The sequence below is a fragment of the Synchiropus splendidus genome, chromosome 6 (genome assembly GCF_027744825.2).
Source record: "Synchiropus splendidus isolate RoL2022-P1 chromosome 6, RoL_Sspl_1.0, whole genome shotgun sequence".
Classification (NCBI taxonomy): domain Eukaryota; kingdom Metazoa; phylum Chordata; class Actinopteri; order Syngnathiformes; family Callionymidae; genus Synchiropus; species Synchiropus splendidus.
The window spans coordinates 23,486,294-23,630,472 of NC_071339.1; the positions used below are offsets into that span (position 1 = coordinate 23,486,294).

Below are 144,179 nucleotides of genomic sequence, written 5' to 3' on the forward strand. Positions count from 1 at the left end.
TGGACTTTTTTTTCCACAAATCCTAAACCGCTCTGAAAATATTTTTTCATTCATAGCTAGAGGGGAGGGATTATGGCAACCTGAAAGTTGAAAATGATGAAAAAGCTCCAATAAAAATTCTGAATAATAAAATTCTGTTAGATTTTTTTTGCTTGGTCCCGTCATCCTGGACATCACTCTCCTCAGTTTACACCTGCCCGAACTGTCAAGAAAGATTTAAAGAACAGTTCCTCCACCTTTTAAAACAAAATAGTTTGTGACTGAAAATTTAAAAAAGTTGTGATTTGGTTGATTTCAGACACTTTTTAAAAGGCATGTGAGTGGGAGAATTTACTTTTTCTCCCTTTTTAGTTGATGCATTTTGGATTTTTGTCTTTACAGTTGCAGCAGTAGTGGAAATGAAGTGAAATTTATTAAATTTAAATTAAATTAATTATATTGGCAAACAATGCATTTGAACATGTTTTAGTATATTTTGGTTTGTGAAAATGACTTAATTAAATGAATGCATTTGTTTCTTAGTGTGTTACGTAGTGTGCTCTTTTCCATTGACATTTTCCATGTTAATATATAATATGATTAATACTGTTGGACTTTACCATTTGGTTGTAATTCAGAACCTCAAAGAAGTGCTAAATTATTGGAATTAATGGAAGAGCCGTCTCTTGTCTGCAAATAAATATTTCTACCCACAAAAAGTACGATTCTACTAACTAAATAACTACTAACAATTATTGAGACAATGTAAAATCAGATTTGTAAGAATTTGAACATTATGATATTAACTTTTTAGTTGGGATGCGTTGATTCAATTTTTTTCCAAAGCGAGTAGTGTAAGAGTACTTACATTTGAGTACTCACCGATACCTATACCAAGTACTTGCACCATTACACAAAGTTGATTTTTTTTTCTTATCCATATATATATTTGAACAACATTCCTCAGTATGTTCTTCTTGTACATGGGTGACGGTCACAAGTTTTACTGCAGTATAAAGACAGGTTTTACAAAATTGTCACATAACAACATTCAAAGACTGTGCACTGCTGTAAAGTGGTATAGTTGGCCATTCTACGAGTATTCAAGCCCGGTATCGGACTGACATTGGTAACATTTCAGTGTGATAAAAAATAAAATATATTCCTGCAGCTACATCAGTGTCCATGAACTTTGCAGCATGACAGTGACAGATTAGCTGGATTTATTCCTGCTGACAGACTTTAACGGACAGGCATTGCGGAAGTTATTTACCCTTAAGATGAAATGCATTGTTAATTGAAAAAATGATTATTGAAATATATCGAGCACATTTAAATTTGGTTGTCTCTGATGACGCATTTAATCATGAAAGTCAATAATGCTGGGGGACAATCACAACATGGGAGAAAATGAGCTGCTTGGTGGGTGTCTGCAGTCTATGAGTATTCCTCTATCAAACCTGTTTTTCTAATGGTCAATATGATTTTCAGTGTCAAATTGGGAATTTTGTTTTGTTTTCTTTTTATCCATGAGACACTTTAAAATTCCTGTACAACTTTATTTAAGCATTTTATCATACACAATTAAACAATTAATAAAAATAAAAAATACATTGTTTGTTTGACAGGATGTAATGGTTACGTTCACTGTAATAGCTTTGCGTTAAAACTACTGGTTATTTTCCATAACTATTATTTTACGACTTTTTCTTATTTTAACCAATATACATAGGAATGAAAAGATACAAAAACAAACACTATTTTCTGATTATACGAATAAATGTAGACATTTTTCAATATATTACGTGAGTGTGCTAAGTGTTTCATCTTGATATTCATATTCAATGTGTTTTCTATAAATAATGAATACATATGCAAAAACAGTAACGCTATTCCATATAAAATGATGAGGTAGGCATTTCTACTTCGTTCAATAGATGCCCAAGCACTGTCCAAAAGGGAAGGGGAAAAAAAATCTCAATGTCTCCACTTCAGGTAACGGGAGCAGACAGTCATCCAAGAGCTCTCATATAGGGGTCACACTGGGTGACACCGCTTTCATCCTCCGACGGTCACTGACACCAGATGCGCCCAGGCTGCGCACTGAGCTCCTGGTTCAAGCGTCCGTCCCACAACAGCAACACCAACGTGATTCACCAGGAAGAGCTTGAGAAAAATGCACACAATGGTCTCTCAGACAAACCCGGCTCGGCTTGCTTGACAGCTGCGGGGCCAATGGAAACATGAACGCGTCCAGCTGCCCGTCTGCTGCAGCCAATAGAAGAATGTGGACGCGTTGCTGCGACTGGATCCAGATGGCAAAGTTCGGCAGCCTCGCCGCCGTTAAACTTCCTCAGAATATATACAAAAGAGCTGTTTGTGTTGTGGGCTGCAGCAGTGGCCATTTTTAAGCGAGATCTTTCCGCTTGGTAAACACGGGGCCGCGGTGAGAGGGACATATATGACCCGGTATCGCAGTCCGCAGTCTCAATGAACTCCTCGGTGCTGCCGCGGCTTTATGTGGATTAAATTGATATTGCACGGAGTTCTTCCTCTCCTCCCCCGCCTCCCATCTCCTCCTCCTCCTCCTCACCCCTCCTCCCTCCCCTCCCTGCTAATTTTTTATGCATTTTTCTAAACTGTCATGGCGATTTTGTGTCCTTGGAAATAAAAAGCGCCAGTGTTTTTCGGGCCAACCGGGGGGATGTCTCGCCGGTGAGAGCGTGTGTCCGCTGTCCGGAGCAGGTGAGCTACCAGCAGGGGAGGGTTTGTCGGAGGGGACACGTCCCTGGGAAGGAGTTTTAGCGTCCACACGTGTAAGGAGCGCGGCTGTTCTCATGTATTTACACCAGCGATGCGGTGACATTACTGCGCTAGCGGAGGAGGCTAGCTCGGCTGCTACGCTGCTAACATCAACGGGGGCATTGCCTCTCGTTTCTCCTCATGCTTGGTGCCTTTTGTCATTTACATCCCGTGCTCGCTCTCTTTCTCGCTTGCCGGGAACTTCTTTATTCCTCTCTAGCTGCCTCCCTCAACTTGTGCAAACATCAGCTAGCTCGGTTAGCCCCTGCGTCTGTTAGCATTCATAATAGCCAAAACCCACACACTGGTGCGAGCTAGGTTGTTAGCTTCTTCACTCATTTATATCAGTAATGACATCAAAGAGATAAATGCAACGTCATTTAGTAACACGCACACCGGCACACACCTGGCCAGGTGAAACAAAGGGCTAACCTCTGTTGTCTGTTAATGACACATGATTGCACAGACAAAAAACATGATATCATGTCAGTTAAGTGTGCCAACAAGTCGTCAGGCTCTGTTGCGAATGCCTCCAAAGATGCTTCCCACGATTGTCTCGTTTTTGAGAGCTCCTCTTGGGATGTTTTCAATATCCTCACCATCATATGGAATTCTCCCCAATATGTGTGACTTAACCTGTTAACCCTTTGGGAGCCACCAAGGCATATACACAATCCCAGCTGCAAATATGGAACCTGATGTAGTTTTTACTGTATACAAACTTCAATCTGGCAGGATTTGTGGGCGTGTTTCTATCAAAGCGTGGCATAAACTGAAATGAACAACCACCCCGTTTGAGGAGATGTGGGAGGTTGTAGTTTCATAGTAGGAACATTAAAGAGACCTGGGGAGTGAATTTGACTGACACTTGGGTTCTGAAGAGGAAATTGTGGCAGAAGCAAGTAGAAAAGACTGCAGCAGTGTTCACGGTCCCGGCATTGTTGCTTGAGAGATGGGGAAGAGTATCATCAGCTAATCAGATAAACATCTGTAAAACGTATGTATTTCACTATGGCTGCCACCTAGTGATGTCATAATATACAAACTAGACGAGTGAATGTACTTGCAGGCTTCCCTCCAGGATTATGGTGGGATTTTCCCAGCGTATGAGGCTTGTATGATGCCATGAGCGCTGGGGAGAACCCCAATTCCCCTTCCAAGGTTCGGGGCATAGTTTAATGCATTTATCTCTCACCATTTTAAAGCTCAGTTTTTGAAATGATGATTTCAACGTGGAATATTTTAATTGAAAAAAAATCTGCTGCCTATAATGTAAAAAAGGCTTGATGAGGGATAAAATCCCAATTTTCTTCTTTGATGTTCAAGAGCCGTACAGTAATTATCAGTAATTATCAAAAAATCTGAAGTAGTTAGTTCAAATTAATCGGAAGCATCGTTTGTTGATCTGTTGATCCCTTGAACCAATTATTACCGTATTCATTTTTCTGGACCATAAGTTTTCCTCAAAGGTTTGACTGGTCCTCTGACTGAAATATTACAGAATGTAATTTCACAAGTTCTTAATTGTTATTTCACACTGACCGACATGACCAAGAATTAAATATTTCATTGTGTCTGTGATGCATCCTCCTCATCTTGAGTCTGTCTTAACAGTGATTCAGAACACAATTTTCTAAAACAGAAATCTCCTGTGATCACACATGCATCACAACTAGAATACACAACACGTAGCATTGAAGTGTACACGACAATGGTGTTTTTGGTGTTTTCAAATGGAAAATCGTGTGAGAAATATAACAAGAGGCAGGTAAACTGCCTTTGCTTGCGGGACTAAAGTTTGAGTGCAGTGACAGCAGTTGCATATAATTGATATTTATTTACTTCTCATGATTAAAAACTTGTATATTTATTGGCATCAGTGCAATAGATGTCAAAAACTCCCACCCCTTGCTTCCTTGTTTTGTTTTTTGATGAAACACATTTAGAAGTCAAGTGCGACTTATATATGCATCTTTTTTTTTTATTGACCCGACTGGTCATTAAAAAAATGCAGTACTTGTTTGGTTATCAGGACAACTATTCCATAATAGATTCCCATGCACCCTTTCCCCACCCAGCTCTTGTGAAGACTGCTTGTTGGCGTTTAAATGTATCAGCTCGGCCTTGAGTCTCCTACCTTCTGGGGACACCAAGAAATCATAACACACTCATAACACGGGTCTCACTCAAGCATCAATTCTAATGTTTATAAAATGTACAATACATGTAATAGATAAATTAAAGACCTATAAATATTTAAAGATTTGTATTTTTTATTTTTAGTCTGAGGCCATTGCCACCCACTCAAAATATATTTTGTCGATCCAGGTAAATCAGTCAAATCAATGTAGGGCTCTCATTGGTGATCAAATTTCCATGAAGTGACTTATGCAGGTTGCAAGTGTGAGTAAGTAAATGGCAAATGTTTCTCTTAAAAAATGTTACTTTGTCTTTTTAAATCTTCCTGTTTGTTTTGCTTCCTGTTTTGTTGTGCTTGTAGTTTGGTTTTTGGGAGCGACAGTTATTGTATTCAACCACTGTGTGTTATTTCTGATTTCCGACCCAAGTGTTTTTCTTTTAGTCAGGGCTTTGGTTGTGAATGAAGGCATAATTCGTATACGCACTGGATACAGTGTGTTGGCTGTTACTTTCACCACAAGCATATGAGTAAAGTGTGTCTTTATTAAAAAAAATGCAAAGAACTAAGGCTAAATGTAATGTATTGAAAAACCCAAGATAACGTTTGTATAAAAAAACATCAATACGCAAAGGTAATGCTGGTGAAATAGCTAAGAAAAGTATGTAACTTGCCAAACAATAAATTTTTATATATTGCTATTTAATTAGTATTAACAGACTGTTTTCAGTATTTGAGAATGTATAGTAACTCAACATTTCAATAATCTGAAACACTTGTGGTACTAAGATTTTTAAAAATTCACAAACATATTATTCCCTATAATAACCTAATAACCCAATATTATTTATAATATTAGAACATCACCATTTGCATCTCTTGTAAAGCATTTGTTGCTTTGTCAGCAGTGAAAGTTAAGATTACTGAAACATCAAATGCTTGAGAATACCATGGACTCTTTTTGGCATCATTTAGCCTCAGGTCTGGGTCACATCAAATTGTATGTATCAGTAGTTCTTGTCTCGTCTGTCATGTCTGGACTCCACAGATTTTTCTTGTTAGTAGCTATAAATGAAATGATGCTGTAGATTTTTCACATTATCATGGCATTCTGTGACTCTGTTGGTGTTTTATTTTCTACATAGATGAGTGAGAGTGAGAGCTGGGTGCTTTCTTGGGCGCTCATTTGCTCAACTAAGTAGCATCAATGAGCCGCATAGCTCAGCTTTCGCATTCCTATCTTTTTCAGTTTGCAGCCATGTGTGATTGCTGTGTGTTGTCTTATAGTATACAGCCTCAATTAGATCCCAAAGTGCTGAATGAAGTTGTTTTTTGCATTCTGTGTAAAGTTATACATTTGTTTGAAGCTCATCTATCTCACATAAATGTTCCATTGTAAATGTGCCTTTTAAGGGATTCTGATGTTGAAATGGAATTGCCATCTGCCAAATCCACCGCCATTTAGTGTTGGATGCAATATTTGTTTATAAAGCTGACATTTTTCCAAAACTTAGCACAGAGTGGGAACCTTTGGTGACTATGTCACAGTTTGCAATTTGCAGTTTGTGTCATTCTCATGCTTTGTTAAAAAGCGATATGCAAAGATCGTACTGAAGCACTGTGACAAGACATTTTTTCTTTTGCTGCTCCACCAGCGATGATGCAGCCGGAAAGGTCTCATTTTCATTTGTAGGTTTTTAGAAGTTCATTTAAGCTCTGTCTACATAGCGACAGTTGTATTAGCACATGTTCTGTGTTGGATAGGTCTTTCATCCAGTGTTTTCAGCCAAAAACATAGAAAACTATGAAATGCTATGGCTTCGTATAATTTTCCTGCAATTGTCCCAAATCGGAGTGGCACTGTATAAAAAAATCCACTGCAATTGTTTTACCAAATGAATGACATTTCTTTATGTTGAGAGAGGAAATGATTTTTGTGGACTGCGCCACTTTTTTTTAATAGCAATTTTTATTCTTTTCAATGGAACCGTGATAAATAAAGGAGGACACAGCAAAACAAAAAAGGCAACAACAACAACATAACAAAATAACCTATATACATACATACAGTTATCTGTATAGAATAAGAACAGTAATAGAAATAGGCAGATGCTGAGAACATTCAGTCACTTACGATGTTTCATGTAAATTGATCTAGTTTAGTACATGAGTATTAGGGTAAGATTTATTAATAATTGTCATTGTATCACTCACATCGGTTGATAAGTCTAAATGAAAGGCCAGAAGCCAATGTGGAAAACCACAATTTCAATGTTGGTAATTGTTTTTCTTTCCAGTGAGAAACAATGAGTTTCCTCCACAGCATCAAGAATGTTTGCACCCACTCCGCCAGAGGTGTTGGAAGAGCCTCTAGCAGATGTGGATCACCCAATACAAACAGATGGGGGGAAAATGCAAAGTCTGCTTTAATAACCAATGTAATGTGTTGGTAAATAGATGTCCATAGATGTGTTTCTGGGCAATGGGACCACACCACAACACAACATGTGTGTCATAGTGCCGACAGCAGATTCACTTCTCCAACAATTGGGGCTGTCTCTCAGACCCACTCTGTGTGGCCTTGATGGTGACCAGAAGGTCCTGTTTATAATTTTGAATTGTACCAATCTTGTTTTAAGCTCTCTCAATGTATCTTTTAATTCTTTAGAATGTTGTTCAATTCAAACTTAGCTAACTTGAGATATAGGCTTTTAGATGTTTGTTTTTCCAGCAACAAAGAGTAATATTTTGAAGCTGCATGTGCAGTGCCAAATGCTCTTAGCAACATGGAAAGTAATTTTGACTTTTGTGGTATTTTTGATGCCGATCCTAAGGTTTGGCACAAAATATATCGAATCTGTAAATCCCTCCAGAACTGCCGTTGCGGTAGGTGAAATTGCTGTGTCAAGGATGCAAATGACTTTGATGTGTCTCCCTCATACAAATCCAAAGTATTTATTCCTGATTCCACCCATTCTTTCCAAATGAAATGCTTTTTTTAAAATCAATTTCTAGTTTTGAGTTCAACCACATACATGAAGAAGAATTCAAATGTGGATCATTGTTGAATATTCATGAGACTATTTTCCATATTCACTTGAGGTTGGACATTATCGGGTGGGAGTTTGTCTCTTTGGGCAGGACTGATGTCATTAATTATTAAGTGAATTGGTTGGAGAGATTGATTCGGTGTATGTTCAATGATTAACGCTCATGTGGCAAAGACCAGTGTGCGAGATGCCTGAGGCTAAAGGAGCAGTAGTATAATAACAGGTTGGGTACACCCAGACTGCCTTGGGCCACAGGTTTTTATAATATCAACAGGCTTAATCGTGGTCGTTTACCATTCCACAGGAATTTATCACACAACCTATCAAATTGTTGAAAATACTTATTGGGGATTTTAATTGGAAGGGTCTGAAATACAAATTTAGGAATGCGTTTATGAAATGTACCTTTTCCCATAGGGATAAGAAGAGTGGCGTCCATCTTTCAACATCTGCCTCAACCTGTATTAGTAAGGCTTCAGTGTTGCTAGGTCTGTTAATATTTGCGGGAAGGTGATTCCAAGGTATCTGATTCCATATTTTTGCCATGTTACCCTGGAACAGGGACCGAGAACAATACCATGTTAGTGGTAAGGCTTCTGATTTCATCCAGTTGACTTAATACCCAGACAGATTTCAGAATGTATCAATAATCCTATATAGAGCTGGCAAAGAGTGGGATGGTTTGGAGATGAAGATAAGGATATTGTCTGTGTACAATATTAATTTATTAGCCGAGGGACCAATTTTAATACTAGCAATTAAAGGTTCTGTACGAACTGCTATTGCAAGAGGCTCAAGTGCCAGAGCGAAAAGACCCGGGGATATTCCATCTCCCTGTCTTGTACCCCGCCCCAATTCAGACCATGTTGAAATCAGCCCATTAGTTAGAACTGCAGCTCTTGGATGTACATGAAGAAGTTTTATCCATGTGATAAACTTATTACTAAAACCGAAGAATTTGAGTACTGAAAATAAATAAATCCATTCGTCTCTATCAAAGGCTTTTTATGCATCCACTGTATGTCAATGAGACGCCTAAGATTATCCGTGGAACTTCGCTGCGGTAAATAGCCCACTTGGTTGGGGTGAACAAGGGAATTAATCACTTTGTTTGACCTGTTAGCTGGTAACTTTGATAAGACCTTTTCATCATATCCCTGTAAAGAGATTGGCAGGTAACTTTTGCATTCAGTAGGGTCCTTACCTTCTTTTAAAATTACTGTCATTATTGCCTCCTGCATTGTTGTGGGCAGAGTTCCATTTTCATATGCTTCTGTGTATACATCTAAAAGTAGTGGGGCAAATTCTTTGGCATAGCATTTATAAAACTCAGGAGTAAAACCATCAAACCCAGGAGCTCTACCAGATGCAAAACCTTTGATAACTTCAATGATCTCCTCTACAGTTATTGGTGCATCTAATAAGTCACAGTTAGAAAAGATGTTATATCCTCAGCTCAGATGAGTAAAGTTTTGCATAGAATCATCTGAACTCCGAGTTCATATCTTTTGTGTTTGTTAGTAACTGGCCTCTCACGTCTTTAATTGCTGTTATACTCCTTGTGTCCATATGTATTTTGTATCGAGCCAACATTCTTCCTGCTTTGTCCCCCTCTTCAAATTGTTTTTGTGTGAGCTTTTTGAGTGAGGATGGAATTAAATCCATATTTGAGACGAACTAGAGAGTTAAAAGTATCTGGTGACTTATTTGTTATGTAATTCCTCTGTCTTAATATTTTTTTCCAACTCTGCCAATCTATTTACGGTCTGTTTTTTTCTTATGGGATGCATATTGTATAATGTGACCTCTAATAATGCTTTCATAGCCTCCCATGCAACATTACTAGATGTGGCTGTCGGTAGGTTTGCCTCTTTGTAGATGTTGATTTGTTCTCTAAGAGATCCTCTAAAGTCATCATCTAAAAGAAGGCTAGAGTTCATTTTACCAATGTGGTGTTCTATCACACTTCTTACGTGGCATTAGACGTACTGCAACATGTGCATGGTCAGATATTTGAATACTCAATGCTACTTCAAACTGAAGAAGACAATGTGCTCGAGATTAGTGTGTAGTCAATTCCTGAGAAAGATCCATGGGGTGAGGAATAAAAAGTATATTCCCTGGATGTTGGATTTGGCAGACGCCAGATGTCTACTACACTCGTACCTTCACACATCTGTCTTAGTGAATTTACTGATTTACAGGGACAGGGTTTAATGAAGGGTGTCTATCAAGTACCACATCCCAAACTTGATTAAAATCACCACCAATGATGATTGGATAATTTCCCATTAATTTTGCACTCTAATTGGCTAAAGAAAGATGGATGTTGCGTATTAGGTGCATACACACTTAATAACCGTGAGACCTTGAAGTTCAAACCAGTATTCACAATCCTTCCAGAATAATCTCTAGACTCTTTAATAATTTTATATTGAACATGTTTATTGATTATGACAGCGGGACTATTTGTAGTTCCCGGTGACGAAGAAAGATGTCCTACCCAACTAGTGCGGAGTTTTCTGCTGTCTTTTTCTACCAAGTGTGTTTGCTGGATAAAACCCACATCACAACGTTTTGAATTAAGGTACGCCATCACCTTCCTTCTCTTAACTGGTGCTTGCAAACCCTTAACATTTAAACTCAGGTAGTTTAAATACTAATAGACTTCATTAACTGGAAAAAAGGTGTCTATCTCAACATCTGCCATTGTGTAGCCAAACATGGTGACATAAAAAAAACACAAACATCAAGCAGGTAACGGTCCAGTGAACTGCATTTGAACAATGGGAAGAGTCCTTAAAAAAAATACTATGGTCCGTGACTTGTATTCAAAGGCTGTCAATGATAACAAGCCCGCCTCGTGGCAAAGTTATATTTAACTAAGGTAGTATGTTATTTTAGATAGTTTCAACAGAATAACTACATCATATCTCATAGAATCTCATAGATGATTAGTATTTCCGTATAAGTGGAGGAACCTGGCTATTATAACTTTTGGTGCTAGTGCATCGTCTCTACGTGGCGCAGTTGCCCGGTGAGCGCAATCTATTTCCAGACCTGGTGTAAAGTTTATGTCAAGCAGTTCAGGAATCACTCCTATAGTACTCCTAGGAATTTTAGCACACCATTGGTCTCACAGGACTCGGGAAAGCCAATAAAGACTCATTTATGATGGTGACTTCTGGATTCCAGATCATCCACACACCGACAGAGATACTCAAACTCAGATTGCTTAAGAGACGCTTGTCCCCATCCTCCAGAAACTCCGGACAACTCTCCACATCAGTCAAACGTGTGATGATGTCCGTAGGTTTTGACTGTTAGCCCGTTCAGAGTTCTTGGAAACTGTATTTTTATCTTGTGACCTGGCATCGTGTGTAAGGTGATGTCGTTTTGCTCTTGATAGTAATTCCTCCGTTTTCTCGCCTTCTGCGGTATTGAGCAAGTTTTAGCGCCACGTTGGAAGGAGCGTGTTTTCAAGCAGCCATCACCGTCACATGACTCTGTGGACTGTGCCACTTTTATTGCACATATACGTTTTTGAGATCTTGTCCATTTCATTCTGTTCATTGACTTCTAGTGCTCCCCGGAGTAGCACTGCACTATAAAGAGTCTTGCAAAATATATTTGGGTGAGGAATTGTTTGGGACGTTTTATTGAACCCTTCAGGCTTCAGGGATACACCTGCCCATATACAGTATATGCATTTCCATTCCTTCACAAAATCTGTAGATTTCATTTCACATTAAGAATGTCAATTAACCCGTTAAAATACTGTTAATTTGATTGTTATTTTAAAACATCCCCAGCTGAAAATCATGTGTGAATTTAACACTGAAGCCAATATTTGTAAATTCATGATTTTGGGTCTGACGGACAGTTGAAAGAGTTCTTGGAAGAAATAATTGAATTCTTCTATATGTCAGATATTTAATGGCAATACAGTCAAAGACAAAACTTCAAATTGCCATCTATCTGTGATTTTTGGGGTGGCTAACTCCAACATGGTTGGAATGTAAAAGTGGAAATGATGTGTCATGCAACTTGTTTGCATCCTGGTCGCATAGCCATCTGATGTGTGTGAAATAGTTTTGTAGTCAGTAATAAGTAATAAACATTCCGGTTATTCCTTTGTCTTGCAGTCAGAGTGAAAATTATGTCCCATGTGACTGATAACCAAAGGGCACATACTGTAACTACATTAAAGGTTTACATGCTCTGGGTTTACAATGGTCTTTTATCCTCACCATAATATTTACGTGGTCAAAAAGGGGTTTGCGAAGAAGTTTGTAGTTTTGCCAGATGAGTTGACGATGTTGTTCTGTTGGCTTAATCTGGTTGTTAATAGCTCTCACGAAACAGGTGTATATCTTACTGTATTGTGACGCACAAAGGATTAGGATCGGCACCTCTGAGTCTGAGGTCGTGGTCCTGAGCCCAGCCTGGTCAGTTGAGTTGTCTTGGTGTTGCACAAATAATGGGCTTAAGTTTGCACACATTCTTCTCCCTGCGTGGACCAGACGGAAAGGCTACAGCTCCTGTCTGATTTGGGAACATTAGGTGGTTCATTGGTCAGAGTTTGCCGAAATTTCCAGGAAAAGAGATACTCTTGGATTTAAACTTAGAATTGCTATTTGCTGGCAAAAAATACAGCCTGCAGGAGGTTCTGGCAGTGCACCGAAAGAAGCAATTGATTTCTTCAGCTAGAGACATTTCCAAAATCCAAATCTCATTCTTTAATTTATATTGATTCAATAGTCTTTCCATAAATAATGAGCTTTAGTTTTAATTGTTGTTGAACTCACTAATGTGCAATCTGAAAAAGCTTTTTCCAATGTTACTACATTAGTATGGATTGAGTATTACACTTGTATTATGTTGAGAATGACGTTGTTGCATTACATTAAATATTATTTGAAAGAATATGTTTATTATGCACAAAGACATGTTCTAATAAATACCAAACAAATAAATACAAAAAATATATAAAAAATATTGAATAGAAATCCATTAGCAATACAAAATACCAATGTGAATGAACTGCATTGGATTAAATGAAGAGTAGAATGTGAACTGCTGCAAAGTTTTACAAATAAAACATAATTAACAAATTTAGTTGTTGAACAAAAACCTTAATTCAGCCATTACAGAAAATATGTATTATTAAAAATATGTACATGCATTTGATTGATATAAGTACTTAAGAGGTATGTTTCTTTTTGGCCAATAATATTTATGAGATCACTGTGGCTCCAGCTGGTCTTATTGCTAACTGTTTCAGTTCTTATGCCGTTGTGGTGGCAGCAGAAAAGGGAAGTCTGGTAGATGTAGTTGTGAGCTTATTTTAGCACAGCGAAGTGTAAATATGTCAATGTCACTGCAGCGCTGTAGTAGGTCAGCTGCATCCCAGGAACATGGAGGAAAGGAAACTGTGTCAACAGCAAATCCTGCAGATGCTCTCACTTGTGATTTCTGATCAGAAAGTTGAATCTCTCGGTTGGATTCCAATCCCGAGCTTGTCTTGCTACTCCAGGGAGCGTCACACGGCAGAAACAAGACAATCTGCGTTTCATTTTAGGGATTGGGTTGTCCTCTGTTAGCGCGCCACCCTGTACTTGTTTATTGAGGGAGTTGGTGCCTGATTTATCACAGCTGGCTGCTCATCCTTGTCCCTGAAGTGAGTTGTCTGCTGTTGATTGTCAGATGGTGCATCCGAAAAGGAGGTCTTTAGAAACACAAGACAAAAGACCCTGCTTTGATGGCCAGAAAGACCTGTGAGCTAAAAACTATTCCCACGCAGGAGCATGACCTTGTGAACATAAATGATACTGGCTGTGATTTTGGGTTACCAGCTATCATTTTGATTTTTTTCCCAAATGAGTGTGTTACCTCCATTCTTGGCTGATTTTTGTATTTGGAGGTAACCAGGATGCTTTGAGGCAATCGTGCTGGCACACAATCAACACACTGAGTCCACAGTAGAATATCCTTGGCAGCAGAACCACTTTCCATGCTGCCCGTGTAGATATCTGTAATTGCCTAAACATCTTACATGAAGAGTTGACCGGCGGCAAGAATTATCAGCCCTATTCATCTTCATTCATGTCCCGGAGAAATGTCAGTACAGCTATTTAAATCTATTGGTATCTTTAATACATATGTGTCTTTATATACCTTTAAGTATAAGGTTTTTCTTTTAAATTGATACTGCATGTTAGCTAAACTTACAGCTTGTGCTGCACTGTACTAGCATTGGATTATCAATAACATAATAACCTTTATTCTGAATAAGATCTGCACTTCAAATGCTTATTTAAATGTCAGTAATCTGCTAGAAATACCTTATGAATAAATACATCTGGTATCTTTATTTTCCAAGAAATATGTTTCTATTGCGTCCTTTAGAAGCAAATCACAACAAAACTTCAATTTTTTAGGCCCTGAATTCTAAATATAATTATTAAATATAATATTATAATATGTAATGATAATTAAGTGGTAAACACTGATGGCATTTATGTGAAAAGCTGTCCCATATAGCCCCATATATTTGAAGCTGCAGTATGTGTTCCCTTGGGATATGCAAAGTTAAGTGCCAGTGAATAAAGGCATTGATCACCTTTATGAGGCGAGATAGATAAAGCAATTAAATATTGGATCTGCCATGTATCGGATATACGCTGTATATAAGATATGTATTGGATTAAAATCAAGTTGCTCTGCATTTGAATCGCAGTTACTCACTCAACTGAGTTTGAATCCTCATCAGCAAAATGACTCGCATTTGCTCTCTACATCTGGGAAGATTCAGTTAACCACTTCCTTTGAAACACCTGAGTTTGCGAATTCACTTTTATATATATACACCACCAACCTTGAGTCATTCTGCCTAACCATTCTCCAATCCAGAAAGTCAGCAGTCCCGCATATATAAAATAAAGATATCGTTCAGAAGATATCAGACTTGCGTTCTAGAACTCTTTCCAATGTTGCAAAAGCATCGAAAACATCCAGAAATATGGGAATTGTTTGTCATTGTTGATCAAGATATTTTGCCACAGCCGTTAAAACCCCGGTAGAAAAATTCTCACCTCCGCACGTGACTCATCGTGTGCTCTCACATCTTCTGGCATGTGATCAATGTTTGTATTTGTTTGTGTGACTGATGGCTGGCAAGGCGAGGCTCAGCAACAGACATTCGTTTCAGTTCATTTCTGGTAAGAAAACGCAAACTCTTAATATCCATAGCTGACAGGTGTGTCTGGATGCAACAACCAGAAGCCCCTCACGATGAACAGATGTCCTTTTTTATTGGGCAGGAACATGAGGCGGAAATCTCCTTCTCCTCCATTTTTCTTTTCCTATGAAGGGAAATACCACAACTGCTTGTAATGCATCTCTACTCCTGTAATTATTTTTACAGTCCATTAAAGACCATTTGACCAAACAAAAATATTTTCAAATGTCAATGATGGTGCATGTTGTGGTGTTGCTGGCAACATTGTTTGACCTGATTTGGTTTTAATCACGGCTGTCCAGCGGAATGGGAGGAATGTTTACAGTTGTACTTCATAAAATGTTCAACTGTCATTGCTACAATGACAACTCTAGACTTTGTAGTGTGCATTGCTTTTGCCGTTGTGCTGGTGCTCTCAAATTGAGCATAAGTGGGCCTGAGAATTAAGCAGTGAGTGTGCACACTGGCAGTCTCTGGGTGAGGAGCGAAGAGCACTCAGAAGCTCTTGACTGATCACAGTTCTCAGCTTGTCTCAGTCACCATATGCTCACTTATTGATCACCCATCAATCCCACCACGCGTGCTGTTATCTGACGGCTCCAGTGTTAATGAGGTTTGTGCCGCCATTGCTCTTTTTATCACACACCTTTTCAGTATTTTGTCTGATCATCATTTCTGTCCCAAAAAATAATAAAACATCTTTCTAATTAGAGTAGTATCATTACAGCAGACTGATTTGTTTACAGTGCTCTATCACAGACACGCCAGCTCATACCTCAGTAAAATACTGGAATATCTGACTAATTGGCCAGCCTGCATGAAGAGGATGTAGAAAGTATGGGGAAATTACTCTCCCCTGCACTGTACATACTGTCTCCAATTGCTAGTTTACTTGGGCAGATCATTTTAAATTTCGATTTACATTATCTATTGCCTTTCTGTTCTGTTTTCTCGTATCTGCGCTTTCTATTGTCCTGTTGTCTCTATCTTGTGAGCCTCCCTTATTTGGGATAAGTAAAGGGTAGTCTAATCTAATCCATGATGGAGGGTTACATCTGGGAGAAGTGTTGAAGTGAAACACTGAATACGGTGTTAAGTTTCTTGTGTGTTTCACATTCAAGTAGACATACAGCCTTCTTGCAATGTGTTTTTGGCTTCTATTGACCTCACTTTAGGCCAACTTTGTGTTGGTTAGACTAAAACAAGACTAGCAATTGGGAGCCTGTGGGGTCAAGTGTCTTGATTCCCAACTCATGATCGTGTTTTGGGGATCCTTAAAAGCATGGGGAATTTTGGACCACTGCAGGTAGGAAGTGATCCTCATGTCACCTTGTTGCCTACCCTCTATGTTCACTTTGATTTGGTCCTCTCCCTCCTTTGTCTATACGCTTGCCTTCTTACAAACTGGTCTCTGGTGTGCTGTGAATGTTTATGTTACACTTGAGGATTGTTCATCCAGATTTCAAGTGTTCTGTTAGAGTGCTTTGGAGGTTAGCGTCATCACAAACTCTGCTGTATTAGACTGAAAAAAAGAAAAGACGCTATATGCTACATAATATTGACCACGAGCAAAGTCAAAAGAGATGCTGCTGCTTACCATTTATTTGTTGTTGTGAGGTTGTGAGATGAAACCAGTCATGTTGAAGAACTGTGTTTTGTTGAAACAGGTAGCTGAAACATTATTACATTGTTTGTTACATATGTAAAGGTTCTTGACACGTTTTATTACAACTGTACCATCAATAATAGTGTGTGAGTATGTGTGGGGTTATATTGACATCGATGTGCCTTCTCTGTTCTTCTGCTTATCTATTATCTATTTTGTATCTTGGTCAGGGCTCCAATGTGTGTAGCTCCAAGCCATTTGAGTATTCTTGAAAGTGTAAAATGCTGAATGGCTTTGGACAAATGTGTAATCGCTGGTATTTGCCTTCGAGGTGGTGAGTTGATGGTACTTGTCAGACTAGTTTTTGCCCCACACTCTGACCTGTTCTTTTAAGTAAAAAAAAAAACTCTTCAAAAAAACTTTCTTCAATCAAATTTTCAGATTGGATGTATGCCTGGATGAGTTCTGACCGAGGTCATGATCATGTCTGCTTACTGATGCTGTGTTTTCTAATTCTGTAAATGTAAATGTGACAAATGCAAAATGCAAATTTCTCAACAACTTTGATTGCTCAGAAACCAATTTGAAAACCTCAAGTCAATGACATCACATGACAAACTTGCACAAATCATGACTGACAGTAGAAAAAGTGGATTTTCCTGTTGTTGCTGTTTGGAAACTCAAAAGAATTCTAAGTCCAAACAGAAGGCACAGTAGTGTTTTTGTTTGACATCAATTGTTTCTCCTCATGATAGTATTTGATAACAATTTTATTCATTCAGGATCATTAGAAACTATCTGAAATGTGTGTTACCACTTATAGTAATTGTTATACTCTTGTGTCTTTTGTCAACAGATGCAGTGAAGGATAGAAGATGAAAATACACAAGAAGGACAAGCAGCAGGTTTGGAAACAGACAGACACACACACAGTGATGTGAAAGACATTTATGTTAAAATACTGAGGACAACTGCGTTTGGATAAAACTTGTGGTTTGACTTTGGCACTTAACCTTCGTGGAAGTTCCAGAAAGTGATAACATTTTTTTCAAAGTGTTTTTGTACACTGATTTGAATTCCCTGGCTTAAACATGAGCATACACAGTCCCTGAAGATGGCATCGTAAGTGTACAGAGATAATGAATGAGAAAGTGTGAAATGTAGCACAACTAACATTCGGTGTGACAATTATTTTCTGTTCAATTTCAATAATAATCTTTGCCATTTCTCTCATTCCCGTAATCTTCTAAATAGACATAAAATCATAAATCGACTGTGGGATGTCCTTTCCAACATAGGTGTTGATGGCTCACTTGTACTGAGTCAGCATATTAGGTTATGGCTGCTTGACTGTCTAAATAAATGGCATAACTCCCCATTGTGCTAGCTAGTCAGTTTTATGAACTGTTTTTTCACATGAACTTCAGATCATGTTCCTAAGATCTTTGCCCCAACTCCACCCGTTGCTTTCTTTTATTTTTAGGTTATTAAAATAAAAAGCTGTTACCAAACTTTTTCTTTTGTTTTACCTGTGTCAATGGTAAGTTTACAAATGGAAATCCTGCCCGCAACGTACCATTACCTGCACAATTCCCAGGGATGAGTCTGAATCAAGGCAATTGCTACCTTGGCACAGACTCTCTTTGTTTTTATGGACGGGACATTTAATTATCAGACTTGCACTCTGAAAATGAACTTTTAAAACCATAATGAATCGTGCTCAGCATTACGATGAGTCAGAGTTTTAGGTGACACAGCAGTCTCTCAGCTAAAAAGTTACGTCACAAAGTTGTTATTTTCACACTGGAAAACGTTTCTTAATCAACAGCTGTGGCCAGAACTTTGCAATGATAATAACGTGAATGCTTTTCAGACGCTACATCACTTAACATGTGTCTGTCTACACTCATTGCTGTGACAGATCCACTGCATTATCTGAAGGCTCTGCTGGGGTTCGTGTCACATTTTGTTTTGATTTCCAACATCAACAAATGCTTATCAGTAATCTGTGTGTCCCATTCAGCACTGCTCAGTTCTCTGGCACACTGTAATTTCATTTTTACTTCATCTGTTCTTTGACAAGACCTGAAGTACAGAGGAAAGTACCGACAAGTTATTATCACAAACAAGCTGAAACAGTTTTACTTTCATTCTATGATGTGTGCTTTTTTAGACTTATTGAGTATTGTACTGAATGTATATCCCTTCATTCAACCTTTTGTACCAAGTTGTTGTTATTATTTTGCTTTGTATCGCTTAATTATTTCCATGGCAGTTGGTTGAACAAAAAAAAACCAACATATTGTAGAGTTGTCGTGCTTTCATCATGTATAATTAAATGTCAAATACCCCAAAATCCCATTAATCAATTGCTAAAAATAAGAACGAGTGGCCCATGAACTCCATTTTTTTCGTTGAAAAACCGTCAATCAACCAGCTGATAGTGGAACTGCTGAGATTCTGGTGACTGATGTGTCGATCAGACTGCGGAGTCTTTGTGAGGTATAATGATTGATTCATTGGCAGCTTCACTTAGCTCGCCTGGCCTTTCTTGCAGCGATGCAGTGGCCCAGTGCACATTTGTGCAGAGTGATGTATGAATGTATGTGCATTGCGTTGTGGAAGCCGATTGAGCCATGGTGCATAAGCACAAACACAACATGTGCTTGATCACTCATGGAAGCAAATTCAACCGTGATGTGATACTTTGTCGCATGTTTAGGTCACACTTAAAGACTCACGGACATTCAGCCTACCAAGACATAATTAGAAAGAAGTATTGTTTTCCCTCTATTTATTTAAAAAAATAATAATTAAAAGTTTGTTTACATGTGCTATAAATGCGCCGTGAAGTGGAGGCATGCAATGCTCTGTTGTCATAACTAGGTCAAACACCAGCGCCATCTTATGACAACCAGAGTTACTAACTCGGAGCTAATCGAAAGAATTATCTGCCAATATTTGAGCGATTTGTCTCCGATCTGATTCATGTAAATGAAGCACTAATTTTTATCATTATTATGTTGTGGGACATAAAAATGAAGTTCAAAATCAGCTTGATGCTCTTAAGAACAGTCAACAGTACAAAATGTATATTGTGGGTAAACAAAGGAACTTACTCTTTTATGGCTGAATTTCTACACCTCTGCTTCTCTGTGCTGCTTTGATGATGCATTCCTGTTTTTCGTTAGTAAACCATGGGTATTGCAGTCAGTTTCAGAACCCTTTTGAGGTGAACGTTCAAGCCAAAAGTTTCCTGCAGAGTACTGATGATGCTGATGTTTGCCACTTGTTCCTCATTCTTTTAAGTTCCTTTATTCATTTCTTATGATGATCCACAACTTTTGGGGAGAACAGGCTTACATCACTGACACTGTTCGAGCATCCAGCCTTCATGTTTTTTTACCTGCACCTAGTCGATACGTCAACAGGAGCTTACTTCAGTGCGTCATCGAGACATGTTTCCACTTCTTGCACCACCACGCTGAATTTGAATTCACTATTACTTATTTGTTCATTTTTGTAATTCAATGCTTTGACCGTATATAATTATTTCATACTGCATGTTTATGAATATGTCCACATCCTTATTGGTGACTGTTCAAGCAGTCATTGTTTGGTTGTTTGGTGATGAGAGGCAAAATGTTTTTTGTACCTTATGCCGGCTCACCCAAGCACTTCGGGTGTTATTTTCGGTGTAATCCACTTTGGACAGAAATCTTTTGGAAAATAGTTATCAAGACAGGGCTTCCCCTGTCCCTTAAGAAGCTTGTACTTTACGGATGTATTTTCTCCATTGCACCAAACTGAAACATTCACTGCTCGTTCCACTGAGAATGTTTTTTTTTTCCTGTCTCACTTAATAGCGTTAAGGACAATGAAAACATCAATAAAGAGGTGTCGGACATAACTTTTTTCCAGTTAAGAACTGCTAAGCTACTCTGTTCATTAAATGCTAAAGCGGGGATATGCTTCAGAATCACTTTAGAAATTTTCTGAAACCTTTCAGCTCCTCGGCTGAGATGTTGTAATTTGTTGGGTTGATTCATTCAATCGATTCAATTGTTAGCTTATGCTTCTTATTCTACCTTTTCTTTATGTATGTGTTATGTTAATGTGCAATAGGCATGAATATCTATTCTATTTGACTTGGGCCCCACAGTGTCGGATTTAATTTGCTATAAGGGAGGTGCATCATGCAAATTTAACCCAGTTGGCAAGCAGTCATTCATTTGTTACACACCCTGATGCGAGTGACCTACTTGTACCTTCTGTCCTTCATCATAGCTCACATCACACATTCGATGACACTTCTTCACAGATTTATATAGTTTAATCGAAAACACTTCAAAGAATGTCATTCTTTCTGACTTTCTTGACAATGTCAAATATTAATGTTATTGCTACAGTTTTTTTGTTGAATGTTGTCCAAAACTGCCTCCATAAGTGGAGTGTTGGTGACGTACTGGCAGGTTAAACTTGTGCAGATGCCTGCGTGCACTCCAGCATGTCAGCCAGAATATCAATATGAGCCTATCAAAAAGTCTATAGCCAAAACGTCTAATGACTTGAGGCTTCTCTGTCCTTGTTCATCTTTCTTCAAGGAGATTGTATTCAAAATTCTTGGTGTGTTTTAATTATTTATTTATACATTTATTTAATATATTTATTCATTTTTTTGTTATTCAGGTGCCTTTTGAACACCTATTCCGATACTGTTCAAACATCCCACATACTCATGGATCTGAGAAGAACAGTGAGTCAGGCAGTCTCATCCTTACAAAAGATGACATTCGGCTCAAGTTTAACCTCCATTTCTCCTATTTGGACCGAAACACTTCAACATAATAGGCAAGCTATTGACCTCTGCAGGGACTGCTTGACATTTTTTTTTTTTTTTCATTTTTATAGTTTTTCTCCTATAATTCTGCCGTTTCGGCCATTTTAAATAGGTCTCAAGCATATTCTAGTCGTTAGTCTTTGTCTAGTTCTGAAGCTTTCAGCTAATAATTTTCTATAGACTTGTTCGGTGTGGGTCAAAGGACTAGTGCCTTTTAGGTGCCACTAGACTTCACTAAGGATGAGGTGTTACACTCATCCAAAGTCTGCCGTGGTGACTACCCGTCCAAACATAACGAAGCTGTGATGTCTTCAGCTCTATACTTTTTTCCCCCTGTATCTTGTTGAGATTGCGCTTGAGAACAAAAATGTCAGAGGAAATGCACAATTGGGGTTGTAATTCCAGATATGACCTGCAAGAATGTGCTGAGGAAAGAAAGGGAGGAAAGTTTGGAATCGACAAGCTTGGTGTGAGATGAGACAAACCATACAGACTAGTCATGGCTGGCCTCTAGTAGTGCCCGTATGATGATGAGCAAATCAAAGTGGCCTCCTGCTTGTGGCTTTGCACAAATGGCATAATAAGTCCAACGTTGCTCAGCAGAGGATCTGGGAGCAACCTTTTCTCTTTGTGGCTTGTCAGCATCGACTGAGATCAGACATGTTGGAAACGTTTTTTGAGAAATATAGACAAACACATTCAGGATTTCTCAGGATTTTTGTGGAACGAGAATCCTGATGTTACAAAACCTACTTCTATCGTACATTACACAGCTTAAAGAGTGGCTTGTTTATAAGCTACACACTCAGTTAGTTTCAAGGTGATCCTCCATCAGGATCTCACTAAATGGCTATTGTTTTCCATCAGCAAAAAGTGCTTTTGGTATTACTACACAGGACATTCAGGGTTTCCGCTACATAAACGTTCGTGGTGCACTGTCACGGCTTAAATGAGAGTTGCCATGCATTCAGAAAAAAAGGATTTCTTTTTTAAGATGAAATCTCACATGACCAGACGAAAGTATCAGACGTAAATGAAGCGGCAACATCAAAACAAGCGGATAACACAACGCATCCTGAAGGTGGCCATGGTCATGGTGGTTTTTGGCTTGTTTTTAGCAGAAAAATCCCCCAAAAAACATCATATTGACTGAAGTTTGTGGTTCGTTCACGGAACTCAAGGCGCGCAGCTGGACAACATGAGAAGCAGACCTCGTGAGAACAGCTGCTGATTGGGAGAGGAACTTTCCTCTGCTTTCTTCCTTTTACCCAATATCCTGATGGAAACCCTGACAAGCGTTTCACATCGTGAGCAGAAAAAAAAAAAAAAAAAAAGGAAAAAAAAACCCCATTTTATTCTGCAGTAATTCTATTAATACTTAGGTGGGTATGATATTTGAAACTCAATGCAAAGTCATCAGGACAGACCACTTTACTTGAACTGGGTCTGATGCTACCATCGGGTGTGTTTACGTCTGCCTCCTTGCTCCAGTTTCCATGGCAACGTCCCTGCTAGCCCTCACATCCCCCAACTCACTGCCAGCGAGGTCGTTGAGCTGGCATTGCGTGTCTTCTCTGCTTGCCTGTGTGCGTGTGTTTGGGTGTGTTTGATGGAGATGTTGCTTCAAACTTGTTCTGATGCTGCCAGACTAAAGGTGTCCCTCACCGAAGTGACGCTTCACGTGCATGCACGTCACTCTGTCGATCCCCTGTGACTGCATCGGCCCCTTCGCACTGAGCGTCCTCCTCACTGGTTTCTAAATACAGACAATCACTGGAACGGGCGGTTGCCAGATTTAGAATCTTTATTACTCTCTCAGCTTTGCTGTCATAGGAACCAAGCCGTCACATTGACGTGACAGGCTACAACCAACACGTGTGAAAGTGATTGAGTAGCCAGTGGTTTGGATAAAAATTGATAGTTGAAATTCAGCCACATGTGGACCTCGTCCTCCTTTTTTCATTGGTGTACATGTCACTGAGTTTACATGCTTTCTGGTCCATGCTATGCACTACATTATGGCATTGTCACTGCTGCATCTCATCACACTCACTTTCTAATTTATTCTCATAATTTTTATATTCAAATAGTCGCTTTCTGTATTATTAATTAATGAGTTGGATTTAATAATTTAAACGGGTGGGTTCAGTATGCATTTATCCAATTGAATCAAATTGAAAATGATGCAATAAAGGATACGTTTTATCCCATTTAGTTACACACAATTATAAGATAATTCAGTGACTGAACAATATTGATTAGACTATCAATAATTTTGAAAGACTATTCAATTCTTTTGTAAAAAATGAAGTTGTTTTTCAGATCTCTCTCGTTCAACAGTGCACTGTATATTTTTGGAAAGGGGAACATTTGAGTAGACAATGACCAAAAAGTCTGATTATTTTTATTAGAACAATGTATTTTATGGGTTATTATGTAATATATATACAGTTATGTACATGTACGGTAGAATTCCTCAACTACTGTACATGGCCACTTTTCAAAGCTTATACTGGGGCTACAATTATACTCTATTGACTTGACTGTCTTGTGCACCAACTGGGCATGTCCACCAACTCAGTAGATTGACACCAAATCAAGTGTACGTCCTGGACAGGTTCTGGATGGGGAAATTTACGACAGCTATGAGCACCTCTGACTTGAGTCTCATGAGATACTAAGCACCGCTTTTGTCACATGCTAAACCTTGTTTCATAAAAATCATCAAAAATGAACAGAGCCTATGTAAGTTTCCGATTAAGTATTTCCCACTACTTGTATACAAAGCTGGCCCTTTAACGCGGCTAACTGGGTCAGAGCAAAATGTTCAAAGCTGTCGTGTAAAGGTTAATCTGAGAGCATGTTAAATATTCAGGAGAGACTTTAATTTCAGCATTCAGGACCTAAGAGTGATGATTTGGGGTTGTCAGCTGATGCCACAAAAGATCTCTGGAAGTCAATTGAGCTCAATGGCAGAAAGATCCCTACAAATACATGCCATGTTTTCAAGCAATCCAACACTGTTTCAAGATACTCCTTTTCCATTTCCTGCCAAAAAATCTCTCACAATTTAAATATAGTGGAGTTACCATTCAAGTTTTGATTGTAGTGACTAAAAATAGCAAAACTGTAATAACTATATTTGCAATATATGGGACAGGGCCTTTAGTCAAGTTAGTAACTGATGAGGGTGGCTGATTTCAGTGAGAACAAGACGTGTGCCTAAGCAGTTGTTTTTTGCCAATCGTTTCAATGGTATATTCAGTCATTATCTGTTGCTGTTCAATAATGTGCCTGTAGCACATTTGAGGCTAGGGCACCTAATCATGTGGCATGTGTTATGTAGCCTGCAAGAAGCTTTAAATGTGTATGGGTGGCTCAAAATTAATCTGAAATTATAGTGCAATGGAAGGGTGTATGAGGTGTAAGTTCGGTATTCAGTTGCTTTGCTCCAGAAAATGTTTCTGTATTTATAGATTTTTGTCATTTCAGTCATATCAGCTAAGGTAGCGGATTAATCTCTGTTATATAGAACGACAGGACAAGACTCCTGTAGTTAAAATATTTTACACATCAAAGATAAATTTCACGTGAAAGCTCCTTGATGCATCACAGGCACTGGGAGTCCTGCAGGACTCAGCGGGAGACATTAGATTCAATTGCATCTGGGAAGCTGTCGGATTTAACTCGCTGTAAATGTTTTTATGATAGGAGGACACTTTTTTTAAAGCAATTTCTGCAGTCTAGTCTCATCAATCAGTCAGGGGCTGTGCTGTCTGGTTACATGCATTTCATATGTGTTTTATGGCGCTTCATCTTTCATCCATCTTGGAAAATGACCTGGAATAGTTTTGGATTCTAATGCTGGCCACTGTGTGATTCAGTGACGTTTTTCTACTAGTTCACAGTGGCATCCTTGAATCATACTTGACCCTCCTAATCATACTCAAGGTTCAAGCAATGAGGCACTATTAGTCTGACCTGTCATGGTTCTGGTCTTATAAGATAAAAGCGGTCTAGACCTGGTAGAGTGTGGCAGAAATTGTTCGTTGCTCTTGTAGAATATGCCAGTATATAATGAGACATGGAGCTACTGATTGGAAGCCTCTGTAATCTGTCATCATTTATTGCATCCTTGAACCTTTTTTGGCTATGTTCCTCTTTTACTTCTTTGATCGTTTGTCTGCCTTGCCTTGTACCATAATTAAACAATTTTAGGAAAAGAGGGGCCACAAAATATGTTGACCTTCACATCCACCAGCTCATGGACGTAATTTATGACAGGAGGTGCTTTTATAGACCCCACGAAACTTAATCAGTGGCAGCTTTTTTCCATGTTTCACACACTGTGAATCAAGGAATGACTTGTGCCTTCACTAAAGTCAGTTCATTAGTGTATGGACTGCTTACTTGCCAGCAGCGGAATCCTAGCAAAAGAGATGCAAGCAATTTGTGCATCTGTTGGGCAGGGTGAGGGAACAGAACACCATACGGTTTTGTGTCTATAAAAGGGAAAATGCACATCAACAGCCGGAACGTGAGCACCCCTCACCTGTTAAAGCGCGAAGGAACTCTCAGAATCCTTCCAGGATTTCCCATACCATTTTTGTTGTATGGGAAAACCTGAATATGTTTTGTCTACAAGTTCATTTTTTTATCCCAAATTCCTCTTATGGGTGAAATTCTTTGCTTGTTTTACTGCGAGGTTTCAATCCTGACTTTTGCTCCACTATGCCTTATGGTTCAATGTATAAGCACCAAATTATAATGGATCGTCTGAAGGGACTCTTTAATTTAATCAGGTCTTGACTCCCTTTTTTGTGATTGGAATATTATATTCCTTGTCTCATATCTTCTCATACCATAATTAGATTGAAGCGTCTCACAGCAAAGACGTGTTAATACAGAGTCAGTGGATTTGATCTGAATAATATCCATTCTAAAATAACAACTTTTGTCTGGCCCCTGTCATCACAGTGAAGATATTGCCTCATGGAAGTCTGATCTATGCTTTGACGGTGACACTTTTATGATGACATGAACTTACTCAACTGCTACATTTAACTTTCTTTCCCTCATGAAGTGGACAGTTCATGGGATATCAGGGATGCATTTACCTAAAAAAAAACCCCTCTGATCCTAGACTTGCTCTTACCTGGAAGCTTTTTTGACAAGTAATTTCTCTAATATGAAGCGTAGAACTCGCCATGGAACTGCATAAGACGTTTTCTTGCTCATCTGCCTCACCTTTACTTTGAGCTAGACCTGAAATGATGACTCATGAGCTCTTGTGATGTGAATGCCAAAGGAGTTGTACCTGATTGTGACAGCTTTTCTTCTTTTTATTGGAGGATGAAATTACAAATTGTTGTTGTGTTTGCATCCTCAGATGTTCACTGGTCTCCTGAAGCACACACCTCCACCCTCTTCTGCTGCAGACTCCTCCTCTGCCTCGGACCAAAACAACAACGCACAAACCAGCGTTCCCACAATCCCAAGGGGTCACCTGGTTGTGGGCCCCAAGGACCAACTCTGCCTCATCACCCCAGTGGGAAGTTCGCTGATGTCCAATCACTGCTCGGCATCAGGGACCCATACCTCCAAGCACCTGCTAGGGGGCCCTCGACCTCCTTCCTCCTTCAGCGAGGAAGATGATGGAGGAGGGGGAGGCAGGGTCAAGAAGAAACGAAAGAAAAAGGACAAGAGGGAATGTACCATTGGAGGGGGGGAGGTGGGGACAGATAGAGAAAGCATCAGACCAAAGAAACGACGAGAGGAGGATGTAAAGGAGGAGACCGTTGTGACTCTGAGGAAGAGCAAAGTCCTGAAAGAGGGGAGAGAGAGAAAGGAGCGCAGGACTAAAGGGAGGGAGGACAGCCGAGAAACTCCAAAGGAGGTGAAGAACGTGATCAGCCGGAAATCAGCTGCCTCCTCTTTGACATCTGGACAAGTTCAGGTGCCCATTAGGGTGCCTGGTAAAAGGGGAAGAAAGCCCAAAGTGAAAATCCTTCCTCCTGTTCCCTCAATTCAAGGTTGGTATCTGAAGTTTCCTTTGTCATGGATAATATAACTAATGCAGACCAGTGACAAATTCTATTGACTCAGATGTCACCAAAGTTTCCAAGTTGGAAGGTCAAATGACGAAATTTTGAGCAAGGAAGACCGAAAATAACAGAAGACAAGTTTAGCATGCAAAAGAGAAAAGTCATGCCAACCGTGGGTGAAATGCTTGAGCAACCAATTGTGTTCATATTTTGAATTATTAAATCAGTTTTCTGTTTTAATACTTAATCTTGCAGCAGCACCAACTCCATCCCTCAGACTCCCCACGAAGAGTCATGGGCAGCTGCAATCCAACCAAAATCTCAACGCCAACCATGTCCCAGCAAATAGCAAGAGCCTTGTTCCCTCTGCGCCTAAACAGAGGGGACGCAAACCCAGGTAAGAGCTCTAGTAATTTAAAGGGGAACATTCAGTGACATCTGAGCTGAACTTTTAGCAGGTCACAGGGGGCTCCTTCTTTATAGAGGATTTCGAGTTGCTCCATAGCCAGAGAAGAGATGCTCCCCCCCTTACCGTTTCAGTCTTCATATACTATGTAGTTGTATTTGGAGTCCCTGCCACAGAGCTAAAAATACATAGTCATGAATATTAACATGATGTGCTCGTCAGTTTTGCTTGCCGTGAGTTCACCCTGCTCTTCTTCGACATCGTCATGTCACTTCCGATGCATCATCTTTTCTTGTAACTTCAGCTCAAGTCTTCTCACATCAATGCGGTGTCCGATCGTTTTAAGTTACATCTGTGACTCGTTTGATGTCATGTTCCTCTGTTTACCTGTCGTGTACGTCATCTTTTCCAAAGATATTTACGGAAGCTTATGTAATAGATTTTATTGTTTGATGATGAACATAAATCTCCTTAAGAAAATATATATATATAAATTTAAAAACAAGATTAAATGGATTCGCCCACCTTTAGAGACCCTGGTGTGATGCCGGTGGAGAAGAAGAAAAAAGCGAAGAGGAGAAACCAAGAGCCAATGTCACAGGAGGCGGCGGAGAATGACGACACTACCTCAATGTCCACTGTCACCATGGGAGAGGACAGCCAGGATGCTCTGGACAACTCTGTTAGTCTGAAGATCCACACCAACTTTTTTATCAAGCAGGTATATCCAGTGATCTTTTTCTGCTGTTTTCAGAAAAGGCGTTCAGTACGTCAGGTCAAGAGGAGGAAGTACAATGAGGATCTGGACTTCAAGGTGGTTGATGACGATGGAGAGACAATCGCTGTTCTGGGAGCTGGTCGCATAGCTGCTCTGAATGCCACCGCTCTGGCATGGCAGGCTGAAGTCAGTATTCCTCTATCTATTATATTTACTGGCATATTTGATGACAAAAAAAACAAATAATAACATTATTTTGTCCTTCACGTGGTGTACTTTTGAAACATGTTTTTCTTTTTTTTGCCCTGTTTTTATTTTTGAAGTCTAAGATTAAAAGTTTCACACAATGAAAGGGCTGATTTTGTTTCATCTTCATCACTCAGGAGCCGCCCGAGGATGAGGCTAACATCATAGAGAAAATTCTGTCAGTCAGAACGTTGAAAAAGGAGGTAAAGAAGCAGTGCATTTTTGTCAATATGATTTCTTGTCTTCTCCGTTTCTGTCAGAAATAACTTGGTAACCAGCTTTCAGAGATGTAATGTCCACAGTGATGATCTCCTTGTAGCTTGACAGAACTTCTCGGGATTAAAATGGCCTTCAAAAAACTGTATGATCACCATGTTTAAAAAGTCACAGACTCCACTTGTTGTTGATGACAAACTTAGGTCTGTTCACTGAATGTTTGCTGCAACTAATTCTGCGTCTCTGCAGACGCCTTCTTTGACTGAGGACCAAGATGAAGAGTCTGAGGAGTTTTATGTCAAGTACAGAAATTTGTAAGTGATCTTTTCTTCTTCGTTAACATACAAAGACGGAATTGTGTCGACAGAGAAAACACAAATGAGTCCTTAAATCATATATAGGGTCCATTATTTGTATCATGAACGACACACATTTGATACAGGCTACATTAATCAAGTGTAACTGCTCCGAAAAAATTCATGTTGTTTTTTTAGTTATTTTATATGTCTATTAATGCAAAGAAGGAGAAGTTTCCTTCAAACAGCGTCTAAAACAAAGAAAAATAATAACATTTATATCCCTAATCCACCATTTGCCTGCATGTACAAAGGGTTGCTGTGTTACAATGCCGAAATCGTTTGTAGCTGATAAGCACCATCATGGCTGTTTGCACACATTGATGTGAGGAAGTTCTTGGGTCAGACGAGCCTTCTCTGAAAATTGTGACTGATGTACGCATTAATGCAGCGTCTCATTGGAGCTGAATACTTAATAGTTTTTATGACATTGATTCCGCCCACAGAAGACGACTTTCCGCGCACACGCCGCTCTTTGGCAGGGCTTATTCTCCAGAGTCGACTAATTGCTCTGAAGCTGTGTCGGCTGTTTAGACTTCTGACCAGACTCGACTTCTTTAGGTCTCGGGATCCCTAGAGAAACTATTTTTTCCCCTCCAATTTCATACCCAGCGAGCAGCTTTTATTTTTCACTATGGTCGTGAATAAAAATGAACTTTTCATTTAGATGAATGCGGAAGAACCTTTTGCAGAGATGCGCCGCTTCACAGTGAAATGGTTGATTACCAACAATCTTGAGTATTTAGTTGCCTCGTAGTTCAATTAAGCTTCAATGGCAAATATCGATGAAGATTGTGGAAGAAATTGATTTTTTTTATTGAAAATTTGTGTGAAAATTGAAGCACTTTATAGTGGCAATCTTTTTTTCATCCACACCTCGACAATGCTGCGACTATATGTCCTGACATTTATGGCTGTACATTCATTCATAAATGTTCCATATAGATTGGGTTTGTCCTGTGCAGCCGTTGCAGAGTAACGTGTCTGATCCATAGCGTTCTCTCTCAACTATTAATTAAGACACTTTGTCTGTAACACAGAAAGGTATCCAGCTACTCATTGTATGGATCTTGCTGTGGTAATGTGATCCATGTATGGATGTTTAAAGGGGAGCGCAATATACTGTACGTAGACAAGTGTGTCTCCTGGTGCTGGTTCTTTCTTGCTGATTTGTTGATCGTAATATGCCATTTGTCTTTCATGTAAAATGCATAAACTATTTTATTTTAGTGATGTCTTCATTGGTTTGATTTAATGTTCTAGTTCCTACCTGCACTGCAAATGGGCAACGCTAGAAGAGCTGGAGAAGGATCCCAGAATCCACCAGAAGATTAAGCGTTTCAGGACTAAACAGGCTCAAATGAAACACTTGTTCACTGAGGTGATTCATTTGTGCAACTTTTCGATCAATCAGAACCAACGGGTGAATGCACATGAACTGAAGTGATTTGTGTTTTCTGTTTCTTAATCCCTTGACACAAGCCTGATGAGGATTTATTCAACCCTGACTATGTGGAGGTGGACAGGGTTCTGGAAGTGGCTGTTACCACGGATACTGAGACAGGCGAGGTAAGAGGCTTGTGAACAACTGTGAGCTTTGTCCCTGTAAGGTACTGTAACTAAGTATCTGGTATTCGGGAACAGGAGGTTACTCATTATCTGGTGAAGTGGTGCAGCCTGTCATACGAGGAGGCAACGTGGGAGCTGCAGGAGGACCTGGACCCGGAGAAGATCAAAGAGTTTGAGGAGATCCAGAAGATGCCTCCAGAGCTCAGACATGTGGTATGAAGATTTTTGTTGTAACGTGTACTAAAATACCAAGTGACACATCACTCAAGTCTGTGTGCAGAAACCACAGCCATGCAATGAGAGTGGTGCTTGACAGATCATTCACGCAGTGTTACGATCTTTGGCCCCACATGCAGGAAATGAGAAGAGGTTAGGAGTTCAACAATGGTTTAATCCAGACAAAAACGAGTAACAAAAGCAACACCACGAAAGAGGGGGATGTAAAAACTCAGTCCAGCTTCAAGGGTCTCAAATTGAACAATACTTGGTTTGACTTGGCTCAAACTGATGCTCAAACTTGACAACAAGACGGTGTGCGCTGACAATTAACACACAAGGTGAGAAACACTTAAACCAAACCAATAGCACAGGTGACAATAACGGGATTTGGAGGACAAACGACAAGAAAGACAAGGTGCACTCAGGAAGATGCGACAACACTGCCAAATAAAACCGGAAGTAGCCAACAGAACAAAACCAAAAACTCAACCTTTACATAACTGACGATGTGTGACACACAGGCGCATACGTGCAGTCACTGATTTTTGCTGTAGGTCAGACGCTGTTGTGGGATGTTATAGTTAATCCAGTTGATTATTTACGCATTAATTGTGATGAAAACACCTGTTGATAAAAAGTGTTTCACAGGAGCGGCCTCCTCCAGAAAACTGGCAGAAGTTGGAGAAGTCAAGAGATTACAGGAATGGCAACCAGCTGAGAGAATATCAGCTAGAAGGAATGAACTGGTTGCTCTTCAACTGGTACAACAGGTGAGTTCAGGAAATCTTCAAAGCTCAGTCTGGTGTGACCTTCAGAAATCCAGCGCTGTTTTTCTTAAGTTACGTTTGTTTTCCAGAAAAAACTGTATCCTGGCTGATGAAATGGGTTTGGGGAAAACCATTCAATCCATCACCTTTCTGTTCGAGATCTTCAGCAAGGGGATCCGAGGTCCCTTCCTCATCATCGCACCTCTCTCCACCATCACTAACTGGGAGCGGGAGTTCCGCACATGGACGCGCATGAACGTCATCGTGTATCACGGCTCTCAGATCAGTCGGCAGATGATTCTGCAGTATGAAATGTTTCACAAAGACGCACAGGTCTTGTTACTTTCTCTGTATTTACATCCAAAACTTTGATATTTGTGTATTTATTACTTCACCATTATTGTTTTAATGTGCTGTTCTTTTGGCAATTCTCTTAGGGTAACTCCACCCCAGGCGTGCTCAAGTTCCATGGTCTGATCACCACCTTTGAGATGATCATGGCAGACTGCCCAGAGCTGAGGAAGCTGCACTGGCGATGCGTGGTCATCGACGAGGCGCACAGATTAAAGAACCGGAACTGCAAACTCCTCGAAGGACTCAAACTCATGAACTTGGTCAGCCAGAGTTAAAATGAAACTGTATTTCAATGTAATTTCATAAATTGAAAAATCATATAACTGTAGATGACACAACATAAACATGGGTTATATAAAAGCAATGACTAATGAGTTGTGTTGGAAACTTGCTTAGTCAGTCTTTAAACATCTCTCATGACTTTTCTTGTGATATTCCTTCAGGAGCACAAGGTCCTCCTGACGGGAACACCTTTGCAGAACTCTGTAGAAGAGTTGTTCAGTTTGTTGAATTTCCTTGAGCCGCTGCAGTTCCCTTCAGAAAGCACATTCCTTGAAGAGTTTGGGGATCTCAAAACTGAGGAACAGGTCTTGAATCCACTACAGCCCCTTTTCAACATGAATATCTTTTTAATCGTTTTGCATTGATGTCTCAACTTGGTGATCTGGTGACCTCAGGTAAAAAAGCTTCAGGCCATCCTAAAGCCCATGATGCTGCGGAGACTGAAGGATGACGTAGAGAAGAATCTCGCACCTAAAGAAGAGACTATTATAGAGGTACAGATGAATCCGGGAGTCAGATTTGGGGTGGTGACGGGCATGGTTGCATCCAAGTCTTGTGTCCAAGTCTAGTGTGATGACTCAATTCACATTTTGGTTGTTCAGGTAGAATATAAACTTTCTTGTGTGCCCTTGTTACTGCTAACAGGTGGAGCTAACAAACATCCAGAAGAAGTACTACCGGGCCATACTGGAAAAGAACTTTTCTTTCCTGTCCAAGGGAGCCAACCAGCACAACATGCCAAACCTCATCAACACTATGATGGAGCTCCGAAAGTGCTGCAACCACCCGTATCTGATCACTGGTAAGAGATGAGGGTTGTTACAAGCACCTGCACTCAACATATCATAACTCAGCCAGGAACTGTTTTTGGTCTTCCTTAGAAAGGTCTGACACTGCCATGGCAGAGTAGTTCTGCTGCCTTTATTACTCCAGAACATTGTTTTTTGGTACACCTGGTTTCGAAATGTGATTGCCTTTGTGCTCTGTTCAGGAGCAGAGGAGAAGATTCTGGAGAACTTCAGGAGAAGTCACAGTCCAGATGCTGCTGATTTCCAGCTGCAGGCCATGATCCAGGCTGCTGGGAAACTAGTTTTGATAGACAAACTGCTGCCCAAATTGCTCGCCGGCGGACACAAAGTCTTGGTTTTCTCTCAGATGGTGCGCTGTCTGGACATCTTGGAGGACTACCTTATCCAGCGACGGTGAGAAAAACGCAGCTAGAGCTGAAGGAGAATTGAAGCTGAAGAAACTGGACTAAGTTTGACTAATCTCCGCAGTTACACGTATGAGCGCATTGATGGTCGGGTGCGAGGAAACCTGCGTCAGGCTGCCATAGATCGATTTTGCAAACCAGATTCAGATCGTTTTGTTTTTCTACTGTGCACCCGTGCCGGAGGACTGGGAATCAACCTAACTGCAGCAGACACTTGCATAATCTTTGATTCGGACTGGAACCCTCAGAATGACCTCCAGGTAGGAGGGGAATGCCCCGGCAGTGATTTGACAGACTAGTCTGATCTCTTTTTATGCCACTTCTTTAGAACATAACAAAAATGTGAATCTGTTTTTCGACCTAGTTTGATGACAACAATTGTCTTTGCAAAATAGTCAAATCCTAAGTCAGATTAATTTCTGGTTATATTAAACAAATCAGGCATAGAATAACATGTTGGAGGCACTTCTTCTCTCTCATATCAGGCTCAGGCACGCTGCCACCGGATTGGTCAAAGCAAGGCAGTTAAGGTCTACCGATTAATCACCAGGAATTCTTACGAACGGGAAATGTTCGACAAAGCCAGTCTGAAGCTGGGACTGGACAAAGCCGTCCTCCAGGACATCAACCGCAAAGGCAGCCTCAACGGGGTCAGTCCATGGGATGTTATGATGGGCTATTTGTGGCATTTTCTGAGTAGTTGTGTTAACACACTGTATGTTCCATGCAGGTGCAGCAGTTGTCAAAGCTGGAGGTGGAGGATTTGTTGAAAAAAGGAGCATATGGTGCACTGATGGACGAGGAAGATGAGGGTTCGAAGTTCTGTGAGGAAGACATCGATCAGATCCTGCAGAGGCGAACACAGACCATTACCATTCAGACTGAGGGGAAGGGGTCCACATTCGCAAAGGTTGTTGCTGGAATTATATCTTTACCCTCATTTCTATCTAGTATATAAGCACAGTTGGTTTGGTGTGTGTTCGTATTTAACATTTCTGTTGAAATGATTGGCGACCGACATGATTTAATTTACATTTTTTTTAAATTGATTTCCAGGCCAGTTTTGTCTCATCGGGCAACCGGACAGACATTTCCCTGGATGATCCGAACTTCTGGCAGAAATGGGCCAAAATTGCTGAAGTGGAGATCGACTCCAAATCAGAGAAGGTAGAGAAAACGTCTTTTTCAGGAGTTACAGACAATCTCTGTTGTTGGCTGTTTAGTAAAGTTAAATATGCGGTTCACTAGTATTGTGATATTAAAAAATGAATATTCAATCTCGTTTTTAAAATGCACTTATAATGATATCATGTAAACAACGCTACATCTGACATCTTTTCATTGCAGACCACGTTTAGATGTTGCCGGCAACCCGAAAATTGTGAAACTTCGAAGTATTAAAAGTCTGGGGCCGACTCTGGCGTCGTGTAATCACTGCAGCTGGAACTAATACTGGCATTGTTGAATTTGAGCTTGTCAACTATACTGAATTCTGCTTTTGTCAACGAAACAGAAATCCTTCTGTGCACCCGTCAGATTCATCACAACAACAAATACAGTCCTTGGCGTCATGAGCCTCAATCTTCTCCAATATTTATTTCCTCACCCATGCTCAGCGTCTGAACACTCCTTGTTGTTGGCATGGCACAGACCAGTGATTGAATGCACTTTTAAATGACTGATCTGATCCTTTATTCATGCTATATCCGCTACAATTTCTGTGAGGCATTCAGGGAAGCGATTGATGGGTACTGTGTCTTTGGCAATAAGTTTGGGTCACAAGTCACACAACAGCGGTGCTTGCTTGCTTTCTCTCCGTTGTAACGTGATTGAAAACGCACAACATAAATCAAATTAAAGCTGAATATGAATAATGCCATGATTATTTAAATCACTCCACGTACACGGTCAACACCGCCCTTCAAAAATTGCAGATTTTCATGTGCTTCAGGATCTTCTGTTGTGTAGCGTGACTGGATATTAAAAATCTGCATCAGCAGCCTCTACAATCAGAGATTCTACCCATACACCCGCCTATGCGCACCCTGATGGAGCAGAACATCAATTAAAAAACACTGACATCAGCAATCAGAACCACAAAACAGACATGGTGAACCATCCATTTATCATTAAACACATTGATTTTTCAAATGAAATCAAACTGATTTCTTTTGTTGTGTTGTGTTAGTGTTGTGCACGTCTTACTGTGTCTTGTTCTATACCCATTACCTTGTGTGTTGTTTTGTTTCTGTCATTGTGTCTCTTGCATTTTGTTGTTCATGGATCTTGTGTTTTGTGACGCGTCATATGGTGAATTTTTTTGTCATCCGTCTTGTATCTCATGTTGTGTGTCCTATTATGTGATGTTCATTTGTTTGAGTTGCCTTCTCCAAGATTAGTAGAGATAGACTACTTATTCACATTATTCACTTATTCATTGTTTTAACTTCTTAATTTCCATTTCAACTTCATAATAATTTGCCCATTTTGATCCAATAGGATTATTTATGGGCCATAAAATGGGCTTTCATAATTTGTCTTAATTTGCATGTTCTGGCCTTTCATATGTTTCATATGCATAATAAACCATATAACAACATGTGCCATCACGTTTGAGCCCAGGGAAAATTGAATCATCTGGCAAACGCTGAGGACTGAAGATGAACCACTTGTTTCTGTTTTAATCAGTGAAGACTAAAAACGTAGGGAGTAAAATTAGCTGAAGGAGGGAAGTGTAAACAAGGGCAGGCAGTGAGGCTAACACAGCAGGATGGTGTCATCACATCCTTCTCTCCCAGAAAATGACTCAACCACATGACATGAAGTAATCCTTTCTAACAAAACTGGAATTGAATTAACAATTCAACGCACTGCTCAGACTTCAGAGTTTCCCTGCAATGACTTTCATTTCTGATTCGCAGGAGTCGTTGGTTATCGACACACCTCGGGTGAGGAAACAAACTCGCCACTACAACTCCTTTGAGGACGATGAACTGATGGAGTTCTCTGAGCTGGACAGTGATTCAGAGGAGAGGCCAAGTCGGACCCGACGCCTAGGTGAACGTAGTCGACGCTACCTTAGAGCTGAGTGCTTCAGGGTGGAAAAGAACCTACTCATATTTGGGTAATTTGATTCCCTTCTGCTGTGTTTCCTCTTTTTGGTTTAATGTAGAGCAGTATTTTAGCCTGATGTCGCTGGAGGTGTCGGCATAAAATCTAATCTCTGCCTTTTGTTTAGATGGGGTAGGTGGAAAGACATCCTCAACCATGGTCGCTTTAAGTGGAATCTCTCTGAGAGAGACATGGAGGCCATCTGTCGGTGAGTTCGCTCTTGTTTACCTACTGTCTCACTGATTAAGTCCAAAATACACAATGTTTTCCATACAAGCTGATGATTCTCCAGGTCCGTTTCCCTAATAAGTCTATATTTTTGTTGTCAGGGCTCTGCTAGTCTACTGCCTTAAACACTACAAAGGAGACGACAAGATCAAGAGCTTCATGTGGGATCTGATCACTCCGAGCAAGGAGGGTGAAGACCAGTCACTGGTCAATCACTCGGGTGACTCACTCATCTGATTTGCCTCTTAACAGCAGCAGAGCTTTGAAAATAACTCCACCGACCTTTTCGTCAATATTTCAGGGCTCTCAGCTCCAGTTCCTCGGGGCCGGAAAGGGAAGAAGCTGAAGAACCAGCTGAATGTTCCTGAGCTGAAGAATGCCGACTGGCTAGTGCAGTGTAACCCAGAGGTGATTCTACAGGATGACAGCTACAAGAAACACCTCAAACAGCATTGTAATAAGTAAGGGGAAATAAAAGTCTTGACATTTCATTTATATATCTCCAATTTTGGAATTCATGTGTTCTCACTGCCAACTTCCTCGTGAAGGGTGCTCTTGAGGGTGAGGATGCTCTACTATCTGAAGGTTGAAGTTTTGGGCGAAGCAGCCAACCAATCTCTGGATGGTATCCCCGCCAGGTAATTTTTTTTTTAATGACAAGTTTCTTTCTCTGCTGGAAATGTTTTAATCATTATTTATTTTAAAGTAAACTGGAGGTGGCGCTACCTGACATTGACTACATTGAGATTCCGGCAACGTGGTGGGATGCAGATGCTGACAAGTCTCTCCTTATAGGAGTCCACAAACATGGTGGGTGATGTGAAGGTGCAACATGAGTTTGTGCATGACTTAAGATGTGTGTTGTTTCAGGGTACGAGCGCTACAATGCTATGCGTGCTGATCCAGATCTCTGTTTCCTGGAGAGAGTTGGGATGCCGGACGTCACTGCTCTTTGTGTTGAGTCAGGAAGTGGAGAAACTGCTGTAGAGCCCACTGACAGGTAGGGGTGGTTACGAGTGAAGATTGCCTCTGTAACGCTTTACTTTGGAACCACTTGGATATTTAGATTTTTCAAGAGCTGAAGTGGCGCTCATACATCTATCCTTAAAGAACATATGAAGCTAGTGGTTAATTAGGGAGTAAAGCAACCTGGCATTTGTGTATTCTTTCAGAAAACATGCACACCCAGTTAATCAAATACTACCAAGCATTGTATAGTTGTGAGGTAATCATTGTAATAGTTGTTGGGTCAGAATATGTGAGGGGTGAATGTAAACGTTCTATGTTAGTAGGTATTCATCAACAATCATTGAAAAATTGTTATTTATCTCTGTGTCAAGAAGTCCCCCAAAGAGCTAACATTGGTTTCATCGCTTGGATATGACAGCTGAGCTGGTAGTTGAGAGGACGTTGCTTGCACAGGAAACTTTCATCTTCTTCTGAGAGGAAAACCCAGTTGTCTATCACAGTGCTACTTTGTGAAGTAGCTTTTTCCAGCGGTGCACAGTTAGTAACCTTATCCACTGAGGAGGAATGTGATTACTGCAAAGGTTGAGTTAGTAAAGTATGTTCGTACAGTTACTGGGGATTTACCTTTGCCTGGGGAAACGGCAAGACAACACAGGACTGTGAGCCAAATCATTAGGAGGTAAGACTCTCAGGTTGAAAACTGGAAGATGGGAATACTGAATTACTGAATGAAAGACTCTGCTGACTGGGAGACTGATTGAGCGGCTGCTTCTTTGAGAGAAAGCAAGGTCACCGCACTTGCCTAATACGGTTTATTTGAGCGCTCCTCAAGATCACTTCCAGATGTTTACCCACTGTAATTACGAGTTCACAACAGTTAAAAATTAATTGAATTATCGTCTCTATTATGCATGTACTTATGATCTCTGAAGACGTCAAGGTTTAATGGAAAAATGTGAGCAGCACGTTGACTCTGCTGTGTCCGATGTCTCCTGTCAGTGTTTGCAAAAGCGAAGAGGTGAAGGATGACAGCAAAGCAGACGGAGCCGAGGAGCGAGATGAAAATGGAAAAGTGAGTGGAGGAATACAAAAAAAATCTTATTCTGTACCGGCTTTCAGGGGATCAGGTGCTGTGTTAGTTGTTCAAACTCCTCACCATATGTTTAAATTTGGGGTTATATCTGTTACTTAGTGCTTCAGCATGAATGGACCAACCTTTTATGATGTAGATACATATTTAGTAATCACTACAGTCTTAAGTAATAAAATATACCCACAGAACACCTTGATATGTGGACATTTTCTTTCAACATTCCATTTCACAGGAAGAGGAAACCTGCTGCAGTACAGACACGTCAGAAAAGCCTGACAGCACAGGATCAGGTAAGATTTAATTAATTAGGATAGTTTTCTAACATCTTACATCTAAGAGATGTTGGCGGTTTAATTGATACAGTACATGAATTGAGACTCATAACTGATGTCAGTCAGAGGCAAAAGTTGCTGATATATATATATATATATATATATATATAATATTATATTTTTTCAGAACTAGAAATAAGTCTGTTTATTTTGTAGACCTGCAGATCTCAGCAGACTTGTGTGGCTCTGATGCCACACTGGTAACCACAACCGCATTGATTGGAACAGGAACTGGAGTGGCAGCACTGCAAGTGATTCAGGCCCGACCACTCTGGCCCACTGGACCTGCCCTAACAGCCCGAGTTCGCCGACTAATAACAGCCTATCAGCGTTTTACACTCCGTCGTGAGCCGATGTTCAGACATGACTTCCTGCTTCACGACAGCCTTGTTGCCATGGGGATGGGTGGAGCTGTTCATCATGCTGCGGGACCACTGACTTGGCAACTGAGTGAAGAGCTCAGACGATGTTCTGTAGTTCCGACAGAACCAGACCCACTTTTTCAGGAGTGGCAGAGAAGGTGATGAATTTCTCCTACTCTCGTCATGGGAACTCATTCTGAAACCATTTTAAACTTTTTGCCTAGGTGGACTCGTCGTGAGCAATCAGATTTCTACCGTGCTGTCTCATCATTTGGCGTGGTGTATGACCCTGAGAGAAAGACCTTCGACTGGTCCCAGTTCAGAGCGCTGGCCAGACTGGAGAGGAAAACAGACGAGAGTTTAGAAAGATACTTCAACTCTTTTGTCAACATGTGCAGGACGGCGTGCAAACTTCCGCCCAGGAAGGAAGAAGGTGAGCTAAATAACACTCACCACAAATACCTCCTTTTTCCCTCTCATTATTTAGTTTTTTATTTGTGAATTGTGTCACGACCAGTCAATGTCTCGATCAGTCCTACTTCCCTGCTGTCTCATGTTCTTCAATTCCTTTCCTCTACTCCAGGTCTGGTCGATCCAGGTGTGCTTGTAGAACCACTGACAGAAGAGAGAGCAGCCCGGACTTTGTATCGCATCGAGCTGCTACGCAAGATCAGAGAGCAGGTTTGTCCACAGAAATAATGCAGCAGTTTTTGTTCTTGCCCGAAAAAAAAAACATATATTACGAAATTAGCTGTTGGCATTAAGTATGATGGCACTTGTTTTCTGTAGGTGCTGCATCATCCTCTGCTCTCTGCCCGACTCCAACTCTGCCGCCCCTCCCTCTACCTGCCCGTTTGGTGGGAGTCCGGGAAGCATGACCGTGACCTCCTCATTGGGGCAGCCCGTCACGGGTTGACCCGAACTGACTTCTACATCCTCAATGACCCACAACTCAGCTTCCTGGAGGCTCACAGGAACTATGTCAGGGGTCACCCCGCTCATCTCCATCTTCATGGCGCCCTTGGGGGTCAACCTGGAATCTCATCATCTTCCCAGCTGCCTCATTGCTGTCTTTATGACTCTGCCATTGGTAGTCACTCTCCTCATCCTCCTGAGTATCCTCAACAGTCCTCCCAGCCTGCATCAGCCTCTCATCTCCCGCCTCCATCTTTGGATGATGCCGCTTCTCCAAACCTGGCAATGATGTCTGGGTCTCGTGCTGATTTCCTGGATGAAAGTCTGGAGCTGGGATCGTTGCAACATGACACAGACACTCTCCACGGAGGCAAAGCTTCCAAAGATACGCTAAATGGCTTTCCTTTTAACTCCGCGACAGGAGGACAAAGCATGCTCAACTCATATGGGGTCAGCAGTGCTGATCTGAATTCAAAGCTACGGAGTGACGTTCTTGTTGGTGAGCAGGGGTCATCGGAGGAAACTGGGCTTATGGCTCCATCAGTAGAGCTTGATCGCTTACAGGTAAATATTATACCCTGATCCCGGTTTTAGGTGACATGCGATCAGGCAAATACTTGGGCTTCAAATGTTCAAGAGCGATAACGTCTTCTTTGACTTCAGGCCTCCTGGGATGGTGCAGATCACTCCAGTCCTGCTCACCACATGTTTAATGAATCTGACCCAATCCTGGGCCCTTCTGGACTGGAGACAGGATTTCTGGAAGAAGAGGACGAGGACGCCCAAAGAGGAGGTGCAGGAGAGGAAGAAGGGGGAACTCTTGAGGAGTGTCTGGGGCTACCTCCTTCTTCTCCTCCATCCCACCCATCAGCTGTTGACTCTGTGGAGCCACTGTCTTCAAGCTACATGCTCTTCAAGGTTGGTCACCGTCACGATAGCAGTCATGTGATCATACTTGGCTTGAATGCTAAAGGTTTTTATTTGTTATAATCATGCCCGGAAATGTGCCTTTGCCCTCGAAATAAAAAATATTATAATTCACATCCAGATTTTATGATACAATACTCATACAATACTGATACGTACTAGTGTTTATGTCATGACACTGATGTTTTTCACTTTTCACACTAAAATTTAGGATATTGGCGTCAATGAGGATCCAAGCACGGATCAGACCGATCTGTCAGCCAGCCCTCCTCCATCCTACGTTGCCCCACCTCCCCTTTCTCTGCCAGACATCAACTCCCATGAGCCCCAGGATAGTCTTGACCATTCTGAAGTTACAGAGAATCTGACTGTTCCTGTAGAAGGAGAGATTGAAGAGCCAGTCTCTGGGTTTAATGAAGAGGAGGAAGGAGTCTTGGCAAAGGGGAGCATCCAGGAAGTAGTGGAGAAGCAAAGAGAGGAGATGCGTAATGGAGAAGATCCTGCTCCGGATCAAGGTTTGTACCCAAGTGATGGTATCCCAGTGGGTCACATGCCCTGAACGTAGCTGTAGTGCGTCAGATTCTTCTTACTGGAGAGCAAAATGTATTTAGTCAAGTCTGCACATTTTGCCACTCACATTTTAACATTGAGGACAGGACGTAGAAGCATGTGTTAAAAAATGTACTGCGTCATCATTGAAGTTCTTGTTTGCGGGTACAAACCGAGCTCCCTTTTTTCACTCTGTCCGCTCTGCATTTTCCAAACAGTTCCACGACAATGCTTAAGAAACTCGACTCTGCCTATGGAAGTGCCCGAGGCGGATGAGATTGCAATGGCAGCAGAATTCGAGGAATCAAATGATCAACTGTGCCCAGAGCTCAAGAAGAACTTAAGGAATGAAGGAGAGCTAAAAGAAGAACTGTCTGAACATATGCTTCCTTATCTTGGAGAGCTGGAGCAGGAGAATAGCCTCATGTGCCCCGAGACAATCGAGGAGCCAGAGGAGGAAGTGAGCCGACTGATTCTGTATCAGCAGGAGGAAACAATGGAAAACTCTCTAGACTCAGGCTCTTTGATAGGAAACACTCCTGGTGAGATTTTGGAAGAGAGAACAATATCAGATGTCTCAGCAGTAGACAAAGCACAGAATGTTGGTGAAAGGGGAGATGTTCTAGAGGAGAAAACCTTAGATAATGGAGTGGAGATGCATTTGGATAACAGCAGCACAGAGTGTAATCCTACTTTGTCTTCATCAACTTCTGTTACGTCACCTCTGGATTTAGTGAAGAGTTGTGATAATACGAATGATGGATCCGAACACTCATTAAGTCAGCAAAACCAAGTAGTAGATTTTCATCTAGCTGAAGAGGCTGGTGATTTTAAGAACGTAATCATTGAGACAAAACCAGATGATCTTAAGTTTTCCCTAATGGACAATCGAGATGTGAAACTGTTGATCAAAGAAGAGGAGGTGAAGACTGAGTGTGATCCTGAGGAGAGCTCTATTGTCAAGCCTGACCCATCTCTCACTGACTGTGTCAAATCAGAAGAGCTTGCAACCAATTTTAAGTGTTCAGACGACCAAGGAAGCAGTCACAAACCTGACGATATAAAACTTCACATGAAACTGGAAACTGCAGACACCAGAGAATTGAAACCTGAAGTTAAACCTGAAGATTTGCAGTTAGCCATGTTTTCTGACCAGCTGAAGACAGAGGCGAAACCGGACATCAAGACTGAGGTGAAGCCAGAGCAGAACAATCACGAGGTCAAACCTGAAGAGAAACCTGAAGACTTGAAGATAACAACCAGTGCTGACATTAAAGCTGAGACCAAACCAGAGCTTCTGGAGGGTGACCGCACCATCTTAACTCCAAAGCTAGAGCAAGCAGTGGATATTGTGATGAAGGAGGAGCAAGTGAAGGAGGAGAGGCCAGCTACTCCAGGTGAGAGGTTATGATAGCATATGCAGTAATGTGTCGGTCACGTTGTGATTTGTACCTCGTGATAGTAGAGTTAAAATACAACCCTGCTTTGTCCTCATATTTCAGTCTGTGCTGCCGATGGATATTTGGACAGTCCCAGGCTTGCAAATCCCATTTCCTCATGTGAAATCCCGGACAGCCTTCATGACACCAGAGAACCCACCATCGCTCAGCTGCTGCAGGAGAAAGCACTTTACTCGTACTCTGAGTGGCCAAAGGTGAGCTTTTCTCCATAAACATTACATGGGTCTTTTACTTAGATTACCTTAATAGAGTGAAGAAAATAGGTATTTGGTCACTCTGCAATTTTAGTTCTTCCACTTAGAAATGATGGAGGGGTCTGAAATTTTCATCATCGGTGCATGTCCACTGTGGGAGATATAATCTAAGAAAAAAATCAGGAAATCAGAGTGTGATTTTGTTAACAATTTATTTGTATGATACTGCTGCAAATAAGTATTTGAACGCACCTCAACTCCACTACTTCTCCTAAATTAGAAGCACCTATTTGAGTCCACCCCATACAATCAAGACATGTATTGCAAGATTTTGGGGAACATCCTCCTTCCCTCAGTTCGAGGATTGAATATCTGTCGTGGCTCGGACTTCCAACATGATAATGACCCGAATGGGTCATTGGTTAACCAAGGATTGGCTCCGTAAGAAGCATATCAAGTTTCTGGAGTGGCCTCCTGTCTACAGACCTAAACCCAATAGAAAATCTTTGGAGGAAGCTCAAACTCAGTGTTACTCAGCGACAGCCCAAAAACCTGTATGATCAAGAGAAGATCTGTGTGGACTGCACTGCAGCAGGGCCAAAATCCCTGCTGCAGTGTGTGCAAACCTGGTGAAAAATTACAGGAAATGTTTCACTTCTGTAGTTGCAAACAGACTACTGTACCATTGATTTCAGGTGTTCAAATACTTATTTGCTTCATTATAATACAAATAAATTGTTAAAAAGATACACTATGATTTCTGGATTTTTTTTTTTTTTTAGATTATGTCTCTCACAGTGGATATGCACCTATGATTGAAATATCAGATCCCTCCATCATTTTTAAGTGGGAGAACTTGCAAAATTGCAGGGTGTTCAAATACTTACTTTCCTCACTGTATATGTCAAATACTAAGCTGCACAGTCTTCAAAGGGCTACGACGCCACTTTTAATAAATGGTCAGCAATTTTGTTGGCTTGTCTAAAAAAATTCCTGTCTCTCCTCTATCTAGGACCGAGTGATCATCAACCGCTTGGACAGCATCTGCCACACAATCCTGAAGGGGAAGTGGCCTTCTTCCAACGAGCAGTATGACTGTCCCAGCACCATGGCAGCCAACTCCTGTCTGACACAGCAGCACCATCGAGCTGGGTTCATTCCCTCCTCAGTGTCGGCTCCTCTTCCGGGCCAGACCCGGGTGCACCAGGCCAGCCTTGGACTTGGGTTCACGCTTCCTCCGCCTCTGGCCAGACTACCGAAGGTTAGTGCTCTCACCCCTTGGTACATGGATGAACCTGTCATCTGTTCATATTTATTTCTGCTCTCTCATGTCATGGTTCATGTGAGTGGTGTCCAGTAGGGGTCAGCAACACTGTAATTGTCTTTTATGATGTGAGACTCCCAAGTGGACCAGAACAGAGTTGTGAAGTGATGCAAAAACAATGATGCAAAATTCTTTTCCATTCTCCCGATTAAGTCTAATGGCCACCTTTGTATTGAATCTTACATGCTGAAAAAAGCAGACACTCAGTGAGACACTGAGTGTCTGAACTGTGAGAGGGAGGTAGAGAGATGATTGCTAGCCTGAGGAAGGTTTCTATAACCATGGGTGTTTTGGGTGGGTCTGTTTTGCTGGAGTCCCTTTGGCTTATGCAGGTAAGAGGCTACTTAATTTTGTACTTAATCACGTGTTGTGACTGTCTTCATGTTTGTGTACTAATTTTTCAAGCTAAATGAATCTCTAGAAAACAGCTTGGTTATCAGCCATCACTCTGTTGTCCTTGTCTGTATGTGTGTTTAACAAAAGGATCATCTCTCTCCCATTTTGTCCGACCCTCACCCACCTTTTCCACCCTGACAGTACTCGCCACGGGGAAGCTCTTATGGGCGCGGCGCATGGCGCCTCAACTCCTTACCTCTCTTGCAGGAGCGACTCGTGGCTCCTCCTTTCCTACCTGAGGTCAAGCGTGTGGGGGGTCGGAGGTTCGACTACGAAGCTGCTGCTAAAGCTTTATCTGGCAAATCATCTACCCACACTCCCTCGGCCTCCAGCACAGACAAGCTCCCGGTTGTGGCTCCGCCCTCGCACCCAACCGGAGCCATGTTAATTAATGGCTGGCAGGAAGCAGCGATTGATCTGACCAAGTCCTCTGGAGACGTCAGCATCACTGCTGGGTCCAGTGAAGCCGTGGTAGCACCTGCAGTGCCTGGCTCTAGCTCTCACAAACTTCCCCCTCCTCCCATCACTGCCCCCTTAACTAGCTCACTGGGAATCGACATGACTGGGATCCTGCAGGCTGGACTCATCCATCCTGTCACCGGGCAGATAGTTAACGGGAGCCTACGAGGAGATGATGCACTGAGAAGGAAGAGGGGAAGGCGGAGAAATGTGGATGCGTTGTACTCAGAGTTTACCAAGAGTCGAGGACTGCAGCTCTCAGAGACACAGGTAGGTGGGAGCAGCAAGACATGTGGACGAAAATCAGACAGTTCAACAAAAAAACGATTTAAAAAGAAACCAAAAAGTATGAATCATTTATTCAGTGTCTGGTGTCCGTCTGCAGGGCCGTGTGGAGGTGATCAGCCACTCCTCCGTCTCCTCCTCCACCTCGTCGCCTTCTCCCTCTCCTTCAGATCGACCTGCTGGCACGACAACGCCATCCTCATCCACTACACCAACACCAACGCAAACCCCCCCTCAGCCAGAGATCATAGCTATCGACAGAGAGGCAGCCAGCAAAGGCCTGATGGAATGGCTGCGGCAGAATCCTGGTTACAGCATGGACTTACCCAACTTCTCGCATGTAAAGCATGTTTCTGTGATTCCAACTTTCACCACTTGTTTAATTTATATAATCTCAGATTAGTAGAGGGGCAATGCTACAACTTCAAAAAATATTTGAATTTTTAGTCACATCATATATACCACTGGAGTAAGATTAGAATTCTTATAGCTTCACTTTACTCTGTAAAATTTACACTTAAATATTAGTTATTCTTTTCTTTCTTTCCACATTGTATCTGTAGGTGGGAACTAGTGTTTTGCATGGTTTTGTGGAGCGGCCGAAGCAGAGGAGGCATCGCTGCAAAGACCCCACCAAACTGGATGTGAACTCCCTGAGCGGGGAAGAGAGGGTTCCAGTTGTGCACAGAGGCACTGGACGCAGGGTACCTACTAAGCAAAGCTTGTGTTTAAGTTATATACTAACCAGTTTTCATGTGTGTAACTCTGTTCACTCACTGATCTTTTAATATGGAAATGTGATGCTTTCACAAGTCTAGTCCTGACTGTCCTTAAATGTAAGATGAAGTAGTCCTAAAGTGCATCCTAAGACTTGGGCACAAAACTGAAAGCTAATGAAATCATGATCTACCAGCCATGCATTTCACACCTAGGCCTTTAGTTATGTCCAAAAAAAAACACGGAACAAAAACGGACCAATCAAGGAGAACATTTTGTCACTTATTGGGGACAGCAAAAACGCTAGTTTTTAATCATGAGAAGTAAATCTGCCTCCAATCAGTAGCAGTGTGTCTTTTCATGTCTCCGGCCGGACTGCGCGACTTGACTTCTATGAGCATCAGACCTCAGCTAATCATTGAAGACAACCTCCATGACTTGTTATGTGTTATCCTTTTGTTTCGATGTTTCCACTTAGTTTTAACACATTTGATCACGTGAGATTTCATCTTCAGAAAGAGATTGTTTGTCTAATGGCATGGCTGCTGTCATTTAAGCTGTGACGCACTGACATGTTAGTTTATATATGGCTGAAACCCTGTTGCACACTCATTTGCAAGGTCGAAGTTTAGAATCCAAAAGAATAAAACAAGATGGGCACATTTTGCCAACGGGGGAACAAGAAAATAGTCTCTTACAGAGTACAACCGCACAGCTGAGGCAGTGCACTCCATCATTTTCATATTAAACGTCAAAAAAAATTTTTTTTCACCAAGTGCTAATCCTGCTGTAGTTGCTCGATTGGAAGTGGCAAACAAACCCTTTCTCCGCTCAGTGGTTGCTGTCCCCAACCTGTGGTCTGAGGCTATCGCAACTATCCATCAACTATATGTGCCCGGTCACTCAGTGTGCCTGATTAGCCTGGCAACACAGGCTAGCTGAATTCTGATTGGATAAAACCTCTAACCTACTAAAACAACACTGGTGTATACTATGACATGAATATGATTATCATATATATGATATACTTTGGGAAAATACATTATCATAAATATATTCATGAGAAGGCCTTGTTGGCCTTGTTGAGTTCTACTAAGGGATATCTACATTTTAAAACCTTATATAAAGCATTTTGATCCTTAAATATACTATTTCATTCAAATGTATATCGTTAAATTTAAATTGTAATCCATAATCAATTTCCATCGTTGCAGCTGGGGGGCGCCATGGCTCCTGCGATTAAGGAGCTTTCCAGGTGGTTGGATGCCAACTCCGAGTACTTTGTCGCCCCCGACTGGGCAGATGTGGTGAAACACTCGGTACGTATAGCAACTTTCTCATGCGGAGATTTTTTACTACCTCGAATTAGGTCCCGAAATTAGTGACATTTGGTTGCCATTCCATCCATTTTTAGCTACTTTCATATGCATTCAACAAAAGTTAGGAATAATTATGATCAGACTGTAAATATTTGTTTTTAAGTGACTGATGTTTGATGTTGATCCCAAAACGTTTTACTGTAATTGAATCCTGGACCGTTTCCTACAGGGTTTCCTCCCTGAGGGGAAATTCTCCAGGATCCTAACTGAGCCTGTCAACAAAGATCCAGGGTCCCGACGCCGTGGCCGTCGTCCTCGCAACGAGATGCCTAAGCCCCTCCTGTCTGCTTCAGACTCCTCCTCCGGTTTGGGGCCTCCGCTTTTCATGAATGGCGGTCTGATCGGCAGCATGGACTCCATGGTGGCCATGCAAAATCTCCGCAGTGGCCTTCCTGGGTTTCCTATCTCTGGGATCATGGCAGCTGGGTTCACTCATGGGTTTCCAGTGGCGGCGGGATCAGCTGAGGATGCTAAAAATGGATTGAGCATGTTACCAATGATGCTGCACAGCGTCCCACACGCCCATGGAACAGCCATTCCACAACACGCCTTGTTTAGCGTTGGTGCTATGATGGCGCCGCCCCCCCAACACCCGAGCTCCTCATCATCCTCATCTGCTTCTGTGGCAAAGGTCACCACAACGACAGCGCCTTCTTCATCTGCATCAGCTGAACCTGCAACATCATCTAACAAGGATGGTACAACATCATCAGGTGAGAAAGAGGTGAAACAGGAAGAGAGTGCAGCAGCAGATAGCAGCAAAGGACCCGCCGCAGCAGACACAGCTGCCATTATCACCTCCACCAGCAGGGGGCATTTGGCTCCGGCGCATCTTGGAGCAACCAGCACCGGGCACCTCACATTTAACCCCTTTCTAATCCCTGGTCTGTCACATGGTCTGCTTTACCCGCACATGTTCCTGCCGCATGGTGGCATCATGACTTTGCCAGCAATGCCCCCTGGCAGTGTAGATGGCTCAGCAGGAAGCCTCAAGAGGAGGAGGAAGAGAGAGCAGGATGAGGAGGAGGAGAAGCCAGCAGCAGCAGCAGCAGCAGGAGGAGAAGGAGATAAAACGGATGACGGTGAATGTACTGTTGAAGTAGCCCCCTCCTCCTCCTCACCTCCTCTGCCTTCTACCTCTGCTCCTGCCGACCAACCGCAGGATCTAGACTCCCTTCAACATCCTGATGGAGCAGCTGAGAAGGAGAGTTCAGGAAGAGAGGGCGAGGAGCAAGCAAACAAGGTGGAGGGCTAGACGACTTCCAGCAATGTAAGTCTGTGTTGTATCCATCTGTCATGTAAAGACCTTTATAATGAAGATTAACGACTATATTCATGTTTATAACACCCCAACACCATGCTCCTCCACTTGTAAACAAACTGTGTACTTCCCTTCACTCTGCATCCGGTCTGGAGGAACTATGCTGGAAAGGACCAGGAGCAACTCTCTGACGTGATATTTAAAAAAGTTATAAGCTTAAGTGAGTGAGAGAGAAATGTTTCCATGGTTTGGACGACTGAAGAGCAGTGAGGTGGTTTTCTAAAAACAAACCAAACCACTTTAACCAAGTACTGTTTTTATTCCTCATTATTTATCCGTGCAATTTCATGAGTCCTGCGGTTGAGATTAAGTGAAGAGTCAGCATTATCAGTGCTAGAGTCTGCTGCCTAGAAACAGGAATCTTTAGGGGTCCTGCGACAGTTCATTGAAATGTGTGTTCAAAAGATGACGATCAGAAGTGGGCAGATCAACTTTAATGAAGTACGTGAGCTAACTTCATCTTCAACTTCAGGCATTGAGAAGCAACTATCACAAATGGCTCCATTCTGGGAAATACGAGCGGCTTTGAGGATGACATGTCAATGACAGTCTTATGCACATTCTTATTGGGTGCGACCTGTGAGGTCATTTTTTTTTCAAATACTAACAAGTTGTTAGTGTGACAAACCACAATTAAAATTGCCCTCTGACAGTTGGACATTTATTTTACTATGACTCATAATAACTTTGCTCTGCTGTTGCCCCTTTCTTTTTCTGTCTCATACCAAAAGTAGTAAAAGAAATGCGCAAATTAGGTCTATTCTAGAATAAAGACAGGCAGATTTCCAACTTGGCAATTTCATTTTGAAAATTTTGAACTGAACTTGACCAAAGCCAAACATGGGACATCAGAAATGTAAACCTCCAATGTCAATTTTTCTTCCTTCAGTGGGAAAAAACTACAAAATAATTGTATATCTGGGAAAACAAATGCACACTAAATGTGTAGAAGCAAACATAGATTCATGTTTTGCTTTTACCTTTGCAGCAAACAATCTTGAGTTGTTTTTTTTTTAAGTTGCTAACTAGTCACTTTGAGATCAGCTGGGAGATTCTTACCCACCCAACAAGTCACTTTTTTCCAGAAACAAATGCAGTCATGATGTTTCTGGCTGGAATGGTATCCACTAGGGCTGTACTTTACATTTGAATATGTACAAAACATTTTTCACCAGTTTGAGTTCTGATATTTTAGAATTATGAAAGATGAGCTAGATTATTGTGAGTTTGCAGTTCAGCAGACTTGATTGTTGCTTTAATGTGGCACTTAATCTGTGTCTGTATTTTTAGCTTCAAGGTTACAAATGGCTCATAAAACCGCTGCTAGCATTTAAGAATAAATCATTCTTTGAAATTCACAACATTGAAATCGAATGAGGCTTTTCAAAATTAAAATTTTTGTGAAGCCTGCAACTTGAAAACAACAATTGAAAGCCAACAGTTGACTTGTGGTTGACTTGTTTAGTTGCTTTTACAAGGCTGTTAAGAAATTCATTATGGAAATTGAGTTGGCTAAGAGTAGGAATGGAATCACTCTTCAGAAACTGTGCAGCCCTAGTTTCCCACTCTGTTACTCCACAACAAGAATGGACTGGTAATGCAGTTATGGATCGGCCATGAAAGGGAAATATCTTATTTTTTGTTCGGGTGAGGAGAGCTGGCTGTGCGCCTCGTTGTTGTCTTTTCCTCCATCTCAGTATTGTGTAGACTTTTAAATATGTAAATCTGCCGCTGTACATTGCTTTTTTGTAAGTGCACCACATATTTCTCTTCCCCTTTCGATTTGTTTCCCCCAACGGGAAAAAACAAAAAATACTTGACAAATATACTAAGTTTTTAACGGAGGTTAGCCGCAGTGTTTGGTGTGTCCATCGACTGTATTGTACATTAAATGGATGCAAGTGGCTGGTTTTTCGTCGCTCTTTCATAACAGGGTCTATATCGTTCCGGGGTCGAATGTCGACTTTCTTTTTGTTTTCGTACATGAAAACATTATTTTTGCACAACTTTGTGAACCGTGCTGTCCTTCATTTCAGTGTGATGACAGAGGATCTGTGTGCATGCATGCGCACACATGTTGGTGTTTCTTCTTAGGTCACTTTTCTTGTTGGGAGGGAGAGACGTGGGTTATAAACATAGTTGTTGCCTTGTCACAATTAGTGACTACATATAATTTATTATTCTCAAATTTACTTGCCAAACTTTTACCAAATATGACATTATTTTATTTTCATTCTGTATTCTTCGAGTAAACTGCCTTATTTAGCGTATATGTTGTTGTATAACTGTTGTTACATCTTCATATTGGGATATTACATTCAGAAGCAAGGTAACGCTGTGAAAAATCAGCCCAAAAAAGTCAATCAGTCGTCCCTCAAAGCACAAACGGAGAGTTGAGTGACTGTTCTCTGACTAGTGCCTCCAAAACAAAACCTCTCTTTGTTGTGAGTGCCGCTAAAAAAGCCGGTTTACATCATGTTTCTGTAGCTCCATTGTTTTTTTTGGGGGGGAAATAAAAGAGCAAGGTTCTTTTGTAGCTTATGCCGGTTTTGCAGATGACACCATGTTGTACCTAAAAGAGTGCTTTTTAATTAATTTCTGTTTATCGTTTGTGTCTTACAAGGTACATTTGTGGAAATTTGTTGCAAACATCTGACAATCGTGGCCTTCTACAAGTGTTCTGTTGCTACTGTTGGTCAACAAAGACTCACTTGAGTCTTAGCAAAAGTAAATCTGAGCTAGCTTGATAGCATTGTGTTTATTTCTGTGGCACGCTGCAGCTTGGAAATTGAACCTAGCCTAAATCTGAAACCACAACAAAGACACTCAATAAGATATTTTTTAAATGATTATTTTTCGTTTGAAAATATTTTTTTCAGTCATTGTTTTTTACTTGAATAATAAATGACTGCTAGCATGGCTTAAGTGACATCAAATAGACCATATTATTGATACAAGTACAAAAGCTTTGACCTGGCTGGGAAATGTTTTAGTTAATTAACTAAATCACTATTACTCAAAAAGTGAAAATGTGTATGCTAATTGCTCACTGTTGCGGGTGTACTTCATGTGAAGTAGAATTCAATGACTGCTGGTGACGTCTCAAGTTTTCAAGTTTGCCCCACAATAAGAAAATAAATCAAATTCTGCAGCTGAACATTGGATTTTGAAATTTAGCTGCCAATATTGGCAGGTGGTTGGTTAGACACTACGGCTTGGGATGACAAGTATAGCGTCTAATAGAACACAAAAATACTTTGTCCTTTGTCGGCATATACTTTTGCTCAGACTCAAAGATGAGTTGATGGAAATCTTAACATTTGAAACACTAAATGATCCAATCGACTCATAATACACAACAAACTTTGACGCTACTATTTTCAGTGTGTGAAGCATCAGTTGGAAGAAGCAACATGTCATTCCTGAGTGATTCCTGGAGATGGAGCCGGTCAGCTGTTATAACTTACTGCTTATTAAAGAAAAAAAAAAATCATCTTTTGACGACTTGAAACGAACTGTTCGGTTTGTGAAAACAGAACTGAAACTAATACTCCAGCGTTATCTGTTCACAGTGTTTTCTGTTCCGTTCAAGTTTGTTTGTCAAATGTTGTTCAGAACCTCAACATGTTGTACACATTTAGCTCTTCTGATAAATAATGTATTTATTGTACAGTTCTTGTCTTTGCATTGTTGTCTCATGACTGATAAATGGTTGCCTTTGTTACCCGGAATGTACGAAGTTCATGTGGTTCTTTTTTTTTTTTTTTTTTGTCTTGGTCACTTGTGATTCATGCTGCTCAAGTTGTTTCAACTCGACTCATCTTCTGTTTCTGTTGAGGAGCAGAGGTAGAGGTAAGTGGTGTCACTGCCGAATCTCATCGCTAAAATTGTTTTTTGTTCTCCTAAGTGACCTGATCGCATCCAGCTGTTGGTGACCTGGAAAGTAAACTGCAGATATAAGATGAGCAGGTTAGGTACCTGGCATAGAAAAAAACTTTAGCAAAAAGGCAGTCAATGAGATGTGTTAATCGTGTGTACAGTGTCACTGCAAATATAAACACATTGCACATGAGTAAAGACCAAGATGGGTAGCACAAGAAGTCGGAAAGTTACATGCAATTAGGAATTGTTTATTCACCAGTACTCAAGTACTTTAACGTTAACGAATATAAAAGCCATTTGGCTGTAGAGTTCAGAATCAGGTTCTCTCCAAATGTGCTGTCACACACCTTACCTTCGCATCCATGTTATCGAGTTTCTCAATTCAGCAATGACCACCTCTGTACGCCTTTATTATGAGGACGCCACATTCCTGTCTCACCTCCACGTTCTCTATGCTCTGCTATGGACTACATTTTCTTTTTTCAACTGTTTAGTTTCCTTTAGATGCATTTCAGCTGAACTCTGATGGCAATTTTCAACCATTATTTTTTTTACTCCTCAAATTCTGTTGGTGTCTGATTCAGTCAGTGTGTAAGAATGACCAAAAAAAAAAACACAAGCAGAGAGAGAGGGAGTGTCTAATTTTGGTCATATCATGCCATGAGCTTCTGTGGAGTTCTATTGATTTTGTGTTCTACATATGGTAGAAGATTTTTGTACTCGCCTGTCTCTGATTATATGTATTTAAAGATGATAGAAGTGTCATATTGTTATTCCGTATCTTCAAACAAACCAAAATAGTCAAGATTCCCTTTACCTTCTTTCTTCTTATGACAACAGAAGTCTGATGGCATCATGAATAATTAATCCTCAACCAAAATGAGGACTCTATTACCTTTGAATGTAACTTTTTCAATCTCACAAATTCAAATGTATTCCAATGGATATTATACATAGAGATTTTAATTATTGTGAACCATGGCGGTGACATTTTTAGTGGCGAACTGAAACATCAAACTCACTGAGTCCTCTTCATGTATGATAGACACTCATGGATGCTGGTTAAACACACCTTGGCAGCAGAAAAGACAACATGGTCTTTAGGACTTCATCCAAAAAGGATACAAAGGCTTCCGAATTATCATACAGAAGATGCAGATCTGAGACTCAAACACTTGTTGATGGACAGACATTTCATGTCCTTAAAGGTTAGAAGGACCTTAAAAGAAAGTGATTACATAATTGAGCTATTTAATGTGTCATCTGGATACATATGAAATCAGCAAGTCTTGATCTGGTCGATAATAAGCATTATGAACTCAAGTGCATATTTACTATTTCTCAACATTTCAACACTGAATCAAGTGATTATGAGTCACACTAGTTGACCGTTCTTGCAGTTCTTTTAGGGACGTTGAATAACTTTTAAAGCCCCTATATTATGTGCATTTGTGGATCTTTTACATATTTAATCCCATTGGAGCATGTGGCTATTTTTCTTTTAATAAACTCCTCCTTAAATTATCTATAAGTTATGTGCAGGAGAAACGTCTTTGCTCTTGGTGCCTCGATGAGTGCGGAGTAGATCAGGGGTGTCCAAACTGGTCCTCAAAGGGCTGGGGCTCATGAAGGTTTTGTTCCAACCAACCAAGCAGACACAATATAACCAATGCTTTCAGCTGAAACAAGCAACACCAGACTCACACTCAACTGGTTACTGTCCTCAGACACCTGACTGGTGAAAAGGTGCTCTTGTTTGGTCGGAACAGAAACCTGGACCCGCTGCGACCCATCATGGAGCACTTTGGACGCCCCTGGATTAGATGTTCTCTTTTTCCTGACCACGCCCCCTTTTGTTGCGTGTGGTCAGAGGCTGTGCACATGAAGTTCCAAGTATTGTCCAGTACAGAGAAACGGAAACGGCTAAAGCATTCTTATGTGACTCTGACATATTCAAGTGTCCTTCTATGGACAGATGATGTGCTGTCAGACTGGCATGTCCATGCGTACTCCAACTTTTGATACCATCATTTAACATTTTACAACTGTACACATGAGCTGTGATTGTGTAATATAAGAGCTTTAATGTGGAATGTCGCTCACTGTTTTGGACCTTCGAGAGTGATAAATAATAACAAATCAGCATTGCAAATTACAAGTCCGTAGTTGGAACATGTATTGATCTAGAGAGAGGGTGATCACGGGAATCATTCTGTTGTTATCCGCTGCTTGTTTATGATGTGGGGTCAGGGATGACATGCTACATAGGACAGAGACAACCACCAAAGAACCACTCACACACACTCCTCCGTCATGAAGTGTCTCACGCCGGCATGTTGAATATATATATATATATATATATATATATATATATATATATATATATATATATATATATATATATATATATATATATATAATGCCATTACCCAATGATTCCTCAACTGAAGAGCAGACCAAAACCAACGATACTTATGAGCGCTCAGTTAAACTACTTTTAATTGGCTGCGTGTTTATTGTTGTCTTTGTTGTTTGATGGCGAGTGTGACGGCAATATTAAGTCTTGTCAGTGGAGCAGCCTCGTTCAAGCTTCGGATCCAGGGGCGCTTGCGAGCAATTCGTCCTGTCCTCCTGCAGGGGTCGTCGTCCAGCTCGTGTAGTTTCCGGCCGTGGTGCTGTTGAGCATCCGCAGTCGCTTTCTCTCTCGTTTCCTCCCAAGTCCCGGCTTTTTGGTCCGTCGTCTCTCTGGAGGAAGACGTGGATGTCAGAAATGTTTGCTCGACCAGAGTCTAAAACAGCGGGCAGATTGAGGAGCCACATTGAAGAGAATACATAGTTGTTCGCGGTGTGGTGCTGTTGCTCGAAATGTGGAATAGTTTAGTGGTTTGAGTTCATAAAATCAGGATAATCTTTTGAGTCAGAGTGAATCGTGATCAGACACTCGCATCAAAGTGCATTAGCCAATGGTGCTTCCTCTTTCTGTGGCTGGTATCTCAGAATAAGCCATGTATGCACCCTAATGTATGGTCAAGAGAAGAAGAGGACTAGAGCTCTGTTTTGTGCTGGTGAGGAAATGAAACCTGGTCAATAGACCATCGTAAATTGGATCATCATAAAGAGGTTGTTGCTAGGGGATTCTCTGTGCCTCGAAGCGCTCTGCTGGCCACCCAGATGTACAAATGGGGTGACTACACTGCCTGTTTTGGAAACTCCTTTTAATCGCCATTCATCCAGGTAATTTACTTCCTCGATAACTTTGGTGTTTTAGCTGGACAAATCCAACACTGTGGCCCTTCAACCAATACTGCGGGAAACCTTGCTTTGCTTCAGCTTTACAGTACTTTGTAGAAGACAGACACAATGCTCGCCTGTTCTCAAAGAACTCGGGTGACCCCACCAACTGCTCTAAACTTGTATTATGATTGATCCATCTTCATTCTGACTGATCAAGACCAGGCTTCCAGAAAAGATGCCTCCAATGGGCTTCATGTTCCGTACCATCCATCACACTCTATCAACTCTCACGAACGCCCAGTTAAACCACCAGGGATTCCATCTCAGTTTGATAATTCATGATGCGTTAGGATATTTTAGACTGTAGGCGCCTCCGCCTTGGTTTGTTTGCAGCTGTTAAAGTGCCATTTCCGAAAATATGGTTCTGAGATAGAGATGAAAGTTGGGATTGCTGGCTTGGCTTGAAGAGAGCCATCGATTCTGAAAATTGTTGCGCTGAGGTTGATTTAGTGGTCGGTTGGACATCAGAGGGAAACCCCCTAAATGCAGACAGAATGAGGGTTTCGTCAGGAACACATGATTTCTGCTTGACATTTCTAATTAGCGTCCATAGTTTCTTTATAGCCACTGGCAGTTCCTGAGGGGATATCAAACTCCTGATATTCAGTTTCAAGTCAGTTTCAGTCAGTTTCAAGCCAAACAGTGAATCATTCACTAACTGCTCCAGAAAATTTAAATCTTCAGATCTCAAAGTCATTCTTCTTGTTGTTCTGTCTCGACAGCAGACATGGCATCAAAGGTTTATCAGTGTCTTGAGTATAAAGAGTAAGCAGTAGAAATGAGTTTTCTTGGTGGGGTGTCTTTCCCTTAATTCCAAACAGTCATTTATATTCATTTAAAAGTATTGCACATATGTGTATATAACTGTCTCAGCTTGTTCACTATCAACTTTTCCAACAACAAGGCTGATATGCCGATCCGTGATATTCAGCCAAGATGAGGAAATCAAAGTGGACACGCTCTTATTTCTGTTTATATTTCCACATTCTCATCTTAACATCCACTTTAGTTTTGAATTTTATTTTATTTAGCCACGTAAGTGCTAAGTGCCACGTAAAATGACTTGGCGGAACGGCTTTTTTACCCCTGAGCTTTGATTTTCTCCTAAAGCGTCTGATGAAACATGCTGCCATCTGGGAGAGGAGGGAAGTTCACCTGCTGCTCTCCATGCACCAAACGGAAGAACTGGAAGACTATGTGGACAGAGGTAGTTGTAGATTGACCTGACCTCGGGAGGAAATGTACTAATGGAATGCTCATGGATGTGTCTCATGTGACCACAAGAGGGCTCTGTCGTTCAGAGAATGGCCGGGAAAGTTACTGCTGCCATGAAGACTTATGAACGTGTTGAGTCATGCTTTATACAACAAATACAACATTGACAGTCACTATTCTGAGTGAGAGCGAATGCAAGTGAGTTACATCAGTGTCGTCACTTTGTCAGGCTCATTCCCTAACAGCCAAGTGATCACAACAGTGAGAGGATGTCCTCCTTCTGTCCAATACTGGCACGAGTTTCTCAGTCGTATAAGAGCCGAGACTAAAAGGTGGTGGCTGTCCTGCTGCTGAGCTGGACGTGACCTTGTTGGGAAGCCTCATATGTTCAAGATGTGTGAGGAATGTTCAGGTTTTCAATCAGGTAATCGGATGTTTTGTTTTTCCTTCTTGCTACAAACTGCACTGCATTAATCCCCGTCAGCTTCTGGCTAACTTTTCTTTTTGTCCAATCTGTTGCCTGTTTAAAAATGGAAGGTTTTCCAAAGATTGTGAATAATCAATCTTGTTTTCAGAAGTAGACCAGGTCCTGCAGGACCATCATCTCTCTGAAGAACAAAGATAAATGATGAGAAATCGATCCATCCACTGCAGCCAGTGGACTGGTTCTATGGCAGACCCTGTTGTTTGCCGGAACAGGTTTGGATAAATAATGGGAGGGGAAGCATCTTGTGAAATTTTTTTAACACCAATGGCAAGAATTTGTAAACTCTTGATTCTTGACTCACATATTCCAGCTGTTTACAATGTTCTGCACTTGTCCGTCTTCAGAGTTCACGAGGTAGCCCCATCTCTCTGGCTAGCATTAAGTAGTAATCGTAAACACACGGAAGATTTTCTCGTATTGGACTGGGCTCCACTCCAACTTTTGACCAAAATCCGTGTAGGATATCAAACAAGATGATTGTCGGTCCTCTGTTTGTTGCACATTTCTCCTAAACTGACCGAACTGAACGTCTGTGGCTGCTTTTATGCTCTTTGCCATTCCCACATGTGCTTTTAAAGGTCCTTTACACCAGGGGTGCTTAACCTTTTTGATCTCGGGGCCCACCTTTCCCAGAACAAATGCGCCCAGGGCCCATTCTATAGAACGGATTCATTACACTTGATTTCATTTGTGATCAACAGCCATATTTAATCTTACACATAAACAAAACCTTGAAATGACATGAAACCGGGTGATCAACGCAAAGACATTTGTCAGAGAAAAGTCCAACCAGCAGCAGAACCAGGTGCAAGTCATGTTCATCAAATTTACTAAAAAAAAGAAAAAAATACACTTGATGCAAACTATTGACAATTCTGAATACATTTCATAAAACCATGTCTAAATATCATACAATAAAAATAATATTTTATTTAAACTCCAAAGAAGTTAAAGTGTAAATGAAAGTACCCATAAAATATTCTAATTATTACAATTTTCAAAACTGCTTCAACAGTTGCTTTGAGTTTTTACTGTTGGGGGGTACAACATCACATATTTTTCTTTTCAAGAACTTCTCCATAGTTGTAAACTTTTACATATTTGCAGCTGTCAAGTCAATTCAATGACTCACTACTGCCACCATATGTGGCTCATGTATTGAAACTGAGGGTCTTGCGACCCTCGCTGCTCAAAGGTGTAAAACAAAAAAACTTTTAGTGGCCCTCAAGGAGGAGCTTGCGGCCCAACCGCGGGTCCCGGCCCTATGGTTAAGAATCACTGCTTTACACAAAGCTTCTGTCATCTTTGGGTATTTGATCCTCAGAGGCAGCATGTTAAGTCAATGGCTGGAGTCAACAAACACTTGATCTGTGCAAAACTGAGCAGTACAGTACTTGTTTGTGAGACTGCCTTCTTGCACTCTTGTCAACCTATTCAGTTTCTATTTGAAACTATGGATAAGGAAGCAACGGTTGAGACGCCGGCCTCCTCTCCACCCCTCACTGCTTCTCTTCGGTGCCATCAGCTGCCCAAAGTCCTCCACCCATCCCATATTGTTCCGTGCTGATCCAGCGTGTTGCAAGAAGCTCTGTCTTTATGATATCCCTTCTTAGCTTCCTTCTCTTGTTTCTGATGCTGGAGGTTGCATATCCAGCAGAATGTATACCTGCACATATAGTCCCAAACTCAGTCTTGATCAGAACCTGAATTTTTGACTTCAATCCAAATCAAATGTAGGCCTACGGCATCAGAAATAACCTTCGCTGTTTAGTTGCGACCAAATATTTAAAAGCAAACTGCTGCAGAGAATGGAGGTCTGATCCTCTGATGACTGGGGAGTTGATGTCCAGAGGGCTCAAGGTGGAGGTGATTAGCCCTCACTGTGGACCTAACTTCTACTCATGAATTTGCGAGTGCAGAGCCAATCCTCAAAGTGGATACAGGTCCCTCGCAATGTTGACAATGTTACGCTCAGAACAATAATGTAGTGAAAGTCTTTTCTGGCTAAAGCAGGGCAGTATTTTCAAGATGTTTTACAGTAGAAGAGAATGTATAGCAAAGGAAAGTTCGTGATCAAAGATAAGCACAATAAGATTATTTTTTTTGTTTGTAATTTTTGGCATTGCAATGGAATCTTCATGTCTAAAGAGAATCTGCCGGTGTTTGCATGATGATTCCGTGCTGGAGGACTGATGCAGTACTGAAGGATGGTTGTTTATGTTATACGTCAAATGCCAGAAACGATGACCAGGAGATTTAGTCCTCTGTGTTTACTTTAAAGAAGTTCTCCCTTTTCTTCTCTCTGAAGTCAGGCGGCGGGACTGTGCCATAACGGCCCGCTGTCATCTGCCACGTATTAGTAAGGAGAGCCGCTCAGCAGAGATGGATAATTTAGATCTTCTTCTGTCTCATCTGCCTTTTTTTATCTCCTCCACTAATCCCTCTGATTATCTATTCTGTCCGTCATTACCATTACCTTCCGCCCTCTTTAGGGCCCCTTAAGTTCGGTATTTCAAGCCTCTGAAGTTGTACCTCGAGTCAGCTTTCCACAAAATATTCAAACAGCGTGTCTGGTATTTAATTAAGAGCACCGCTGTGGCAGTCAGCCTTTAACCTACGAGCGCCACCACTGCTCACTGGCTTCACCAAACTGTGAAGCTTTAAATCTGTATGCCCAGAAATGTCTGGTTACGAAGTGATCTCTCAATAAGTTGGTAGTGTGTGTTTTCTTATTTTGGTTTTGTTCACATAAGTTTGCTTGGGAAGTTTGTGTTCATGTTCGCATTCTAAATCAACACGCTTGTCATATTATTGCGATTATAAACGTCATGATTTGACAATACAACTTTCAAGAATGATAAATGAAATTCAAGTGTTCCAGTAACAGTCAGCTACTCATCATGTCTGCAAACACAGCTGTTGGATGCAGCAAGACGCTGAAATTAGTTCATTTTGCTGAATGAGATTCAAAGATTGAGTTTCAGTACAAACCTAAACACATCAGAGCTGGCATCTATGTCAGCTCATAAATCTTTCTTTGAATCACTTTTCTTATGAACTGTAAGATTGTTTGGCTTAATGTTGTTCTTCTACATCGGTCACCGATCCCAAAACACTTGATCGCTTCAGATATTCTTTTGTTCTATCACTTTTAAATCACAGCTATCTGACTCACACATGGCTGCTCCTCACAGGGGCGGTGAGATTTACTCGGCAAAGACAGAGAGTGACAGAGGCTTTCTGAAAAATGTTGGAATCATCCTTGAAAGGGTTGTACTCACCATTTGCACAACAAAGTGGTTTTCTCTGAAGCACATGTTGAGGTTGAAAGAAACGGTGGGGTTGGGGAGCTGTACATCGGTGCGACAAACGATAAATCAAGATGAAGCATCGCACACATGCTCCGATCCACATGGGCCTGACCACTAACTGTTGCCTTCTTCGCTTCTATATCACGCCACATCTCTTTGAGAATTCAACATCGTTTACACCGGCACACAAAAAAACTGGTTCAATATATCAGCTTTCCTTGTCGTTTTTGCCTGCGCTGAAGTACCATGCATCTTCACAATCATTTAGATCCATCAGGGGCTGGCCAACGTCCATCCCTCTTTTGTAACAAAACCATGAGAAGACCTACTGAAGAGTACTTTGCATCTCTCTTGAGTCCAGAAGGATAAAAGTGTCCATGTCCTAAAGTCTGCCAGAAAATATGATACACCTTTCTATTACTTATTTTTCTAATTTTCAGCCAAGAAACACCTCTTGGATTACACAATGTTGTTTTAAGAAAAAATAAACTGTCAGAGCGCTGTTGAGCTATTTCCATAAAACACACTTACGACACTTTGGGGATTTGTTTGTATGATCAAAGCTATCAAACATCAAATTAATATCAGATTTTATTCCTTTAAGTCTCTTGTTTTTGTATTTGTGTATTTTCAAAATATGAGGTGAATATTTGGAGAGTTAAACTCATGAGTAACTTCTTTTGGAAAGAAAAATATTTTGTGTCAAAAATTGTGAAAATAAAGCTCAAATTGAAAGTATCATACATTGACAGAATGATTGTTTTTACATTAAAAAAAACTCAAAAATTGTAATTGAGTTGTTCCCTCTGACCTCAATAGGGCAGTTAATATGCAGTTTAAGGGCCTCATGTGACCCCGGGCCACACTTTGCCAGGGCATAAAGTGAGTGGCAGTTTTCTGGTTGCTGGTGAGTCAATGGCACTTGTGAAAGCACCGTCAGGTCAACATCATAATTCGGATTTTAACATTGTCAGGACTCGTCCAGGAGTTCACACGTCCGTGCCGAGCTTGGGCATCAATCACATGCCCATTTAATAATTTGCATGCCAATTTCCCGTAAATCCTTCAGCTCTTCACATGTTGAGCACAGGGCCCCCGGGATGGGCGGGGACAACCGGGTCAAACAAACATGGGAAGTTAGTGTGAATAACCTCAGACCTGCAACCATGACTTGCAATCCGTCAAGCAAAGGCAATTGAAAACAATTGCTTCACTTGGCGGAGGCCGACTTAATATCCTTATTTATGACACTTTATTGACAAAAATGTCTTTGCATGTAAATTAAATCATGAGAGTGCGTATTGATGATCCAAAAACATCAGGAGGTGTTTGAACACAGCTGCTGTTCCACCCACATGCAATTTGAAAGGTGTCAAGTTGTCGGTGGAGGGACAGAGATGGACAGTGGGTGGGTTCTCTCTGGCTTCTTCTTCAATCTCCTGTCGACAGTAGCTGAGCGGGTCAACTGTGTAAATGTGGAGGCCTGAACAGCTGAGCTCAATCAAGTTTGTCGGAGCGGAAATGTAGTGTTTCTGTGGATAAACTGTACTGAAGTCGAAAACAGATTTTCTTATGGAAGGGGAAAATGATGCTCTAGTTCTGAAATCAGACGAGCATGTGATTGGACCATTGCACCACTCACAGGGTGGGAGGTTTGGTGGAAAAAATGTGTTCAGACACCCATGAAATTTGATCATAGAAAGTAGGGATGGGCGATATGGACAAAAAAAAGTTATCGTGATAAATGTTGTCATTTCGGCAACAATCATCACGATAAATCTATTTTCATTCTATTCTATGTGTTTCTCTCTTGAAACTGTTTTATGATGAAACTTATTTGTGGGAGTTTGTCTCATCAACATCATCATTTGTTTATGTTTAAATTTGATAGTTAACCAAGTGTAGAGATGAGAAATGCAATGTTTCACGTCTCTGGTAGAACCCTCTGGTGTCTGACAGACTGCTCTGCCAGCATTATTTAGGGGTTAAATTGAGTCGTCTGTCTGCTGTATCTCATGTCTCTTAACAGTTGACTAACTATGGTCCAGTCTGGACACATTTCCTAGATGCTATTGAGGAAATATTACAAATCATGAGAATAAATGATCATTTAGTCATATTCTATTCTCCAAATCATTATACAAACTGTCAGTCCTTTGTCTTGTGTGATGAAAAACCTTTTCACAATTCTCTCTCCTAAAATGGTTGTTTTTCATTGCCTTATAGAAGATTTCACTAATTTTTCGACCATTTTAGAATTTGTTGATGGTCCCTAACTGATGCCCGGACGTAGCGTTAGTGCTACCTGTGAGTCTGTCCGCGATCAGTGAACCCTAATGGGGGTGCAGAAAAGGACGCCGCTGCCAATACCTGACCTGCATGTGTTGATGCAGATGTGTTGATGTGTGCGGATCCAGAAATGTAATAGTTCTTCTATTAGCGCAGTAGAATATATGGAAAAAAAAATGTACCGAAATTGTTTTTCCCCACCACTGTGTATAGACAGGCAACCACTCAATATGTTAAAAGTGTGAAAGGATGTCTACTATGTTTTACTGATGCAGAGTTCAGGAATTGTCTCTGTTTGGGAACTAGAATCCTTAAATTTGCTGATGAGCACAGGCAGTAGATTCCGACCTGTGTGGTCCAGTTGATCTGTATTGTTTCCCAACTAGTGTTTGGAATCTCTCAGCCCTGCAGCAGTTGAAGCCCCACAACGTCGAAGCGCTAAACCCGATGAAGATCAATCTCGACAATCTTGTGGCAGCCTCAGATTTGTTGTTGTGCTTCGAACCAGAATTTTGAGCTGACTTCGAAACAAAGAGACCAACGGTGGTCTTCACGGCATAACTCAATTCCCGATGATCCGATAAAGTACTCTTCGAATGTAGCTGAAATCCAGTCAAATTGAATCAGTCACACTTGGAGGTAACCACAGGAAAATTCCTTCAGTACGGCTAGAAAGACGTCTCCACCCGCAATGGTGAATCACAGAACCACCAGCAGGGTGGAGGGAGGAGAGTGTGCGGCCGGAGCCTTGTTCCCTAATGAGTACCTGTTGTCTGGAGCATCGATCCCTGAGGCCATGTCTGCGCAGGGATTGGCTGAGAGTTAACATAATACACATGAGTCTTGTGTAAATGTACTTCAGTCCTCGCTGTCTGTGTTGTATTAGAATGTAAAGTCCATAGTGATCCCCTCGCTGCTGGACAAGCCCTGTCTGGGCTTCCTGACAGCCACTTGAAAATAATATTTGAACACATATTAAGTATCTCTGTTAGGCTAAGTGAAAAAGGTAGACTTGGAATTGAAATGCATGTATGAATGTGTAATGCAAATAGTGTTTTGCTGTTCAGTGCTTTGAGTGGATGAGAGTTAGTGGACCACTCTACTAGAGGGGCTGTGAATAATGGAGGCCTAGAAAGAGATCTCTACCTCTGATGACCATGGAGCAGAGCAAAATGTGCTGTTGATGTTCTTTCTACTTCTAGAAACATGTGAGTGGAATACCGCCAAGAAAGCAACCACGGTGGCGCGGCGGTTAGAGCCATGAATTTGGAGCGTGCTGTGTTTGACCTGTGCTTACCTGAAAGGATGGTAGCATGTGCTCACAGTGTCATTCTAGTTTGTCAACATTTCAAATATCTGAAATCTCAGAATCTAGTTCTGTTTAACAGTTCAGAGACTCCAAAAGTTCCTCAATAGGGAAAATGATAGTCCCATTTTGCCCAACATAAGCAGAACTTATCATTTGTAGTCGTCCACCAAATGACAAGGTGCGCAATACCTCTTCAAGAAAACAAATAGATAAATAAATGAATAAAATGAACCTAGACCAATGCAGTCCTTGGTAAGAGTCCAGAGACCCTACAGAGAGAAGTTATTTTGGCAGTTGTAACATGTTCTCAGCAACCCAGAGGCAAGAGTAGGAACTTACGAACTTGTGAATTGAGGTTCATGACTTTTGGGTTTGGTTTACCACTACCAATGTGGTCTGGTGAAGGAGCCTGTCTTGCTCTGGCAACCTTCCAGGTATCTTGTTGTGGCTTTGTGTTGCATCATGGGACATTTAATTTGCATTCAAGTTTCACTTGTTATCTTCACAAGTGAAAACTTAACCACAAACACAAGGTTTGATTTGGCCTGCTTCTGTCGGACTGAAAAGCAATTATTTGGTTCTGGACTTCATAATGAACAATTACTTTAATGTTAATGTGGTGCTTGATTTACAGCTGCTTCCAACAAAAGCAACCCCGAACTGTGGTTTGTTTCTCACACAACTTGCCGTGAAGACCAACTGGACCGCTGATGTTGGTTCAAGATAAGATAAGCCTATTAAAAGACAAAGCCATTCAAATGTAACAGATAGGGAATGAAACTGAAGCCAAAAGAATTGACACAGAACAGCAAAATGAAACGCTGGCCAACTCCCTGGTCTCAGCTCAGAAGTCAGTTTCCCCCTCTTGGATGAAAGTTGTCTTCTTACACAGTTTTAATAAGAAGTGGATTTTCTTGTGCGGTGCTTAATATGGAGCCCCCTGTTTTTAACTTCACACTGACCTGATGGTCAAGTAACGGCAGAGAAAGCAGACTGTGTTTAAAGAGAAGAACCAATCAATTATTTTGTTGTCCATATAAATTTGAACCCCATTTCCAGTAAGCAGCACCCAATCAGATTTCATTAAACTGACTATGGTGAAAAATGGAATAGAAATTTGAGGTGTATAACCATAATAATATATATTAATCCACCCAGCAATTATTCTTGCTTATCCTAGGTTGGATGCTCAAGCATCCGTCGTCCTGGAAACCTCCTCCAGACCGTCTTTTGAACAGAGTTAGTGCTGTGTCACATGAGACACAAATTAATCCATCCATTGTAGTTAGTGAAAAGTAAATTGCTCATGAATATTCCAGTCTGAATATATGTGAATATACTGTTTATTTGCTTCGTCTGGAGCGCGAGGCTAATAGCAGATATCAAAGCGAAAGTTGGGCCAGCTTCAGCACCACCGACATGGGAGTCTGACACTGACAACACAACCATTAACTGCGAAGCCTCAGGATGTATTTTGTTTGTGCGTTTGTATTCAAATGATCTGCAAGCTGTGGTTGTCCTGACTTTTCCAGATCAGAAACTGAGCCTACGTCCCCTAAAAAATGGATCTGGATATCATCACGCACTCCTCTGTCTCAAAAGACAAAAAAAAAATCCAGCAAAAAACAGTGTAATTCACACGTGGTCTCCATTCACCCGCAATGGACCCGCTCCAGAAAGTGTTGCTTGTTAATGTCACCCAAAAAATAATCTCTCAGTTGTGTCAGCCGTGGGAGAAATCTAAGAAACTAATCAACTAAGCGCCACACGGCCGAATCATTGGGAGAAGGTTTATGCTGGAGCACTCGTAAAACTCAAGCTCAGCCGTTAAAAATATAGAAGTGTGAAACCACATAAGAAAGAAATTCCATATTGGTGTCAGATGATGGTGTCAGAAAACTGAACCCATTGAGTACTCGTGAGTTCCTCAGTCGTGTGGAGTGGCTCCTTTCTGGGTGGGTTTCATATGCTTTCCCCGTGCGCGTGTGGTTTTACTCTGGGCACTTTCCTCTCATTGTCCAGAAACATGCAGAGGTTCATAGAGAACTCCAAAGCTACATTTAAACATAGCATTAGCTGGGTGTTTACATGGAGCTGTGTGCCTCTATGTCTGTGCTCCTCCAGTTTTGGGTCCAAATGCGTTTTTACTCATATAAAAACTAGTTTCATGTATTTTAAATACAAGACACTCAGGTTCAGGATTGGTTTCATTTCCTTTAAATAAGTCATGAGTCTCTCCAGATGCGTGATGATAGTTTGATGATGATGTAACAGGCTGGCCTCCTGTTCTCTCCTCTTCCCCATAAGGTAACAAGAGGTTGAAAATGAATGAAAGAATGACGTGTCTAATGTCAGTGAAGGACAACAATCTCAGGAAAAACTGCACCAACCAATCTCTTTTTTGTACTTAATCTTCATAACTCTGCCACAAATAAACACTCAACTACTTATCATTGCGATTATGATCATATCTTGTCTGAAATTACGCTGTCAACACAGCAAACAAATCAGAGAGAACACGATCCTGAGTGATATTAATGATACTCACTAAATGGTAACATCATCGGCTCCCCACTGCGACAAGCTGAACTCACCATGACCTGCTGCGCCAACAAAATCTCTCGTCTGCGATTCACAAACAAGATTTCTAGATTTGTTCAGAGTGAATGGCAGGGTTGGTTCATGAGTCCTATAAAGGTGCCTCCTGGTTACTTTATCATGCTCAGGGTTTATGGACAGATGGTCCGGACTGGAACAAGCTGAAAAGAGCCCAACCTCATCTCTAAGGTCTTTCATCAACCATTCGTTTCCACTTTACATGTTCAGAAAACAATAAACGGCGAGCAGAAAAGTCTAATAATGACAAGGAGTGGGAGTTTGGCAGGACAGTCCCACCACAGTAGTAACACAGACACAAGACAGATGACGTTGCTTGGACTGGAGTCAGAACCATATTCTGCATGTATCGGATCACAAAACACCAGAGATGCAGTCTCTTTCATTTCTTAATTGGGAGAAATCCATTATGTCCCAAATATGTTCAGTTTTTCAGCCCAGTCTGGATAGCAGAGATTATCACCACCATAAATACAATTTAATAAGCTCTTGCAGTAACGACAAACACGTGTTCTGGTACCAAACTCAAACATCTGAACGGTTGGGTGTGTCAGTCGTTGTCATCCAGTGTGTCGCGGTCATGATGGCTGGAGTTTGAGGCCAGCGTTGGTGTGCTCGTGGAGAAAAGACTTGGCATCGACATTATGTACTTTACACCGTAAAGTGCCAAACACGGAATAGCAACGTGACCTGGAATAGTGATAAGCCTCATTGTATCCATGATACGACACTGAACTCATGACTCCGACAGTGGGTGATGTTACGGAAGAGGTTTGACGGGAAACAGCACTTTTTAATCACCTTACTGATCATTGATTTTGAATGCGTCTCCATTTATGTATCACTCTGTATTCATTCTTTAGATTTTCTCTTCTGTTGTTTGTTATTAAAAGGTCTTGACTCAGTCTGCTTCAACTACACTACACTAGTACTACACACAGATACTGTAGAGAGAAGAGGAATGAAAGTCAGTCGAGAGAAGTGTGTGTGATTGTTTGTGAGAAGCGGAGTGCAGGCATGATGGAATGGGTGGAGACTGTAGTCACTGTTTGTGACTGAAAAGTGGCAGCAGGAGGGAACAGAAAGATGCATTGGACAGTAGTAAGCACTGCCAAGATGTGTGGTTTAGAGACAGCAGTTCAGACACAAAGACAAAAAGGAGAGTCCGTAGTGGAGGTTTTGTGACCTGAGAGGACACGATAAAGCACATCGGAAGGAACTCGTGGAGAAGTTTGGAGACAAAGTTAAGGAGGCCAATGGTTTGGCCACATAGAGAGGAGAGACAGGATGTGGATGTAGAAGCATACCAGAAAAAAAAAAAAGAAAAGGCGACAACCAATGAGGTTAATGTGGTGAATAACATGAAGAGGGCTGGAGTGACTGGTACTGGTGGTGTTGCAAGTCAGTTGGACCCCATAATACATGCAAATATAAGTTTTTCTGCTGATGTCACAGGCCATGCAAATATCCTCCATTACATTTATATTTGTCATCGGCAGACACAAATGCACAAACAATACGGAACAGCATTAAGCTGTTCACAAAGGGAAAATAACATCCATGGTTGAAGATATGGCACATGGCTGCTATGCAGAAATTTAGAGACCCAAATATTGATGCAGGGTGACCAGAGGTGTAGGTGGAAGGGGTCAGATCACCCGGCAATCTGTGATGGAAAATCTTCAAAGTTAACGTTGTCCTTCCTAATATTTTAAATTTACTCATTTCGTCTGCTGTTTTGGTTTATAACCTCTTTGTTATTTTACTCTTCTCTTCTCTTCTTTTTACTTTACTGTAATAAAAATCACGCTCCTTCTTCACATCTATTAGAATAACCAGCTTCTCCTTTTTGATCTTCTCCCTTTTCACCCGTAACATCCTGTCCTTACTCTTTCCGTCGTTCCCATCCTCCGGCTCAATCACTAGGCTTTCTCCTCCCATGCCAATCAAAAGGTTTCCCTGTCTCAAAAGTGTACAAGTCAATTTAATAAAAACGGTTTTACTTTGGAGAAACAAGAACAGTTCTGGTCTCCTATCTATGTAGTTGATCATGCAGACTTCATTGACTGCCATGCTCAGCTTTCAAATGTAATTCCTGTGACTAAGTGTCTGACAAAAGCAAACTCTTCATTTATTTTTTTTTTCTCCAAAGTCTCAGGGGTGTGTAAGAGGAATAAATTACAATCAGTTAACACTTTATCTTTCCACTTGAAACTACGGGACCAGAAACCGACCCCTAAAACTAACGGCTCTTCTTTTTTACTCGGCGGAATCTTCCTGATGGCAGAGAATCACAGAAGAATCGGCTGCTCTCCCAGCACGAGCTGTAGTTCTCAACAGTAGATTTACATCAAACGCTCTGAATATTCATGAGTAATGAAGCCGAGAAATACTCAATTGAACTCCAAATCGGATTGAGGTTCGGCAGGTCACAGCCAAAGAAATGTCATCATCATCTACATCACACGTTTGAAGCCAAAAAATTAATACGCAGCAAATGTCGAAATGTTCTTGAGCAATTGTTCGTGTCAAAATGAAAATATTTAGTGCTGCACCCTCACTGCAAGAAGGTCATTGGTTTCAAGCAGACCTGGGTCTATTTTATGTGGAGCTAATCGTATGCTTCCTCTGCTTAATTTATGACTCTAACTGCTTTATATGTGTTAGTCAGTGGCTGTTTGTCTGGTCTCCTGCCCAGGGTGCCTCTTACCCTATGTAGCTAGGTTAGGCTCCTAATTTTTCTAACCCTCATCCAGCCATGTATTTCCCCTTGAGCTTCTTAAATACAATCATCATATCACAATTCAGGTGTATATTTCTCCTTGAATTTCCCCCTTGATGTTGGACTAGCTCAACATTGACGTTAACTTTAGCAAGGGTTAGCTTTTCCACTGTCTCATATTCACGTCCATTGATTCCTGCTGCGCCAGCCTGAGTGAAGCCAGTTGTCAGACAGGACAACAAATTCCACAAATTTATTTTGCATGTCTTTCCAGAATTTACATAAAAGTTTTATCCACCCAAACTTTTCTATTTATGTCTGGGGATTTTCGTGGCTGACCAAATATTTGCTCTGTTCGGCAATGTTTTTCCACACTTTAAAAAATAGTTACATGCTAATTTCTAAATAAGAGAACCACTTGTTTATCAATATTCAGTGGTAAACAAGTACATTTGATTTCAAGCTGGTTCTTTTTCTTGATGGCGTTTGGATTCAATGGTTTAGAATTTGGGAATTCCACAGTATTTTGCATTTGCACACATGGTTTTGATTAACTCTTCTATCCAACATAACTGCAATGTCAGTTAAGCTGGCCTTAAAAGTGGCCCTTAGTTGACTGCTGTCCGGGTCCAATGTGTTTATTTGCTTTTCATGTACCTCAATCTATAACTAGCTGCAATTCTGCCTCTTCAATCCACCATTATGACTCTGCATTAACACCGGCTCCAACAGACTGACTGACCTTTTAATTGCAACTTGACAGACTGGGGGAAGTCGTTTTTGTTGGTGGAAACCACAATGACACAAGTAGCATGAGTGTGACCAAATCACACGTAGTTTCTAAAAAAGTGTTGTCTTATGTGAAGCTGCATGAAGGATGGCGAATATTTTATGCTTAATCTGAAATAGGAGAAGACAACTAAAGAGGAACTTGAGTGAGACAGTGGTAGATGGAGAAGGTTGATTCACTTACTGGGCTCGAACAAGTTCAAATCAAACATTGTTTTCATAGAAGCTGTTTTACATTGGACATTGCGTTTGACATTTCTTTCATTAGCGCTCAGCAGGCGTTCTGCAGCTGCTGGATCTGAGGTTGGAATGTGTGACGCATCAGTGATGGAGGGAATAAGTGTGAACCGTCAGAGTGACTTTTTTGTCACCACAGAGTGAATTTGTGTTCCATCGTACGCAGATCTCTGAGATTGCCACACTCTCAAGTCTTTAACTTGATTGTATACACAAGCACGCACTTCAGTCTGCAACTGAAACGGTGGGATCAATGTTGGAACTTTTCACCTCAAATTCTCTGCATTTATGGAATTTACTTTTACCAACCACTTAATTTGACTTACAACCTTCAAGGCAGATGATGTTGGCACATTTCAACTGAAGATGTGTTGCAAAAAGTTTTTTTTTTTTTTTCCCTTTTTACTGCAAGCGTCTGTATTTGATTCGGCCCATTTGGCGTTAGAGCACAAAACAAACCCAAAGGACTGAAGCTACAGACAAAAACGACTGGTGTGATACGACACACGTCTTTTCTCATTATTAAAAAACAATAGGAATACACAAGTGCGGGAATTAAACTATCAGCATCTGATAGACTCCAAAGGAGGATTCAATGGGAGACACCACATCAGAATTTTTGATCCCACATGTGCCCTATTAGCATCACAGACTGTGCGCCCAGATCACATTTCTTCCTCTTGCTAATGCCCACTGGACATATGATCTGACTATGATAATGAAAATTACTTCAGATTACTTTCATTGTGGGAAACACACAGGCATGCACGGTCTCCTAAAACACCGCCCTAATGGACGAGCGAAGAAATTACTGTTGACGTTTTAGGTGGAAACAACTTAAATCTGAATTAGATTATCTTGAATATCTGTCCCAATTGATGTTCCTGCCAGTGAGTTCACCATCGACTCACCCAACCAGAGAAACACACAATGCTAGACAGCTTCACTTTAAAGCCAATGGATTTAGTGAACAAAGGAGTAAAAACAAAATGATTTGCCTGTATGAGGGAGTTTTAAGCTAAACCACCCTGTGGTCCTTAACACATTATTCCTGGGCCAGAAATTCACTAGTTCATTTCCTGCTCTGCTATTTCATTTTAAAATAATATTAAAAACATTATTAAAAATGCAGCCTTCTACTACAAATAATAATCACAATAATAATTATCATAATAACAAAATGACTGAATGTGAAAGGTAGAGCTTATTTGATGATGAAATCATAATTAAAATGATACAATAATTTGAATATCCTAACAGCAACAACAAAAAGTCAGAACAAAAGAAGAACAAAAGAAAACCCAAGTTTTTCATGGTTTGTGATTAAAATTCTTTAAGGAAAATTGTCACAGACAAAAACTCGGCGTGCACAACTAGAGCCAGACTGCAGATCTTTATCAGGTACTGTCATCATATTTAATGTCATCATGATCCCTAGGGACGGCGCACTTTGTCACAAACAAAGTCCATCTGGTAACATTCATTTTGTTCATGCTAAAGCAAGAGTTTTTTTTTTTTTTTTTTTTTGAGGAATCCACCTGAGCAGACATTTCCACTGATACTTGACCAAACATGACTGACACTTAATAAGAGTGTCAAAATTCTAAAATAAAAGGATTTATTTATTCTAAGCATATATTGTTGTAAAGTACTTTTAAGGTAATGAAAAGCACAAAAACAATCTCCTGTTTGTTTGCTACTCTGTATTTTTGAGGAAATGCAAACTAACATGCTAACTAGTGACAATGGTGTTATTAGCAAAGACCTAAATGTAAATGTCATGAAAGTCTTTTGACATGTGTTGACATATCAGACACATTATTATTGCTCATCATGATCCAAATGTGACAGATTTTGTGGTCCTTCAGTTGGTTGCTATCCTCTTCCAACTGCACCCTTACAGATGGGGAAAGATTTCAGTCTAGACTGTGATAGAATATGACATGGTGAGTGAGTTTACATAGGTTGGAAAAGGACATGTAAAACCACATCTGTAGCAGTTTGAAATGCAGAACAAAAGCCCTCCTGCAGTCTGTTGAAGAAGCTCCTCTGTCTTGCTGTTCACCAGGAAGTGGAACAATTAGTTGTGGGACAGAAACCACTGTGGAATCTCTGCTCATCTTCAATGTCAGTTAAGTGCCAGACAGTGTCCTGGATCGTCCTCTCAAAAACCCTGCTGCTCTTCTCAGACTTACAATTTTAATCACCACTGACAGCCTGTAACAGCAAGCTCTCACAATATTGTTCTGTGCCTGATGACTTGTGCTTTCAGGTGAACTCAAACGCAGAACACATGACCAGCATTAGCCGATTACTCGTGTCTCTGCCAGCTCATAAATGAGAAGGCGCCCATCAGCAGAGGGGTTTACTATTCTGTGGGTGGAGATGAGGAGGTGTGATGTTTTTAGATGGTATCGCCTGGTGAAGAAGCCAACGCAAAGAGAGAAAATGCCTTATTCAGCAGTGTGATAGGTCGACACCCTTCTGTTTCTGTTCCCCTTTTCAAACTAAAACAAACTTTCTTTCTGTAGATGTACAGAAACAGGTCAGAGCTTCGGATGCTTCCAGAAGGATGTTCTTTGGTTTAAATTGGGCGTATCACTTGAGGCGCCAAACTTCATTGGCAGGGAGGGAGCAACACTTTGGAAACGTTGAGTAACAACAAGTAAATTTAATTTCAAGCTAGTGCTTTGGTTTGGTTTGGCTTTAGAATTTAGGAATTCTATTTTTAATTCTATTATAATTCTACAGTATTTTGCATTTGCAAAACTTGACATTTTCTATCCAAAATAACTGCAATAATTTTCGCTCAATAAATTACAACACGTAGGGTAGTTGATTTTAAAAAGAAAAATGTAAGCTGGCCTTAAAAGTGCACCTGAGTTGCACAGACTGTTGACAGGGTTTGACATTGAGATGCAGTGCAACAGACAAGGTACGCCCTCAACAAATGCGATGTACTGTGTGAGTTTAAAGCGACGGCTTTACATGTTAAGTGAGTATGTACTAAATGGAGAAGTGCTATTGCTTGTGATAAACTGTTGCTACAATATGGCAACGGAGAATGCTTCAAGTTAGGAGCAACAAGTTTGCAGCGTCTGTTGATTTCTGGCAACATGTCTCAGGCGACATCATATTCACAAATAAAAAAAAACAAACTTCAGTCTCGTAACACGTAAACCAATCTGAATCCAGATTTTACACAAGAAAAAGCTAAATGAAAGAGAAACTTATTGCAGTTGCTGGCAATATCAGACTCACCAAGCTAAAGGATCTGACAAAACTCATAGTCAGTAGTAGATAACAAGCTGCAAATCTACCTCTTCAATCCACCACTTTGAATCTCCACTCAACGTTACAGAGGCCACCCAATAGGATTGACTTTTTTAATGCAACTTGAGAACCCAGTAAAATGGTTGGTACATTACCTGTTCTAATGTTAAACCATCTGACTTAGCAACACATTCGTCACCTTCACCCTGTCTCGCATATATAATACGTAATATAATATGTATATAATATGGAGGCAGTCTTGTAGTCCTAAAGCTACTGTAGAAATGTATTAAAGGCAAAACGAAGATTTAGACGCCACTACCTCTGGATCCATCTCGTCCTTCAGAGGCGCTCAATGCACTGAGCTTGGTGAGTCGTGAATGACAGCAACAGCAATGAACTTCTCAACTTCACTTCTGTTCTTTGTTTTGTGGATGAATGTTCCCTCTTTGTAGGTCACAAGCCATTTTCAGTGTAGGCCAACTGAAACATGTTGGAACGAGCTGAAGCTGCGACCTTATTGTAGAGAGCTAAGTGTAAAGTGAACTCATCAAAGCTGTGGAGGCGTGGCCTAGGAGAGTGAAGAAGAATTGCAGAAAGGAAAAAAACGTACCCTAGTTTTGTGCCACTAAAGAGGTCATGATGCCAGCTAAACTAATCTGACGACGCTTCACATTTACAGTGCTGATGTTTTTAAAACTTTGACTCACTTTGATTGTGGTAATGCTCACACCTTATCAGTTCTTACATTATTGTCTGTGAATCAGAGAGCTACACAATCTATCTTTCTGTCAGAGTTTTCGGGGTGAGGGTCAGCAGAAGCCCTGAACAGAGTTTAGACTCACAGATTGCTCTCTGTATGTGACCCCTAAATTGGACTGGAACCGGGGACCTTCTTGCAATGAGGCGACTAGACAAACATGCGGTTCTAATTGTATTATTTATACATGATATTCTTTGGTTAAACAAGGGAGGAATCAGAACCAAATGTCTCACGAACACAACAGAAATCCAGCGCAGAACGTTGTGCTCTCACCTGAAGGACATTTTTTCTTCATCCTGCATCGCTGTGTCTCGCTTTGGGACGGGCAGTAAGACCCTTCCAGTCTCCTGACGGAGTGGCCAGGGCCCCTGGTTCTGGTTTGCTTCCCCCACCTGAACCCACAAGTGAGGCTGTCACGCTGACAGGTGCTCCATTCGCTCCACTCGCCCAGTGGAGCCAGGAGACAGTTTTCTGAAAAATGAGAAAGCATTTCATTACTCACTTAAATTGTTGGGAATTGGTCTCCTGCGCTAGAGGGGATCCACAGAATAAAAACGTATGAGTCAGTTGGAGATCTGAATTAAACATATCAATAAACTGATGAAATTCTTAAGAACAGAACTCTTTTCATAGTGGAGCCTCTATTATAAACATCATCACATTAGTCTCATTCGCTCATCTGTCTCATTTATCTATGGTTAACATTTTTTATTATAGTCTTATAGTATAGTTTTATTATAAAGTCTGCTCTCTGCAACATGGAACAGTTTTAGCAGTGACTCATCTGGTTTCCTTAGCCAGTAACAATTGAGTTATCTCAGAGGTTTCCAGGCCAGGGTGGTTCTCTACTCCTATAAGCGGACCGGTGAAATAATTCTAAACAAAAACATTTCCTAAATTAGACAGTCACATCGTTGGTGAAGTGCTGATGTAATATCCAGGTTCACATGTACAAGTTGTATTAAATACAGTTGTCAAGTGAAGAAGCAAGAAACAGGACAATATCTGGGTCCATTTGGACAAATAAAGGGATCTGGGATTAGCCAACATCAAGATCACATAAAAGAAGTCTGCAAACCGAGGCTCTATAGTTTGAACCATCTGACATTTTATGGTGGAAACACTTAGAGAATCCTAATATAAGCCTTTCAAGGACGAAGAGAAGAAAAACACTCAAGGCATTTTTAGGTGAAAGCACTTTACTTATTTGACTTCTGGGGATCAAGATGTCGGACGACATGAAGTCAAATATGATAACTATGAGCGCCGATGGATAAATGGCTTCAGAGCGTCTGCAGCAAGATAAAGTCCCTGGTGCTAAACTGTAAACCCTAACCACGAACTTGTAAAAGTTTGTAAAGACTAATGTTTACTTCGGGCAAACAAACAGTTATGAGGTTAGATAGATTCCAGCTGAGGTTTTAATAAACAGGGCATTTCCCTTTCGTCGCTGATGTCACCCTCAGAAATCAGCGTTCGGGACTGCTTCCACATCCAGAATGGAAAACCGAACATTTCTGGGCAATCCGCATTATCTCTGTCAGATTTGGGGTACGAAACAAATATATTTCCAGTGAACACTCTGCAGAGTTGCTTGAGGTGCGTGTACCAGCAGTCAGACAACCTCAGCATGACCATGAAAAGCAGATGTGGTCAGCGTGCCAAGAGGCAACAGTAGCTCCAGATGTTGCAGGTGGACGGCAGACCTGGAGTTCTGAAGCAGCGATGAGATCGCTCACCGATATATCTCACTTACACCGGGGGATGGATGAAACATAACGAGATATGAAGACACATTACGAAAAGGCTTTTAATGGGAAACGTCTGCTACATGCGGTGCGGAGGGTCGACGCTGGGGATGACGTCACTGGGAAGATGCATGAAGATGGATGCAGAGTGAAGTTTGGAACAGAAAACTGAATCATCGGGAAAATGAAAGCAACAACTGACGATATCAGCAAATATGATGAAACTTCATTTGTCTTTATGGATTACAGATAGGAGGCTGGACTTTGTCCCTGGTTCTCATCATGAATTTTAGTGCACCACGGTGTAGAGGGTCTTTGGTTTGGTGACCTCAGGTTCTCTACTTTTTGCAGATGTGGTTTTCTTGGTGGAGTCGGTCCGTCTCTGATTCTCACTGCAGCGTTTCACTGTCGAATGTGAGACTACTGGTGTTCACCAACACGAGACCACGATCAGAGCATAGAGAGACCCACACCAAGACTTTAAGGGCCCCAGACGAGACGGGAGTCAGGACCAAGACCAAAAAGAATTAGCATTTCTATTGTTTATTTATTTTGAATAAATGACCACTGTCCATTTTGTTGCGAGACATACATGTGGCTGTGTCTATATACAAACATATATATATACATATATACACATACACATATATACAAATAGATTTCTGCATCTGTATTCAGTTTGGTCTCGGTCTTGGCATGGTCCCACTGCCTCTCATTGGTCTTGGTCTCAACTCGGTCTCTGGCCCTCAAAGCCTGTGTCGCTCTTTGCCTAGGTCTCTGTCTCGACTCTGTCTCAGGTTACGTGGTCTCAACATAAACACTAGTGAAACAAGCAGATGGGATTTTGCAGTACTGCAGATTCATTTGGTGTTCAGCTGATGCATCCCGGTGAGGCACAAACATTTTCCTAGTTAAAAACTCAAGGAGATAAAGGTAACTTGCTTTATGTATGAAACTGTAGATTTCTACTTTTTTGATCCATTCATTGGTATGAATCACACAGCCTTCTTATTTCAAGTAGATGTCTCTGTTTATGAGCTAAAACTGTTGCCTGGAGCCGCCGGAAGACTTGATGCAAGAAAATAGTCAGCTATTGTCGTTAAGCTATTTGGAAAAGATGAAGTGGTTTAAGCTTTTACTATACTTTTATTGGTCTTTTGGAAAACAGACAATAACTATTATTGTGGTCTACTGAGATCTTGAATGTGGCTTTTAATTTGGGTTCTGGTTTTTATCTTCGGGCAGGCAGTCATACAGTACTTCTGCTGAATATCAAAGTTTCCTGCTCGTGTTCTTTGGTCCTGTCCATCTGTTTCGTGTGGTCACCTGTCTCCTGTTGGATAATCAGCGTGCTCCTGTGGCTTCCATCAGGTCCTCCACCTGCGTCTCGTTGACTCACCCAGCTTCATTGTCTGAGTTTGTGTGTGTGGTTTTCCAGCACTGGTGATGTTGCTGTGATTTCTAGCTTGTTCTTTTCTTTGTTTGTCACACGCTCAAGTTTGATTTTAAGACCTATAATTGGATTTAATGCGTTATAAAAACACAGGGTTATGATGGATGTGGGTGGTTATGCAAGGTTGGGTTTGCTTTGATGTTGGTGGTCCTCAGTGGGGGAATTCTGTGAACCCATTACTTAAATAACTTTCTCAATCAATCTTACCGAAACAGTCACTCTGGTGGGTGAATGTCCCGCCCGGGCAGTGGAGCAGGCATTTTCCTTTGTAGAGCTGGAATCCGGGTTTACACTTGGTGCAGAAGTCCCGACTGAAGCACTGCTCACAGAACATGGAGCGGCACTCTGGAGATACAGTGAACCAGACGTGAAATAAGAAACACCGGTCAGGAAACCAAAAGCACCATGAAGAATCACGACGTCAGAGAGAGAAGTCAGGTATTCAGTTCGAGCTGACAGACCTGAGCCTGATGGACATGGACACTTTTATGGTCTCAATCAAAGTACTTACTTTCTTTTTCTGGATTTTATTTATCAGATAGCTGGATTACTCAAAATCCATACGAAGGAATTTTGCCAAGAGAGAAGAAAAATTTGAAGAAAACACCAATAACCTTATTTCAAACGGTTCCAACGCAACTTTTTTCCAAGAACAAAATATTTTAATTAGAAAAACACTGACTCGGTCCTGCAGTGTTACACGCAATAATAAATCAGTGAACACAACAAACTCCAAAACCACACCGCAACGGGGAGTAACAATCTTTGTATTCACACTGACCAGCTCAGCAAGTCTTTCCACTCAGCTAACCTTACAAACCCAATGGAACGAATTAAATAAAGCTGAAAATGTGAGAAATGTAAGTGGGTCGCAGACTGAAGGCAGGAGGTGTGCAGAAGGCATGCTAACATGTGAGCACTAGGCTAGCTCATTTACTGTGGCTTCACCTGAACATAAATGTCTAAAAAGAACGTTCCAAGAATGGCAATCGTGACTTCATCATTAATGTCATCATGAATTGAGACAGTATGTTGTTGAAAATACCATGAAGAAGTTAATGTAGTGATTCAGTGATGCTTCTTTAGTCATGACTGCAAATACACAGATTTTAAGATATATATATTCATTAGCTGTTCAGCCATCAGTTACTGTAGATCGAAGCGGTATTCAGTGTTTTGCTGCATGGAAAACTGCATGGAGAAGTGCATGGACATAGCTTGCTGAAAAAAAAAAGGGGTTCCAGTGTTTCCTGACACATGGCTGGACGATATATCGAGCTAGCTCCACCGCTTACTTGTGCACGTCATATCGTCACGCAAATTACAAGCATGTCAGACATGACAGACGGGGAGCACGTTCAGGAGAAAAAAAAGGATAAGCAAAAGATGTTGACTATTTCTTTCGAATATTTCATTTATTCTAACTGCTCCTCTATCATTCAGAGAAGGTTTTGAATGTATTTAACGCTAGAACACTTGTGACCCCTTTCCTTATAACTTGGATGCTATTGTTCGAAAGGCACTTGACTGGGTACCTCAGGGTGTCATGCACCACTGATTCACGGGTTTAGCCAAGAATTGTATTTTGATTTAGCTCTGTGACTCAGCTTTTCTGTTTACGTTATAAGAAGCACTGGGAAGTTGAGAGTGTTGGTCACAAGTCAGTAATGGACGAAGACAGGTTTGTTTTATGGGTGAAATTCTGAAGATGAATGATGAAGATTCTGTAGAGATACTTTGAAGAGCAGAGACGTGCACATATTGATGCCTGGTGGTGCTCAAGCAGCAGCCCTTTATCCCTTTTTCACATTATCAAATTCTTAAGAAAAAATAAAGTCTCTGCGACCCCTCCTGCGCTTCCGCAACAACAAGCTGTCATACATGTTGCTTTAGTGGTCTCTTTCATGTGAGTGTTGATATGTTTTATTACGTAATTTTGGAATTGTACGTGGCCCTGTTATTAAGTGTGATATTTCAAACTGGCTCATGGTAAAATGCATTAGATTTAGCGGACTTATGCTGGAAGGAAACCAGCCACCTAATGTTCCTTGAGAATATGCACTGACCACTGTTCCACTGTGACACAAAGTAAGAAAGCCCTAAAATTTGAAGTCCAGTCCATCAGTCACTCAACACACTGCAACATAGCTTCTAAGAAATAACTACAGCAGTCGAGATATCCTTTATTTCATTATTATTCCACAGTGGGGAAATTACACTTGTTTCAGCAGGAATAGTAAAGATGATGAATGCACTAATATGAATTGGCTTTCATAATTTTGCGTCACTGTTGTGGAATTTTATAGCAATATGTCACCAGTAGAAATTTGAATATGTGTGGTTGTTTCTCTGGTTCAGAATTTGTGTTATGATGAAGATTCTGGATCAATGTGTTGTCGACACTTGCTGGAATGGACAACTTTAAGTTGTTCCAAATGTGAGCTCAGGAACCAGGATTTCTCTTTCTGCTTTTGCTCAGTATTCCTTCAGCAAGAGTGAATTAATGGCAGCTCAAGTCAGTGGTGGAGGTTTATTCGTTGAGCTAAACTGAAATGTTTCTAACCAGGTGAACTCTTACTCATGCAGCGGTTGATGTCCTTCCCTCGCTGTCCGTAGTGTCCTGTAGGACACGCGTGAAGACATATTCCGTGGTGGGACATCCCATCACGCTGCAGGAACAGGAAAAGACGATCGGGGCATCGAACGCAGCCGTTGTCATGCGAGCACTCCAGACAACTTCGGCAATCCTCAGAAACGTCCCTGTGAGCTGTGGAGACAGAAGAACAGCGTCTGGATTAGGCATTAAACAAAAGCAGACAAACACGAGTAAGAAATGGCCGAAGAATCTCTGGTCCTCATTTTGAAGTCCACAACTGAGCTTCAAACGCAGAGCAGCAGGTACGCTTTGCAGGAAGACATAAATCTGCGCGGTCACACAGTTAGCTTTCATCACCACAATATATTGCTGCCCATTTTTATTGACCAAGAAAGTGAGCAAGACTATCTGTTACATGTTTTTGGGTGGACTCTGTTGCCATTATTGCCATGTCTTTTCATCACGTGGGATTTCTGAGTCTTTTAATCTTAACAGAAGCATTCTCATTAGTCCAGTGTTCTGAACCTCCTGGAGAGCAGCAACTAGTTCAGAAATGAACTCAACCCCTTGTACTTGAATTTGTGCAGCTATGGAACTCACAGCACACATTAATAATTCCAGCAACATACATGATTAAGAATAATTTAGAACTGCTGCTTTGACTCACATTTCTTCCCCAGTCTTTTGCCTGATAATTGTGGAGTTGTGTTTGTCAAAGCAATGAAATTTGATAAAAAATACTTTTTTTGTCTTTGGCACATGACGGTCAGGATTGTGTCTGAGCCAAACTGAGTCTTATTCTATAATAACAGCGATGTCGGCTCCCAACTACACACTGGACGACGCAGGAATGCTTTCAATCCGTAAGGGATCAAGGGGGGTTATGGAAACACAGGCAAGGTGGGATGGAAAGATGGCTGGAATTAAATTGGGAGGGATGGAAAGACAGAGGGAATCTGCCACGGAGGTAGAAAGAAATCAAAGTAGTCTGAGCCTGGTAGAAAGCTTTTGGCGAACTTGTGTGTGATGGTGCGTGTTCTTGTTCCTCAGTTTCTGCCAGACTCTGAAAACCACTTAATCCCTGTTTTGATATTGTTCATGTTACTGTAAGTTGCAGAGTAGCGAGATTTTTGGTGTTCAAAAGTTGAGCTGCCATGAAAACATGGGTCATGAACTTTGCGTACAGTTGTGAACCGTTGTTTGCTACAATGAGATCCGTGAGCACCAGGTCCTCCTATGCATTTTGGTGGTCTCTGGGTCTCTTTGGTCAACAACTTAAAAAAAGAAAATAAATAAAGACCTACAGACAAGTCAGAAGCACATTATCAGCGTTTGGACCTTTGGCTATTGGCACTTGACATGGCTGTAAAAACGATTCTTATTCAGATGTCTGAAATACCTGGCGCGACGATAAGGCTTTTCTTCAAGCGCCGGTTCCACAATGGCAAACGCACTCAGTTTTGGTTCCAAGTCAGGAACTTGACATATTTTGAAATGAAGGACTGGAACCTGAGAAATCCACGATGGATCCATGAAATGCTCGGACTACAATGAGCGTCAGTGGAAGCCAAAAAAAGAGAGGAGGTTGGCCACAAACCAGAATGAGAAAGGGACTTCTCTCACTTATGTGAGGAGGAGATAAACTGGTGTTGGTTACCTTGATGGCTTGATAAAATGGCAATACAAGTTTAATAAATACAAGGTTTGAGTTGTTTGTGACATTTGTAATTCAAGAAGGTTGGGTCCTTTTCAATGAAGTAACCTTCACCATTTATCCCTGTCACTGGAGTTCAAATCCTCGTTGTTGGACCCTGGTCTCTGCCAGATCCTGGGTGTGAAAGTTATTCATCATGGTACCTAAGACCTCAGACACCTGCCCGGCAGAACAGATTGTGGTTTATAAAAACAAGAGTCTTCTCATGACACTCCAGCAGAGAGAAATTTATCGCTTGAGAGAGGATGAACCATCTCTGAAGCATCTTTTTTTAAACTCTATTTGTTGGAGATCCCCAGATTCTTGTTATGACTTAAGTTGAAAACACAAATATTATCATGAAATCTATGGGATGTTAGATAAGGTAGATAGCTGTGTCATCCTCTCTTCCTTTCTTTCTTCCATCTTTACTTTCCCACCATTTTGTCTAACTTTCTTCCACCCTTCCCTCCTTTTGCCTCTCCTTCTTTTCTCCATTGCTGCCTCACATCCTTCACCTCTGCTTCCCCTCTACCCATGTTACTCCCTTTCTTCCTTCCTTTGTTGCTTCAATCCTCCCGGCCTTAATCAAACCAATGAGTCATTAACAAAATTAAACGCATCGTTGTGCCTTAAAGCTCCAGATAAATTGACTGCACAAGTAAATAACACAAGGTCAAACCATCATCGAAACAATTGTTATTCAAAAGCAGCTGTGGGCTTTAAAACCAACTGAAGGTAGGCATTCTGGGAGTGGTGGAGGGATCGCAGGCAAAGTTGTTTAGACGCAGTCAGGCAACATGTTGTTGTCATTTGATGCCACAAAGATGTTTTTTTTTTTAACTCAGTAAAAGTTTTAGTGTCTGCAGCAGAAGACGAGAGCAAGTTGTCGTACTCATAATTCGCCCGCATTTGAAAACTGAGCCGATGAGTCAACCGCATGCCCATGTTATGAATGAAAATGAAGGAAAACTGAATTGAACCAAAACTTGAAAACAAAATTTTCTTCTTTGTAAAATCCACCTGAGTCACATGTTTCTGCGTGAACTCAGAGTGGCCTTCCGTGTCACATGACATATTCTCGATAGAATTGTAAACTTGGAAGAAGCTTCTCTTGTTTCAGGAAAACATCTCATGTGGAATGAAGTGAAAGCTGGTGTTTTATATATCAATAAAACAGTTTTATTGTATTATATAAAAACTATTCGGCTTCAAAGGAAAGAGTGATTTCTCACTGTGCAAGGTGAAGATGGAGAATTTGTAGAATCCAGAGAAGTTTGACACATGGGTCAGGGGTTGAGGGGAGAAGTTACAGATTCCCGTGAATGAAACGTGGATCTGTGAATCAACCCATGAGTCATGAACACTTCTACTGAGTGGGAATCAGTGTTTTACTGAAGTTTAGTGACATATAAACAGAGGCTCATTCATGCAGAGAACCCCATGCATGCAAGTATTGTAAAAAAAAAAAAAAAAAAGTGGATTACTCAGAAATAAATTAACGTTATTGAGCTGAGACATCACAGGCACAGGACAGGACAGGAAATTCTACCAACCTCACACATTTTTATGAGTAACGGTGACACAAATTGATTTGTAAATCAAACGTGAGTGAATAAGGCAGTTGACAAAGTGAATTTGTGATGATCAATGATTCACTCTCTGCTGTCCAACGAATGGTCTGTTTGGGGAACAGGGAAACCCAAATAGAAATGCTAAAACCTTAGTTATGGGCTGATAAACTACAATCCCAATTCCATGTACGAAATGGAGGACTGTGCCTCAAGGACAGCATGAGCAATTTAAACCGAGTGCCGAGTGTCGGAGACGAGCCAGTTTAGATGACAGATTGTGTGTTTCATGGTTAGCAGCAGAAGTAGTTTGGAGAGACACCAGCCTCCAGGCTTGAGGAAAGCATGATGTGATGTGATTATTAAAAGATGCTGCAGACATGAAGAAGAGTGCACAACAACGTAACATCTGTGAACAAAACTCCAAGTCGATGAACAAAACCTTCATCATAAAATAAGGATGAAAAATGTGCGTCTTCTTCTACCCTGAGTCTTTCTCATTACGCTTATTGTGCTTTCTCACGAACACAATTTTGCACTGACATTCAGAGCGTGCTGAATGAAAATACAATATTCACTGGCACAGTTGGTCTGAGTTTTGATAACTTGGAGAAATTGTCCAAAAAATTCTCAGCTGGATGAAAACAAACAAACAACAACAAAATCATGGTGCTTCTTTCACGTAGAAAAGTAAGCTTTGGAATTAAATATAGGGGTGTGACTAGAAAAACTAATACAATTAATAAGAGGATTCATAATTGTTTAATCACGATTCATCATATTTTAATATTTGACACAAGAATGGTCAAAATGAAGTTGAATTTGCACTCAGGCATGAACATTTGGGTGCTCTGGAGATAGAAAAGTCTTAAAAGTTGTATAAAGTGCACAGAATGTATTTCAATCTCATTTATGGATCTCTTTGTTGTCTTCGCACATTGCATAATGCGGGGCACCTGAAGTTGCCACACCCTAAAATGCTCCCTGGGAAGTTTATTGATGATAGATATAGATCTGCCTACTTGTGATTTGGATGGATACTTTATATTTGTCTGTAAGTACAAGTGAGGGGGCGTTTGATGTTGGTCCTTAGCACAGTTGATACTCTGATCGTAGCTCATCACAGAACATATCTGGGGCACCCTCCAAACTCATTACAGTACAACCCCAAACAGTAAAATCACCCATTTAGTGAAGGCCCTCGGACCCCACTTCAAGGTCTCGACCCGGAGTCGGAAAAACAGTCCTCGGCACATGTGCAATCGATCTGCAGGCTTGAGACACTTTTGGAGGAGCGTCAGGTTTAGGTAGCGTAAAACTGTGACCTTTGACTCTGCATGAGTCTTTAACAAGCACCATGTGGAACAAGCTCCACTGGGGTTTGAGGGAAACACGCTGGTGCTTCAAATGACTTCCACCCCGGGACGGAATTCACACTGAGAAATTAAAGCCATGGTTTTGGAGAAGTCCTGCATGAACTGATGCAGCACTGACTTTTATTCTGATTTATCTAACAGGATGAATCCCTGCTGTCTTATTTATTTATCTTATCATAGTTTTATTGTGTTTGTCTAGCAGCAGGGGAATCACCATTTCTCCATCATGACAAGACAAATTTTGTAATTGTCAGTGTGTGACTGAATCACGCACATATGTTCTGTTACTACATTTGTGTTCAATGTGCCTTTGCAGTTTCAATTGTTTTGTCATTGATCTTAAGTACAGTTAGCATGGTTTGATATGACATCAGCTGATTTGGTCGTGGGTTAGATTCCCGGGAGCTTTGGCTTTATAGTGAGCTGTGTTTGTACTTCCTTCATGCTTGCGCAGACACTCAATCCTCAATTTGAGGATGATGACTTTAAAATAACTGGGTCATTATAATGAGGTTTCAGTCTGATTCAGAGTCCTGGTTAAGGTGAGCCAATTTTTTGGATGGTTAGATTTACGGGGAGAGGCTCGGGAAAGGGTTATGCTAGGGTATAGCAATGACAAACCACACAATGTCCACCCAAGGATAGAAAAACCTGAGTGAGTGTGGTTGTCTGTCTCTATATGTGCGGTGATGTACAGGTGACTAGACAAATAAGATATGAAAAATGAGTGAGTGAAGTTTTGTCCTTGTACCAAGATAGTAGTTCTCTATTGAAAAGAAACAAAGAAAAATTCCTCATAATCTCGTCTTCCTTTTTTAACACTAAGCAGCCGCGCCTTCAGAAGGGACAAACTACCCATAATGCACTTTAATATGGGAAATAACAAGAAAAATGTGTAAGCAACGCACGCACACATTCTGACTGACCCATATGTTGATGAATTTCAGATGTGTTTCACACGTGTAAGCGTTTTACACGTTTTCAACATGTTTTAAGTGAGAAGTTGCATCCCAAACCGTAAGTCCTGAATAATGAGTTGAAGAATGTTTGAGCGCCAAGGTGAGGAATTACGGAGTCACTGAGGAACCGTGTTCCTTCCTGCTTTGTTAAAGGAGCTACATCACTCTTTAGCTCTTTGCTGATGTTTGATTTAGCTGAGTTGAGCTGGACGAGTTCTTTAGCTTTGAAAAAACATTTTCGATCGTCTGCTGAGTCATTTTGCCCGCAGCGATTGGACGGCTAGATGACCACAGGTACCATGGGAGAGAGCTGGATATGCTGGACGTACTGAGAGTGGAACAACGGTTTGAGGATTAGCATGAATCAATTCATGGCTTTTGGTTGGGTGTGATGACTCATAGTTCGAATTATTTCTTGATTCCTTCCGTTCACAAAGTCTTTTGTAGTTTATTGTTTTGAACTTTAGAATTGTTCATTAGGTCGCTGTCATGTTTGATTTTGTTTTGCTTCACTAAAATGCAAAAAAATGAAAAAAATGAAACTTTTGAATCACAACTTACAATTTAACTTTGACACATTGTTGGTAGCCAAAGCAATAACACCAGAAGATTGCCCAGAAAATAATCATTTGTTTATTATAAAATGGAAAAAGAAAATAAAAGATGACACAGCTTCCTTGAACAGCACATCAATCCATGTTCTCTTTGAACGATCCTGCTCCATAACATGAGCTCACTGTTGAAGCCAAATTAGAATAATAGCCGTAATAACCGCGTCATTCTCGCTTCTTGTGTTAACGTTCCTGTTTTTATATCATCCGTGCACCATGTGAATCTGTCTGTTTTAACAGCCAAAAAAACGAAGTCCAGATGCTACAGATGAAGGCCGAGATTGAGAAACGGCACTGTTTGGAGGGGTGAACGAAGGAGAGGAAGAAGGGCTGGAGGAAAGGTTTGGGGGGGCCTGTGGAAGGGCGTAAATTTCTGTGGTGTGAAGTGATCAGTTCGGACAGGAGGTTAATCCGTCATGCCCACAATAACCGTTTGACCTTTGAGTTTGAGTGATGTAATTATTTGTCAAATTAACCAAAGTGAAAAAGGAAATGTGCGTCCTAGAGATGGTTTGCTTCACTTTATTTGATAACACTAGCATTGAAAACAGAAGGATGCATTTTTAAAATGACTTCACTGGTGTTTAATCAAACACAGAAGCTCCATCAGCAGGAGAGGAATTGGAACTGAGTGGAACTGAGTCTTTTCACTTGCAATTCAAAATAAATAAAAAAGATTCGCCCAAATTTGACTTTTCCCCCCCGATAATGCTTGATCCTAACCAAAGTTAGCAGTAGGTGTCTGAGCAAACACATCAACTCTCTCTCTTAAGAAAAAAAAAAAAAAAAACTTCAGGCAACTTTCACAAATATTGATCCTTCATATTGATCACACAGATTGATAAGGCTCATGAATCCGTCTCTTGTGAGACTGAATTTTGTCCACTTGAGGCCACCGTATTCTGTAACCGCTCCCCATGGAACAGTGAGCCTGTGTGGATCAGGCTGAAGTGAAGAAGGAACAGGTTTCTTTCACTGACTACACAGTTCATTTCCTCACCCGACTAGCATGTAGTCTCTGTATATTGTAGTCTGAAACCTGTGCTGCAACGATTCTCTCTCCTGTGCGTAACTTCGCCGCCCCAATTGGTTCAGTGCATACGCACATTTTGACCAACCACGAGTGACTTTTAGAGAAATCAGCTCTTAGACATGAGCCAGCTCTAATAGCTCACTTCAAATAGCAGCTCTTCTAGTTGCTGGTCATTCCATTGTGTACGTAGCAGTGTCACTCGGCGGCAATGCAGCACCGGAGGACCTGTGGAAACTGCTGGTATAAAGACACACGCGGTCGAACAGCGGTGTGAGCACTTCATTTTATTGGTTTTAATGTCCTAAGGCTTTTTGTCTGGACGTCAAGAAACCCCGTAGTTCGGAAATTGCAGTAATTTATATTCAATTCAGGATTCATTTTTGTTGCGCAGCATAGATATTATTGTGAGCTGAGATCGTATCACGCACGCGCACGTGCAGCTTAGAGGGAACATTGATCCTAACTCCAAACATCCCACCTCTGCGTGTACTGATCTACGTAGCTGAGGTTGGGATTTCTTCTTCCTTTTTCAACTGTGTAAGACCGGTTGTACGAAGCGGTAGAATCTTGTAGATCGCCACTCCTGTCAGCAACTTCCAATGACCCATAACTTCATGGTAGCGCTTCTGTCAACCGTGCACAGAGCCCAGACGTGTAACAGACAACCTTATGAAATCCATAAGACTCAATCACTGAAGGACAGGATAACTATTACTGCTATTTCCAGGGTCAGATAGTTGGTGGTTCTTACTTCCAAAGGGGATGAGGAACCAGTGGTGGCCCCCTGCTGGTTTCTGAGAGACTGGTTCAGATCCAGAGCAGAGGGATTCAGGATAGCCTTCAGATGGCTGCACTCCTTTTTCTGGTGCAATTGTGTAATACGTGCCTAAGCCTTAAATAAATGGAGTGACTTCAGTTTTTGGTGTCGGCGACATATTTCAGACTTTGAGCTCTTAAATGCTCCAGTCTTGCTGTCAGGACTTGTTATATCTAACAAGAGTCAGTTGCACCTGATGGCTCCACACAGCCCCTTTAATCATGGGCTCACGCCTCACCTCGGGTCAGCTGACAGCGCCACTGAGGGGAACATTGGAAAGCAGGATGATGGCGTAATTGCGACCGGATCTCCCACCATTAGTCCAAATTTTGGAGGAAATACCAGATACCGGAGGGTCAGCCGCATCTCTGGGTCACCACTGTTTTTCCAGGAATTTTTCTAATTACCGAATTACCGAGATCTGAGGAGCTGGCGCGGAGTCGAATGAGGAGCCAACCTGACGGCTCAGTCACTGATCATCATGAGACAGGGAAGTTCAAATTTGAAAAAACTTATTTGATAGATCAGGTCAGAAACAATGCACTACCGTTTAGTCCACAGAAGTAACCAATAGGATTCTTTCATCAACATTTGAAGCTGGGAGAATGGGAGCGAGGCTCAATTGCTAACTTGAGAGCTTTGTCTTTTGGCTCAGCTCGGAGTGTTAAAGTCAATAAAAAAATCCAAGTTTCAAAATGGAAATGCCCCCCAAAAAAGTTGCTCATAATGGAATTGAAAAAAATGAATATGAAGAAACCACAGATAACATAAAGCAAATAGACAAAAACCTTACTCTAGAATTTATCATGACAACTGTACACTTATCAGCATCAAAAGATGTTTTTCCCCCCAAATACAACTGAAAAATGTTTAATTTTAAATGAATCAGAAATGAGTCCTCCAGCAGGAAACATAAAATAACCATGAAAATAAAGTTTAATTAAAAGCATATTTCGCTTTATTTAATTTAAATGACTAAAAAGTATAATATATTTATGTTTGCTATAATTCAACTTAACAAACACAATTTAACAATAGTTTTTTATGATAACATCCACTTCACCTGCACGTATCCAGCAACATCAGCTAAAGCAACGGCACGTATTGTGACAAATGAAGCATTTGTTGCCCCTCAGTCTCCTCCCCTCCAAACTTTCCCCAGCACTGCAGAGCCATTCTCGATGGCAACCATATGTGTGACAACAGTTTAAGTTTACTTTTACCATTTCCAGTCACTAATGCTTCTTTCCATGTTGTTGCTGTTGTTGCCATGACAACTGCAATCCCATTAACATATGGAAGTGGTCTGATTAACTCGAGCTCCACTTATTTTCTTAACACTGACCAAGTCCCATTAACCATTGTGGGAAAGCAATTGTTTTCAGTAGCTGGTGACGTATAGCTGATGCAGTTGGAGCTAAAACTAATTGTGATTCCTAAAACGTTTGACTTCTGTGAATGTTTATTCAATTAGTTTAAATGCTCATGTCTGACAGTTAATGATCACTCATTAATGAGTGTGCAAACCTGAGAAAAGTTCTCAAGGACTCGAGAAGTGAGTCACCCTGTCAATTCAGTGTTGGAATGCTGTAAATATTCAGATTAGATTCTGCTCTATTACATTGACATCACTTTCTGGTTCATGTGAAGGGTGTTTCAGAATATGGTCCAAATTATCAGTATCTTTTTACTTTTGTTTTGATGTGTGTTTGATGTGTAGTATTGAGGAAGTTAAACATCCCGAGTCGCATCTACTTTGGGTAAAACTGCTCTCTTCCATGGTTCACTCAGATTAGTGCAACTCTGTAATGCCATATGTCCGACCTACTTCTTTCTAGACTTGCAGACACAGTGGGATCATTGCTTAGTCCTTCTCACTGGGCCCCCACGGTATGTGGATGCCACGAGCGCCACTCAAGGGTTTCAAAACAAACACAATCCTCATGCATGTGCATGTGTAAGACTAGTTATTAGCTACTCCTACTATTACCATAATAGTAAGAGTAGCATACAGTACAGAAGTTCTCAACTGTGTCTTTAACTGCAAAAGGTCCCTGGTCTGGACGCTGGACATGCCTGGTTTAAAATGGTTTCAAAGCAGCAAAATTAGTTTTGACCAATATGATCTTACCGAATGACCTCAGGTAAGTATTGTTGAAAAGTGACTGTATACTTGGTAACCATCGAGATGGTCCACATAATAATGGAACAAATTGTTACCAAATAAATAACACTGAGAATTAAAAAATGAATGGATAAAAAATGAAAAATGCTTATAGATGACTGCTCACCAGTACATGCATTCTTATTATTACAATTTTATTTCATAAATACTTGGTAATTTGATTTTCAAATTTATATTCGTAAATAAATAAATGTTGTGTCCAACAGGTAATCAATATTATTTGTTTACTGTTTTAATATTAAAATTCCATAAATATGAATGCAAATATCTGATGGAAAGTGTCTGGTTTACAAACTACTTTATTAAAACCCATCTGTCTGGGGCAGAGCGAAAATGAATGTTTCTCCAATTATGATGAAATATGATCAGATTGGAGCACATATTTTGTTTATTCAAATATGTCGCTGTGTTGACATACTCTCAGATTTAACATAAAACAATTACAAAGCTGTTTTCATTAAAATCCAGATAATTGCACTATGTAGTTATTATTATTGTAATTACATTCTGCTGAGCAAAATCATACGGAAACTCATTAGAAAGTTGTTAACGACACGTTATACAGCTGAGGATTTAAACACTAAAAACAGGCAAATTGAAAGTTCATATCTATAAAGTGATTTAAAAGTGTTAATAATGGGAGCAGTTTTTCCGACTCTTTGTGACTCCTGCTGCCAACAAGTGAGCTGGGTCTATTGACAGGAGCAATGTTGGGCCGAAACAGAAACCTGATGGTCTCAAACCTCTAATGGCATTTCTCTCATACTTCTTCAGATATTTGCTGTGACAAAATTGGACTCTGACACTACATATACTTTATTTGTATTAATATTAAAGCATCCGAAATGATTGTTTTGCTGACAACTACAGAAAATAATGCAGGAATGTGCTACAAGGCTCAACTCAAAATTTAACCTGCAAAAATAGGAGTTTTGAAGTTTTTAATTCAATTCATAATATTTTGTTTTTGGTTAATTATTTGGACTCTAAATGATGACGAATTCTGTAAGTGTATTGTGAATAAAATTTTAATTTGAGAAAAAAAGGTCAGCTCTTGGGAAAGTCACTGATTCATCCTCGTCAAATGCTGCTCCATATTTTGTACTTCTCAATAAGGACAAGCCGCCAGCCTTGTTTCGGACACTTTTTTCACTTTCTGACTTTGTTTTAATTCGAACAGCGACGAACCTATTTGGGTATGTTGGGAAGTCGCAGCCAGCAATACCACGGTGTGTGCACCAAGAATGTTGGTGTTCGGTGACTTCACTTATTTTCATTACTTAAATAAAATCCAAATTGATTTGAAATTTAAATGGATAAATAAATGTTTTTTTGCTGCTGTTTTGGTTTATTTACAAAAATGTTGGCTCTTAACTCAGGTCGCTAAATTAGCTTAGCCTTAGGATTCAAATTTAGCATGCAGAATGTGGCAAAAAGGCACATCAATCCGAATCTAATCTTTTATAGCTTTCCATATACATGTTTTCAAGGCTGTGTACAGAAATACGGAAAAACAATCAATAAATGTTCATCTAATAGGTGATGATGGGACATGCACAAGACAACTTTAATTGCAAAGGTGAAGTTGTCATCTTATTTTAAAATGTAAAAAGTGAAAACTTGGAGGTTCTGCTCACCATTTTGCTTGTACACACCACCAGACCCCATCATGATCGCCTCAGATAGCAACGTTATCACGATGGCGAAGAATCTCGAACGCATCTGGGCTGCTGGCAAGCGCCCGCTTCAGCGCCAGGTTGTGGACATCTGCAGGTCTCCAGAGTATGAAGCTCCAAAGTGAAAGTCAGGAAGAGCGAGGGGTATTATAGACAGGTTGAAGATACACGCTGCAGGTTGAGTGATGAAAAAGGTGGACGCTGAAATCCTTATTCGGAGCCAGAGATATTGAGGTCGACTCTGCAGCTTCCCCAGACTGGCAGGCTCACCATTAACTACCTCTGTCAAATTTGCGATAAACGACCCCCACTTATCCCTTTGCCATCTTAACCCTTTAAAAGCTGCAGGTCCTTTAAGTGATTCCATATTTGCAGCCCCCTCCTCCCGGCTCTATCTCTCCTCATGTGGTGTTTCCTCTTTTTCTCCCCCGTTTTTTTATGAAGCTTGTTTGTTTTCTCGCGTGCACGGGACAGCTTTTGTTTTTTGCAGTGGAGCCATTAAAGGAGGGCAGAAAAGTAAACTTAATTTGACCACAGTGAGGAAAACAGCTGGCGAGCAGAAATGTGATTGCAGACTTGCGTGCTTCTGCTGTCGATCTGAGGTAGGAAATCAGACACATCAGAGGTGAAGATTTTGAGATCTGACACTTTTATAACCCAAAAATTCAACCGCCGGTGAAGTAAACATGGACAATGTGACAGTCGATGTTGCATAGGCAAAGCTCTAGCTTGAGTTTGAGGGCGAGCCAACTGGTGTTCTTTAAAACACTTAAACACTTAAACTTGTGATCAATTTTTGACAGAAATGCATGATAATTTTCCTGATTCAAGACAGGTGACTTGTCTTTTCCTGGCGTGCAATGACCCGTGACCATCCAAAATGATTCAAGAAGGAGAGGCAGCAGGCCAAATTTGTCCTTTCAATGCCAGCAGTTATTTATGCCTCTGAATGAGAATTGTAGTGAAGGAGTGAAGCACAAATGAAACTGCGCAATTATGAACCCACAGTGCCAACCACTGTGGTACCGTGCTGCTCACTGATTCATAAACTTCACCAGCCTTTGAAATGGTTCTTCAGATGATTTGCATCCAGCAGAGAGAATACATGATACATACTTTATGTAGAAGGTTTTGTAAATGTAGCATTGTTCTCCACCATGGGGCGTCAAAATGTTTGTTAGGCTGAGAACCACTTGAAGGGTGAATGTTGCGATGGGGTGTAGAAAATGGCCGTCTACTCAACACCAATGACACCAAGAATCCTGAAAAGAAAGGATGATGTCCAGGCATCCAGGGGCAGGAGGCGCCACATGGGCACTGCGTACAAGGAATCACAGTCCAGGCTGTTTTGAACCTAACAACATTGAGAAGACAGCTGGATCTATCAATGGAGGGACGCATGACTGTGTGGAGGAGGTAATGAAGATTGAGAGCATCACGACCAGTCCCTCATACCTTTGCTATGCAAAAGCAACAGATGGACCTTCAGTCAGACACTCTAGAAGCTGAATCGGAACCTAATGTTTCCAGGGCTACTTCGTGCCAACACCACCCGATGTAGAATGCGTGTTGCATGAGATAATCCCATAGTTTCACAAATTTTGTTGCTGATAAATGATTGAAGAGTCTATTGATGGTTACATGAGAGAATGGTTGAATTATTGCCATAGTTTTGTTTGAAAACGAAAGCTGTGATGTTCTGTGGAACCCAATAAACAATTGAGTTTTCTAGACACTCTCTTGTGTTTTTCCAGAAAAGTTACTCTTGATACATATATTTGGTGGTTTATTGTTTCTCCGGTATCCGTCCCAGATTCACTCCAAATTGATGAATAGTTATAGGTTCCACATCTCTGCTGCGGGCCATGTTGTTCATCTCCCCATCATTTAAAAGCACTGGAATGTCATTCCATAATGGAAAAAATATGTTTTGTCGGGGCGCAAACTGTAAAACCTTATAAACAACTCACTGAAGTATGCAGAGCTCAGGGGATAAGAATCCAAAAAACAATTAGGTGAAGAACCATAAAAGGATTATGAGTCGAAGAAACACTTAGTTGTATGTACTTTCCTCAATCTCACTGGAGAAGAAGCAGCAAAAGAACCGTCACAGCTCTTTGCAACAACATGTAGTGGCTACTTTGACACATACTGACGGGTGTGAACATGATCTTCCCATAGAGGACTCACACTGCGGGACATATGCTCCCTGTCGCAGTAACAGAAGCAGCTTATTAAAATGCCGAGCGGCTGCCGTTTCATTACTGACAGACGTTTATTTAGTCGATGACGTGAAGCAGCTGCTGACAGACCTCCACTAAACACGTTGTTAGCGCACACTTCTGGACTCTCGCTCTCCCGCAGAAGATGACAGTCCACAGGTTTGATTCAATCATATAGTGGTAACGCTTCAACTGTTGCAGTGCGTAATGGGAGTTTGCTTGACCATGAAGACATGTTTGTCGGCCTTATATAGTCATACTGCGGTCCAGATGTGGCTTTCAAGTTTGAGGTGGGGTAAGGCAATTCGTATCCAAACACACTAAAGTCACCTTGAGTTTCTGGATTTACAGATATGGTTGTCTCTTGTGACTAACATTTAATTCACATTAGTTTGTCATTTGTGCCGCTCTTCAGTCACTCCTGAAACAACAAGTGTGAATGAAGAGTGGGAATGAAAAACAAGCTACAAATCCATCAGTGTGATTGTAACCATTTTCCTCCTCGTGGCCAGATGAATGAAACCAGCAGCGGAAAGAGAATTCAAAGGCAAGGTCACGTAAAGTTTCCACGTATGTGTGGTTGTGTGGTTCCCTGTGTGTGTGAGGGAGCATAAATTTAAAAACCATTTCAGTCTCTACTGAAGAGCAGTGTAATTGGTGATCGGGTAAAGAGCCGCTGTGGCGGTTTGGAATGTGTCCACCACTTAGTTGGAAGAATATTTCCAATGCACTGCTCTTTTTCCTTCTCGCCGTGCTTCCACCCTGAACTCTAAATCTGTTTTCTGTTTGTGTTTATCTGCAGACAGAGGTTTTGAATGTTGAAGGGGGCACTTTAGTTTGATCACTTTCTAAACCCTCATCTGTTTCTTGGTCCTTAGGACCGTGATGTGGAGCTGTTATGACTTGAAGCTTTAATTCAAATGCAGGTCTCCAGGCCACAATTAATGACAAAATAAGAATTAAAAATAAATAAAAAGTCAGTGGACCAACTTTTGACACAGTGTGCAAATACAGCACAGTGGACCCCTACTTCCTGGAAATGATCAACGTTCTTACTGTAATACCCCACTAGCACCCTGGAAACAAGTGTTTCACATACATTTTCACCAGGAAACCAAGGATGTCAGGCCATTTGGATGTTTGGACAATTAATACACCTCATTTTATTGCCTAGTAAAAGCAAAGAAGTAGAGAGGACCTTTGTCCTCTGTCGTCATTCGTACTTCATGGTACTGCCATTTCAACTTCATTCTTCAAATGAATGTGCCTTTTTATACTTGTTTGGAAGCAGGTTTTTGTGTTCTCTCTCCACAGTCTTCTGCTGAGCGTGACAGGCACAAGTACAGATGAACTCCAAGTGGTGAACCAACATGATTTTCCAGAATATGAGTGTGCCCCTTTTTAAATTCAGAGGAAAAAAGTTCTGCTTCAATATATTTTGGCATCTGATCGTTAGCCATAGATATCATGCCTAACCATCGTTTTAAAGGGATTTTGACACCATTTTGTTGCTTTGGAAACATGAAAGTTGATTTTATTTCAGTGATTTGATTGTATATTGTGTTTGCTCTCGTTTTTACTGGCAGTCTGTCCCCATCACAAATTGATTGATATGAACATATGAATATGAAACATATAAATTCACAAAAACATGATCATGGGCTGCTGTCTGTTGATCAAGGTATCTTTTCAAATGAAGAGGTACTGTAAGCAAAATACAAAATGGATGACTTGGCCTAGCAGCATTTTGATGAGTGTGAATTCGGAGATCAATGCTGTTACACATCTATTATATCTATCTATTAAGGGGTGCTGAGGTTCACCTAATTTTTCTGTGGGCCAATGTGTTTATTTAGGACAATAACAGGAACAAACAGTCCATGTCCAGAGTGAGAAGGGTCGGCTCTGATCCGACCTGAATGTCTCTGGGTCCTGGAGACATACAGGTCATGAAGAGGTGGCAGGCTGCAACCGATCACCTTCTCACGAGAACGCACGATGCGCTGCAGTCTGCTCTTGTCCCTGGAGGTGGTGCTGTTGTACCAGACGGTGATGGAGGAGGTGAGGATGGACTGGATGATGGCCATGTAGAACTCCACCAGCAACTTTGTCGGCAGTCGTAGTTTTCGTAGCTGCCTCAGGAAGAACATTCTCTGCTGGGCCTTCCTGATGAGGGACCTGATGGTTGGCTCCCATTTGAGGTCCTCAATTGAGGTCCTCAAGCAGAAGGAGTCTACAATAGGAATGGATAAACCAGCCAACATGAAAGGGGATGGAGAAACTGTTACTCTCCTGAAGTCTATGACCATCTCCACTGTCTTCTGGGCGTTGAGCTCCAGGTTGTTGTGGCTGCACCAGGACACCAGCCGCTCCACCTCCCTCCTGTAAGCCGACTCATCTCCATCTGAGATGAGCCCGATGATGGTGGTGTCATCCGTAAACTTGATCAGAATTAGAATCAGAATCAGAATCAAAATCAGAATCAGAATCAGAATCAGAATCAGAATCAGAATAGAATTTATTACCATGGTCAGTGGGGGTTCCACCAACTAGGAAAGTGCTTTGAAATAAAGTGCTGTTAAAAAATAAAATGAAATAAAATAAAATAAAATAAAATAAAATAAAATAAAAACAGGAGAGTCCGGGAAAGTTCGGTCCACATGCAGAACCTGATCTGCGAGCACACATTGAGCTTCACGTACATCCGCCCTGGGCGCGATATATACGGCAGCCAGAATGAATGAAGCGAACTCACGTGGGGAGTAAAATGATGCGTGTGTAAGAACACGTGGAAGCTCCATCAAAACACAAAAATAAGCAAATAAGAGGCACGATAATTCCTGGCTAGCCTTCGTCGTGAAGAGAGTGAAGCTGCTAATAATCCATCCATTATTGCTAGTTGTGAACTTTTTATTGGGGTCTTGTCAAGATGGTGCCGATGAAGCCTGGCCTGAAAATATTGTGTGTGTTAATTATCTTATTTTTGTGTTTTGATGGAGCATTTGCGTGTTCTTATACACGGATCAGTTGATGAATATCGCCTTCGCCGAAGAGGATCGCGTGCTGGATCTGACATGGTTCATGCTTTTACTTCGTCACTTCCTGTGTTCCGGTTCCTCGTTTTCCTGTTTGCTTTCTCACTCCCTCCAGCTTCATGGCAGCGCAGCTGGTGCTCATTCCACTGATTGCCTCTGCTGAGATTTATACACCTGGAGAACCAGCATGTGCTTCCAGATGATCGTCTTCTGTTCTCATGGTACATTCTCTCTTGATTGCGGCGTTTCCTTGTGACCCTGTTTATCTCTCTGTTTTGCTTTGCATTCATCTCCTCGTTCTGTCACGTTTGTCTTTCTTCTCACTCTATCTAGCTGTCCTATCCCTCGCTCCCTGTCTTTAGCTCCGCGTTAGCTTCCTTGAGTGTTTGTTACTCGCTACTTTAGTTCAGCCTATGTGCTAGTTATTTCCTCGGTTAGTGTTTTTTCACCTCCACCGAGCTTCTTTAGTTTAGCCTCGCTGAGTTATATCCGAGTGCATAGTTTTCTGTTGTCCCTGTTTGCAGCGCTATGTATCTCACGCCTGTTTTGGGCTTTTCCCTCTCCCTTCGTGTGTTGCGCTCCGCTTCTGGTGTTGTCGACTTCCGTTCTCCTTATTGTTCGTGTATTATTTGTATTAAACTTGGTTAACTGTTAACCTTGCTTGTCCCAGTCCTCTGTGAGTTCAAAGTCATCTGCTCTTTGGTCCAACTTAGCTTAGCAGTTATGACAGGATCGCTGTTACACATTGCTGCAAAACTCTGATACCGCCCTCCCTCGAGCAGCACTGGGATTCTCTGACCACTTGATGGTTCATCAATGGTTCATTGTTCCCACATACAAGCTGAAGCTTGCATAGCCTGTTGTGAGGAGCATGAAGATCTGGACAAGTGATTCTGTAGGAGCTGCAGACTTGTGTTCAGGGCTGCTACAGGGGTCTCCTCAGGGCTGTGTTCTCTCTCCATGGCTCTTCTCCATTTACACCAACTGCTGCACTTCCAGCCACCAGTCTGTGAAGCTGATCAAGTTTGCGGATGACACCACCATCATCGGGCTCATCTCAGATGGAGATGAGTCGGCTTACAGGAGGGTGGTGGAGTGGCTGGTGTCCTGGTGCAGCCACAACAACCTGGAGCTGAACGCCCAGAAGACAGATCATGGACTCAGTAGAATCACAGTTGGCTGGTTTACCCATTGACATGGTGGACTTCTGCTTCCTGGGAACCACCATCACCAGGGACCTCAAATGGGAGCTGACCATCAGGTCCCTCATCAGGTAGGACCAGCAGAGAATGTTCTTCATGCGGTAGTTAGAAGGTTGCTGGTGGAGTTCTACACGGCCATCATCCAGTCCATCCTCACCTCCTATCACGTCTGGTACAGCGGCGCCACCTCCAGGGACAAGAGCAGACTGCAGCGCATCGTGCGTGCTGAGAAGGTGATTGGTTGTAGCCTGCCACCTTTTCATGACCTGTATGTCTCTAGGACGCAGACACGTGTTGTTCCTCTTCCCTCTGGCAGGAGGGTACGGTCGATCCAGACCAGCTTCTTCCCCTCGGCCGTTGTACTATTGAATTTGTGATCAGCCATTTTTTATTTTATTGACAGCACTTTATTCCAAACCACTTTCCTAGTTGGTGGGGTCCCCACTGACCATGGCAATAAAGTTTAGTAAAGGTTCTGATCTGATTTTGTCTGGAGATTCATCATGTTGGAACAGGAAAGATTGTGTTGCTCCTGTTCGCTAAGTGACCCTCTCGCTGTTCCAGACTTTCATCAGCTCATCATCTTCAAGGTTAAAGATGATGTCACTTCGTAAAAGAGGAAATATGGGGTTAAAGAGGGATTCCTAGCAACAGATCGAAGTAGTAAAGAGAAGAGGCTTCTGAAGGCCATGACACAAACCAGCAACAGATGCTTAGGTGAGTGTATGAATCCTCGGCTCTTCAGCGGCAGACCTTGGCTGCACACTTTTTTGTGTCTCCGACACCGTCCCTTCAGACTGCCCGCACTAGCATCTTTGGAGTCCAAATCAACACCAAGCCATGTGATCTAGTGAACACATGTTTATATTCCCACTGACGTTTTGAGGTAAGTGAGAGGCTTTACCTCAGTGACCAGCTGAGATGTCTGTCATAACAACCTATTTTGGGTACATTCCCCTTCTTTTTATCAGGACTGTTGTCAAAATATGAGAAGCTTGCTGCGATCATCCACATGGAGGACGACCGCTGCTTTTGGATGCACTCTCGCTTGCAGGTGAATTCAAAGATGTGTTGTAGGTCAAGAGTTAAGCTTCAGAGAAAACTCTCCTGCTGCGAGCTGTCAAATCATGGATTACCGTTGTCAGTTAAATTCCCCAACAACGATGATGTCGATATATCATATTGGATATTTGTTAATCTGATGTCTGAATTCTGTCTTGAATCCAGCCTTTCTACACTGTTCCCCTAACATATCGCTCATATGCCAGAGTTCACTACATGAATTTTAATAAAATAGAAGAAATAGGCTGCTGATAGCAGCACTAATAGCTCCAGTGTTTTCTGCCTCATTTGATTTGCACAACACCTCGAACCTCGAAGTTAGGCTGCAACAAGTGAAAGAAGAACGGCTGTAAGTTTGCAACAGATTTTCGATTTTACCAACAGTCTCCTGTGATGAAAACGAAGGTTTAGGTCTGACTCTGGATCATGAATATTGTCACTCATCTAATAGCCGGCATGAAGGAGGAGAAGGAGTTCAGCCGGTGTCCTGACCTGTCAACCTGGCGATAAATCTTCCTCCCAAACGCCCTTTCATTACTGAAAAGGAGCCAATAAACATGTTATTTACTGCTCTGAGATGCGTTGAGTAATTCAGGTTCCCAGCAGGTTGTGAGTCACTCTGAGTCCACAACTCTTTCTATGTGGACAACACAGTCTTGGTTTAATCATCCTGGTGGCAGTCAACACGCAACTTAACTCGGCGAAGTTCCAATACCATGTCAAGCGGCTTTTAACTAATTCTGTTCTCAATTAAAACTGTTTGAATATTCTTAAGACTGCAATACCTCAGCTGTTACCAAGTGTGTTTGTTTCTTAATACAAACCCTTTATTACTTATGTTGTACTTTTTTTGCATTCATGTCATGCGGATCAATATTTGACGTTCTGCGAAATCATGCATGAGTTAAGTTTGATGTTTGCAGAATAGGATCCCGACATGTAGAAAGTAACGCTCCGCAGTCGACTCATAGACGAGATGATTTGATGGGCTTGTCTATATCTGAGGAACACTCAAGTTTTGGCATTTCACGTCTGTGCTTCGATTCATTAGACAGAATGAAGCAACAGAGGCTGACAAGTAAGTCCTTAACATGGAGGAGAGGATGAACGACTGAGTATGCACTCTCCTCTCTCCATAAATAAATGGAATCCCGAGTATAAATCTGTGACTCACACGTGTATGAATGACTGTGACTCAAATCCAAAGCAGACATGATGCAATACAGTACCTCATACAGTACTTCGTCCATACTGTAGATATCAGAATTGTGCCGTATTTTGTGCGAGGGACGACTCAAGTGTGTCCCAAGAAGGGTCTGGCTGCGGCTTGGGTGTTTCGGTCATGACATAAGATGGCCTATTGGGGTGCAATCGCACATTGTTTTGCAAGGCATACTGGATACGATGGCATTTCCCTTTCTAGAATGTTCGCAAATGAAATGAAATGAACTCCAAACCCGACCTCAGCCTGGACATTACCCAGATGGGGGGTTAGGGCATATGGCGGCTCTCCTTCTGCTCTTATATGGCACCAACAAGTATGCACTGTGAGTGAAATGCATGATTGGATAAGGTGCTTCATGTATGAATCAAGTGAGTACTAGCAGTGAGAACTCATCATAACCCCCCACACGTCTTGTCCCTACCCCTTCCTTTTGGATGTCACACCAAAGAGCACACATTTGACTACATCCAAACGCCCATCTGTTAACAGAGGCTGATTTTCCATCAACATTGGACGCAATATTTCTACGATAGTCAATATGCGTAGTTGTAATCGATGAATCGCCTTCAGTGATTCACCGATTACAACTTCAGTGCAAGACATTTTAGTTAATTGGTTCCACAGGAAACCGTCTGGTGGACACTAATGTCACAGGAAATATAAAACAGTATACATATAGGTAAGAGATCATGTGTATTCATTTGAGACAAGACATCAGTGAGAATGTAAGAAACAACTACTGACTTCATTTTCTGCAGAAGGATAATAATGCTGAAGGCAAAACACACACCAAACCTTGCACCTAGCTGCTGCAGGACTACTGGATAACAAGCATTGGTTCACACACACAAGCACACAAACAGGCGAACTTACATCACATCATGAATCCACACATAGACATGTTTTCAGCCAACACACTCTTTGTGACTCGGAATAAAGAGAATCCAGATGTCAGTGCAGGTCGAAGAGGCACACATCGTGCCTCCAACCCGTTGTGAGGAACAACTCAGTCAACACAATCTTCACTCAACACACTTCATTTACTCATTTTTACACAAATGTTTGTTTACATCCAGACTTTCACGCAGTGCCATTAAAATGCCATCCTGGCGTTTGAACCAGTTCGCAGTGATGACAACGTTGTATGACGATCAAATTTGGAGCTGCAGGCCCGCTGAATTCAGCAGTGAGGGATCTGAAACATTTTTTTCTGACACTCCATATCAATCATAAACCAGAGATGATATCATATTAAGAGCCAGCAAGCTGTAAATTCACTAGCTTCTAAGCGGATGACACAAGATAACAGGATCTCAGCATCTACAGGGAGAGTCCAGGTCTGCCTTTGGGGGTTCCCACTGCTCAACATCACAGTGATCTGATGTGATTTGAAGAATTCTCTTCTATCTTGCAAACCTGCAACATAGACAGGAGGTCATTAGCTGTTCCAAGCAACAAAAGTCTGATGCACAAACTTTGGTTATACAAGTACAAATTTAGTCTTAAAGTTTTTCTTCAGGTACATGTACAGATACTGGACAAGCCATTTTTCCTGCATGAGAAAAGTGCTCTTTTACTGAGGCCATTAAAAAAAAAACAAAAAAAAAACCCAAAAAAGTTTCAAGTAAATGTAAGCAAATGTATTTTGGTATGTGACAGAACCCCAAGAAACATTGCCTGGCCTTCGGCGACATTAAATACATTAGTGCTACTAAGCAACATTGCTCCTGTTGCGACGAGACTAAAATGGAATTCCGGCAGCACCATTTATTTTATTTTACAATTCTATTTTTTCCTGAAAATTTCCCGAGTACTCATTTTGATATTAACTTTCTGATACTACTTTTCCGGATCTGACATTGATAGAACATTGTATGGAGACTGAGCAAATGAACGTCAATTTAACATAAAAGGAAGCAGATGAAAATGACATTGTAGCAATATTGGTTGAATATTGATGTTCGCTCATGCGTCTGCTTTTTCTCAGCGTTCTCTCTGAGACCGAAGGAAGTTTCACCTCCAGATGTTTGGACCGAAATGTTCCGTACAAGAAAGAACACGGTAGAAATGATCATTTTCAATCCAGACTGAACCTGGTAGGAGTCGTAAACGCCGCATCTGGTGCGGCGGTTCTATCAGAGCCGACTTTATGGAGGCTTATTATCACATTGTTACCTGCTTCACAAATAATTAAGTATTACGACCTCAGAGCACCTGGCGTTCCTCTCCCATCTAACCTGTTTCCATCTCTATTCCCTGAGACTCATTTGAGTCATTTTGCTCTCACTCTGAAGGAATAGCAGAAAAAGAAAACAAAAAACGTCAGAATGTGCTCCATACCCATCTGACAGACATGATTACGTTTTTATAGTGGAAAAAAGGAGAAGACACATATTGACTCACTTATTGTAAGACCTCTCCCTGGCTATTGAATCTCACACATACCTGCGATCAGATGAAGTATGAAGTCTCCTGGGAATATCCCAGGTCACTCAATCCCAGCTCAGCTTGTTAGGTGGAAAAATGAATGAAAACAAACAAAGTTAAAGGCATAAATAAAATAAGACACCACTACAAATTATTATTATTTCTAATTTTTCCAATTAAAGGAAGCGAGAGAAAGGTAAACATCATCTTACAGTATCAATATATATAAGCAGTTTACAAGGGCACAACCTTTATTTTACAAAGATGATCAAGAATCCCTGCCTTGTGCCATGTTTAATAGTTAACAAACGTCTCAGCTTTGATGTAATAAATGAGAAACGCACATCGCTGCGCCTTCACGTATTCGTTTTCCCGCTGACAGCTGCTGACCTCTGCTGGTTAAAACGGGGACTGGCAAATGAATAATTTCTCTCGTGTTGCTACTGTCATTTGTCAGCTTTATCCGAGGCCCATTAAAGCTAGACGGGGACTGTTGTCAGAACATCCATTGAAGCTGCCTGGCTGAGTGAATGTGTGCATGTCAGAGCCTGTGAGACCTGACAGGTGAGCACCCTACTTCCCGCCCCCCAACTTGTGACGTCACTCCCTCCATGACCCTGATTTGCTGTGAAACACATTTATTCATTAGAGGTGTTTATTATTCAGCCTTAGGTCCTGTTACTGCTGTTATTGATACTCTGTGAGGCACAGAGTAACAACTGTAGGAATCAGCGCAGATCAGGATGATGAGATGTGATCTAGAAACAACGTTCTGTGATACGCAGAAGTGAGTGAAGCGAGCCTCTGAGGAGCAGCTGACTGTCCATGTGTCCATTACTGCTTCCCTCGTCACACATGGCCGCTTAATTCATCACTAACTCACGGTGACTGGAAGCGTCTCACAGTCGATTTTCTCATGCCCACATCTCTGGCCCAGGGTCGTGGGGATTGGTGCGCCAAACCTTTGATGGAACTTCTCTTGTTCTTCTTGTTGATGGAGTCACGGAGAGCGTGTCAAGGCGCAGACGACTGTGATAAAGACTGATGTTGAGGATGGGAAAGAAAATAGACATTAAATTGTTGGTTGGATGTGTGGTGGTCAAGATGAGGGGCACGAAGGGCGTGAATAAAAGATCTGCAAAGGTCGACGACCAAAAAGCGTCCATGCCCTAGACACCGTACAAATATGGCTACTTCTCCTATGCAACGTTAGTACTGCTCCTCTCCCACTCCTTCTCCTAAAATTTCAAAACATCTTTTGCTTCTGCTGCTTCTGCCACGTCTTCAGCAAAACTACTACTTCTGCTGTCAGTTGTGCTGTAACCACTGTGTCTCCCAGTACTTCTACAAATACTACTTCATCCTACTATAACTAATCTTGCTCTTCCAAGCGCAACTGCAGCTTTCAATACTGCTACTATTAGTACTTATTCAGGTACTTTGTCTAGCATACTTCTACTTCAGCTGTTGCCACTACCACTAATTCCACTACTACCATACACACTGTTATGAATGCAGTATCTGGTTTGACAACCACTGGTGGCTGTTTTATGTTTTAGTTTCAAGATGTTTTGACCTTTGACCGCTGGCCAATTTCTCCTCAACCATGCATTGTGGCAGATAAGAACATGCAGCAAGTAGAGAACATAGGCCTTCTATTTTCTTCCTGCTATGATTTCACATTCCGATGTGAGACTGGTGAAGGGGTAGTTCAGCAGGTGCTGCTGTCCTGATCACCTACTCTTGTCAGTGGTGAGGCACCATGACTCTAAATTTGGAAAATTGAAGATCTGAATCGTTTAACTTTTCAATGTGATAATAAGGCTGGAACTTTAAGAGATGAATTTTGAGTAACTAACTGCAGACCAGAAGAATTCATTGATCCAAACAACACTGATTATTGTGAATAAACTTTCTTTTGAACCCTGTCCAACCTCAGTGATGTTCAAGAACAAGAGGAAATGAAGCTGTTGACGTCGCTACTTTCAGTTAGCTTGACACTCACCCCCTCTGAGCTAAGATGCTATTTTGGTTTATTAAGGAAGCATGCATGCAGTATGGATGTAGGAATGTAGGTATGCAACATGTTTTGTTACGTGAGCTGAAAACTGTTGTTACCAACACTGCGTACAAGGGTTGCTATGGCAATGTGCGTCCTGACGGTTATTATTCAGATGTAGCAACTCATTGAGCGTTTGGTTGAGGTGTCTTATGTTGCATGAATAATTTGTCGCAAAGCATTCACTCCTGCGAAGGACCGAATCAGGCACTGGGACACTGTGCTGACACCCGGAGTGAAGACACAGCAGAATCCTTTATCTGTGGCCCGACAGAGAGAATGAAGGGACAAAAACAATTAAGAAGAATGTCTCGCTGCCAGAAAAAGGGATATGAAATTCATTCCGCTGCTCACCAGGACAGAAACATAAATGGTGAGACACAAGTGAGCAAAGGAACAGGGGCTTCTTTTATTCATGATGAAGATAAATAGAGGCTATTGTGACGCGTGTAAAATGTGTTACAACCTTTAAAAAATGACTGCAGGAATGATACAATGTATTGGATTGGTATATATATATATATATATATATATATATATATATATATATATATATATATATGAAATTCATACTTGGATAAATGGATATATAATCCATTTATCCAAGTATGAATGTCAGGGAAAGAAGTTGGACTGAGGATTTCTACATATATTTATTATTATTATTTATATATGTATATGTAGAAATCAGTCCAATTTCTTTCCCTGAAATTCATACTTGGATAAATGGATTATCAGTCCCAGTGAAATCCACCAGTAAGAATTTGGATCCATCCGTTCCTGAAGCTCGACTGGGATGGGGTTCTTTTGTTTGACTTCAGCAGAAGAAGGAAGGTCATTCATCTGCCATTTGTTCTGAGCCTGAAAACAAGATGCCTGCGTCATACTTGTTCGCGAGGACTGGAAGGTAAGTTTAAAACCAGAAACGTCGACACCTGGTGAAGTAATCGTTAGGCAATTTCGATTCATCAAGAAGCTCATCAGCGACATGCAGGTGTCATCCAATAATCTGGCGAGTTTGTTCCGATTAAAGTCACAATTGATGAAGGAAGACGAAGGGAGACTCTGTGCAGGGGAAGTCTCTGAGTGCGACTCGACTCCTGGGCGATGAGATGCAAGCGTGCAGCTCCCTGACCCATCCGCTCCTTTTAATGAGGCGGATGGAAAGTGAGTGGCCTCACGCCTGGTGCCAGCGTTATATGCTTCTTCAGCTGGCCTCGCGCGAAAATGAATTAAAAGTTAAGTTAATTAAGCGGCCGTGTTAGTAGAGCAGGCGGGAGGGAGCCAAATCAATTAGCTATTGGCAGGAGAGACACTGTGGGGTGAGGGCGGGGCGGGAGGGTCGCCGGGGAGCTTAGTGCCGTTAGAAAAACACACAAACACTCAGTGGTGCTAAGGTGTGGAAACCTTGAATATATTCTCCCATACTTGAACTTGTGGCTGGAATGTGCCGTTGGAATGGTTTCACTCAGGAGAGCGGAGGGCAGACCTTTGCTGATAGGGTCACGCTTGTGTATTTGTTAAAAAACTCAAAAGCAAATTCATGTATTTGAATATGAAGATGTTTTGGCATTTACTACAGCTAGAACCTAGAACTTGAAGGAGCTCTTTTAATGCTAACGCCACCTGCTGTCTGATTGAGCATCATGCAGCCAATGATGTAGAACTGGGTGGAACAAATACGGCGCAATCGTTTTGAGATAAAAAAAAAAATCAGAAAAAAGGGTATGAACTCTCCTGACTGCCTTACTGGCTCTGATTTCAATCGTCTCCTTTTTAGCTTTAACGTTTAGCGCAGCACTACCCTTGTTTTCTGGCTAACATGATGAAGGCTTAGTGGGGAGGGGTGTTTTATTTCGCCAGGTCGTGTTTCTGTTCCGACTATTCACTGTAGAGCTTGTCACAAGACGTCAGTCCTTGTTGCTGGCACACAACTGTAGAACTTGCAGAGACTTTTTTTTTGTTTTTTAAAGATCTCTGAACAGCCCTGGTTTTTTGTGGTTTATTTATTTATTTGTTATTTATTAGCTATTTTTTAAATTCATTTATTTGTAAATTTAATTTATTCATTTTGTAATTTTGTCATTATTATTATTATTCTGATGTACCAAAGCACTTTCCCAGTTAGTGGGATCCTTACTTTGGCAATAAAGCTGATTCTGATCTTTTATTTTCATGATCAGAGACTGAATACCGCAAATGGTCTCTCTTTGCCAAGTTCTGCTTCCTGATTGTGTGCTACTTTTGTTAGCTTTTTTCTCCCATGTAACCAAGTCTAGTTTTTTCTCTGTATTCGTGTGTACATGTTTTGACTAGCACATGTTTAGCTTCTTGATCTTCCTGTGAGACAATGGACTCCTACTGAATTTTATCTCAGACATTGGACTGTGGTTAACGTCTTTGCATTGATCACACACTGTGCTTGTATTTTCCTCGCAATCGTTCCTTTTCTTTTTTATTTTGGCCTCTGTATTTCAACTAACAGTTAGGGTTGTGCTCGTCTGATAAATGGGCCAACCTGCCCCCAGAGGTAGCCATTGAGCGATTTTGTTTCTACCGATGAAGACTTGACATGGACAGATGCTTGTGATGGAGAGAGAGAGAAAAAACTCCTTATAAACACGTACACAAGCATTTAACAGCATTTGATGGAGAGCTCGATTAATACCTCTGCTTTTACACTTGGGTGACTCACACTGGCTGAAGTGTGAGATGGTTATCAGACACGTTTTGCTGCCAGGACAGTTAGCGCGGCTTGTATACATTAATGAGACAAGGAATGCTGAGAATGTTATAAATCTCTATTTGCTCCGGTGGTGCTGCCGCCGCTTTGCAACGATAAGGTCATCAATTCATATTCAAACATTTTTCTCTCAATTATGAAAGCTGTGAAACAGTTGAGACATCGATAATGCACCACCACAGTGAAATGTCTGTGGAACATTTGATACATATTTTCATTAATAACATTCAACCTTGTCTACCAATGACACGCTTCTTAACAGTTGTTAAGAAGCGTGTCAGTCTTGGTGACTGAGTCAACATGGCAGGTTCAGTAGGCAAATGATTTCAAGTAAGAATTGGACTGTGTATTATAGTTGTAATCCTATATTTGATTTGTTTTTCACTGACCTTTGTTCTCACATGTGAGTCAGCACATAACAGCAGATGCTGGTGGCGTACCATTGTGTCAGTACTCCCAATATGTGTTTTTTGGATCTGTTTTTTAGTCCTTGACTGTATTTTATTTGTTTTTTAAGTGAGCGAATTGCATGAGTGATAGAGATGGCCCGGTTTAATAATTATTCTGACCTGTTTATAATCACTTGAATTTGCCATTGTGGTGAGCAGGAAGTTAAAAGGTTACAAACAGGAAATAGACTAGCATCTCTGAGAAGCTCCTCATTGTGCTGTTAACACAACTGACAGTTGGGCGATTCCCTCTGGTTGCATTTGCTGTCCATTTGGGGACTCATCTGAATTTGTTGTACGCCACGCATCTGTTGCCGTTCACTGCTGACTCATCTGGATTTCTTGGTGACTGAGTCAACATGGCAGGTTCAGTACGCAAGCAGTGCAAATAGTTGTGAGTCCCATTCCACATGTGCAAAACAGAGTGGCCCCACTGAAACTAAGACTTGGCTCCTAATATCATGAGAAGGACACAACAGGAAATGATTCCTATTCGACAGGACTGATGACGGGTAGGCAGCGTGACAAAAGGGACATGAGACTGTCAATAAACAGAAACTGCTTTCAATACAGTACACTATAGTGAAGCTTGTTGTAATGTAATGGCAGTTCACCAGTGCCTTCTCAGCTGCATCGCATCTTTCACATCCATGTTCTTCATCCTGTTTTCGGGTGAAAAATCAGGATGCTGCTTCACAAACATGGAAAGTGACGACTTCCAGCATCTCTGCATTTCACGGTGACACTTCATCGCTCATTCAGCTCCGTGTGACGCTCCGCTGTGGTTGCTGTTGTAATTATGATGAGTTTTCTTCACGCAGAGCTTCCATTTGTTTGTCAGTAAAACACTGTGGTGGCATTTCCACTGAGCCGTTTCATCCAGGGCCTCCTACTCTGTTTGTCTTTTGTTTCACTTTCATTCAAGCTGGTAAAAAAAATTGAGGTTATGCAAATAACCCCTTTTCCTAATGTTGTGGTGGAATAATTGAAAAACATGATTTGGTGCGACTCATTTGAAAAAAGACAAATCAGGGGAGGGAATTATAGAAGGGCTCTTCCTTCCCTTCTTCCGAGGGACGATCTGCGGTTTCACCGAGATGATAAAGGCAGTGTTAGGGTTCAGCTCTCTGAAGTGTACCGGAGGTGGAAAAACTGATTTAATTGGAAAGTTTAACAAGATTTACGCTGAACAAGCAATTTTAAATCTGCTTCTTCCTAATTCTTTTCCCGCCGAGTAAATTACCTTGCATGCTTGGCAGGAAACTCAGCAGAGGAGGAGGTGGTGAAGGGGTATGGCACTCCCCTCGCCCCGTGTCTGTCCCCTCACTCTATCCATCACCTGTCTGTACTGAACAGATGTGACCAATACAAGACGGCAGTGATTTTCGGCCAAACTTATCATTTTGGAAGTCAAAACATCAACCAGCTACATGTCATAGCCACTAAAGGGTAATGCTGAAGAGAGTCACGGTCACAGACTTTTTTCTGACTGGTCAGCTTGAAATTAGAACCCGTTTTTTGTATTTTATTTTATTTTCTATTTTGTGGGGACCACTTTCTGCCAGAATGCCTCTCAACCTCAACCTTACCATCCTCAACAAAACTTAAACCCATAAATAATGACCCAGATATATTGATGTTTTAATCTCAAATTGAGGCTTAAAGTTGTAGGGACCAGCAAAAGGTTCCCACAAAACAGAATATCCTCACACGTAGATGCGTTTCCAAGAATTGGTCCCCACAAGTATAGCAATACAAGGTACACAAACATACCCACACAGGCTTGTTGCACCATTTTGGTGGGGACCTCTCATGGCCATCACCATTTCCCCAGCCTCTCACCCTAAACCTAACCATCCAAAACACATGGCTAACCTTCATCAGCACTCTGAACTCATTCTTAACTTCAACCTACTTGTAGTGACCCTGTTGTTTTGAAGACTTGAACCTCAAATTGACGCTTAACCTTGTGGGGTCTCCGGCAAGGGGTCCCATGAAGGCACATGGCCCCTAAAAATTGGTCCTTACTAGGATAGATAAGGTTCAACTCGCACGCACACGCACACACACACATGCACACATGTGACAGTTGATGTGGTAAAATGCTGAAGTGTGTGTGTGATAGAGTAGGGATTAGTATTAGAGGATTATCCCACTGAAGGAGCCTGTGCACACACCCACACACACACACGTACACGCACACACTCTCACTTAGTTAAGTCTGAGTGTATTTATTGCCCAATCCTTGCATCAGCAAATAATGTTGAGTGAATCATCATATAATATTTAAAAAACAGTGAGAGCTGCTGTGATGTTTGGTTGATAGAAAAGATTTAGATGAGTCAGAGCTGAAGAGGCTGTTGTTCAGATGTGAGTTTCTAGACAGTGTTTGGGTGGTTTGGACATGAGGAGAGGACAGAAAAGGGCAGTTGGGAAGCCTCATATGACGTATGATATGTATTTAGTAGGGGTGGGATTCGATTTTAAAAAATCCTCTAATTAATTAGAAAATGTGTGACGTTACTTGGACTTATGGGGGGTGAGTTTCATTTTAAGAAACTGCCTGATGGAAGCCTTGATAAGAACGTGGTTTTGTGCAAGTTGTGCAAAAAGGAATTTTCATACCACCGAAGCACATCAAGCCTACAATACCACCTGAATGCATTCTCAGCGGATTCCTCCATGTTTGTTGTTGTTGTTATCATCCTAGCTGCGACATGTCTTGTGCATCGGTGTGATCAGTGGACCAGGAGCTGGTGCACTTACAAAGGTTCTGTGTTGTCTGGAGAGCAAAATTAAATTAAATTAAATTAAATTAAATTACACATTTTTGTTGTAATTAATTAATCATAATTAACTCATTAAAGTCCCACCTCTGGTATAAGTAGTAGAGTATCTTATATTTTAGTTTTTGACGCTGTAAATGCAAGTTTCATGTCAAGTTCACATCTTCATTTCAAGGGTTACTGTTCTGAAGACTCGTGACGCGCGCACACACATGCTTGCACATCACCTCAGGGGAGAGTGGATTGTGGCGAATTCAAAGTGGAACAACTGCAAGAAAATAGGTGCTTTTGTAATGCACTTGAAAAGTGGAGGGCACTTGGAATTTATCGGCAGCATCACAGCCATAACATGCCTGGTGAGCGGCTGTGAACACGTGGCGCTGTCCATGGTGATGATTTGACTTGTGTTGACTGTGTCAGGAGACCCAGTTCAAAGTGTCAGCTGTTCTTGATGACCACATTGACTTTGACTTTATTTGATGGTTTTGGAGGGTGTTGTTGTCGTTTGACTCCAGAACTGTGGTTGTTTTGCTGATGATCTTGGAGGTGATGGAGGTGAAAAGAGGTGAAAGAAAAACAATTGGAGATGGAGATACTAGGAGGAATGGAAGATGAGTGTACGGTTCACGAGGTTAGTGGAGACATGAAGAGGCGTGATTTAGGTCAATATAGATGTGTTTAACTGTTGATGAGAAATGCCAAAACTTCACTCCTAGACTTCCTTTATTATATACATGTTCTTTTAATTGAATTGTCAAATTTCAGTGGTAACTTGAGTGAACACATCTGAGGGAAAGTACGTCACACGCGATGGAGTGTTTACTGGTCCTGCCTTGCTGTCATAACAGCTTATATAAAGTCTTGGCACCCTCCATGGTTAACAGGTTTAGTCACTTCTTGATCCTTCTCTGGCTTAACACCTGACACTGACATGCTGTGCAGCGGTCTAAATGAAGGCTTTGGGTGGAGACTAAAAGGGATTCACCTCCCATGACACACAAATACAGGAACGGATAGGTGTCCGCTGACCGCTCCACAGTCCTGTTTGATTTAATCCAAATCTGCTTGTTTTCCGTTTTCAAAGCGGGTACAGCAACCCATCGTGTCTGGAGGAGCCAACGGGAGCATGTGTTCTGTTAAGAGGCTTCTAGGAATAATCCTGAACTGTCGCCAGCTTGTAACGTACTCAGATACTGTGCTAAAACAGGGATGGCGGCCGAGAGCGTGAGCCGCTGGAAAGCTCACAAATGCATCCTTGCTTCTGGGCCTTACCTTCAATCTGTAATTTCATCCACTCATGTGCTTCTTTCCTGGAAAGTGGTTAGCGCAGCCAAACCTTCAGGAAAAGTTCTTCAGAAAACTAAAGCAGAACAAAACAAAAATTTGCATCATTTAGTTTTTAAATGAGTTGAGGGATGTTCTTCATCGTCTCCTTACAAAATACTGCGTCTCCTTACAAAATACTGCTGGCAGGTACAGAAAGCTCTCCAGCATTGGGAGAGGAATTAGACTTGTTTTTTCACTTCTCACTGTCTGCCACAATCTCTGCTGGCAGCGTCACAAGACGCTCCATTAACAGGCTTTATCAGATTCTAGTCTTATTTAAGGACTTAAGAGACAGAAGTCAGAGTTTGCAGTGAGCCTGGCGACGGCAATGCCTTGATGAAAGTATCTGACCACATCTTGATCTGGACAGAAAGAGAAGGCGATTTTGCTGATCTGGCCTCACTTTCTAGTCACTCCCTGTAAAGTCCTCTGTTTCCTCATCTCTTAACATACATCATAGCAGCTCTCAGCAAGCCCTATACAGCTCCTCTGCTACATCCTGTCTTCATCCAGTGGAGTGAAAATCAGCACTTCAGTCTGGCTGTAAAGTTGGACTAGACCTCCCTGCTCCACTCTGGATGAACTGTTGACAGTGAAGTGAACAATACTGGAAATTTCACTGAGCCACCCAACCAACTCTAATCTAGATTGCATTAAAACCTTGGCTCTCCGGAGCAATACGCTCCGTCTCCTCTTGAGGGAATACAAATTTCATGCTTAGTGAATTTAAGTATCCTTGGCTATTAAATTCTAATTAGCGTGCTGATACCCATAATCCTTCAGTCTAACAGCTTTTGCTGACATTAAGTCACCGGACAAAAGGATGGTCTTGGCATGCCGGGGCACTACGCTGACTAAACCTTAATTGACTGAAGGCTGCGGCACGAGTTTCACTGTGACGTATCAAGTATCAAATGTCTATCTGCTTTGATGCTTATCTTAATTAGGTGCACTCGTTTGTTTGAAAGGAATGAAGACGAGCCAATAAAGCCCTTATTATGCAATTTAGGACACAATTAGCCTCCACATGTTGTAGCATTTTGAGCTTTAAATGAAGTTTAACATGAAAAATGAGCGATGTGATCTGTCAAGTGTTGCATTACTTCTAGACATGAGGCATCACTGAAGCATATTTACATGAACATAACATTGTTAATGTAAAAAATGTGTTATAAGTATTAAGATTTGTTTATGCAGACTATTTACTATTTTGTTCAAGTTAATTTCATTTTGTTTCTTTTAGTTGAATGAAATGTCATTGCAGGACATCTTTTCATTTCAATTCCATTCAAATCCAATTTTGTGTGTTTTTTTCTTAATTCGGATTTTTTAAATCAAATTGAATGGGTTTAAATTTTTAACAATAAATTACAACTAAACTTTAATGTTTTGAAATAATTCATTATTATTCAATTCATTGTACATAATATTTCATTCAAAGTGAATTTGATAAATGTAATACATATTTCTAGATAAATTTACATACTAAATTTACTTACTTACTTAAATACTACAAAATACTTATTAATTACTTATTTATTTAGTGTAATTTATAAAAAATAAAACATTATTTTTACAATGTTAATTGAAAAATGTTATTGTTATTATTTTATTACCATTGCACAGTCAGGTTTGTCGTTTTCATTTACTATTTGAATTTATCTAATATGTTTATATATTATGGATATGTATTTTCTCAATCATTGAGTCCTATTTATTGATGTATATGTGTATGTATTTATTTATGATTAATTTACTAATCTCAACATGTACATAGATTAATGCTGGATAGGTGTCTGTGGTCATTTCCAAATACAAATGGTCGTGTGGCCATGTTCATGTAAATCCACGGTTGAAATGAAGGGCATAATTGTAGTGGCATATTTTTGTCCAGAGGTGGCAGTAATGCAACAAACACGAACATTACAACAACAAAAAAAAGTTCACTGGAAGAGGAAACCGAAACACACAAGCTTGAATGTGAATAACATCACCGTTTTCTGCAAAAAAGGTTGAGATTTATCTTGCCAACTCAACTTACAACTTACAAACACAATGCCTCTAGAGTTTACGGCAGCGTATTCGGTGTGCCAAATCCTGAGATGACCATTACAAACTCAAATTGAATCAGCAGTAAAGATTGATGACGCATGAATTACTCAAGCAATTTGGTAAAATGATTCGAGTTCACATATGCTGGTGGTCAGCGAGACAGGTCTGCTGTCCACTCAGAAGATTAACCTCCTGTGACTTTTGGAGGCTCGCCAAGCTAATGACCAGAACGACGGCGGTTCTGAACCGGCTTTGCTTTCTACTCGCCACTGATCTCACGGTGTTTAGAGTTCAACCAGAGAGGAGGTCAGTCATGGAAGGGGAGGAAAAACAAAATGTTCTTTACCAATGACTGCCGTCATAACGTGTGTATGAATACTCTTTCCTTTACACTCGAGCACATTGAGTGGTGTGTTGTCTTTTTTTTTTTTCCATCTTCTTCACTGCTAGTTCACGTTAGAGTTATTGCTGTCCACCCCAGCTTCCTGGGGTGACTGGCTGGGTACAGGTCACCTCTACATCACACTAAAGCTGCAAATCTAGTAACGCACTGCAACAGTTGAAGTCCTTACAACAGTTAACCTTACAAGATATAAACGTGTCGATAATGTCTGACTGCAGTGACGCCTTCCCACCAGCTGATGGCGCAGTGATTGATAATAACCCATGTTCATCGCTGCACAGAAAACCGAAGTCAAGGCTGACACTAAGCTGCAGTCCTAAATGGATTGACACCTACGGATGTGTCATTAACACTCCAAATCTGTCGTCCACCTGAACAAGTACGATAAAGACAATGACTCTTGCCTCAGTCGTCTTGGTTGTGTTCACATTCTTGTCCTGCAGTTGTGATCACAGTCTGTTGATTGGTTGTTTCAATAGCGACAAAGTTTGTTTCTGTCTGGCGCCTTAGCTGCAGGCTACTTAAAGGGATTGACCTCTGCAGCGAAGTCAGACTGGACAGTGGAGCGCGTCAGCACGGCTCGACCAAAGAGCCTCAGAGAGAGTTACTGACCACAACATCTTAGTCACACTGAAGCATTACGGTCCACGATAGGCGCCAATCAGTGCAAGTGTTGCGTCAAACAACCGTACGAAAAATATCCCTGAAACTATTACCAAGTGTCATGGTAGCTCAGGTGAACAGACCCAAGTGCTAAAATTGTAGCTGGGTCACAGACGACTCGATCGAGGTTACAGTCAACAAAGTTTAATACACAACAGACAAGAGAATAACAAGACACAGACAGGAAACAACAGACAGCCGAAACACAACGCCGAGGTCCTGAAGGTGATGGATCCTTTAGGTTTCTCTGTAGCAGGTTCTTCCTGACACTCTAAAACATCTCTGTTGCTGAGCTCTTTGCTCCCAAAGTGGGTTTTAAACCTTTAATGTGACTGCTGCTTGGGACTCTACCACCTCAGATGGTCAAGATTAGTGATACTAGCGTACGAACGGAGCTGGTTCGGATATGCACTGGGATGTTTTTAGGATAACTGCTGCGAGGGATGAGATTGGAAAAGTGGATTAGATATGAAAAAAAAAGTCTGGTCAGTATAAAACCGATTTGCCTAATGGTGGTCAGAAGATTGAGTCATGCATGAAATGATTCAGACTGTGATACTGCACTTTAGAGGTGAATCCACTAGTGGCTGTCACAACACAAAATATTCGGTCACGTGTGCTGAGAGTTACAAATCGATCTCCACTTGTTTGATATTTATCACTCAGTGTTAATTTGTGTCATACAAATTGATTTTTTTCAGTGGAGAAGCATGGCTGAAGTTGACAAGAGAGAGTCTTTTCTGTGAGGAGTTTGTCTGCTCTTCCTGAGCTTATGTTTTCCTCTGCACACAACCCTTTTCTCCCATTTATTGTAGCAGATACAATGCCGTAAAAAAGCAAATTTTCTCATCTTTTTTTCCTAAATGAAATGGTTCTGAATCAAATCTCCTCGAAAATGACTGACTTTCTTTCCATCAAAAATGTTTGATTATAACCGGCCCGCACACTCCAGAGACCAGCGTCACCCAGTCCCGTAGCATCCTCCAAACTCTTCTGGGGTCGCTGTGTCCCAGCAGTCATCCATAACCCGAATTCAAAGACCAGATGATAACGAGCCTTAACCAAGGATATAAATGAAGCCAAGAGTGATGAATCTCCTGGATCATCAGTCCGCAGCATCATTTATAAGCCCAGTGCTCTTTTAGCGAGTGAAATTTAAATTCCATGCCGGTTCATGAGTTCAACGGTGCCACTATTTTTCTGGCTGAATTTATTACATTGTCCTCCCTCTAATTATCATGCAGTAGAAGAGTGTGATTATTTGTCTATCATGTAAATGAAGTTGCATGATAACAAAGGTTGTCCTGAGACGCACAGAGAGTTTAATCACCAGCACCAAGCTCAGGGAAAAAAAAAAATAGGTGTATAAACCAGTATCAATGTGAGGTAAGAGAACCGCGCTTCATGGATTCATTAAGGAACATAGCTGTTTTTATCGACCGACGGTGAAGTTAGCCTAGAGCAGTCCTTCTCCCCTGCGGGGGGCCATGTGACCTTTCAGAACTTACTTTTTTTTACTGTATAGAATAAAGTGTAATAGCCACTCATTATTATATATATATTTTATTCCAGGCAAATAGATGCACTTTAAGTCTTTTCTGTTACAGAGAAAAACAATGTTAATAAAGTTATCCTTTAATGTAAGTTGCTCTATATTACTTTCTTTTTTTCTTTTCTTGAATGAAATGAAAATAATTGAGAGGCACTGGCTTAGATTGTGCCATCACCACTTCCTATATGAAAAGCCTATATTGCTATCTGTGTGTCTGTCTGTCCCTCTGGATGATGGATTTTCGTCTCTTTCTATGAAGCAAATGCTTGTTTGCTTTGACTGCTCTTTACAGATGCTTGGATAACTCACTGTAAGACATCTTTCCGCGTCAACGAGACATCCCACGTTTAATCTTGTGAGATGTGGTTGCACGAAATTTCACAAGGTAGCAGTGGTGACCCACATCCTGCAGGCTAAATAATAAGACTTTGGTTCATATTTATTTAAAACAAGAAACGCCCAATAAATGAGCTGTTACCAAGACTCAGTTATTGTTTGTTTTTAGGACTTGTTTTTGCGACATTGGAATCTTCAGTCACGCTGTCATGGCAGACAAATTCAAACTTTGTTTGTAAATAACTGCTTAAAAGAAAAAAAAAATTTTCTTTTAAATTTTTATTCTTGCGTCGTTGAAATATACTCCAATTTTTGATTGAAAAAAAAAAACTGTTGTGCTGTTTGCAGCCACCATGTTAGTAAATTATAATATAAATTCTATTAGAATTAATTTAATCATAAGATGAACAGGCTCAACATTGGAACATGTTTTTGTAATCTAATCCATCTGTCCAGTGTCCTCCGCCTGTCACCATGTGTCCTTCTTGTAACAGATCAATGTTGGTTTCAGAGGCCTCCTTATGCAGCACGCCACTCTGAAGACGATCGTGACTGAGGAGTTGCAGTGCGACTGAGACTGCCCTCATGAGGAGGTACCCAAAGCCCCTTAAGAAGAATAGTTTTGACTTTCATGTAAAATGATCCAGTTGTTGAAAAGTTGAATAACAAATGTTGAATATGTTTCCTGCCAAAAACATCCGGAAATGAGAACATGAGTCCCTGTGAGACTCTCCAACAGACAACTGAAGTGAGAGGTAAGCGATTTGTGGCCCCTTAATGCTGTCTATTGTCACCTAATGGCACCCAGTTAAAGACAAGTTAGTCGTCTTATTAAGCCGCAGTGTGGAAGCTGAACCGAGGTTCATTAAGTAGCTTTAATTGGGATAATCTAAAGCAGCGCCTGTTGAGACCTGTGTGGTGCCTGCAAAGAGAGACACCTGAACTGAGTAGGAGGTTAAAATGCAGTTCCATTTCATTGAAGCACGGCCTAGCAAAATAATTCTGATGTCATTGGAACATTTCAATTATTCCAAACAAGTTCCTACAACAGGCAACGTTTGTTTCACTCGTTGCAGTCACTTAAATATCATGACAAATTTGGTTGAATTTAGGGTGTGCCAGGAGGAGTGCGCTCTGTTTTCCCGCCCCATCACGAGTGACACTGGTGGCTACTCTTCAGTCGTGATCATTGATAGCCTGAAATGACAAGCCCTCAAATTTGTATTCAACTCCACAGAGGAGACTCATGACGTCACTTAACCTTTTTGCACCGATGCCACCTCAGACTGCATGACTCACCGCCATTAGCCGCGTGCATGCGTGTGTGTCGGGCTGATATAAATTTGTGTGTGTGTGTGTGTCTGTGTGTGTGTGTGTGTGTGCATCAGGACAGGACGTTTATGTCATTAAGTATGTCCTCAGTCTGGGAATCGTCTTTGAGCTCTGTGATTGTGTTTCTCTGTCATTAGGTCACAAATGTGGGTGCGTGTGTGTGAAGGTGCATGGGTGTGTGTGCGTGTGTGACTGTTGACTCTGAATATCATAAATTACACACACTCTAATGTATTCTGTGTGTTCTAAGCTGATTTGCGGTCGTGGATCTTTCTAATGTGTTAATGTATCTGTGCATTATTCCTCTGCATCACGTGACCATCATCTTGTTCTTCTTGACCCTTTTGCTGTCTTTTTATCCTCTCCTCTTCAGCCAACCATCAATATACTGTTATAGCATCGTACTTGAGGCACCCGAGCATGACATTGAGAATGTGGCATTTTCATTGGACACATTATTCCAGTAAATCTCGGGTCTGTGTTTATCCTCACATTTCCATCATATTGTAGGAATATTCAATGAAATAAGAAAAATGAAATAAAATACAAAGTATATATTATATCTTCTTCTTTTTCTTCTTTTCCTTTCGGCTTCTCCCTTCTGGGGTCGACACAGTGGATCATGTTCCCCCATCTCACCCTGTCCTCTGCTTCCTCTTCTCTCAAACCTACAAACCTCATGTCCTCCGTCACCACATCCATAAATCTCCTCTTTGGCCTTCCTCTCCACCTTTTGCCTGGCAGTTCCAACCTCAACATCTTCCTACCAATGTACTGGGCGATCTCTCCTCTGTACATGTCCAAACCATCTCCATCTAGCCTCTCTGACTTTGTCTCCTAAACACCTGACATGTGCTGTCCCTCTGATACATTGGTTCCTGAGCCTATCCATCCTGGTCACTCCCAGGGAGAACCTCAGCATCTTTATCTCTGCTACCTGCAGCTCTGCCTCCTGTCTCTTCCTCAGTGCCACTGTTTCCAAACCATTCAACATTGCCGGCTTGACCACCGTTTTGTACACTTTCCCTTTCATCCTTGCCGACACCCTTTTGGCACACATCACTCCTGACACTTTTCTCCAGTTATCCCATCCTGCCTGCACCCGCTTCTTCACCTCTTTCTCACACTCTCCATTGACCTGAGCCTAATTACTTAAATTCCCCACTTTCTTTATCTCTGCATCCTGTAACTTCACCTGTCTACTTCAATTCACACACATGTATTCCGTCTTGCAGCGGCTAACCTTCATACCTCTCCTTTCTAAGGCAAACCTCCACCTCTCTAGCTTATCTTCCACTTACTTCCTGCTCTCACCACAGATCACAATGTCATCTGCAAACATCATCATCCAAAGGGCTTCTTGTCTAACCTCATCTGTCAACCTGTCCATCACCATGGCAAACAAGAAGGGGCTCAGAGCTGAGCCTTGGTGCCTCCACCTCCACTTTGAACTCCTCTGTGACACCTGCAGCACACCTCACCACTGTCTTACACCTGGTATATATGTCCTGCACCACTGGAACATACTTCTCTGCCACTCCAGACTTCCTCATACAATACCACAACTCTTCTCTTGGCACTCTGTCATATGCTTTCTCCAGATCCACAAAGAAACAATGGAGTTCCTTCTGACCTTCTCTGTACTTCTCCATGAACATCCTCAAAGCAAACTTTGCATCTGAGGTGCTCTTTTTTGGCATGAAGTCAAACTGTTGCTCATATATGCTAACTTCTGCCCTTAGTCTACTTTCCACTACTCTTTCCCACAACTTCAGTTGTGGAAAGAGTTGGCTCATCAACTGTCTATTGACACACCTCCTCCTCTCCTTCTCTGTCTTTGACCTACAGTAGTCCAATTTCCATCCGCACCCTGCTGGTTAACAGCACTGATGGCGGTCGTTGTTGACCCGGGCCTCGACCGAACTGGTATGAGCTACATTTTTCTGATCCACATCTTTAGTTTGGCAAGTTTTTACGTCGGATGCCCTTCCTGCCACCATCCTCTGCATTTATTCCGGGCTTGGGACCAGCGTAAGAAGAACACTGGCTTGCCCCCCCTCCTCACGGCTGCATTATATTTTATATAAAAGACAAAAATAAATACCGTTTTCAGAGAATATTTTCATAATTTTTCTTTTACTCATTTTACAACTACCTTCAATAGTTAGTTTTGAACTTTGAAATGAATATTTCAAATCACGGCTTAATTTATTTTTAGTATTTTAAGGTACATTGGTGTTGTGGTTTGACATTTTGAAAACATATTTTATGATTATGGCATAATTGGAATTGACTACATTTTTTTTAAATTTTGCTTCGACTTGCAATTTGTTCAACTCCTTTTTTCACTTGTAATTTTAAGTTCTAAACTTGTGTGCAGTATTTTAATGTGTCATTCATTCATATCATACCATTAAGTCTTCCTATGTATTTCTTTCGTTCAGTTTTATAGGTTCTGAAAGACTCTGAATCGTTTTTTTTAATTTATTTTAGATTTGAAATTCCATTCCCATTCAGTGCTTGCGGCTGGGGACGACTGTCTCTGACACCTGGACCCTCAACATTGGGTCTCATCAGGGTTGTGGCTGACACCACCATCATCGGGCTCATCTCAGATGGAGATGAGTCGGCTTACAAGAGGGAGGTGGAGCGGCTGTCCTGGTGCAGTCACAACAACCTGGAGCTGAACGCCCAGAAGACAGTGGAGATGATCATGGACTTCAGTAGAATCACAGTTCCTTCGTCTCCTCTCATGTTGGCTGGTTTACCCATTCCTATTGTGGACTCCTTCTGTTGTTGTTCTTCTTGCGGCAGCTACGAAAACTACGACTGCCGATGAAGTTGCTGGTGGAGTTCTACACAGCCATCATTCAGTCTATCCCCGTCTGGTACAGCAGCGCCACCTCTAGGGACAAGAGCAGACTGCAGCGCATCGTGCTGATCGGTTGCAGCCTGCCACCTCTTCATGACCAGTATGTTTCCAGGACCCAGAGAGCTGACCCTTCTCAGCCTGGTCATGGACTGTTTGTCCCTCTTCTCTTTGGCAGGAGGCTACGGTCGATCCAGACCAGAACCTCCCATCACAGGAACAGCTTCTTCCCCTCGGTTGGTTTGTGATCAGCCTTTGTTATTTTATTTTATTTTATTTTATTCCAAAGCACTTCCCTAGTTGGTGGGATCCCCACTGACCATGGCACTAAAGTTGATTCTGATTCTGATTCTGATTCCCCAAAACACTTGAATCTAATCTATTATTCATTGTAATGTATTATGTATAATTTATTTTGAACTTTTTTAACTCCTGTTGATTTTTTTTTTTACCTGCGGGTCTCGGATTAATTACAAAATGAGTCCTTTCACAACATGAAAGACTAAAAGAGAGGAATAAAAAAACTCATCTGCATAGATTGGCAAAGACAGCCTGTAACCAACATCACAATTAAAATAATGTGTGCCACCTCCACTGCCAAAAATAAGGACATTTCTGAATTCATTTCTGGATGCTTCCAGCATTATAATACATTATTGTTGTTATTCATTATCGCTTAAATATTATTATATTATGTATCTTGACTGCTATAGTTTGTCAGTCCTCTCTTGAGACCAAGTAAACTCTCCTTTTTGTCATTCCCAGCTTGCATTAAAATAACTCTTTGTTTCTCCTCCAGTCAGAGTTCCTTTGCAGAACAACACTCACCACAAAACCTCTACAAAAACTCACTGACTTCCAGAACTTTCCCTTCATGCCAGTATTTTTCATCAACATGACCGGTTCAACGCAGTCCTGCTGAGGTTGCATTATTCTGGCACCTCTGACTCCCAAACCTGCGCATGCTGGTGGACGTCTACCTACGAGGAGCAATAAAAGAGTCTGAAAGATCCTCAATTTAGGTCACAGTCAACCACAAGTTTTCATTGTTTTTCAGTTGCAAATGAGCAAGTGGTATACTCAGTCATGGTACTCAGGCTCTGTGTGTGTGCTTACCTTTTTGCTACTGCCACTAACTGAGGCTCCCTTTGTGTTTGAAGTTGTAATCTGGCTGTGCCAAACAATGTTACCGTCACTGATCACATGCTTCCATGCAGGTTTAATGTTGGAATTGCTGTTAACAAATATATCCACCAGGGGGCATAGCCCAAAATCAAAAGTTTATGACAGTGACAAACTCATAAACCAACATGGCGACTGTGGAAGAGGTATTATGTAGCTCGTGCACAAAACAGGAAATGGAGGCAGCATTGTAGGCTGTGAAATGTATTGCCACAGGAGGACGGAGACTTTCTGCTTTTGTTGTCTTCTTCGTTCTTCTTCGTATCGAGTTGTTATTACATGACTCCCATTGCCTTCATCTATGCTCTCTTGCACCCCCTTGGGCATGCTCTGCGGTATGAACACTGTAACTGCTACGCACTCGAGTAATAAAATGAACAAGAAATAAAAAAATCGAAATTTTTCTATGTTTCCATAATTTGAGTTTCCAGGTTCCACTGTGAACGTGAATACTGCCAGAGATTTATTTCATGTCGTTGGACAAGCGTAGTCTCGTCTCCTTTTGGGGTTATGTTTTATACCTTATTGCTTTTAAAGGCATGCTTTCTCCTTTTTGGCTGTAGGATCAGTTCTGAATTGATAGTTAGTTGGTAGTTATTGCCCCAGGTGTCGGTCCTTCTGCTCTTGCTGATTTTGATAATCACTGTCTTTGTTTTTATTTTTTGGAAGTTACCCTCGAGGAGTGTGTCAATGTGCACCTTTATGTGTTGCTCAATAGTTCAACTTATTTATTCTGAAGATGAAGTGAGTTGTTAACCTCCACATCAACTTCTAGCTTGTGTCTCTTGTCCTAACCCACGAAGAGATCAGAAAGGTCATGAGGTGAAACTCTTCTAAGCAAAATTCAGACAACATTAAATTTTGTCTTGTTACACTGACATTTAAAAACAACCCAAAACCTCTCTGGCCACTTTTATTAATGCCTATTACTGTTTACAATTAGAGCTTATCCTTGTGCCTGTGTGCATGCATGCTCCTATGCCCACATAAGCGATGCAGCGCATTTGTCCATGGCCAGCTCGCTATAAATCACAGCGACAAACGTTGGGCATGTGTGCTGAGAAAATGGCTTCTTCCTGCTGAAAGGTTGATGCTCTCACCTCCAATTACACATCTTTGTCTGTAGCTCATCCTAGCAACGCCCTTGGACGAAGACATGCACGTCCAAGAACACGGCGGGACAGAAATCCTCTCAGTTCACATCATCCCAGACCACACAACCCGGAAGCAGCGAGAAGAACCGTCCTTTGTCCAAGGATTGAAGACATTATTCAGAGCAGATGCAAGCACAAAAACAAACAAACAAACAAAAAAACAACAAAAAACAAAGACAGAAGGACAGTGTGAAGCGCAGGAAAATTCTAGGAAAAAGACAGCAACAAACGAATAACATTCTTGAAACATCTTATGTGTAACTTGATATACTGATGACTTCAGAGATGGCTCCCTGGCATTAATCTTGATGCCACAAACATAGCATTTTGTGGCATCATGACCATGCCACGCTCCGGCACCTGGCATGGATACACACAGAGACAATTGAAATGTTTCATTGCATTGTTGCAGTCCACGTCAGTTGCTCTTCTCCGCTCTGAGCGCCAACTTTTATGGTGGCCTCACTCTTGGTATGAAGTCTGTGAATTGCGATCCAGAATGGTCCGCCTCTGTCCTCCAGAGGGCAGCTTTCATTTGGTTGCGTGTGTGCAGATGTTGGTCTTGATACACTTCACGCCACTTCCCTGTACAGCACTTCCACAGTGTTATAGGGTAGTTGTCCTACGTTGCAATTTCAGATACGCTATGTTTCCAACACCGAAAATGCTTTCACACTACACACCAACACATGAAAATGGTTCACACTATAGAACAAATTATGGCCAGTAAACCCAGGTAGAATAGCAATTCCCTGACCTCAGCAGCAACTTGAACAAAACCAAGCTAATTAACCTTAATGGAGCTTAACACTAAACACCGAAAAATGGTGTGCTGCATTTTTTTTTCCTTTTTGGTTCACTGGTATTCTGTCTTCACTTTGAGTCTGTGTTTTCTTAAAAACATTCCCCCTATACATATATATATATATATATATATATATATATATATATATATATATATATATCCACTTCAGTTGCTCTTCTCTGCTCTGCCCCACCTTTGTTTTTTTGGCAATGACCTGACAGAAAAAGTAGGTCCTTGACACTAGCAGCTGCAGTAAGTTCTGTTACTCGTGGCTTGTTAAATCCTACAATATATAACAGGATTTCAGATTGAAGCGGCGGGTTAATGTCACTTGTGGAATGAGAGTGATCTGGGGGATCAAAGATGACCATTGTCAAAATGAAGTGACCGTAGATAAACTCTGACAAATGGCCATGAAGGCAGATGAAAGTCTTAAAAGTGCTGCCATTGTTTTTTTCGCAACATCAATGACTGACTAATATATATACACCACAATAACACAACTAAATTCCAAAAATAACAAAAAATGTACATGGACACAGTACAAAACCATGTGAGGATACTGTAATGCGATTTGCTCTGACAGCCCCACCCGACACACACAAACGCTTGCTCACTCACACAATCTCAGGACACAATAACAAAGTCAGCTGCCGACTGAGTACTGATGTAGACCTTCATGTGATCGAGGCGAGTGGAAAGGGTGTCTGGGTGTCTGCTCCATGGTTATAATTTATTGTGGGTGCTATGAGGATATGTCCTTTCCACTTACGTGTCCTCATCACTTATTTGATGGTAATGGCATCTGCTTTTTAATCATTGGCCTCTGGAAAGAAAGCAGATAATTCCATCATGGTTTCCATAGATCAAAATTAGAAATACAACTTTTCTTTGTGTTGTTCACGATATTAGATTACACATTCAGGGATGCTGGAAATACACCAGACAAGGTTAGCAGACAGCTTTTGAAGCAATAACTCAACACTGTCAGGTACAGCACATGGTCATTGTTTATTACTGTCAACAGTCAGGAAATGTGTAAGTATGAGCTCACATATTAAAATCAACCTGGATATCTAATGTGAGTCACAAACATGCAGTTTTTAACTTGAGGATGCTTCAGTTCATCAATGTTTCAGCGGGGTACAGTGCTTCATCAGCAGCAGCAACAGAATAAGGATTTTTGTTTTCCTTATCGAATGAGCTAAAGGAAAGAAAACACTTGAAGAATGTGGCAGACTAGGCAGCCGGAGGCGACGGGAACGCCACAGTTGCTTGTCGTGGAATCAAAACATCTGGAATCAAAAGACTTGAAGGCAGTTAGCACAATAGGAGGCGCCCTGCTGTGATAACAGGAGTTTTGTAGCTAGTTGGATGGGATGAAGCGCAATAATCCCAATACACATTAAAAAATGATGAGTGCCCTTCAAGATGTTTTTAAGATGGGATATGTTTACCAGACGTCCTGTCGCTCTTGGTGTGTATTTGGTGTGTATGTGTGAAGTTTCACCACCATGAGAAAGTCGATTAGGAAAGAATTACATTTTCGATAGCCACTGAAGCTGGGTAACATGCCGGCATGTCTCATTTATGCGCCCCCTAGTGGCTTCCATACTGATTGCAACTCTGAAGAAATGTGAGTTTTTCCGATAGGAATTAAGTTGAGTCTGATGCTCACGATAAAATTTAATCCTTCAGTCCTTCCTCACATGCACCAACAGCCTGGAGATTATGACCACCTAAATATCGCTAAATATTGTATTCTCAGTTTGCCATCAGGAAAAAGGGAGTTGTATAGTTCTGCTCATACCATATGCAAAACCCTGCTGGTCAATCAGTGAACTGCACTTACACCACCCCTCAGCTGCGGTTAAAATCCAGACCTCCGTTTCCTGAAGAGGTTTCCTTTTGACTCAACTCTTTCTACCTACGAATAAACTGGAACAGAACCTGCGTAGAACAAGCTCGCAACCTAACAGAAACGGAACAATCCAAACTAATGGAGAACCATAGACATTCATTTTGTGAGGAAGGAGCTTGACCATCCGCAGTGGCAGTTAGTCCTCAGTATTGTTCCATCTGTAATATCATCCTGGTTTTGAAATTGTCAGACCACAGGTGGCAAAAGCACAGTATTTTTTTTGAGAATGCATAAGCGTCTGTAATCGTTATGATTACTTTTTTTTCTTCAATCTCCACATTGAATTGACAGATGGGGTCAAAACACTTAGCCACTTAGATAGGTTAATGTCACCAACGACTTTGGTGAAGTCCTTGGCACCACATGCCGACCTCATTGGAAGTCATTTAAGATAACAGTGTCAGTTATATGTGATGTAATGTAATCTCACCTGTTTCATGAAGCTCGTGTCCCACACTGTTTCTGCACAATGAAAGCACCCAGTGTCTTAATATGGAAGTATATATAGCAAAATATACCTTGTGTCCCAAAGCATTATTTTTTCCCTTCAAAGCAAGTTCATCTCTGTGTATTATATGGCATGCTATCAAATATTTATCCAGTTAAATGGAGCGGATGATATTGCAGTGTTCTGGCCCCAATGATCTGCTTCCATCACATTCAAGTGTCAGTTACAGAGCTGGCCACATCACTGAGGGCTGAGCTGATGCTTTGTGTTTCAGAACAGCTCATTCTTTATTTTAAATGAATTTGCTTGAAATCGATGGTGTTTTGTGTTACAATGGGAGCCAACCGGAGGTCAACGCCACCTTGTGATCGAGTGCAGCGTGGCAAATATCCTGCTGCTGCTGTGATAATGTCCCTTTCACATCCTGCTCCCACATTACCAGTTATGCCTCCGCATTCATTTAATACCACACAGGTGGTTTTGCCGTTTCAACAAATCCAATTCTGTGAGTCAAGTCTCAGCTTATAAGATCTAATTCTCTCTCCATCACGCTACTCAGCTGTTGCAAGGTTGATTCCTTATTTCTGTCTGAATCGCTGGCTCTTGTCATTAAATCACTTTATTTCTGTCTTAGAACTTTTACCAGCTTTGAAATTTGAAATTTGAAATGCTATTTCATCCGGATAGTTCAGTTTAAGGTGCTTTCATGCTTGACCTGCTCAGTTTCACAACATAGTGAAGCTCGTCTAAGTTGCCCACAAACAGTAGGTAGCTGTGGAAAAATCTGTTCTCATCCACACAAGGCGGGGTCTGGTCCAAACAGGTGGTACCCTCCCTTTTTATGTCTGGTTGTCGGCTGGAGGTCGGACAGGGATGAGGCAAGTCTCGGACAGAGCGTTATTTGGTTTATTACTTTGTCACAGCCAAACTGCACAGAACTGCACATTCAGAGCCGGACACACACCGGGCACGGTCACTCACTCTGCAATCCCTCCCACATGCAGCGGCCACACACACACACACATAGACGAACAGCGCGCCTGCAACAGACACTCTACATTCACTCCTACAAAAGACTATTTTAAGGCTTGGAACGCATTATTTCTCTTTCCATTAATTGTAATGGGAAAAATCGATTCAGATTTCGAACAAATCGCTTCTCAAACGGCCGTCTGAAATGGATTGTGGTCGAGAACCGCGGTACCACTGTACTTTTTTTAAAGAATGTATGTAATCTCACCGGAACCACGTTGGTGCTCCGATAACCGTAAGACCCCACTCTTGCGCCACACGTGGCAGAGGCGGTTTGGGTTCACTTCGGGGTTCCAGGAACGGACCTTTTTGCGTCAAAGGAGAACGCCAAGGCTCTAGTTTGGTTCTCCTTGAGGGGGTCGGACAACCCTACCCTTGGGGTGGATGCTCTAGCTCATGCAGCGTGGCCGCAGGGGCTACTTTATGCATCCCCGACTGAGACTAATGATGTCGTGCCTTCAACGAGTAAGGATGCAGAAGTTGTTAATGATGACGACAGTGGCTCCCAACAGCCCCGGAACCAGATGGTTTTCCGGATCTGGTCAGCATGGCCATGCTGGGAGGAAACTAATCACAATGGCCTTCGCCGTGGTTTTTAACCAATAGCGAAGGCTGTTAGACGGCGGAGCACATATGAAATAGAAATGTTGGTTACTCAAGTAACCCAGGTTCTATGAATATGTGTGTAGCCCTCTAATAGGCTGCCCAACAGGCCTAACTCCCGCTGAGTTCCAAAAGGAGCAGAGCGGCAGGAGTGGGAGTGTCTTATATGTGGTAGGAGGTGCCTTCCTGAGCAGAGAGCCTATCAAAAGTCTCAGGCCGAGGCCAGTGCCTCGAGGTGGTTTAACCAATTGTGATGGCTGTTAGAGGGCTACGCACATATTCATAGGACCTGGGTTACGTGAGTAACCAACATTTTCACGCACATCTCCTCCAAATCCATGATTCTCTGTTCATGTGACACCAGACTCCAATGAGTTCATTCGCTGACCATGCTACATCACCTCAGCTTGCACCTGGTCAAGTTTTTCCTCGCAAACTGAAAATGTAGTCTTGAAGTCCACCGAAATACTTGCACTGTGTTCCTCCAATAAGCCAGCAATGTTAGCCACACAAGCACTCCTGATTTTCCTTCGGTTTTTCGAGCACTTTTATTTGGTTTTGGCATTTTGTTTTTATAATTAAGGCTGCGCTGAAAACATAGGGCTGGTTCCCAAGTATTCTTGTAAAGAAGTTGTAGGAGCTCAAAATGAAACTTCTGCTCACATGCTCAGCCCAATAGGGCTCCCCCTTTCATTGCATTAATAATGTTTTAGAATTTTCCCCTAGAGCAGTGGCTTCTTTGAGTATGATAATTCATATTAAATATCAGAATCGTTGGGATAACCTCAGGTGTCCAGCAAGAGCAGGATATGGACCTCTGTCTGTCTGTCTGTAAAGACTGCTGCCCCCTTGACTCCAACTTAGATGAAAGGAGGACAATGATATTGATGAATAGAAATATTCTAAAATGATAAATGATAAATGATGAGTGCCTGAAAGCATCACTGTTGGCTCAAGTGCTCAAGAGGGAGGGGGAGCTGTTGGGAGGCTAAGGGACTACATTTGTTTTCATTCGCCATTGAACCGACAATATGTGATGTGATGGGGGAGTTTGAGTTTGTTTCAGCACTGTTTCAAGTCATCACTGACTGCATGATTTTCTTTCATCCACCTACTTGTTCTGGTTTCCATCTCGCTGTGAAACTTCATTAAAGGGAATGGTGTGGCATAAATTTGATACAAATGATGACACAAACTGCACGTAAAGGCAGAGTGAGCTGGAACCTTCAGAGTCCCCCTGACCTCTGATGTTCGTATCTCCCACGGAGAAAGTGAATGTGTGGCTATACGAGGAAACACCAGCTGCACATCGCTGTCAATCACACTCCTGTCTCCAATTGCTGTGAAACGTTCCTCGTCAATCTACATACTCTCACACATTCATGTCTGCGTGAAGGCGGCGACCATCTGTGATGGATTTGAGCTCGTCTTTGATGATGGAGGAAATATTTGCCACTGGCGGCTGCGCGACACCCCGCTGTAGCAGCTTCATACCAGCGGACGTCATTTTATTATCCTTTAATCGGTCCTTCTTTGCCTGTTTCATTCTCTGCAGGAGTCCTGTTTGCTTGTCATGAGTTGCTTGTCATTTCAATCTGATTTGAAGGTTTTCATGTGTGACTATGAATGAATTTATGGATGAGTTTGTTTCATGGGGGCTAATTAATTTTCTCATGTTGGAGATCTGGGGTAGTTCCTAAAATTATATTTCAATGTTGGTACATATGCACAAATCTGATTTGCTTTTTCAAACCACTGACTTTTTTTTTCCCATTTTTTGTTACTGATCTGTCCTGTTGCTGTAGATGTAGTTCCTAATGACCGTGTAAAAGAGTAACTTCTTCTTTTTTTTCTTTTTCCTTTTTTTTAAATATCGAACATATTGCTTGGCATGCTGACCAACGCACTCCTGAGTGTGAGATTTGGCACCATCCAAAACTAATTTTCTGACATAAACAATGCCATCAAGTGTGTTCAAAGTTGGATTTGGGGGGTGTTTGGGGCACAGATTGGGAGGTTGTATTCGATAAGTTAATATAGTACGAGGCAATCGAGGAAAATTTAATTACCGTAATTTCCAGACTATAGAGCGCACCGGAATGTTTGGCAGCATAATACCCTTTAAGTCTGAAAAATCCACTTAGCAGCCATGTCGTATAAGCTGCAGGATTCAGACCGCTAGAAAAAAGTAGCGACTTATAGTCGGAAATTACAATACAAAACAATACAGTCCATTTATTTAAAAATGAATAAATAAAAGTTACTTTTTCCCCCAATATCCTGTTGACCAAACAAAAGAGTGCCAATGCAAATTGCTGCTTATGAAAGTCTTCTTATGTTTTGAATTTGTTTTTGTGTTTTAACCGTACAGTTTTAAGCTTTATCTGGAGTGAAGCCACACTTGTGTGGCAGGCATGGAAACTTGTCATCCTTTATTGGGGAGAGTAGGAGTCTGATGCAAATAAACTCGAATAAACCCAAATAAGTTGGGACCCTCCATTCTCTATTCTTTATATATCAGTTGTCAGGTGAAGAGAAAGCCCCAAAACAACAATTCTTTTCATTGGTCCTTCACACAGTTCGCACACTACTTACTTCCTACTCATCCAACCCAACATCTGCCAGTGGAAAAGTATGGACAGCCAAGATACAGTATCAATATCTCAATGTTTTATCCATGTGATTAAAACGTTTGGTTCATGTTAAACAAATCAGACATTTTATTCAGTGATAAAACAGGAATCAGCAATGATTTATAAAGTGATGGCTTTTATAGATAAAACACAAGTGACGATTCATTCAAGTCAAAGAAAAGGCAATTTAACCACTCTGAGAAGACGCATGAGCGGCGTGTTTGCCTCCAAGGACAATTCCAGTTCTTTGATTGCCAAACGTTTCTCCATGCACACCAAGAAAATTTTAAATTAAAGGTGCTCCTCCTGTTAATCAGTTTTTCTCTTTCTTTGTACAGTCAGATGTTGCAGAACAAGGCTGCTAATTTCATTAGGAGGGAAGAACCTCGGGGGAAATTAGAGATCTTTTATTTTTATTTAACAAAGTTTAGAATGATAAGAGCAAGAATAGTTGGAGCCTAAGACCCGAAACTTGATGTTCGCATATAAAAACTGTTGTTTATCTTTTGAACTACGGTCAATTGTTGTTAGCTTGATTTAACTACTGAGCTACCACAATGTTGTGGTCCAAAGTGTCGTGAGAGCTGTTACCTCTACTGTCGATCTATTTATGACCCTCTCTCATAACATTTTGACATTACTCTGTTAGACTCAGTATGAGCTAACCAAGCTAGTCAGCTAGCTAAAGCAGTGCAGGCCTTTTGGACATGACACGTGCGGGTCAAGTTGGGGTGCGGAAGCTCATTAAATCCCAACATCAATAATTAAGCTCCCTGTTGCCACCCATCTCTCTGGTCCTGACTGTGGTTGCGCCTGGATCTGTGCGGCGCTGATGAGCTCAGCAGGCAACAAACACCCAGAACCCTGCTTGTTTTTAACTCTTCTTTGACTTCCCAATCGACTAGAGAGCCACCGATCCCACCCCTCTCCCCCGCCCCTCAAAACACATCAGCAGTCAGTTTTAAGGGATTTAACTTCAAAAGCGTTTTGTCTCATTTAAATCTTCCCTGCTTGCCTTTCCTTAAATCTGATCTTCAAAACAACATCAAATGTCTCTTCAAGTGAAGGGGAAGTGTTTGCTCTTGGTGGATTGACACGCGCTTTCCCTCCCTACTCCTCTTAAACTGCTGCTCTTTCAAGTGTAGTGGAAGTTTTAATTGGCATGCGTACACCTGCTGACTTATGCATATTACGTTCATGTCAACTGCTGTCCTCAGGTGTGTTTATAGCAAAACGTAAGTATATTTATTGTCAACAGTACCTCAAAATGAATATACAATTTTCTGCCCTTGAGATGGCGCCATAGTTCCAAAGGGTGCAGTGCTTTTTGGATGCCTGACCTGTTTGTGTTGTCTGGGAAGACCATTTCTCCTTTTTCCACCAAGTAAATGTAAACTGGTATGTATTTGGACTGTCTGAAGAAACCAGAGTGCCTGGAGGAATCCCACATATGAACACCAGAAAAGCTTGATGTTCACTCCAAACATGAGTTGACTGAAACCTGAGACTGCTTCCCCAATGTAACTTAAAGTGGAAGAGGAGAGACAACGGATGAGCTCTCTCATCGAAAGCCATCACAGGCGCTACGAAAGCTGGAAGGTGATGCTGGTTTCACATGAAAGATAAAACATGATTCACTTCCAAACACTTCATTAAGAGACAAATGCTGCACTAAAGATAAAGTATACGATGGACACTTTCATGCAAGCGACTAATAAACTCGACCACCAAACTGATTCATCAGTTCCGTTTTGGAAAATGCACAGGATGTGTAGGATGTTGGCTTGTGATGTTGGCCATTAACCGTGAATTTTCTCTGTATTTAAAAGTCTCTTCCTACTGTCATTAACAGTGGGTTCCAGCTGGTGGGTGTCCACATTCCTGCCTTCCTGATGACCGAAGTCCGTCATCCCCAGAATGCCAAGAAGAATCAAATGCGCCCCCAGACAGCCATGTGTGACTTCACTTCTCAGGTGTTGCTCTGTGTATGGTGTCATTATTGGCAGCTGGCGACCCCTGATGTGCATGTGCGATATGCTGCTGCATTTGCATGTACTGCAGAGAATCTAAATGATGTTTTGACCTCTTAACTTAAATGCCTCATTTGCTGCCCGTGTCCCCCCGGTGTGTCGGTGCATATCCAGCGCTCTAATTAATACGCTCCCCTGTCGTGGACGCGTTGGTCCACGGAAACACAATCCTTACACCCAGAATTCACCCCCGCTGCCATCGCTCGTGGACCTGCGGAGATGTGAATGTTCAAGGTTGCACAGAGAACTACTTCACCTCTGCATCATTGATTTGTCATAAATAAGTGATGATGTAGAGGTGAGGAGGATGCGGACGCAGAGTCCCGATCTTGGCTCGGACAATTGCACCCTGATGTTAATGAGTCATTGATTCCTACATCACTAAATAATGTAAATATGCATTAGCTGTCAGTGGCAAAATACATAATGAAAGGAGAAAGCGTTGTAGATGAAAATCTGCTGATGTTGGTTCCCGGAATCTTCAGGATAGTGAAGCTTGTGTTTGACTAAGCACTGAAGACCTCGGGTGAGAGACACTGTGGACTGGTCACCATGTCCATGGCAGGGCACATGTACTGTACTGTCACACCCCATTTAGAGTCAGCTCCAAACCCTTACTGCTGTGTGTTTGGACTACAGAACCTTGGCGTGTGATTTAAAATGTCAAGCTATTCACCTAAAAAAAAAATCAAACATGTTTTTACTTTTTTGGTCATTAATTAGTAGAGCATTATTTCCACACAATAATGGGTCCATGAAAAATGAAGGTGCTGAATAAGCACCAGTTTGCACTGTTTGACGCAATGACTAACAAAATGATCAGCTGACTGTTGATCTCAGCTTGTTGAATTCCCAACTATTTATTGTTTAATGTCAACTAATCTTTGTGTTTGTTCTTTTATACAACATGGTACAGTTGAGGTCGAGACCACCAAACCTCTGACTGAGACCAGAGCGTACAAAGACCCAGTCAAAGACCAAGACTCTGAGGGCCAGAGACCCAGTGAAGACCTTGACAACTGAGGGGGGCAAGACCAGAAACAAGACTGAACCAAACTGAGTGCAGAATAGATAAGCACAGATTGACACACATTTATTTCTTATTTCTTACAACATAAACTTTCGTCATGTTTTTAAATCAAAACTGAAATACCTTCATTATACAATAAATCTTTTTAAAACGGTGCCACAGCGAATTGTTGTGTGATCATGACCAAAACAGTTCACGGTGACCCACGTATTTTGGCTGACCAATGTCTTTTCACCACTACACACCAATAATTGATTCAAGCTAGTCAGCTGGACACTTCACAGCGTCACACACTTGTCTTGTCGTCACCTTCACGCCCGCCGTCAGAGCAACACGCTGACTTTTCTGTCGTGGTGTTGACCTTAGCTGCAGCGAGGATGGACAAATGTCAGAGAACATCCCTGCTGGCTGAGCGGAATTTGTTAGATTTAACACACCTGTCACGCTTAACTGAGGAGGAGACGGAACAAATACAGCCATGTCAGCCGGGACATTGGAAGGGCATCAGCCAGAATGATTCAGATAAAGAAGTGGAGGCGTTTTTTAATTTGATTAAACACGAGTTTTGCAAGATATAACCATGAACATACCACACCATAGTATCACGCTTGAACCACCATGAATGTTCCAAAGTTAACTGACCCTTCCTGAAAATTTGGACAGAAGCATAAGCCATTTGCAGCATTTATCACAAAGAAAGTCACTTGGCTAGATTGCAGACTGTCTGAGAGTTGGCAGCTTTGTGTTCTTAGCTAGGGGTTTGGGAATCCCTCTATCCTCTTCAGACACAAGCTTTTCTTGAGTTTTGCTTTTTTGCAGTATGTGATACGAATTATTAAAAGGGGTAATAACTGAACTTTGCCGGGTAAGGAAAGCTGTGTTTACAAAGACAAACATCCTTGTTTGTTGACAATGCTGTTATTAATAATAATGCTACTCTTACTTAAAATATGTCCCTGTCATTTGAAGCTGGATGACTTTTTTGTGCATGTAGTACGTTCACTCGATTTATTCTCATAATGTGAATATAATTTCATTCCTGTTCTGTTTCCCCTTGGTGTTTGTATGTGCTCATCCTTCTGTCTTTTTTCTCAGTGAAATGGCTGTAATGTTGTTATGTCACTAAAAGATGATGCGGCCAGTGTCCCTAAATGTGGCTAATAGAGCAACATTTTAAAAATTGAAAATAAAGAAAATAGCATGCTGATGGAAGGCAAAACTCTAATCTACATGCATGTGGACGGGGGGAAGGTAGTTATTTTATTACTTCAATGGAGGAGTAAAGTTGTAGTAGATCACACAGAGTGGAAACACGTATGAGCTCTGGCATGACAGCTATTGATGCAAACTCATTTTACACAGTGGCCACTGGTGGGCGACCCTGAGTGATGATGAACTCATCTAATACTTATGAAGTATTCAGTGTTTATACTCTTCAAAAAGTCACATGGTCTGCTTGTACATCTCTATCGAGCACAGTGAGTTGGGAGAAAATTCCGTCTATTTCTAACTGTTAAAGTTTTCCAGCCAACGTGAGCAACCACGGCGTGTGACTGATTGCCTTGGCAAACTTGACAGTTAATGCCACCTGATGCCAAAAGCAGTTGCGATGTCGCACCATGCGGTGACCTATAGTTTTATGTATATTGATGTCGCATTTGAAGACACCAAAGCATGTGAGGCGGTGCTCTCTTTCCAGGTGAAGAGACATGTGCGCTGTGTTTAGGTTTTAAAGTTACAGATAACTCAGAAAGATGTTTCATTTTGAAACTTTGACGAAAGTACTTTTGCTGGCTGATTCCCTGTATGAACAACATTTCAACTGCAACTACACTAAAACTGTGGTGGCTAGGCAGAAAAAAAATCGAACTCAGTCTTATTAGAAGTGGTTCAGCTTAGTGGTTTCGCCTGTTTGGTGTGATTCACCTGCATAATTACATTCATTGTAATTCTCATCCAGCAAAATCAGCGCAGTACCCTGATGGCCTTCATTGGCCCCCGGCCTGCAGGTTTTACAGAATTACGATTCCCAAGACAATGGGAAATGCCTCATCGGCTAAGGGTGAAATAGCATCCATGTTTTCCACCTGACAGAAAATTCAAGGTCCAATTGTGTCTCTTTTCTTCCCAGGAACCACCTGCACACTCAGGGTTCATCTGCTGTACGTTTCATTGTTCAGCAACCACAGTAAAAGCCACATTTCTGTCTGCGTGTGTTAGAGAGTAATCCTATTACGCAGAGACAGACCCTGAACTGGGAATCCTCTGACTTCCAAGTGAAGTAAATGGACTCATTTCACAGCTGTGACACACAAACCAAATGTGATGCGTTTTAATTCCCAGTGGCCGTTTCATCCATGTGTGGCCCCGTCCAGGTCTGAGTTCTTTTTGCGAACACGACCTTTGTTATGAAGAGGTCTAGAGGCGAGCGTTCACTCGTGTGTTCCAGTCTTTTGCGGAGAGGGTCGGCGTTAGGACCCGGGGGAAGTCACATACCAGACATGGTAAAGATGATGGAAATTACAGTGGCTTAGACAGGATGTAGATCACATGGAATTTTTATTAGTTCTTCTTTTTTTCATAAATAAAACGCTCTACTGACGATAACACGTGAGCTCATACTAAGAGATGTCAACTGCACGACCCCGCACTGATCCATTTGATGTCATAATTAATCGTGAATCCTAAGGAAAAGGCTTTTGACTAAAACAATGTTGACTGAAGTTATGTTATATTGCGTATTTTGCATTTTTGCTTAAGATAGGACCTCATTCCCCTTAACAAACGCTTGATATTATGGTGAAATATCTGTCTATTTCACCCATTTTGATTGCCCTTATTTTGAAATGCACCACCGGAACTTCTGCTAGTATCACTACTCATATCTTACTTTCCGGTCGCCGGTGAGGTGCGCGTTGTTCTGCTCTGCTCCACAACTCCCCGTCTGTCAGTCGGTGACCGACTGAGCGCTACCTCTGTGTCACATACACACACATACACGAATACACGTACACGCCGGCAGATTGTTAGTTGCACGCGTGCACTGGCGCACAAACACGCACGCTCGGACCTCGCTGCAGGAGGAGAAGAAGAGACGCTTCTTTTTATCCGCCTCCAACTTCTGGCTGAGCTTTTCTTCCTGTCTTTCCGCCTCTTCAACTCCAATGCGAGGATTTTACCACACTTTTCGTCGTTTATGTCACTTTTTGCTCAAATCTGAGGAGAAGCAGCTCCAGGACCGGAGGGGAGCATGTCAAGTAGTCCGCGCAACTGAGCCAAAACTAGCGGAACAAGATGGATAAACGGAGTTATACTCGCGTTTTGCCTGCTGTTCTTATCCACTTAGTACTTTTGGGATTTACAAGAGGACAATTCTTTCCAGGTAAATCACAATTTTAACCTTTTTCCCAGACTTCTCCCGTCGGAGCGGTGACATTCTATCGTGCGTAATAGCACATTTTCAGAGCGAGTTTCCGCTCATATTTGATTTCCGTTTGCATTTAAATAATAGAATGCATGATACTGTCTATTTGTTATTTTTAAATGCGACCTTGGTCCTAAATGTCCATAGTTAGCCCGCGTTGTGCCGCGCGCAACCACGAGCTCCAACGATTTCTTCTCCTGGTTTCGTCCGTAAACGTCAACTGCTGTGATATACGGGAGTTACTTAAGGCTCTTTTGTGTAACTTTGTTACCATGGAGCTTTTATTTTTTCCCGTTAACTTGCCCGGCACGTTGTTTTCTGCCGCCAGTGGCTGTGCGCAACGCAGCGCAGCGGAGCGCCTGTGAAATCGCCTGGTTCACTTGTCTCAAATGAAAATAGCGTGCCAGGTACATGAACTATACCATCGATGTACATATCAGTATATTCATGCAGGGCTATTGTTTAATTACAGGTGTTTGGGCGTGTGGACATTTAGGCTAAAATACATTGGCGATTTCGCGCATAAGGTAGTTTGGCATTGGATGCGAACGTAATGCATCATGACTAAATTTGCAATAAAGCAGTAACATGAGCCAGTAAAACCTAAAACCGCTAAAACTGGGGGTCAAAACGATTCATATTTTTATGTCAATTCGCTGCAAATTCTATTCAAATTCAAATTCAACGTGTTGAACTCAAATCTAGATCAACGTCCATCACTTGAATGACCTTCCGACTGCTTTATAATTAGGAAAAGCATCACAAAAGTTGAATTAAGATTACAATTTATTGCAATACAAGTTTTGTGCTCCGTTGTCATTCAAAGCCGTCATGCTATTTCGTCCTGCCGCGGTAATGACTATATGGTAAGTTTTTCAAATGTTTTCTCAGATTCAAATACACACAACATTAAGAGCGTCCACACACGATACTCAGTGTTTGCTTGTCTTTGAACGCTCTGTTTGGTATTCATGACTCGTCAGGTCGCAAAAAGAAGCTACTTTTGAAGGGAAGACCGGCTCTGGCTGCGAGTCCCATCTCCTGCTCTTTTCTGTCTGTGCGTAATGGTCTAGATATATGTCACTTGATGTTGGACTTCGAGGGTCATGTATTTCCTGTTGCCGTTGTGATCTGAAGGGACCGAAAAACGCTGTTGTTTGAGTTAAATACAGAAGTTGATTCCTAGTCACTGTACTCTAACCTGCTATGTGGTTCTGGAACATCCTGTGTTTTAAGATATTCGTGTGGCCCGATATGATGCATGCTTTGGAATTTCGGATTGTCCCGGTTTTTTTGTGATTTAAAAGCGGACTGAAGAGACTGTACGGGCAGCGTTTGTCCCAGCTGCGCTACTGTTTATAATCGTAGGGGGGCAGTATTGGCCCGTAAGAAAGGCTGCGCCCCTATAGACACACAGACACACAGACCTGTAGTCTCCGACTCATTTTGACTCTAAAAACATACGTTCGTAAGTATAAATCATGCGATCAAAATGTGGAAAATTATTTCTGGGGCTGATTGTACCTTCCGCCCAACAGCAAAGACCTGTCCCTCTAAATGTAAGTACTTCAAGTCAAGTTTTAAGCTGGTTTGAATAATTAGTCCCACTGTAAACCTGATGTCAAGAAAGGTGATAGGAGTGTTATGATGAAGTTCATTTTTCTTTTGTGGCTTGCCTTCTAACTGATTTCTGAGAACAAAACCACATTACTCCATTTCAGGTTCTTCCAGTTTGCCTTCTTTGGCCCTGGGTGACTTTTTTAAAATCTCTTTTGTGGCTCTTTAGATCTCTAAACTCATCGAGAGACTGCTTGACTGTAAACGGCTTCTCCACTGCTGAACACTGGTGTTAGTCCTGACACTCACTGAACAATGCTTTTGGACATCACCTGCTCTAAACGACTTCTGGTTATTCAGCCTTGTTGTATCTGTTACTGTAATCTTTCTGCTTTTGATCTTGGTGGTGCATGATTCACTCAGAATCAATGAATGAGCTTGGATGAAAATTTGTTGTTCCCGTTTAACACTAAGAGAAGAAGACATAAGAACATAAGAAGTCCTATAAGGCGCTGCAACAGTTGCAGTCTGAGAAGCCAAAAGGTTTGCTAAAAGTTTCTCATGAAGCAGTTGCACAATATTTGACATCATTTTGGTTGTCTTCTGTCCAGGTCTCTTTTTGGATCAAGTGAGCGATCTATTGCCCTTGACACAGTCTGAAGTAATAACGCACATGATCATGACTTAGAACTCATATTGCCATCCCCAAATTTTCCACATGCATAATCCCTCGCTTGTTCTCGCTTTCCTAATGTTGCAATAATGCGAATGAAACAGCTAATTAGCGCGGCCAACTTAATCATCTGGATGTGAAATAATACAAATGAGTAGTTGGCTGCTTCTGTCCTCCATCATCATCATCTCGGAGCTCATTTGTAGGCTCCTTAATTCTCAAACCACATTACTCTTTTTTTTTTGGGAGCTCCCAGTGAGTCAGAGCTGTGGGTGACTAAATGTAACAGAACATATCTGAGGATACTCATATGTGTGCTCTAAGTAAGCCAGTGAGAGGAAACGCCTACGTCAGCAATCAAACCAATAACCACCCACAGTATTCGCACTTGAAATTGTTCTGCCGTTCTCAATTCCACTGATGTCGTCAGACAAGTCTCTGAGATATGAACAGAAGGTGGAAAGTGACATTATTAGCTTGGGATTTTGTTCATGAGTTTGGGAATTATCTTACCAGGAGAAAGATATTCAGTTTTGATGGTGTTGTCATTCCGTGTTCTCTTGCCATTCTTCCCAAGGGCACGGCTCACTGGTTGGATGCACGACTTTAGTTTGAAAGAGGGAAGTCTTGGCCTCCATTTGAAATGTGGCCGAGGTCGGAGAGCTTGTCCACCCATTTTACAATCGTAATGCTAAAGACTCCAGAATGTTGGCAGATTTGACGCCCACCACGTGACAAGTTGACGGTCGACTGTTTGGTGGTGTCATCTGTGTTAGAGGTGAATGCGCAGGAAAAAATTGCGATCTTCGCACTTACAGCCCAAAAAGTCCATGCCACAGTCCAAGACATGCAACACGGAACGCTGTCTTCTGCCACATTAGACAAACATTAGACTCAAAAGTCCACCAACATAAATGTTTACGCCACGGGATTAAGGACTGTTTGAAAAGTCAGGTAATGAAACACAGAAGCAGGTATCAAAATAGGTCAATTTCAGAAGAGATATTCCTATAGCTAACAGGGTCATCCACAGCAGTTTAGCCATGTAGTGGCCCCCAACTATGTGATTTTCGATCAAATGTGGTGGGAATTCAACTCCTACGCTGGGAGTTCCATGGAACATCAGTGGTGTTGCTCATAACAGTACATTTATATTGTAGGTACAGCAAGGATCTAGAGGGTGAAGAGAACAATTATCACCTGGACTGGACTTCAAATGGAAGACAACAAAAACTCTCTTATGGGCCTTCTGAATGTCTTTGAGTTGCCTACAGTATATGTGTGTCTTTTTGATGAAGATTGTACTGTATCGTGCATTAACCTTCTTTGTTCATCAGTGACTTTTCTGTTTTTACGGGGCGAAAATTAGGTTGTTAGTTGAACAGAGAAACTGATGTAATCTTTTTATGTCATTATACAACTGTCCTCTGCCCTCTTGTTGTTTGGGGTTCAGAATCGTATCAGACATTCTCATCACTTATTTTAGGGTGGCACTATACATTTAGCTTTTGGCTCTTTTTGTCTTTTGGATTTAAGTGAACTGATGCTTTGCTAATGTTTCATGGTCAGGGCTTTAGCGGCAGATCGATGTTAAACGAAGCAGAGGTGTTGCTTGTGTGTCTGTGTGTAGCTCCTGATCTACGACTTTGAGCTTCAGAGACCGCTAATTGTTGAGCAATCTGGTCGGATGTGGAGGTGACACCACGGGTGTCGAGGTGTGTGTTTTCAAGAAAACCAATTTACAATTTGTATGCCAGTTAATGAGATTTCTTTGGCGGGAAGGACACTGGCAGGGTGGGGTGCTAGGAAGGGGTGTAGCGTTAAATGTGTATGCAGCAAGTGTATCAACGTCTCCGGCTCTCCTTGACTCACGTTCTTGATTTGTTGACGCATGTGAGGGACACAGGGAAGAGTGAGCCATGGTGAGGTTTGATCAGATCAACAGCAACTCAATTACTCAGCCCTTTGTAGGAT

General features: G+C 41.4%; 3 protein-coding genes across 20 annotated transcripts in view; 2 read left to right on the top strand and 1 right to left on the bottom strand.

Annotated features, from left to right (window-relative positions):
- Positions 1–2,562: 2,562 nt before the first annotated feature.
- On the top strand, positions 2,563–53,805 carry LOC128760244 (chromodomain-helicase-DNA-binding protein 6-like). 3 transcript variants are annotated; one of them, XM_053867438.1, is made up of 45 exons: positions 2,563–2,724; positions 17,671–17,719; positions 27,044–27,686; positions 27,954–28,095; positions 28,636–28,786; positions 28,859–29,008; positions 29,206–29,271; positions 29,534–29,598; positions 30,904–31,021; positions 31,123–31,209; positions 31,285–31,422; positions 32,077–32,198; positions 32,285–32,528; positions 32,633–32,809; positions 32,993–33,136; positions 33,227–33,325; positions 33,477–33,633; positions 33,823–34,033; positions 34,109–34,304; positions 34,530–34,694; positions 34,775–34,954; positions 35,101–35,211; positions 36,966–37,168; positions 37,283–37,363; positions 37,485–37,603; positions 37,685–37,844; positions 37,932–38,021; positions 38,090–38,193; positions 38,254–38,383; positions 39,352–39,424; positions 39,678–39,735; positions 39,934–40,297; positions 40,364–40,572; positions 40,723–40,820; positions 40,929–41,618; positions 41,718–41,972; positions 42,193–42,496; positions 42,749–43,927; positions 44,033–44,184; positions 45,197–45,445; positions 46,046–46,633; positions 46,749–46,988; positions 47,212–47,352; positions 48,580–48,684; positions 48,914–53,805. In XM_053867438.1, the coding sequence occupies exons 2-45, from the start codon at positions 17,690–17,692 to the stop codon at positions 49,997–49,999; spliced, it is 10,074 nt and encodes a 3,357-aa protein (XP_053723413.1). In that variant the 5' UTR covers positions 2,563–2,724; positions 17,671–17,689; the 3' UTR covers positions 50,000–53,805. The 3 variants fall into 3 exon arrangements, with proteins under 3 accessions (XP_053723413.1, XP_053723414.1, XP_053723415.1); XM_053867439.1 differs by having other exon boundaries at positions 46,112–46,633; XM_053867440.1 differs by having other exon boundaries at positions 40,006–40,297.
- A 2,585-nt stretch (positions 53,806–56,390) lies between these two features.
- On the bottom strand, positions 56,391–94,189 carry LOC128760993 (R-spondin-4-like). Its single transcript, XM_053868811.1, has 5 exons — positions 93,932–94,189; positions 82,032–82,220; positions 79,661–79,798; positions 76,526–76,723; positions 56,391–56,692 (listed from the first exon to the last, which is right to left on the bottom strand). Exons 1-5 carry the CDS (start codon positions 94,014–94,016, stop codon positions 56,532–56,534), a joined length of 771 nt encoding a protein of 256 aa, XP_053724786.1. The 5' UTR covers positions 94,017–94,189; the 3' UTR covers positions 56,391–56,531.
- Positions 94,190–139,503: 45,314 nt separating this feature from the next.
- The window catches only part of LOC128760232 (receptor-type tyrosine-protein phosphatase T-like), a 203,969-nt gene continuing 199,293 nt past the window's right edge, over positions 139,504–144,179 (top strand). For all 16 annotated transcript variants that reach the window (XM_053867406.1, XM_053867409.1, XM_053867407.1 and 13 more), the window contains exon 1: positions 139,504–139,933. In XM_053867406.1, the coding sequence (XP_053723381.1) occupies positions 139,846–139,933 (88 nt within the window). In that variant the 5' untranslated portion in view covers positions 139,504–139,845. The remainder of the gene's footprint in view (positions 139,934–144,179) is intronic.

Excerpts from the sequence above, each read along its gene's own strand:
- LOC128760244 (XM_053867438.1), top strand. The coding sequence starts at position 17,690 with ATGAAAATACACAAGAAGGACAAGCAGCAG. Across the intron at positions 32,199-32,284 it reads CTCTTCAACTGGTACAACAG|AAAAAACTGTATCCTGGCTG; the intron begins GTGAGTTCAGGA and ends TTTGTTTTCCAG. Across the intron at positions 34,034-34,108 it reads GACTACCTTATCCAGCGACG|TTACACGTATGAGCGCATTG; the intron begins GTGAGAAAAACG and ends TAATCTCCGCAG.
- LOC128760993 (XM_053868811.1), bottom strand. The coding sequence starts at position 94,016 with ATGCGTTCGAGATTCTTCGCCATCGTGATAACGTTGCTATCTGAGGCG. Across the intron at positions 82,221-93,931 it reads TGGTGTGTACAAGCAAAATG|CTCACAGGGACGTTTCTGAG; the intron begins GTGAGCAGAACC and ends CTGTCTCCACAG. Across the intron at positions 56,693-76,525 it reads GAAGAAAAAATGTCCTTCAG|AGAGACGACGGACCAAAAAG; the intron begins GTGAGAGCACAA and ends GTCTTCCTCCAG.